Source organism: Eutrigla gurnardus (assembly GCF_963514095.1).
Source record: "Eutrigla gurnardus genome assembly, chromosome: 15".
NCBI lineage: Eukaryota > Metazoa > Chordata > Actinopteri > Perciformes > Triglidae > Eutrigla > Eutrigla gurnardus.
Genome location: NC_139938.1, coordinates 14,087,947 through 14,195,190, shown reverse-complemented (window position 1 = coordinate 14,195,190; position 107,244 = coordinate 14,087,947). Strand labels below are relative to the sequence as shown.

General features: G+C 43.0%; 9 protein-coding genes across 24 annotated transcripts; 4 read left to right on the top strand and 5 right to left on the bottom strand.

Moving 5' to 3' along the window:
- Positions 1-13,505: 13,505 nt before the first annotated feature.
- On the bottom strand, positions 13,506-16,545 carry sod1 (superoxide dismutase 1, soluble). Its single transcript, XM_084028836.1, has 5 exons — positions 16,390-16,545; positions 14,920-15,016; positions 14,762-14,831; positions 13,970-14,087; positions 13,506-13,868 (listed from the first exon to the last, which is right to left on the bottom strand). The coding sequence occupies exons 1-5, from the start codon at positions 16,459-16,461 to the stop codon at positions 13,761-13,763; spliced, it is 465 nt and encodes a 154-aa protein (XP_083884962.1). The 5' UTR covers positions 16,462-16,545; the 3' UTR covers positions 13,506-13,760.
- A 2,916-nt stretch (positions 16,546-19,461) lies between these two features.
- On the bottom strand, positions 19,462-27,344 carry scaf4a (SR-related CTD-associated factor 4a). The gene is made up of 19 exons (XM_084028941.1): positions 27,137-27,344; positions 25,743-25,826; positions 25,576-25,620; positions 25,326-25,487; positions 25,026-25,158; positions 24,734-24,870; positions 24,409-24,594; positions 24,214-24,299; positions 24,002-24,077; positions 23,521-23,697; positions 23,331-23,389; positions 22,994-23,184; positions 22,703-22,803; positions 22,452-22,565; positions 22,195-22,351; positions 21,933-22,060; positions 21,111-21,264; positions 20,773-20,928; positions 19,462-20,620 (listed from the first exon to the last, which is right to left on the bottom strand). Exons 1-19 carry the CDS (start codon positions 27,164-27,166, stop codon positions 19,512-19,514), a joined length of 3,285 nt encoding a protein of 1,094 aa, XP_083885067.1. The 5' UTR covers positions 27,167-27,344; the 3' UTR covers positions 19,462-19,511.
- Positions 27,345-29,141: 1,797 nt separating this feature from the next.
- hunk (hormonally up-regulated Neu-associated kinase) lies at positions 29,142-38,606 on the top strand. The gene is made up of 9 exons (XM_084029876.1): positions 29,142-29,689; positions 32,384-32,676; positions 33,396-33,451; positions 33,843-33,978; positions 34,090-34,217; positions 35,539-35,665; positions 35,793-35,961; positions 36,184-36,346; positions 37,123-38,606. The coding sequence occupies exons 1-9, from the start codon at positions 29,450-29,452 to the stop codon at positions 37,875-37,877; spliced, it is 2,067 nt and encodes a 688-aa protein (XP_083886002.1). The 5' UTR covers positions 29,142-29,449; the 3' UTR covers positions 37,878-38,606.
- Positions 38,607-43,764: 5,158 nt separating this feature from the next.
- mis18a (MIS18 kinetochore protein A) lies at positions 43,765-48,024 on the bottom strand. Its single transcript, XM_084028816.1, has 5 exons — positions 47,736-48,024; positions 47,505-47,571; positions 47,074-47,196; positions 46,684-46,786; positions 43,765-44,553 (listed from the first exon to the last, which is right to left on the bottom strand). The coding sequence occupies exons 1-5, from the start codon at positions 47,968-47,970 to the stop codon at positions 44,488-44,490; spliced, it is 594 nt and encodes a 197-aa protein (XP_083884942.1). The 5' UTR covers positions 47,971-48,024; the 3' UTR covers positions 43,765-44,487.
- A 650-nt stretch (positions 48,025-48,674) lies between these two features.
- On the top strand, positions 48,675-50,560 carry haus1 (HAUS augmin-like complex, subunit 1). Its single transcript, XM_084028417.1, has 9 exons — positions 48,675-48,796; positions 48,889-49,063; positions 49,145-49,280; positions 49,356-49,490; positions 49,667-49,790; positions 49,954-50,019; positions 50,108-50,179; positions 50,291-50,338; positions 50,430-50,560. Exons 1-9 carry the CDS (start codon positions 48,776-48,778, stop codon positions 50,472-50,474), a joined length of 822 nt encoding a protein of 273 aa, XP_083884543.1. The 5' UTR covers positions 48,675-48,775; the 3' UTR covers positions 50,475-50,560.
- A 1,246-nt stretch (positions 50,561-51,806) lies between these two features.
- eva1c (eva-1 homolog C (C. elegans)) lies at positions 51,807-56,622 on the top strand. 4 transcript variants are annotated; one of them, XM_084029699.1, is made up of 8 exons: positions 51,807-52,211; positions 52,841-53,046; positions 53,201-53,324; positions 53,432-53,584; positions 54,147-54,290; positions 54,793-54,873; positions 54,952-55,056; positions 55,139-56,622. In XM_084029699.1, exons 1-8 carry the CDS (start codon positions 52,097-52,099, stop codon positions 55,513-55,515), a joined length of 1,305 nt encoding a protein of 434 aa, XP_083885825.1. In that variant the 5' UTR covers positions 51,807-52,096; the 3' UTR covers positions 55,516-56,622. The 4 variants fall into 4 exon arrangements, with proteins under 4 accessions (XP_083885825.1, XP_083885824.1, XP_083885823.1 ...); XM_084029698.1 differs by having other exon boundaries at positions 54,790-54,873; XM_084029697.1 differs by having other exon boundaries at positions 51,808-52,211; positions 54,949-55,056.
- Positions 56,570-59,047, bottom strand: cfap298 (cilia and flagella associated protein 298). The gene is made up of 8 exons (XM_084029701.1): positions 59,005-59,047; positions 58,533-58,702; positions 58,154-58,321; positions 57,804-57,871; positions 57,554-57,712; positions 57,273-57,404; positions 57,060-57,155; positions 56,570-56,975 (listed from the first exon to the last, which is right to left on the bottom strand). The coding sequence occupies exons 2-8, from the start codon at positions 58,669-58,671 to the stop codon at positions 56,865-56,867; spliced, it is 873 nt and encodes a 290-aa protein (XP_083885827.1). The 5' UTR covers positions 58,672-58,702; positions 59,005-59,047; the 3' UTR covers positions 56,570-56,864.
- A 212-nt stretch (positions 59,048-59,259) lies between these two features.
- synj1 (synaptojanin 1) lies at positions 59,260-80,839 on the bottom strand. 13 transcript variants are annotated; one of them, XM_084029685.1, is made up of 33 exons: positions 80,744-80,839; positions 79,677-79,834; positions 79,379-79,465; positions 78,638-78,905; positions 78,186-78,411; positions 77,105-77,188; positions 76,689-76,766; positions 74,564-74,625; positions 74,020-74,116; positions 73,561-73,736; positions 73,380-73,461; positions 73,139-73,291; positions 72,020-72,185; positions 71,641-71,664; positions 71,014-71,205; positions 70,588-70,672; positions 70,266-70,406; positions 69,982-70,174; positions 69,736-69,894; positions 69,455-69,611; positions 68,811-68,937; positions 68,439-68,651; positions 68,278-68,356; positions 67,894-68,059; positions 67,578-67,760; positions 66,934-67,056; positions 66,706-66,744; positions 65,279-65,320; positions 64,540-64,592; positions 64,252-64,441; positions 63,851-64,137; positions 63,573-63,596; positions 62,760-62,898 (listed from the first exon to the last, which is right to left on the bottom strand). In XM_084029685.1, the coding sequence occupies exons 2-32, from the start codon at positions 79,798-79,800 to the stop codon at positions 63,582-63,584; spliced, it is 4,071 nt and encodes a 1,356-aa protein (XP_083885811.1). In that variant the 5' UTR covers positions 79,801-79,834; positions 80,744-80,839; the 3' UTR covers positions 62,760-62,898; positions 63,573-63,581. The 13 variants fall into 13 exon arrangements, with proteins under 13 accessions (XP_083885808.1, XP_083885813.1, XP_083885816.1 ...); XM_084029682.1 differs by lacking the exon at positions 63,573-63,596 and having other exon boundaries at positions 59,260-62,898; XM_084029687.1 differs by lacking the exon at positions 63,573-63,596 and having other exon boundaries at positions 59,260-62,898; positions 72,020-72,176.
- Positions 80,840-81,131: 292 nt separating this feature from the next.
- On the top strand, positions 81,132-85,687 carry LOC311026087 (lysosomal proton-coupled steroid conjugate and bile acid symporter SLC46A3). Its single transcript, XM_084029416.1, has 6 exons — positions 81,132-81,244; positions 81,794-82,006; positions 82,767-83,649; positions 83,780-83,863; positions 84,090-84,246; positions 85,189-85,687. The coding sequence occupies exons 2-6, from the start codon at positions 81,815-81,817 to the stop codon at positions 85,304-85,306; spliced, it is 1,434 nt and encodes a 477-aa protein (XP_083885542.1). The 5' UTR covers positions 81,132-81,244; positions 81,794-81,814; the 3' UTR covers positions 85,307-85,687.
- The last annotated feature ends 21,557 nt before the right edge of the window (positions 85,688-107,244 follow it).

The following is a 107,244-nucleotide window of genomic DNA, read 5'->3' as shown; positions in this document are numbered from 1 at the left end:
AATTCACAGATATACTATATTGGAAAAGGGGACAAAAAAATATATATATATATGCACACATACACGGTCAGGATGCCTGCCCCCCCCCCCCCCCACCCAACCACCCACCTTGCCAGATTTGATAAAATCATTATCACCAGCCATGCAAGAAGAGCTGATGAATAATGTATGTAATGCTCGGCCGCAATAGTACATCCCTTCTAGCCTGCTACCTTTCTCTTAGAGTCACAGAAGTTACTGGCTGCTTAGGGCCGTGTCAGCTAATCCCCGTCCAGCACTATTGCATTTCACATTTGCATGGGACAAAGCGATTTATATGCGTGCACAGTGCCTGGTATGCACACACACACAATGGCAGGCGGGGAAAATAACCTGAACCTGTGTATATAAAGACACAGGTATATGACAGATGTGAGTGACAGACCCTCGACGTGGAGAATGAGCTGGCATCAGGTGTTAGACTGCATCCCATCATGATCAACACAAAGACGAGATGGCATGTATCAGGTGCAACGCTGTGACGGACAAGCTTGGGTTGGACGTCAATTATTCCAATCGGCAAAAAAGTGTAACGACAGTCACACAGAAAAAACACACAATCATACATGCACAGTGTTTTTTTTCAGTCGTGGATCAAAACATAGGGGGAGGCCGGTCATTTACTCTGTTCTCCTGACAGTCTAATGCCTCCTAATAGCTCCTTCAACAAGACGCACAAACAAGCAAGTCGACGGGCTAATTAATGTTATCATTTCCTAATGAGCCAGTATATTCTTGTCCTTAGATCGCAAGGTCATGCGGCACACATCTGTGCAACATCAGCTCAAAAGATGGTTCTGATTCATATTCATGAGGTTAGCTCATTAGCTGCGGTTATCACACAGGAATATTCTACATTGTTTTACTTAGTTCACACTCTCACTTTGCTGCAAATAAACCACCGCTACCGCTAACAGTGCTGAGGAACGACCTTTGTCCTTGACATGGTAAATGTGACTGATCTGTCACAGAGAAGTGAAATCAGATGGGTGGAAAGATCTCGGAGGATGCGAGTCTCGCCAGGGGAAGTGACAGGTCTTGTATTGACAAGACACAGACGATGCACATGTCATTTTACCAGACAGTCTTACAAGCTGAGTCTTACAGTGTTACAAAAAGGAATGAGCTTTTTGTCAATAGTTTTTTTCCCCATAGAAAACCATGTGAAACGCGTTGATGCATTTTATCAGCATCACCAGTGATAGACACCACAGCTGAGCTGCTGAGAAAAGAGTTTAAATACTTTTGAACACCAGGCCAGTGGGTGTTTATTATAACACCATGGAGATGGTTTAACTATTTTTTTTTTCTTACATGCTATGCACACCCACACACGTGAGTTATTTTGGCTGATTAGCTCTGTGCTCAGGTTGAAGGTAGACAGAGCTATGCTGAGAATGACAAGAGGTTACTGATAAGAATGATAAAAGGTAATTTGCCCCGCCCTACAACAACGCCGAGGGGAGACGCAACATGATTAAAATCACCTGCGTGGGTTAACTGCCAGTGTGCTTTAAATTAAAAAAAAAAGAAAACTCAACCTTGATAAACAAGTACAGACCACCGACCACATGGAAATCTAATATCTATGCACAAACAAGTTGAAGAAAGTGTTTTAAAAGTTCCAGTTATATTCAATTTCTTGCCAAGAGTTAGATGAGAAGATCTGTATACTTACTATGAAACTATACAGGAGCCTGCTACCAGCATTCCTAAAGCTCATAATAAACATATTGTATTGATAAATACAAACAAAAAGAGCTGTAAAGATGACAAATCGCCATTTTACAGTGGATTATATACCAGATATATTGCTTCTAAGCTGTTGCCAGGCGACCAGGCGTAGTCTCCAGGAAGGTACTGGTCCTGACAAATAAATATTCTGGCACCTAACCTACAATGACAATAAATAATAATAAATAATATATTTTTTTTTTATTATTTATGTATTTATTGTTACTATATTTTACATTCTGGAAGTTTCATATTGAATCCAAGACAAACATATAGGCAAGGAGATGGTATCCATCCCGTCTTGGTTTGAATGTTCTAATCAGTATGTAAATCCCCCGTTCCCTTATTGAATGAATGAGCTGTATTACAGTCAGCTTCACTTCTCTTTACACCTGCTGGACTGATCACACAGCTACTTCACTCCATACTAACATGGCGCTCAGTGGAACACATTAGCAGGCAAACACATTAGCAAACAACGCTGAGTCAATAATCAGAAAAACACAGCGAAGTTGCAGTTTTTCCCACGCACACAACACAAACACAAGAAGTGATTCCCTCGGAGACGCCGCACCGAACTGAACGCAAATTATATACAGTATCTTTTTTTAGCTTCTGCTGAGATATACAGAACAAAAATGTAAATAAGCCAAGAAGCTACTTTATCTGAGGATCAGCTGGGTTTAACATAGAGCCCATGTGGGTTGAGATTAAGACCAAAAATAAGCAATAAACAAAGCAGATGCATTTCAAGGGAAGACAATAACACGGAAAGCGCAGCGCAAGAGTCAGCAGAGATCTATCTGACGGGGCTTTGTGCTAAACCCTTCAACAACCAACTAGACCACCGTTTTGGTGAATCACAGCAGAGTTAGTTGTATCCACATCGCTTAAAACGTTTGTAGTTCTAGGAAGAAAATAACAAGGCTGGATAAACTTTTGTCAACACCCAACAATGACAAAGACTTAGACACGTCAGCGTCACAGTAACATACACACAGTTCTGCAGAGAGAATGGAGGATATGGGCGGACGAAGACTCGTCGATTGGCACCCGGCGCATTTGGCGAGCATAACGAGCATCACAGAAGCAAGACGAAGTATCTTGATGATACGTTGGCAACCGATCAGTGGAGTGAGAGTAGTGTATCCTAATCACAAACCCTAATCCCCATCAATGTAAACAGGGAACAGCATTAATTAGGGTGCTGCATTCAAAGATGACTATTTGGGACATGGGAACAGTGCATGTGTGTTTGTTGTATCTCTTTTGTTTTCATGCTGGCTTACCTCAACTCTTTCACTCTCTGACTAAAGATATTAACAAGGATAGCAAAGGGATAAAATGTGTGTGTGTGTGTGTGTGTGTGTGTGTGTGTGTGTGTGAGGCAGACGCCGTAGGATGTGAGGGAGACGTCTGAGAGACAGATAAGGCTGTAGCTCAGACGGCAGGACACGCCACACCAACATCCTGACCTTGACGCAAACTCATGAGCGCAAACTGCACAGCCCATTTCATCTCTCACACGGCCCAGTAACCCAGCCTCTGTGGACACACACACACATACACACACACACACATCCTGTTCTTTCGTTATTAAAGCACGCTCTGACCCTCACAAGGCTGAACCCACACACATCAAAAGATTTTACTGCTCATCAGAGACTATGGACGGGGATAAAAATGGATTCTGACATCGCATCCTAGAAATAAATCGCTGGCCGCGAACTCTGATATCATGCATAAGAAGACAAGATACCAAGTGTTTGCTCTGCAGCAATATTGGTTGTGGGAGACACAAAAGAAGAGTACTAGCCACACAGGCAATTCCACAATACTTCAATTAAAATTCACTGAAGTATAAGTGCACTTTTGCAAGTTCTTTCATTTTTTCCCTAAAACTTACTGAATGGCTAATTAGGAATCACTGCACATTGAAAAGAAGCACAAATTATTGACTCAAAATCACAAATGTAAACCTCCTGGTGAAGGATCAGGGGGTCTTCAAAGTCTATGAAGCCGCTGGCTTGGCTATAGGCTCTGTGGATTCAAAATATCATTTTAACCTCCTCCACTTCATACACACAAATATTCTCTTCACTCGCCGCTCATTTAAGAAATCTGTATCTATGGGCTGTTTCTAGGACAAGCAGTAGAGACGGAATTAGACCTTTTCTTTTATGCCAGTTGTACTTGTCTCATTACATCATTCACTGTCGACAACACATCCCATCTAACATGTATGTCATCCAATCCCATTCAGTATCTCTCGCGTTTCACCACACAGAATTAGGCACGCTTTTCAAGACATGTGGGACAGTGTTGTAATGATTTTTATTTCACGCTGTGATGAACAAAAAAGGGGGAAAAAAAGTACTTTTTTCCTTGAACCCTTTCTTAGTTTACATTTTTTTAAACAACTAAATGGGGGAGGTTTCTCACAATACATAACAGCAGCATACTGAACTCATCAGACAGCACTGTAAGCTTTAAACACGACCGCTGCTGAATCGGAGTTTCAGCCACTTCAGCTAAACGTCGACAGTGCCAGCAACAACAACAAAAAAAAAGGAAGGGAGGGAGGAGAAGACGGGAGACGAGGTTAAGAGGTTGAGTGTGGGAAAAGGAGGGGAGAAGAGGGAGAAAAAAAAAAGGATTAAAGCCTCAGAAGGTATAGTGTTCCTTGGAAAGGCTGACGGCTGATGGCTGCTCCCACAGGACTGACTGGAGGGAGTAATCCCACCAAATGGAAGAGTTTAACAGTTACCACCCACTGAGACAAACACACACAGTCACACATACACATCCATTAACAAACATCCAGATGTATTAAATATTAAAATATCATTACAGACACATCACATATTGTAAAAATGAAATAAGAACTGTACACAAACACAGAATGATACAATCCTTCAGACAGCAGAAGTGGAAGATATTGTGCAGTGGGGTGTCAGGTATCCTCACCTGACACCCCACTGCACTCTCCGTCTCTCAAGCTTTCTGTGTGCTTCAACAAAACCATGGGAGAACGGTGCCCTGCTATCAAATCAATCACATTAAATAAATAAGGACAGAGTGTTTTCCTGTTCTCCCATGTCTGTGGAAGACTTGCACTGGTGTGACCCTGCTAAGACATCGGTGCTTTGATGGGTTTATGCTGTGTAGCTGGCAAGCTCAAATAATTAGAAGCACAAATAGCCAGAAAAGAGGCAGACAACAGGAGGCAGTGAAGAGGAGGGGGGATTATGGCTGTTGGATGCTGCCAAGATGAAGGGTTTTAGTTCAGTGAACCCCACAAAAGCCTCAGGACGACACACACTTCATCTGGCCATTTGGAAGAAACAGATACAAAACGATTGCCCGTTTTCATCCTGAAGACATCAAATATATATATTACATTATTTATTGATAATCACCCAGACCCTAAATATGTTAAAAAATAAAAAAAATAAAAAAAATGGGGATGCAGTCTTTCAATAATAATAACGCTTAACATACAACAAAATGAATGAATATGAATTAATTAATTGTTTCATTATGTGCTGCCATCATTATTATTGACCTACTTTGTAGGTTTTCGTGAGATAAATGATCAGGATTGTTTGCCATTTGTCAAATTAGCTTGTTCTGTAATTACATTGACATTTGAACAGTCTGCTATCGGATTAGTGAGCTGGTATACATGGTACACACACACACACACACACACACACACACACACACACACACGGACACACACACACACACATACACACACACACACACACACACACACACACACAGATCATTGGGTGATATGAGAAGAATAGACGTGACCTTTAGGTGGGTGAGGTGAAGCAGATGAAAGGTGTTCCCCATCACATTAAACACAAACTGTTTGTTCCTCTTTAGGCTTTAATAGTGCTGGTTTCCTGAATGAGTGAAATCATGCCCTCCTGACGACCTCGTCCCTTATTCTCCTTTTCCACTGATTCCATGAGCAGAGATTTGAACCACGACTGAAACTGACTTCATGGTCAGTTAATAAGCAGCGATTGATCCCGGCAAAGGGCATCACTATAAGATGGAACATTCAAAACAAAATAATAATAAAAGAGTAAAATAACAGTGACCTCTCTATGCACAGACTTACGTTAAGGATATTCCATAAACAATAGTTGGACCAACGGTGTTACAGAATGAACTACAACGGTAACAAGGGAACAGAACCCACAAAAGTATAGCCTAGCTGTCAAATAGCCGACATTGTGCTTCATTCAGTTAAAAATACCTTTGGGTTTTGAACTGCTGCTCGGACGAAACAAAAGCGAGACTATGTCAACTTGCGTTCTGTGACGTTGTGATCATGACTTCAAACCATTTTCTGGGATTTTATGGACCAAACGATCAATTAAGAAAAAAAGGCGACAAATGCAGCTCTCATCTTCTCCCAACAGTTCGGATTACTTTCCAAAATCTTTCCACAAGTAGATGAATAATTAATCCAAATGTTGGGTGAAGTGTATAATTTTAGACTGGTTAATTCAAAAGAATGCAAAATATGCGCATATTTGCACAGTAATTTCCTCCTTCATCTCGGAGCGTGTGGGGGTCAGAGCCCAGACTCTCTCCGTTATCTGATACGGACAGAAAGTAGAATGAAAGAAGAAGAGACGAGAGGGTAAAACATATCAGAAAAGTGAAGAGTGATAGAGAGGACAGAGGGTTTCTGCTACTGTGGCCATGGACAATGTAGACTTATTATTCTCTGTCTCCCTCATTCATTCCCTCCTTCTCCCTGTTCGGTTTCTCCCCCTTCCCCCAAGTCTTCCCTCCCTAACAAGAGCAGGGTGTGTGGCGGTCTTCATTCTGCTGAGAACCGCAGAACACTTCACACCTGAGCAACATATCTCACACGTGTATACGAGTCTTAAATTGAAAACTCTCAACCGCACACAGACATAAGAAGGAAAATAATCACGAAAGCATGAAAACGGAAAGGTGTGCCTATGCAGAGAGGTCACATGGCAGATGAAAATGTTTCCATACATACTTGCTGTAGGTCAGTAAAAAAAAAGATCTATGCTATTGGTTAAACATTTACAGTATCTAGAATGGGACACACCCTTTCCTACTCACTGTCCTCCTTTAGCAGGCAACATTTGGAAAACAGGTTTTTTTTTTTTATCGTGTTCACGACTTCCTCTTTCTGTACCTCCCTAAATATTTGCTTTGATAAGATTTGGACGGGGGATGAATTTACATAACGGAATTTCGAGTGTGTCTGTAGGGGGAAATCTGCATGAACGCACTCTGGGGAACAAAGAGGTGGGGGAGAGGAGAGCGGGGTGGATTCAAAACCCAGATAAATGCTGATCTGATCATTTCTGTAAACAACAGAACACTTATATATGTTGTAAAATGGGCAATGAAACTGTAAAAGAACATCAATATGTTATTACACTAAAGCAGATTGTGACCGTGGCAAACATAACACGTGCTTAACAGCATGTAAGCACTGCCTCTGTGACTATCTTAGCATGCTGACGTTAGCATTTAGCTTAAGAACAGCCTCACAGAGCTGTGGTTGTAGACTCTTCAGTCTTATTTCACTTAAACGATTTCCCAAAAGCCCAAAGAGACAAAATTGCTTGTCTGATCAACAAGCCCCAGAAATATTAAAGAAAAAAAGAAAAAGAAAAAAAAGAAAATGACCAAATTTAGGGAGATGTACACAGGAAATATTTGGCAATTAATCTAAATAAATGATTCCAATGATTATTCAGTAATAAAAACGTCGTGTAATTTTTTGTGCACTACTTTTATGACATAGACCTACTGTGTGTAATATCCAAAACATACAATACAAGGTAGCATTTACACAGCTTATAACAAGCATACTATTGTGAAAAAGCTGTGGTAAATGGCCCACGAGTAAACAAAAAACAATGCAAAGTGCATAAATACATTTTGAAACTGGAATACTATGCAGTCAGTATGCTGTGATTTGCATATGTAATATTCCTGCCAATGACACACAAGGTCGGCGTCTGACAAGCTACTCAGATGCCAAATACCCAATCATGTCTGCCTGCCTCTGTAAGCTGCAAACTACTGAACAGTGGAAGAAATCCTCCAGCCATTCCAGAAGGAATACTAGGTACACTCTCGAGTAAAAGTGAGTTATGGAAGTACATGGTTTGCAGGTCACTGAGTTCAAAGGTCAGACCCCTAGACTGCTGTTTGACCATGGATGAGAGGGGGGTTGTAATGTGATGAATAGGCCTTTGAATCACTCTGGACTCATCTTTTACAGCCTGCACATTGTATCCCCATGCAGGATACAGGAGCATGTTCACAATAGAGACTCCAAACACATGAACATTTGTTCTTTCTATTGTCTTACACAAACTACACCTATTAAGAGATGGAGAGGGAGAATACAATGATGTTAGCTGTATGTAACAGGATCAAATTAACAGTAGAAAATACATTTGTCAAACTGAAGAGCAATGGGGTGTTCGGGGTTCCACTCTCATGATCACATGACACACCGCTCAGGGGTCAGAGGTTAGGTCATGGGGGCCTTGTAATTAGTCCGTCTACCAGCCAACCATGTCTCATAGGATAGGCACCATTTATGGCATCTCACCCCTGACCTATGACTCCTAGTCTCTAAAATATCCCCACGATGTCAGCAGCAGACGGTGTACCGGAAGGTGAACTCTCACCCAGGAGAACAGAGGAGAGTCACAGGGGTGCGAGCACCAATACCTCAGTAGGATCGTTCAGGCTAGAGCTCCAAATAGGTTCTTGTGTTTCAAAATATCAAGGTATCAGAGAATGAACTACTGGTCTATCTATCAAAGCTAACCAAAATGGATAAAGTTGCCATCTCGAAGATCGAGGGATCATATTCACGTTCAATGAGCAGTTTATGGACAAGAGTATGTTCAATAGGCAGTTCTGAGCTCTGTTGATGAAGCAGCGAACCCAACCCCCGAGTAACATCACATGGTAGCACACACGCAAGTCGGATGACTTTGCATAACGCTAAACGTAGCGTTAAATTGGTTAGCATGTTTTGTTCTGTTGCTAAAGTCGTGTAATTTCTAATTAAAGACGTATAACTGCTAAGCACGTAGAAGATTTCATAGATATGTTATAGCTGCATGACTGCATGTGTTTTAAATCAGACTTCTAAAGAGAGCAACATATGACCCGATATCGGTCTTTAACCCCAGCTAGATCATCACAGGAAATGTCCTGGAAGAGGCCTGGAAAATCTTGAAAAGGGACTCCTGATTAATTGTGTCAAAGGATAGACTATAGTATTGTACTTTCATGAAGTTGGGGGACTTTTAGATTTTTTAAAAAGAGGTTATCGGTTCAGTGGAGGCCAATATATCCCAACTTTTAGCTGCTAGTATGGGTCAAAATCGGAAAACACAGTCCTGTCTAGGTGATCCCCCTAGATTTGCAAAAACCCTTACAAAACTGGCTGCACGACAACCTATCCTAACATTCACCAATCACGGTCACCCTGGATCCTACATTTCTTGACAGTATCTTTCATTTAAAACACTCCCCAACAGGTAAAACTCAAACTCTGCATCCTCAGTTGGTAACCCAAGCTATGACATCATGAGTTATTTTTTCCTAACTTTGTGGTGTGCCCTCCAGAGCCACAGAAGACATTATGCAACAGGCTGTGAGGTATTTCTCATGATGATCCTTTAAGCTATTGTAAAATCTTCGATGAAAGTAAATTACATCGAGCATTATGAGGGTTATTTTTCACTATTTTTTGACGCTTTGCAGTGCAAATAATTAACTGATGGATTGAGAAAATAATCTGAAGATGAATCAATACCAAAAATCCAGCCATTTTGCCTCAATCACATCTGAAGCTAAACGCCCCAAAGTGAACTTTCCATTTTCCAATTGATTGACACGCAGTGGAGGAATGTTCCACCTCTGATAGATCAACAGTACAGATTGAAGATGGGGAACATAGTATGTATAGCATGTAGCTGTTAAACAAGTAAAAGCCTGTCAAGTTCAGCCGGAGTGCTCTGCCATACGTCTACTGCTGCAGCCCTGGGGGGGGCTACCTCCAGAAATGTGATCACACTGGTTCTTGTCAGCAGTGCTTCGGAGCATGAAGCTGGATGAGGGGGAAACAAGAAGACAATCCTGAATATGCCCTAAGATGAAGAACAACTATACTAACAGAGGCAAATAGACACAGAAACACACACCAGTAAAGTGCAACGCAACTTAGTTAAAAAGAACCTTGACCTTCAGCCTTACCACCTCCACGTGTGATTCATGTTCAGCCTCTCTTTTTAATGTAATACACACGTGCACTGCGACCAGGCAAGCAACAAAAAGGACTGGACCCTGCAAGACTGGTTCACCGTTGCTTTTGGGAGGAACACGCACAACAACCCTGCCGTGTAAAAAACCCTGAAGCAACGGCTATTAAAAAGGAAGTGTACGCGTAGGCATTACCTTTCACCTGAAATGTTGTTGTTGAGATGCAGTGACAGTTACGCTCCAAGCCTTACATAAGTATGTCTGCTTTGTGTTGGCTCATTCTTGGGGTTAACTGAATTTGAAGGCATGCTGTGAAGCGCCGAGGCTTTTGTTGGTATGCTTTCGTCAACATTTTAAAAAAAGCACCTCTATGAAACCCAATGAAAAACCTCACCCGACAAATTCCATTGCAAACGTCATATCTGAGAAAAATCATATAACTTGATCATGATCTTCTGTCAAGAGATGGCTAGATAACACTTATCTCTCACTGTCTTTCTCATTCTACTTTTCCTCTGCTTTTATACTCTTCTTTGGACCCTCCTGCTGTCACAGCCTCTCTCCCTCACCGTCAGCAGCATTGGTAAGTCTCTATTATTCATCACCTCCGCTCCCAGGCTATTTATACCAGCTTTTACAGTCAGTCTGTCTTTCTGCTCTGCTGGCTGCATCTGTCTACACTAATACAGCTATTTCACCTTTTATATGTAGTTTTGGGGTTGCCTGTGAGTTCCTGGCCTGAAACCGCATCACTAGATGTGCCCAAGCAGAGTTTGACATACACCGACGTCCATGCTTAAAGGCTAATACATCCAGCTACATCAAAAAATGAAAGGCTGCACTTTTCTCTGTAAAGAAATTGAGTAAAAAGGTTGCAAATATCACTACGGACCCTGATGGAAACAACTGGTAATTTTACTGGAATAAAACATCACTAATAAAACAATTGCTTAAGATTCCTTGATTCTTTAGCTATACCACCAAATCTACTAGCTGTCTGCTTTCAAAGCTGGAATTCAAGAGCAGTAAATTATCTACTATTGAGTAGAAAGCAGAGGAAGAGACCCATATGGCAATAGATTTCCATGCGTTTTGCTCCATATATGATTACTCCACTGCACATTTTCAGAGCTAAACATTTCATGAATGAATTTAAAGCTACACACACTCAGATTGCTCCTCGAGGTATTAACTCAACTGAAGGCCGTCCAGCATCTCATTTCCCCCGGGGAGAAGAGCAGAGAGTGCCAAGTCACTTCACATGGGAGCATCCGCCATTCCCACCAAAAGTGAAAAGGCTTCAAGAGCATGCAATTTCTACATGCCATGTTCCGGCTACACGTGGGAAAGGATGTGTATAATGTATAAGAGTGCATCCATGTGTGCTACTTTGTGTTTGAGTGTCGGCCAGTGCAGGGCACAGCTGTTCACTTTAATGTCATGGATGAAGACCAAGATCCCAATTTCAAGCCAAGATTACAGACAAACTGTTATTTGTATTTCAGTTGGGTTGCTCACATGGCATGTGTGACATGTTATGATTTTATGTATGTGGAACAGTAATTAATAATATTAGGAAATAACCGTTTACTGTGCAGAATAGTAAGGCCCGTTTGTCCTGTGATTATGAAACACAATTATGGTGGCCAAAGACATTCACAAAACTATATATCAGGACATCTATAGAAAATAATAATAATGCCAACAGTAAAAGTAATCTTTGATGTTGTTTGTGTTTTTGTCTCCTTTTGGCAAATAAATTACACTCAAAATATGAGTGTAAAGAGGTTGAGAGTGAGTCTGTAACAATAACTGTACAAAAGCATTCAAAATGAACAATTATTCTAATGGATAGTGAAATGGCGTCTACCATTAACACCAAGTCATTGTCAACTGAAACCAAGCAGGGGACAGAGATTTACATGGTGACCCAATCCATCTGTGATGGAGTATCAGACTTGTTGTACCTGTTACAAAATGGGTTATAAAGAGTAGCAACGCCCTCTAGAGGATGATGCATCTTAAAGTCTGCATCTTAAAGCTGGTCAAAGTTGTTTTCGTTGTCAGGACCTCAGAAATCCCTTACCTGAGAAACTAGGGCTTCAGTAACATCTTTAAAAATATGTATAAACTCTTAAACTTACAAGTTTTAAATGCTTCATGGTAGTCTTTTTTATGTTTTAATATATTTCATCATCAGGGAAAATGTCCGATTTTCTTTGTGTTTTCAATAGAAAAAAAACGTTTCAACATAATTTTCTTACCTGCAGCCAGTCAGTCAAGTCGACTGCAGGGGACAATGATAAACCACTGGTGACCACATGGACCCAGAGATCCGACATATTTGCAGCAACCACCAAACTGAAGTTACAAAGGAAGTCACCTCCTATCCTAACAAAATGTGCTACACAGGTAGATAATAGAAATAGAAACCAACAAAGCTAGTTTAACGAGCAGCCAGCCCACTTGCTGGCCATCAACAACGGTAGCGTTAGCTAGACCAACTCTCGCGATATTAAACGTGTTTAAACTATAGCATTGATGAGCTACTAGCCAGCTGGAAGGTGTGTTAAGAAGGTAAGACATCCAAGCCAGGCCACTCACCGGAAAGGCTGTCGGATGCTAGCCCCGTCTTTGGCTAATGGTTCGGGACAAGATTTGCAACGAAATCTATGACGCATCGAATTCTGTTCCATCAATTACAGAGGCTGGTCAAGTGCACATAGCTCAGCCAAGATGGCGTCCTCATCACATTTTTCCAAGACAAAAAAAAAAAAAGTATCATAGGCTTCTTAAATAGCCTACCTGGTGATAGAATAGCAGTAATAGTAGCTTTTATTCATTTATGTGTTGTTTAAAATATAACACGTGGCTCAATAGTATCCAAACTTATTAAAGTATTAAAAGGTTTTGACCAGACAGCAGGCCTTCACAAGAAGGGTCCTAAGTTTGAGTAATGCAGGATCTATTCAATATTTTACTTTTATGAAGAACATTGTCAAACAAATTAAAGGAATCAAATAGCCAACACAAATGGGCAGTAAGTTGGGGCCACTGGGGGAAGTTGATAGTTTAGGTGGGTCCGACACTTACTGTTGATCCATGTAAAAAATATTCACTACTTTTATAAAAATGTTCAACATCTGCACAGTAAAAATTAAACTTACTTATTAGGTTAAAGAATATAATTGGTGTCGTCACTTAGGGCACAAAATTACAAAAGTGAGGTTTAATAAGCAACATTAACAATGACTGCCAAATTTAGGTGGGTCTGTACAATATGTGAGGAGGCAACCATAAATGTTATTGTGACACCTGTGTTTAACAAGTCAAAAATGTCCACTGTACTCAAATACTAGACTTTTGTTTCGGTCTAGACACACACGTAACAAACTGGCAGAAATGTCACACATGATTGATTAACAGACAACTTTGTAAATTGTAGACATCCGTTTATTTCTTGTGCGTTAATAGTTCTTTGGGACCAAAACTAAATCAGCATACATATAAACCCATACCAACATGAGGAACGGACATGGTAAAGCATGGTTCATGTACTCTCTTGACTAGTCAATAAAAAGCCACAAAGTATTGAAAGGGACAAACGGTCACATTAAGTAGCTATGTTGGTCTTATTAAGTGCTGTGGGGAAAAGTTGCTTCTAGTGCTGCATGTTCCGACAGCGTTTACTGGGCAATTCCAATGACACCGCAGGCCAGACGTCCACCAGCATTGCCCGTCTTTAAACTCTCGTCATTGCTTCCTTTTCCCAGGTCATCAGCCTTCTCATGGATCTAAACACGTGACAGAAAGCACAGTTAAAAAGGTTTTCCCATCACCAACACTTTATAGTCTAGATGCTCAATCCCAGGTACAAAAAGGCTCTTTTCCTTACCACCATGGTTCTGCCAATGATTGAGTGCTGGCCACTGAGGGTGATTATCTTGTCCGTGATGTCTATTTTTGCAACGTTATCATCTCCTGCAGTCACATTCCCCAAGTCTCCAACATGCCTATTTACATAAAAATAAATTACTTGCATTAAAATTACCAAAGCTTTTGCAAGAGTTTTTTTTTGGTTGTCCTGTGAGAAAACCCCCCACCAACAAAAACATCCTGTTTGAGACCTTATAATTTTTCAATGCCATCATTGAAATTCAATTTGAAGTTAGTGTTCCATCTGTTTTGCTACCAAAAGCTCTTGAATGGTGCTGTTCTACATGCCAGAGAAAGATTTTAAAAGCTGATAATTTAAATTATACACCGTTAAAACCGTTCCCTGTGTTCAATGGTACAGCTGCATGGTATGCAGCCATAAATGAACATCATGAGTTCCAAGTTCAATATTCAAACAAGAGTTTTATATATCTGTGGGGACCTTTGATTCATAAAAGGGTGATATGAAGCTACTTTTGCTCCTGAACCAGAGTGAATATAATTAAGCTATACAACAAACAAACCATTGCAACTTCCAGTCAAAGTTATACAGTCTGATTTATTCAAACTCATTTTGCACTCGAGTTCTTTGAATCTATTGATGAATCTATGAATTCTGAGAAAATATCCAAAATGTATTTAAAATGAAAAAGTAAATATGAGCATCAACTGTAATAATGGACATTATGAGGCACAATGATGTGCTAAACATTGTAATGGCTCATAACTTCTTTTGTCAGACTAGGCTCACCTCTTCTCATCAGTAGGACCGGCATGATTCATGTTGTGGGGATTGAAGTGAGGGCCTGCACTGATGCACCCTGGGAGGGAAAAATTGAATCATTAAGTCAATAAAATTAATTTGCAAGTGCTGCAATTTTAGAAAGATAGCTATTGTCAGATGCTCACCATTTGTATTGTCTCCAAAAGAATGGACATGGAAACCATGCAACCCAGGAGTAAGGCCTTTGATTTCTCCTGTCAGCTTCACAGGGGCTGAGTCGCTCTAACAGATCAGGAGAACACAAAAGACCTGTCAAAGCCAGGTGGCTAGAGGACTATATTAAAGTTTAGTCAAAACAAGGATTGATTCCATGCTATTTCCATTCATCTGGCAACCAGTAAGTCATTCTAAACACAACCTTAAACAAAAGAAAATGTAAAGCACAAATACAATCCCTTCTGTCATAATGTCAAATAGAGAAAAAGGGAATTATTTAATGATTTCTCAGTAGGTCATCTGTTGAAATGTTGAATTAATATCCTATTGACTTAGCGCAAATCATTCAATGACAGAAGAGATAATTGAACATGATTGCATCAGCAACATCCACCCAGCTTAAAACTGCCCATGAATTTTCAACACGCAGAATTGCCAAACAGAGACATGCGTTCCTTGTTAGTTAGATAAGGAGCAAGAGAACATAATGTGGATTATTGTTCAGCCAGTGGCTCTGGTTTTGCACATCAGGGTGCTGTCAGGTGACTGCCAGTGTGACAGTACACTGACGTTAATGCTGTGTGCAAGAGGTGAAGTGGGGTCATCATAAAACCAAAAAAACAAACAACTGAAGGTGTGGGACCTTCAGTTGTCAGTGCCTCAACTCCATAAACTCAACCATCAACCTCGGCACGTTTGCTCAGCCCCGCTTATCAACGAGGCCAGATACTCGAGGCAATGAAAACAGAAAAAAAAGGGAGGGCAGGCTATGACTCAGCAAATATTAAATTAACGTTATATGGGCTCTTGTTTTAAAGGCCATCGTTGATGGTGCAGCTTTTGACTGCGACTCGGTTTTCAATGAAAACAGCTACAAATTGAATGGATTAAAACACACATCAGACAGGCAACGTTCGTTATGAACCAGCAAGGCAGACGCTGGACTTATGCAACAGGCGATTTCAATACACGCGCTGGTGATCATTAACAAAAACAAGGGCCTTAAACGGTCAAAGGTTACGATGTTAATGGAAAGACGCTGTTAATATCAACTAGCTGGACAAGGTACCACGATAACACGAGCAGCCTAGTTTGAATAAAAATATATGTAATTGATTGCATGCGGACTTAAAGCAGATTGGTGCTTTAACGTACACGGTGCATGCTAACGTGATTTTTGAATTAAATAATCTTACACGGCTGGGTTACCGACGTCAGCGGCGGTTTGTTGAACCAAGTTCGACGCATTGTCGCTCAAAAGTAACAAGAAACCCTACTAGCTAGCAAGCTGGGTCTCTCTGAAAACCGATCTAACCGGCTTGTGGGTAGCTAGCTTAGCATTCTCGAACTCACGCTCCCGGGAGGCTGCACGTCAAATCTCCGGGTAGTTTCATTAAAACCGATATTTCTCCCCCTAAAAACAACGTAGCGTGCCTTACCTCCTGCTCAAAATAAACGGCCCCGGTGGTCTCTCCGGCTCCTTTCAGCACGCAAACAGCTTTCACGACCATCTTCGCAGTAACTGTTATCTTGCCCGGGACGTCCAAGTTTCTGTGAATGTCGCGCTTGACAGTTTAGAGACAACCAATATTTGTACGTGCCTGATGGGCGGGCGCAAGCTGCAGACAGCCAATCAGAGTCAAATATGAGCCAAAGACATATTTTGAGTCGTCACTGGCCGTTAAGCATGGACAAATCCTCAATAAACGTTGCCCACATTATATTATGTTTAACCAACGATGTTAAAATACTTCTATTTTTCTGTAATTCATATCAGTACTATTAATAAATGGCCTGACATTTACATCTTCCTTAATAATACAGTTGGACTACTCTGCAAGGCTGTAATTAGGCCTATTAAAGGGAGAGCTAAAAGTCTCATTGTCTATCTGCGAGAACATGATTTAACTACATGCTGGTCCCTGATCTTTCATATGAAGATGGACATTTGATGGAAATACTTGTGTCACAAAACCCTTTTGATGTTGAGACCTAGACATAAATAATGATACATCTTACCTGTTTAACTGTTCATCATGGATAGTGATGGTCAATCTGTGAGCATTAGATGAATCACTCCAAAACTACAGTAAATATCAGGCCTTTGGCATTGAAACAAACATGTGTACCAACACTTACGTACGGAATATCATTTGAACAAGCAAAAATAATTTGGTACAAAAATAGTTTATTAAAAACAATTTCCTCTGGCTGAAATATTGAAGATTTTATGTCCATGTTTTTTTGTGTGTTTTTAACAAATTATAGAAACATCTGTCAACTTTCAAACCATTAGGAGTTAAAAAAACGTTAAAGCAAGAGGCGTTTGTTGTTCCTTCCAAGTTGATTTGCTTCTCTAAGATAAACGAATCACGGATAATAAACAACAAATACCATTACACCTTTGAATCGTCAGTGACACAAGCGTATTTACAGCAGTGTTTCCCCGGCAACACTCTTCATTTCATCACTTTAGTTTGCACTCTTGTTATAATTATTAAGAGTCAGGCTTGCAGAATATGGGCTTCAAATGTTAACTACTTAATATTAGATACAGGATGTCTTCAGTGAAAGAGACATTAAGTTTGAAAGGTTTGCTCATCAGACGAAACAAAAATTCAGCTACACGGATACATTTTGTATTTTCAAGTGGCCAATAATAATTTTTTATCCAAGTTTGACTGACGTACAATGAGACAAATGGAAAAGCTACTTTGTCTGATCCAAGAGATTGCCCTCTGCCTTCCATACAGATGGGAAACCGAAAAGACCACATCATCATAGAGCTAAAGTCTGCCTGCTAACTGCACAAAAATCCAAGATGTCACCTGAATTGTTGCATGAGTGTAATTAAAATAAACTTGTGTTGGATCTACAAAATGTTCTACTTTATTCTTTAACTGAAAATAAAAATATACACATTTAGACAGTAGAAAAAAAAAAAACTAAATCCACACATCCTAGGATTTCAATGGAATTTTACTAACACTTGTATTAGATGTTAGTTTTGAAAAATTGACTGTCAAAACATTCAATAAAAACCAGGATAAAAATCCATTTAATCCGTTCTTCGTTAATCCGTGTTTGTTTTCAGCAGTTTTGTACAATTTAACTGGGTGCAGGTCAATTTCTTTGCAAATGGATGTACTCTTCCTTATTGTTGCAAATATCCGTCTAGATCAGTCAAACTTCTGAAACAAAGCCCACTTACAAAATATCAAATGTCTTTAGATCCGTCATGTTGCAGAGGAGACATACCAAGATACACCCAGACATACTTATTTCTTTTATAATGTTTTTGCATGGTATGTTCAAATGTCTTGTCTGAAAGGCCATCAGTCAAAATGTCTGTTAAGCAAAAGAAATTGGATTATGTCACCGTTTGAGTCCTTGGTTCTAAGCCCCCACAATGTTTTGTGATTATATGCACACTTAGAGAATTAAAAGACTGAACGTGACATCTGGATAAGTACAGTATATTCAAAGAATGTGAACCATTCTTGATTCCCAAATATTAGAATGGTATGAGCATTTAGGTGTAATTTCTGTTATGATTACCACGTTTTAGAGTCACAATACTAGTGGAATACATAAACACAAAACGCATTGAGGGCATTTGGTATTTGCAAGTAAATGTGCACCACGTGACTGTTAGAATAAAGGCATTACTTTATTCTGCCTGAAATAAAGTGTGGTTCAAACGATGAATGGGAGTGGGGACATAATGAAAAGGAGAGCTCAATCATTTGTGTGTGCAAAGTACCAAGCCTAATTATCAGTCTCTTCCCCAAATGTGTACTTTTTCTTCTGCATTCAAACACCTACAAGTAACTTGATTGGATTTTAAGGCCACCATAGTCCTTTCAGAGTTGTGCCTTACTGGCCCTGATCGTGCAATAAGGAGTTGACATGAAACACAAGATGAGATTTAAGCAATAAAGAAAAACAAATGGTGCCTGTATTATCATAATAGTTGTCTGAGACGATGCTATTCAGTGTTTGACATGACTTTTGGCAGATTAAAAAAAAAAAGAGAGAAAAAAGAAGTTTTAAAATGAACATATTCACCTTGTCCAGGAGTGCCTGCTATCACACTGATAAGGCAATGAAGTAAAAAATAAATTTGTCACAGAATGCATTTGTTTCCTCCGTCTGCAAAACCAATCTCGAGTAAAAACATAAAAGCTAAACTCAAATTAACCTAAAATGGATAGCCATGTTAACATGCAAGCAGGAAATAACAGCTGACAGCCAATACTGAACTACAGCAATTTTTACGGATCGGTCATGTGTTTTCGAGCAACGGATGCAAATCCAAACCGCACCATCAGCCATAAAGTTTGAAAACAACCACTTTACATATGTTTGACAACACGTGTGGGAGATGTTTGTTTTAAAGACGTGATATTGCCCAGAAACTGTCAATTACCAAATGACAAAACTGTGACAAACTAGATTCCCATGCCAGGAGTTGAGGCTGACTATCGTCTTGAAAAACAACTTCACGTTGAATCTTTCAGTGGTTCATAGCAGTCTCTTGCTGAAAGAGCCATGCAGAAGTCTACGATGCTGCTTCCTGTTTTGTTACTGTGGGCTCACTTTGAGCTGGAGGTGAGGACACAGAGGGCATCGGCTCTTCTGCATCAGCAGTTGCCTCTGGGGGCGGAGCTAAAAGTTCAGAATCTGCCTTCTTTTCAGAAGCTTCCACACTTGGTTCTTTACTGGTTTCCATGGCAATCACGGGAGTCACAGGAGGTTGCTCTGTGCTGTTAGAGGTCCGAAATCTGTCCATGTTTTCCAGTTCGGCCAATCGATCATCCCTGTCCCACCGCGTGGCCCTCTCTCGCCGCTCCGACCGCCTTGGCTTGTCCCCTTCTTTTCCTTCAGCTCCCCTCCCTCGTTCTCGACTCCCTCCTTCCACCCTCCCTCTTTCTCCTCCCTCTCCCCTCCCTCGCTCCTTCTCCCCATCCTCACCCCTCCCTCGCTCCCTGTCACCATCCAGGCTATTCCTCTTCTCCCTCCAATCCCGTCTGTCTCTGTCTCGATCTCTGTCTCTCTCCCGATCTCTGTCTCTCTCAAATCCTCCTCCCCGATGACCTCCTCCGTCTTCTTGCCAGCCTCCGAGTCGGTCCCTTCCATCCATTCTATCACCGCCACCTCCTCCCCTCCCTCCATCACCAAATGGACGCCTTCCACCTCCAAAACCTCTCTCCCTCTCTCTATCCCTATCCCGGTCCCAGTCCCTCTCCCTCTCTGGCTCTCTTTCCCTGAATCCAGGCCGCTCTCCTCTAAACTGCCTGCCTTCCAATTCTTCTGGCCCCTCCATGACACGAGGAGCCCCTGGTCTGATAAAAGGAGGAGGACCTTGAGGAGGAGGCACATGCCCATGTGGAGGGAAAGGAGCCCTCATATTGTGGGGAGGGAGCATCCCAAAACCTCCTTTAGGTGGAGGGGGATCATGGTGCATCATCTGAGGGTGTGGCCCCCTTGGCATCATCTGTGGGGGCATGGGTGGCATGGCGGGGTGAGGGGGTCGTGGCCCATGGGGTGGAGGGAAACGCTGCATGTGTGGTGGTGGAGGAACCGGAGGATGCTGGAGTGGGATTATACCAGGGCGTGCACCAAGGAGACCACCTGGAAGAGCACTTGGAGGTCCACCTAACTGGTTACCTGATGGGGAAACAAATACAAAAAATTAGCTTTCATTTTAAACTTTCATAAATGTCCAATAGCACCCAGTTTTAATGGCCAAAGTCAAGTATAATTGACTTTAAAATGGTGAGGGCAGAATGAGACACCAAACCACAGGAAGAAAGACTGACCCATAGGGCCCATTTGATTGTTGAAGATGCTGGGACCCTCTGTGACCTCATCATTGTTCCTGTTTCCCAGACCAACTGGGTCCAGAGGTGGGTCTTCAACTCCACCTTTGGAGGGAGGTGGGGGACCGAGAGCCATGGCACCTGGGGGAGGGAAACCTGTGAGAAGAGGGGTGAAAGGAGTTAGGGTTCACTTGGTTTGGAAATAGGTGGGGACTTAAAAACTGGGCTTTTATTCAGTACTGATGAACATAATTCAAGAATAGCACTGTGTGAAAAGATAGATAAACTGAATGACAGCCAGTGAGAAACTGTGTGATGGCAACTGAAGGAGGGGCTACCTGGAGGCATCTGCATGGGGTTGAAACCAGGTCTGATGAAAGGAGGAGGGGGGACGCCTAGGGGGAAAGAAGGTGGAGGCATGCCTATGGGACCAGGAAAAACAGGAGGCTGGAGAGACCCCACACCAACCATCGGCTGCTGCATTGGATGGACCTGAGAACATTAACAGGAAATTACTGTTGATGTCAAAAGAGAAAGTTATTTGATATACATCACAGGGACACTATATACACCCGGTATGGATTTTTAATTAGATGCAAAGATTTGTGACAGATGGTGCTCAGATTACAGAAAACAGATGGTTATGATGCTGGATGTTACAGGGACTCTAATAATGCAAATACCACTGTTCTGATAACATAATAAAAAAATGATGAAGTTAATATTTGATGTATATGGTGGTCTGTTCCTGACAGATTTCCTAAAATATGACTTAAAAAAAAAAATATGGCTATAGTAATTATCAGAAGAAGAGACTGTTGTTATGTCTCCCTCTTTAATATGTACCTGTTTTATTTGAGGTTCATAACAGTACATTGCAGTTGTTGTTCTCATTAGTTTGCCATGTTAAAGAAATGTTTAAATATTGAAATGTTAACAGGAAATGTTTTGATATCTATATTGAGTGAAAAGTTACATTGATCAAGTAATGTGAAATAATCAAAATCAAAATAAATCGTAGAAAAGACATCGTTAGATTGTCGATTAATCGAAAAAATAATCGCTTTAAAAAATAGTCATTTGGGACAGCTCTACTACTGGACTATCGTCTCTCTAATCCAAAGAGTTTATACTGATCACATCTTGCATTTGTTGTTTACCTGTGCAGGAGGAGCAGTTGCGGCAGCCACAGGTAACACTTGTGCTTCCTCAGGCTGCTGTGACTCTGATTGGCCGTTGTGGGTGAGTTCCTCCAGGAGGCCAAGACTTTTCCTCACTCCAGTCCACTCTGGAAAAGACGATTCAGACATGTTTAAAAGCAGACTGATGAATACTCTGATATACACAATAGTGCAACTTGTTTCTGATGCATATTTCTATACAAGCATTTTATTCGCATACGTTCCTGATGTCAGTTTTTACCTGGTGATAAGGTGTCTACATCTAGTACGCCTCCTTCTTTTAGCTCCTCCAACTGAGCCTCTCTGATTTTAGACCAAGGTATGTAGGTGACACCCAGCTCCACGTCCCAGTACTGTTTGAACTCAGCCTTTATGCCTTTGTTCAAAGCCCAAGCAATCTGACAAGAAATAAAAACAATAAGGACATTAAATCAGACAATCCTGAGTTTTCTCCTGAATTTCTCTACTAAGCAGTAGCCTGTTGTGTTGCTCACTCACCTTGATAGCTTTCTGGTTCACTTTGTGAGATCCTCTACTCAGCTTCTGCAGAGCCTTGAAGGCATCTTGCCTGTGTATCATGACAATATAGGCACAGCCACGTGGAGGGATCATCTAAAGAAGGGAGAAAGACAAGCAGACAAGTGAAGAGAAAAATCCAGTTTTCATCTTTGAGAGAATGCGAATGTCATTGTACCAAACAATTTGGTCAAAGTTGGATAAATGGAACTGATTCATAGAAGTCCACTTACATTGATGGAATCTATCTGGCCAAACTCCTCCAGTAAACATGCAACGTCTTGCTGCTGTGTTCTCTTATCCAACTGGCCGACCCAGAGAGTTGTACTGCAAACTGGAAATGCAAAAGGTCAAAGGGAGGAAACATTATTAAAATGTTTATTATTTAAATTATATCATAACCAACTCAATAACCGCAACCATTTTATGAAATTATTAAAAACATACTGTGCACACCTATCAGGTAATTCCAGGTCCATGTCGTTATACTTAATAATTATGACCATAAGTGGAGAATGACTCACTGCTTAGTGTCTCGCTCTTGGGTGGTGGAAGGCCTTTCTGCCGTCGCTCTCTCTCCTTCTCCCTCTCCCGGCGCTCCAGCGAGCGAGGGCGTGGGGAATGGTGGCGCCGGTCTCTAGAGCGCGAGCGCGATCGCCGGTGCCTGGATCGTCGTGTCCGGGAATTAGAGCGTGACCTCCTCCGCTTTGGAGACCTGGAGGAAATGACATTTCTTCTCATGGTATGCTCGCAATCAATAAGCACAGGAAAGCAGCTTATCGGCATAAAACACGACAAATGGATAAGACAAGTTTACAGTGCTGAGAGAGAAGTTTGACACATTAAATCACAGACGCCTACCTGGAGCCAGAGTGTGATCCTCGACCTTGTCTGCCATCCCTCACATCCATTGACAAATCCTGATATGTTATGGAGAACGCATGGTTATGATCAAATGCATCATAATTTTACTGTAAATATACAAGTTTATACCTCCAATATAAAGGTATCGTGAGATTTTACATATCCTTCATCCTATTTATAAGTCTACCTGTTGTTGCTGGGCAGCATTTTGGGGAGGGTATAGCCCTGGGAAGCCTGGAGGCCCGGTAGAACCAGGTAGGGGCTGCCCTGGCAAAGCATGCCCCATAGGAGGTATCATAACTGGGAAGCTTTGCCCTGGCGGTAAACCATAGCCCTGGAGCTGGCCATTAGGAGGGAGAGGAACCTAAGAAAGACAACAGAAATCAATATTGTACACGTACAACAGGTTTTTCCAGATCTAAAATTCAATTTGAAAGAAAATACATTTTAAAAAAATCACTTATTATGAAAATGATGCCTTCTATATAAAAAAGTGTATATACTGTACATAATAAATGTATTATGTTAACTTATTGTTGTAAGAAAAGCTAAAATTGTTGTATTGACAGGAAACTGCAAAGCAATCAAAGTATTAGATGGCCAGTAAAGATTTTTTTTTTTTTTTACAATTAACATTCTCATTAACAATCAAAGTGTGTCCTTATTACCTGTTGTGAGGGGTCTTGCAACATGTTAATCATTGGCGGTTTAAAGTGCTGTGGGAACCCTGGAGGCTGCTGCATACTGTGATAACAAGAATATCCCATTAGCTTCACAGATTTTACTTCATTTTAAAGAATACATTCTCTAATTTATCCCACTCCCCGACTTCTTGGCATCGCACAGCTGCTGGATTACGCACAATACATCGAGGACTTACAAGGAGGCATGTGATGACATTTCATCCTTCTTTGAGTCTTCTCCAACTTCTGGTTCATCATCATAGTCAAAGCGGTCCAGCAACTTCTAAAAGAGAGGTAACGAATGTTGATGTTTTTAATCCGAAACCTTAAATGACCTATACTCCACGCACTGTCTTACAAAGTATAAACAACCGTATTTAGTGCACACCCACCGCGTCAAAGGCTGTCTTCTGCTGAACGGCTTCGGAGGCTTGCGTGGGCAGAGGCGGTTGCGGGGCGACCATGACGTGGCCAGCTGTGACATTTTGGGCCTGCGTCTGACTGCTATGGACAGGAGGCGGAGGGTTGGTGTCAGGCTTCACTGGCTGCTGCTGAAAGTTCTGGAGCATCTGTTGAAGCTAAAATGCCAGTGGCACAAAGTGTAAAAAGAGGTATAAGCGAGGGTCTGCAAGAGAGATGTGCAAGTGAAGATAATACAAGCAAAATGACTGTGGTCAAAGCTAATACCAGGCTTCTCTGGTACGCACACACACGCACCTGCTGACCCTGTGTGGACTGGAAGAGCTGTGCCACAGCAGCAAAAGCATCAGAGTTTTGCAGCTGTGCAGAAGATGTAGTGGTGGAGTTTGCCATTACCGCAGTAACTGGCTCTTTGGCTGGAGGTGGGGAGGAACCTGAGGGAAGAGACACAGCATGACCATGTGTGTGAGTAGCATACTGATGCCTTCAGTGTATCAACATTACACTGCATGCAGTTAAGAACTGAAAGCAATAGCATGGACTTCCAGTAATCAATACTGCCTTCCTTGTGTGTACAAAGACAAGTTACCTGGGTCATCTGAGCCCATGTAGGGTGCAGCAGCACTGCTAGAGCCAGCTGCCATGTCCAAGAGGGGCTGAATAATCTCGATTTTGAACACCCCATTCTTCTGCCACAGGTTCAACACCCGCACAATCTTACTCTACAAAAGAAAATAAGAAAGCAAGGAAATGAGTGAAGTAGAGTGACAGTAAGCTGATTAAGGTGAAGATTTGTCATTGGAGGGGACAAAATCCTTCAACCCCAATTTGGTAGAATTGTAACTCCACACTACAGTCCACAATATTCATCAACTGGCTGTTTTCTTACCCTGTCCTCTATTGGGCAAAGGCAGAGGTTCTCAAACGTTCCTGTGATGTTTTTGGTGAACCTTGGGCCAAACACGTCCTTATCTGATCCAAACTGGTGTCTGGACTGCCTAACAATGGAATCCACCACATACAAGCCTGCTATCTTATACTCGGGCTTGCACTGGAGAGAGCAGAAGGAGAAAACAGATTTACATTTTTATTCATGTTTGGTGAGGTGAAAATGAGGAATAAATGAATTAAGATCTCACCTTTTTGATGAACTTTTCCACAATCTGGACCACGTGTTTGTAGAGCTGAGAAAGAGAGCATGTTATCATCTAGATATAGGCTCAAAATAAGAGATATATTACAGAGAATACAGTTCACATATATGTAAAAGTAACTCAAAACAAAGGAATGCAAAATTCATTCTCACTTTCATAGCTTTGATGGCCGATTTGGTGATGGAGATCATCTTTGCCCGAGAGATTGGAGGCTTGGAGTCCATCAGTGAGAATAACTACAAAGTAGATGATAGATGAGTGAGATGGGGAAGGTCATTGGACAGCAGGGGGGAAAAACAAATAACACAATAAGTGTGATGCAAATCATTCCCAAACTCTCATCTTCCCACACCAAAGAGAAACATTTACATGACAACATTTGTCCATCTTCTACAAAGCCTCGGCACATGCAGACACTCCAAACTCTATCATGTGGTTTTGTTAAATACAATTTAACTCCTCCTCCTCAGGACTATCTAAAAATGGTACATATTCCCTATTTTGAAGTGAGGATCTAAGACGTCAACACACAGCAGCATAACTCATGTTACATAGAACCACAAGATCACTCCGAAATAAGAAATAAACCCAATACAGTTGACCAGATATCTGCTTTTAAGGATGCTAAAGTATCTTGGTAGCTGTGTGCTGCAATAATCTATCACGTTGCCTATCTCAAGCTAACCTAAGTGATCCAGCATCTGAGAGAAACTCATTTAGACATCCATGACGTGCATGTTTGCTCTTTTCACGTGTATGTGAAGTTAACACATTAAATCAGAAGGTGGTTTACATTCATAAACAACTACCGGTTGTGCAAGACAGAAAATGCTACTCAGAGCACAAGACATTTTTCATGAACCATCAGAAACAGCTGAGACCAATATGAGTTGCAGCAACAAACAAATACCAGGATCAGCTGATACTGTTAAGTGTGTTGTTTGTATTTTCTACCATTCAGTGCCACAGTTACAGCCAAGGGGGGGACATTACAATGAGCAGAAAGGAGGACCATAAACACAGATGATGACCTGACTAGGCCAGCATCAGCCATCAGTCTCCAGGCCTTACAGCAACTTAGCCTGGCATCTTCCAAACACACACAAACAGCCGCTACATATCACTGAAACGGCTACGGACATGTTTGTGTGTAAGCTTGCAACAACAACAATAGGACACTGTTTGCTAGTAGCACCAATGTTAGTAACCATGCTCCCACTAGCTAAAATAAACGTTGGTTTTACCAACTTAGTGCAAGGTTACTGCCACCAGCAACTGACTGCTGTTGCGTTAGCTTGCTAGCAGGCGGAAATCATAACGTCTGTTTCGGTGCCGACGTTACTTCTGCTGCAGGTGTATCCACAGCACGGACGCTAACCCAGTTAGCCCTAAAAGCCAGGTACGGTGGACGAGTCCGGCTAGCTCGCAGAGCAGGCCCACCGGTCAGTCCTGCTCGGATAGCACCAGAGCAACACAACACCATAACCAGCAACCAGCCAGACTCGGTGACTTCGGGCTCTCAGCGAGCCTCGAAGGCCGTTTTTACCTCGTGGTTGAAGGCGTTGACGGCGTCCATGATTGCCCAACGCTGCGAGCCTTTCGCCTAACTCCCGATTCCCCCGCTTGCAGCGATCTTTATTCGAGGAAGGGTCGGTACAACATGTCCGCTCCCGGTTGCTAACGACAGTTAGCCTAGCATCGGTAGCTCTCGGGTCGGCGGGCACGGCAAAGCATGATGGGATTCGGTGTTGTTGTTACAGCTTCGGCCACCTGGTGGCAGTGTTGTAGGGGATTGGAAATATGTGCAAAGGGCATAGGGCACACAACGGACCCACAAATACATCATTTGACAATATTTTCTGGGATGATAACAGTCTGGAAGACGATCCAATTAGGTAGTAAAAAAATATCAATACCCCCCCCCCCCCCCAGGACAAAAGTTAGTTTCTGACCCCATTGATTCCAGCTCCACCTAACGACCCAAGTCGTCTTCACAACACCTTTAAATAGGCAAGGCAACTTTATTTGTATAGCACATTTCATACACAAGGCATACTCAAAGTGCTTCGCATCATAACATGTCATAAAATAAAGTGAAAAAAAGAATTAAAATAAAATAAAATAGGATGTATTGTAGTTTCTAGTTCAGTTTACTACTAGAACATTACCATTATCTCAGAACCATTGACTAACACTGCCACAGGACCGCTGTACCCCCCAAACAGATCACCTTTATGGATGATTCCAATTATTTTTTATTTTACAGGATACTGTTGAACCCCAAGGACACAGAAAACGTGCTTTAAATCATTATTTAACCAACGAATGGATGCAAATTCAAAAGTTCAGCAAGTGCAGGCTGACTCATGTCTAAAATAGGACTGACTGCGTGTTCTTGTAGTACCGAGGGACTCCAATAGATGGTGGTATACTTACACTTTTGGCTCCACGTGTGAGCGTCTGCTCTGGTGTCTAGAAAGCATGGTCCAGCAGGCAAGTACACACTGTATGTGCAGATGCACTCTTCTCACTCCTTCCAGGAACCCATCCAAGGAGTGAATACAACAGAGCACACCTGCACAAAAACATTTGATGCAGTAATGCCACAAACTGCCACCTGATAAGGTGAATCAACACCACAGTGACACAGACTCAAAAACAGACACTTCACATGTTCATTCCTGTTGCAGGGCTGTTCTATTGGAATTCGTCACTATCAGGTGTTTATTATTTTGTAAGAAAACGTCAGATGAGCCGGAGCTGAAGCCAAATACAGGAAGAGAATAACTGTCACCCCTTCTTGCAGGTGTCCTAATAAACACGGTGTTAACTAGGCCAGTGGAGCCGATGAGTGAGGTGGGAAAAAAACGCTTCTTTGTCTGCCGTACTGGAGCACAACTTTCTATAGTTGGCACGACTCCAAGTTCAAGCAACAACCATAATGAAAAATTGCAATATAGTGAGATGATGGCGCGTGTATATGAAATTGGCGATTCATCACAGGCAACGTGTATTGCCAGGATACACCTCTATGCCAGCTCAATTAGAGGATTGTAGGGGTCGCGCGGTGCACAATGGACCCACATGGTCTAAACACATTTGGCTCATTTACGCACAGTTCCTCGCGAAATAAACATGACAATGCAATAGCGACCTAAGGAATGGCAATGCATCTCTACACAGTTGCAGTGGCAGTGTTGTTGCATCTTCTCTTCCGCCTGCAAATGCATTCTTTGTTCACAGCCGTGTGCGATATGAGCGCACCGTGCGTAACAGCGGGGCGCAGCGCTGTGCCGGGCGGAGTTGTCCCCCTTGTTCTCTCACAAGTGCTCCGCCCGCCCTGCGCTGATTGGATTGGAACTAGCCCCGGCTATCACCACTGTACGAGGGGGCTGTGTTGTTTTTGTTTTTTTCACCCACACAGTAAGAAACGCCCCTCCATCCATATGACCGGTAAAGTCAGTTCAAACTGAAGACACGCTGCCTGCACGCAGACCGTTCAGGAGACGTTCACGCGCGGAGGGACGCAGAGTAAGAGCCGACAGATGTTTATTTTTTCTAAAAAAAGAAAAGCCTCACATGTGCGAAGACAGGTTGCATCACTTTCGATGATTGAGTCTGACGTTTTCCCAGATTGGTTCCCATCTAAGCCGACACACTCATCAAGTGTCGGAATCTGCTGAGTGCGCTCCACTGGATGCCGTGGGCGAACAGGTGGCGCAAGCTCCGCTTCCTTTAATTTGTTATTAGGGGCAAAGACGCAGGCACGTTAAGCATTTAATACCCGCCCTTTTAAGGTGGACGAGCTGCGGAGAAATCTCTCCCTTGTTGCAAGGGGACATTTGTCAAGGGAGCTGTGATGCCAGTTGCAGACAGCGACATGGTTGTAGACAACGGCCACGGGTTATACGAGGGGAGAACCCCGAGCAGCGCCGGGAATGACAGCATCCTCCCGGCCTCGCTGTGCAGTCCCGCGGCGGACATCCTCAAGAACTTCTACCACACCAAGCGGGTCGGGAACTATCTGATCGGCAGGAAGCTGGGGGAAGGATCGTTCGCCAAAGTTAGAGAAGGTCTCCACGCGTTGACTGGGGAGAAGGTAAGACTGCTGGTTGATTAAATAACGTGTCATAGGCCTATATTGTACTGTTTTTTATTAAAACGCATCTTGTGATCCTATCACGTTTGAATTAAAGTATTACATGCAGTTAAAAGTAACTTTTGAGGGGGAAAAACACTTTTTTCCTCTCTTTCTTTTCGAAAACTCTTGAGTTTGACAATATTCGCCTGTCGTGTAACATTTAAGATCACTGGCATGCAGCATGGGTAATGGTGATATGGATTCAAATGTCATTTTTAGTGGACAGTGTCAGCTGTTCCTGCATGTCAATTAAGAACAGCCTCACCTGTTTACACTGACAGGTGAGGAGTTTTTTTGCATATTTAGACACATTGTTGGATTTTTTTCAATGTGTCTTACTCTTACTTTCTCAGAGAAAGTTATCAGCCCAATTTGCAATGGGAGGCTTTGTGTGTGAGCTCATGCGGCACCCACCAGCTGTTGAACTCAACCATATGCACAGCAGGGCTTGTTTTCTGGCCAAGCTCTAGTGACAATATTTACTTTTTGTGTGTGTGTGTGGAGTGAGAGAGGCAGGCAGGGAGAGAGAGATGCTCATCCTTTCCCCAACATGTGTTGGATAACTAGCTGTGCCTTTTTCTTATTCTCTTCTTTGTCTGCTGCTGCTGCTGCTGGTGGTGGTGATCTCACCGCTATGGGCGCGCAGGCCTGTGATAGGGACAGAGAGGGAAATTGGCCGGCCTATGAGAGAGCAGAGTCGCTACTTGCATATGAAATTGTGTCGTTGATAAATGGGCTTCAGCCTCATTAAGATTCTGCCAGCACAAGGCTTTGATATGGACCACCATTGGCCACTGGTTGCCTTTGTCTCTCCAGGCTGTTTTTGAGGGGCAGCCAGGCCATTTGCATGTTGGAAAACAAGTACCCCCCCCCCCCCCCCCCCCCCCCTTTTTTCTTCTTCTTTAGTGTCCCTTCATGTCTGTTATGCACAAGAGAAATATGTGCCAAAGAAATTAATATTTAGCATATTAAAGCATATTAAATATTAGCTCATCCTGTGCCCCCCCCCCCTATTCTGTTTCTGCGAGCAGAAAAGAAAGCGCTCCTGTCTTCGTCCCTTCCCTCGTACTCTTTGTTGAGGATGATGCAAACGCTGGCAATCACACAGTCAAGCAGAGCACATGCTCTCTCAGCCTTTACGCGCTCTCTCTCTCCCTCTCTCATTTAGGGTCTAACAGGCGCTGGGGGGGGGGAGCGGAGGGCAGTGGGTTTATTCAAGCAGAAGAGTAGTCCGGGGTGGGGGGGAAAGGAAACACAGTTCAGGACTCCCAGAGATCCTTTTTTAGCATCACGTCAGTGAGGATGCAGGGATGAGAGGCTGTGTGTTTACAGGGGGGGGTTTGAAAGTGAGGATAGTCAAGAGATGCTGCTGTCATGGTCAGGGGGCTAGGGAGGTCATATGCATGTGTTTTTGATGTCTGTAACCCACTTTCCCCTCCATACCCCCCCCCCCCCCCCCCCCATTCTGTCTGAGGGAGGCCTGATAAACAACTGAATCCCCCGAAAGCCCCCTGGCTGGGTACACCCCTCCCCCCCTCTATATCCCCAAACCCCCCTCTCTACATATAGACCAGCCTACTGTAAATACAGTGCCCCACCCCCACCCCCACACACACCCTACACCACTTCAGCCCTTCGTATCCACGCTGCCTGGCGTAAACACGGCCCATCTATTACTGTATTGTGACGGCTCGACACACACACACACACATATACACTCACACACACACACACACACACACACAGAGCCAGGTTTAATTAGCAGCCGTAAAAAGGTTTTCAGGGGTGAATCAATTATCAGAGATGAAAGGACAAAAGTATAAAATATAGACAAGCTGAAGGACAGAAGAAAGAGAAGACACACACACACTCACACACACTTTTACCATTTCATTAATGGATATGGTGATTAGTTTCGCTGGTCATGTCTTTCCATGTCTGTGGGCTCTCCTTGAGATGATTTGCTGTGTGTGATAGCCATGCTCTTGAACTCGGTCTAGACGGGACACAAGGAGAAACGGGCGTAGGATGAAATAGAGTAGATGGGTGTGTTATTGAATGTAATTAGCTACGGAGGGTGGAGTGTTTGTCATTATGGACATGTTCTGTGACTTTTATGAGGAGACTGCCTGTTTCTTCCCCAATGACAAAACAAGGGTAGAGAGAAACATGCTGCTGTGAGTAATCAAAGAAAAAAGAACATAAAAACTCAACTGAAAATCTTTTTTGGCGCCACTCCTCGTGTGTGCTTAGCTGCAGCTAAACTGTGGCAAATGGGGGAATATCAGCTCTCCATTTGGTGTTAGCACCTCCTCAACAGATAGGGTAACATTTGCTTTTCCCCTAGTTTATGATGGTTCACTAACCCCTCCACCACACACACACACACACACACACACACACACACACCTCCCCCTCCTGCAGCCTCGGGGCCCTATAGCGCCTGGGTTGCCCCACATTGGCAGCAGCTGTGAGGGAGCGGTCAGTGTAGAGTTATGTATCCTGCAATGGAGCAGCTCGTCACCTGTTACACTACAACTCTGAAAACCCCTCCCCAAGACGTGCTCTATTCTCCATGGGAATAAATCACAATATATGCTGCTAAAATTAGATCCTCACCTCTTATCTCTCGCCTGTCTCAATTTTTTTCAGGTGGCGGTGAAGGTGATTGACAAGCGAAAGGCCAAGAAGGACTCCTATGTGACCAAGAACCTGCGGAGGGAGGGCCACATCCAGCAGATGATCCGCCACCCCAACATCACGCAGCTGCTAGACATCCTGGAGACGGACAACAGCTACTACCTGGTGATGGAGCTGTGTCCCGGCGGGAACCTCATGAACCGCATCTACGACAAGAAGCGCCTGGATGAGCGGGAGACTCAGAAATACATCCGGCAGTTGGTGCTGGCCGTTGAGCACCTTCACAGGGCGGGTGTGGTGCACAGGTAAAAAAAACAAACAAACATAAAAACACTTACAATTCTGCAGACAAATGCAGAGAAAACACACACATGCTTTCCAATGCCAGAGCAGAATTTGTATATACGCCTAAATATTGACAGTTTTCCATGAATCCGAAAGCTTTGTGCCGTTTGTGGGTTAAAGCTGACTTTAAGATTTCTGATCCTCTTTTTCAAAGTGTGGGTTAAGTCTGTGTACTGTGCACATTACTGGTAATCCACAAATAAATATATGACATGCTTTAAGAGCTTTCCAAGAGAGCTGCGAACAATTTCTTAAAAGATATATATAATACCATTTCTGGATTTCTGTGCGCTCTTTACGGATATTAATAATTCCATTGTATTTCTATAGTAAATAATGTTTCATCCTATGATGAAATGTTTGATTTGATTTAGGGGAAGAAAAAAAAAAACAGACACTGCGTCTAAATCAAATTCAAGTTCTTCCTGGGAATATGAAGTTCTTTGTTGCTCAGAGCCTGGGAACTAAACTTCTATCATGGTGAGATGGCCTATGCAGATAACTGTATAACAGGATTTCTAGGAGGGATCTGGAGGCACACAATAGACCCTGAAAATCAGCCAGCGTGACCCACATGGGAGGGGTGTGTTTGTGTGTGGGGGGGGGTTGACCTCTCCTACTTCTGCATTGTATGATTAGAAGTAATCTAATGTAGATTGTGACACTCTTTGTTTTGCAGGGATCTGAAGATAGAAAACCTACTGTTGGATGAGCAGGACAACATCAAGCTCATAGGTAACACATATTTACTGTATCTAACTCACTGTATCTTTCTTTCACTGTTTTTTCTGTATGTAAAATGTGCACAAATTCCATACATTTATTCATAAATAAGAAATGTCTCACTGCAAAGAAAAGTAATAATCATCATCAAGCGACTAATAGTAAAAAGGGGGCCTTTGATGCCGGTTACTTTACAGTAATTAAAAGATTTCCTCCGTCGGAGGGGAACATGCAGAGAGTCACACATGTGGTGAAAGGCTAAGATCCTGTTAAAACCTTTACAAGCTCTCACCTCGGTGCTAATCTACCTCTGTTTGTTTGTGTAACACTGTGGTGGGGGCGACTCCTTTAATGAGCTGAGAACCCAGAAACAACGCTCACCCCTCCTCTTCTGTCCCGTCAGATTTTGGCCTCAGTAACTGCGCAGGCATTCTGGGATACTCGGACCCATTCAGCACCCAGTGTGGAAGTCCGGCCTACGCCGCCCCAGAGCTGCTCTCCAGGAAGAAGTACGGGCCGAAGGTGGATGTCTGGTCCATGTGAGTGCATATGATTTTTTTGTTTTTGTTTGCCAGATAACTTTATTATTATTTTTTAATCCATGAGTGCACCCTGAGTTGAATTATCTGTTGTTTTTTGTAATCTTCCAGTGGTGTGAACATGTACGCGATGTTGACTGGGACTCTGCCCTTCACCGTGGAGCCCTTCAGTCTCCGAGCCCTGCACCAGAAGATGGTGGACAAGGAAATGAACCCTCTACCTCCCTCGCTCTCCACAGGTAAACAATGACGGCACACCTGTGTGATCAATCAGAGGTGACAGGACGACGCGCTGGCTCTGTCAACTCATCTATTTAAAAGATAAACCGGCTGCTCAAATTCCACTGTAATCAGCCCTCGGTGTAAAGCGGACGTGTTTGGAGTTGAAAATATACATGGTGTGTAATTAAGTTTGTTTTTGTTTGTGAGTGACAATGAGATATGTCGATGTTACTCCTGTTTGCCAAGTGACTCAAAATCTGTGTCTATCGGTGTTCTTTGTTTAGCCTTTTTGATTTGCTGCTTTCAGAAGCTTTTTTTTTTTAAATGTCACTGGACTAAAATAAGTAAACTAGTAAAAAACTACAGTACGGGAGAACTACTATCCAAACAAGAAGTAAATTATTCTTTAATAACTGTTCTTTTAAATCTATTAAGAGAAACACTCAATCATATCACATCATATCTGTGGGTTTACTGAGAAATCAGGCAACAGACCGGTGCAGCCATGAGCAGGCCCACACACATTATCCTCGAGGACGTATTTCTCAAGAATTAACTTGAGAAATAATAGGCAGGAAAACCATCCTGTCAGTCACCCGATAATTACCGTTGACATATTTGGTGTATGACCAAATCTGCCTAAATCTCCACGTATGCCAAAATTAAAAAAAAAGAAGCTGTTAAGAGACAGAAAACACTCCTCATGTAAGAAGTCAACAAGTGCACTGACAAAACTGCAAACTGTCAAAACTGTGGAACAGGTTTCAAATGACCTTCCATTCTTCCAAGTTGCTGGCTTTGCCCGCACAAGATTTCCAGATAAAACCGATCACATCTGTCAGACTTCCAGAGAAGTCACTGCAGTTCCAAGAGAAGTGATCGCATTTTTACAGCTAATTAAATTAATGTAGTACGCTCTTCGCTGGAAGCTGCAACACCTATCATTAGGTCTTTTATTTACTGTAAGGTGACCTTGAGTGACAGAAAGGCGCCTATGAAATAAAATGTATTATTATTATTATTATTATTAGACCGTCCCTCTCAAGTACCAGGTAGGGATTGCATAACGCAGTTATGTAAGTAGCCATTAGTCAAGCCACTGACCTCGATGTATCATCTCATCTGTCTTACGTTGGAACGGAAGCAGATGAGGAGGATGAAGGCTAAGTTTGCTGTCGGTGTGACGGCACTGTGACGGGACAAGGGGGATTGTGAAACTTGTACCTCATCACAAATGAGGCGATAGTCACATAACAGTTGCATAGCTGTATTGGAAAATGTTCCTCTTTATTTGACGAATCCTTTAGCTTATGAATATCTCTGCTCTCTCCATCTTAGCCGCCATCTGTCTTCTGAAGAAGCTTCTTGAACCAGATCCCAACAAGCGTCCCAATATCCATCAGGTGATGGCTGACTCCTGGCTACAGTTGGCCAACAAGAACACAGGGGCCCCGTACCTCAACAGGTAGGCTCCTTTTTTTAAGTAATATGCTATTTATCTGTGTCTATTTGTTTTTACGAATCTCTTTTATCACAAATGTAGAAATCAACTTTTTAAGCATCTCGTTCTCCGTTCCCCTCTCTGCGTCCAGGATCCACATCGAGGAGATAAACCACACGGTGTTGCTCCACATGACGGAGAAGATGAGCTACAAGCACAGCGAGGTGCTGAGCGCCGTCCTCACCAACCGCGCCTGCCACACTCTGGCAGTCTACTTCCTCCTCAACAAGAAAATGAAGAGACTCTCCAAAGAGTACAGGGTAAGCGCTGCCTTGGCAACACCTACCCCACGCTTTCTCAGGAAACAATCTTAGCTTGTATGCAAAACACGCGGTGTGTTTTGCATACAAGCTAAGAAGTTTGTGAGTGACATCTGACATGTTGTGCCCCACAAAGGGTTACAACTGAATAATTATAATAATATGAGGTGTCAAAATGTGGTTGCAGAACCGGTTTCGCCAACCTACTCTTTGTCTGTTTAGGAGATGCAGTTCCAAGAAAAGAAGAAGGGAGAAAAGCAGAAAAGCGAATACTTTCAGACCCAGTGGAGGAAGCACGTCGACAAGCTCACCATCCCCCCCAAGCAGACGCCCGTCTACCTGGCTGTCGCCAAGGGGCCCAGCAAGGAGAAGAAGCACAGAACAGGTGAGGGGGTCATGTGGTGCAGCGCAAAAAAACACTTATGTAAGGTGCAGCATATTGGTTTTGAAAAGTAGTTTAATTACTCTATCTTTAATTCCATCTATTTTACAGGGTAGGTTGACTGAGCATGCATGTTCTTCACACACACGTAGTAACCCAACGTCCATCCACTCCTCCATCCATCCATCCATCCATCCATCCATCCATCCACCTGTTGTTTGTCTGTCCATCCGTCCAACCACCCACCCATCCATCCATCCATCTGAGAGGAAACATCCTGGACAAGTTGCTAGTTAATCATAGGGAGAGCACCCAAACAATGTTGTGATTTTAATTTACCAGATGAAATGACTGTGAAAATACAGAAGTAAGTATACCATTTGGAATTCAACTGAATTTAATACAAATTTTTAATGCAAATAACGAGAAGGACCCTGGGGGCAAACGTGGGGCCTAAGCTTCTCTCCCTCGCCTCATTTGCCTCTAAGTGGTAGAAAGCATATAGGTTGTTCTACATCCAGCATGTCAGGGCGGGCTGGTCTTCACAAGTTTGAAACCTGTACAGAATGTTCCTGTACCTTTACACCTACTTGTTACATGACCTCGGATGATTATGTCTTCGCCGACATGACATATATATTCTAGACACACGAGGCACTCAGTGCTGCAGTTTCTCACTACAGTTGTCTGCGTCTTACGTAAAAGATGAATATTTCAAATGTTTGCTTGAAAATATTTCATCATTTTAACGACGCTTGTCATCTCCTTTCCGCCCTCAGGTCTTTTGCGTGCCATAACTGGTGGTCACCGTAATTCACCGTTGGCGCCGCCCGGCACCGTCGCCTCTTCCTCCATGGAATATCTGGAGATCCAGCCTCTCTTTTCCAACACTCCTCAGCAGAGGCGGCGCCTGGCCACCCTCCCGCAGGTCAACACGAGCCCGGAACACAACGTACCTGCCCCGCCGGCGCCGTCACCCATCGGCATGCATTCCTTCGGCTCCCTCTCCAAAGCCGAGCAGATCGAAGACACCCCCGCCTCGCCCTGGTACAAGCTGACAAACGGGACGCTGTCCCCGCCACGACACGTCTCCGCCTTCCAGCCCGACTCCTCTTACTTGAAGAAGGCCACCATCCCCAGTCCTCCCGTTCTCATCGTCAACCCGCAGCCCAAGAAGAGCATCTCGTCAGATTGGGGAGGTTCTTCCGACACTAGCGGTAGCCCTCCGAGCACCATAGGAAGCCCCCCAGGCAGCTCCGCTTTCAGCCCCCCGAAGTCCGCCTTCAGCGCCCTCAACCCAACCTCGGCCTTCAGTCCCCCGTCCAACAGTGGCAGCAGCGATCCCGACAGCCCGACGCACCGCAGCAAGTTCCCCTCTATGGGGATCGGACAGATCCTGAAGAAGAAGGTTACAGCCCAGCTACAGCCGTTCTCCTTCCGGCCGGAGCAGGTCGTTGAGGAAGTGGTGTCCCCGCCGCCCTACCCCATGCAGACTCTCCTCTGTGCTTCAGGTGCACTCAAGACCCTCTGCTGAGGGGCGAACGAGAAGAGAAAATGAAAAAGAAAGAGACTGAACTCAAGGCCCCTCGCAACATTTAGTTTAAGTTGGAGAGGTCTTCCAGAGCGGCCTTTTGAACTGTCCCTTTATTGCGACTGAGCCACTTTTTTCGACGCAGACCTGATGGTTTAAAAAGGTTTCGAGGGAGCGTATACAATATTGTACATTTTTTGGTACTCGTTATGTAATAAGAGGTGGTGACGTCGAGAAGATGAGATTTGAAACAGATCCCTGAGCAATGAATAAACCTCGCTGTGGCCTAGATTCAGACTGGACACATGCACATCCATACACGTCACACACTGTATTATAGACTGAGTCTCTTATGTAATATCGCTGTAACTGGTTACTAATTGAGCCGCAGACTGATTCACACCAGCTAACAGGCCCCAACTCTTCCCCTGCCCCTGATTACATGTAATAAATGTCTTGTCTCGTTGTCACGTTAAAAATTATACCCACTGACTTCCAGCCAGCTGGCACTGTATCAATGCTGACTGGGCCAAGGAGCTCACTGCACTATCCTTAAAAACCAAAACCTGTACTAACAGTGTTTACCATCTCCTTACCTCACTGCATTACTCCTACATTACTGTATAGCAGCAGTTGATTGTGACATGCTTGAGCGTTAGTGCCATTAGATTCAGAACACCGGACTAGATGTAGGTGCCAAGAGAAACGTCGTACTCTCACTTTTCTAACGTTCTCACCAACTATACCTGATAATATTTCACAGCTATAACTTCTATACGTGTTACATCACCTCTACGCCCCACAGGGAAACTGTCAGAGTCTTAGCTATAAATTACTCACAGCCTGTTCGTAGAAAAAATAAAAATAAAAAAAAAAAGTTTAGAAAAAAATCATCAAAAGCCTTATGTAACTTGAGAACGAAAAGCGGTACGAGGGTGGGAGGATCACGAAAACCACCCGTGGAAATTCTTTTGTCTTAATACTGTAGTTTGTGCAATAGTCTTAAGTGTTAACTGCAATGACGAGTATTTGCCAAGAGCTCTCCGAGAGTTATGTGAAAATTGTGCTTGTAAATAACAGTCCGACTCCTTCTTTCTTATGACGTTCTCTATGAAGGGATTGTAAAAATGTTTGTCGAGCTGGCATTTTTTATGTCTTAGGCGCTTCATAAAACTATTTGGAGAAAAAAAAAAAAGGCTTCCACAGGCACATGAGGCTTCTCACTGTTAAGATACTGTTGAATCTCTTCCTGTCCGGATGGAAAAAGTTGCATGCAATGTTCACGAGTCCAACTGTACTGTCAGCATTTGAAATTTACGTCTTTGTACCTTTTTTTCGGGTTGATACTGAGATTGATACGGATTCCAGATGGGGGGGCGGGTCTTTTGTAAGATTTTTTTAATGGACGGTTTTTTTTGAGTGTCAAGAGATTTCTATGCTGTATAAAGTATTTTAAATATTTATACTGAATCCATTATGTGTCTGTCTGGTCTTTAAAATGCACCTAACTGTCTGGCTATGTGCAGACATGGCAATATACCAAATCAAAATTAAGAATTAATACACTTAAATGACTATAATAAAGTTAGTTATCTCACCATAATCCACAGAATCCAACATTCTTGTTCATTTCTGTATAATTTAAACAGAACCTGAGGTGTAAAACTCTCGGCTCTGGGAACACTTGGCTGCGGGAGGCTCCACGTTTCTTTACGACCTCAATGTGCCACTTGTCTCACATACCGTGTATCCATTTCCCATGGGACACCTGTGGCGGGTAAAAAAAGAAAAAAAAAACACACACTTAGAACAGCTGAAGGATCCCGAGGACCGACACACACACATGACCCTTCCCTCTTCCCTCACTGTAAGATACTAATCCACTCAGCTGTGGCCCCCCCGATCATAAACCTCTTTGGGTGACACTGGCCTGACGAGACAAAAGAAGGGGGGGGATCATCAAAGCTCCGAGACAAACACACGGGCCCGGGACAACACAAACAGGGCCGTCCGATTAAAGCAGCGTGGCTAAGCCGATAAAAGCCAAGGGGCAAGAGTGGCTCAAAAATGCATTAGAGCCGGAGCCTTTTGTTTATCAAAAACAGGCGGACGGTTAAAAACTCCCCGGGTGGTCCGGAGAGACAAACCATGAATACATGGCTTAACCACAGCATTGAGGGAAAGGATAGTGTACTCCACCGGGTGTGACCAGGTCATACCTGTTGTGTTCGGTGCTGCTCTGGGGACACCTGTAGTCGGTGTGCACACACATTATAGGGAATACTGCAAAACAATACAACACAAAATCATAATTTCTCCAATATGACCATTGGCTTTTCTCTGTTTGGTATTAATGTGAATCTTTGGTTTGGAAAAACCAAAAATGTAACAGCTGAATAAATAATGAAAAAGAGATGAGGAAAAAGTTAGTTGCACCATTAGACTGCCTGTTGGAGGGTTCTGATTGCTGTTTTTCCAATATTTAATCTCAGGAAAACTTACATTTAGAAATCCATACTGATGAGATGAAGATAAAAATGTATTCATCTTGACGCGCAGATTATTTTGACATTAATCTTTGTGTAAACAGGTCAACTTCCCATGACGAGTTTGTGATAAACAAACGCCCCTCTCTCCCACGTCACAGCAGTGGGCAATAAGTGGATATTTTTTAATCCTAAAAATATTAGGGGATTTTGAAGATTGGGAATCACAACTAATGTGTTGTTTGAAACAATAGAACACAGTTTATAGTTCAGATTTTTCCAGGAATGTGTTCTGAAATATTTGGGATGAAAATGCACGATTGATGAAAAATATATTTTGATGCATCAAAATATGATATTACCATCAAGTCATACAGCATTAAAAACTGAGAATCAAGGCTTTCCTTCCAAATTTGAAAAAATGAAAAAGCCTCTTTGTTTTATTAAAAAATCTGAGTGTTAGCATTCATAAATTATCTGTTAATTACTCATCTTTGACCAAAAATCATGTTTAAAAAAATCACATCACCTTTAATGAGGCCAAACTGACCACTTACTGTACAGCAGGACTTTATTTCTACCAATCTGTTCAGGCTTAGATCCTGATGACACTAATCCTGTTTTCAGCCTCCCTTCTCGTCACACACCCGCACACACACACTCACACCAGGGTGTCACCGGCCACGGGATGAGCCTTTGTGTCTGAGAAAAACAGACGATTAACATGCTACACGGTGACGAGTGTCGGGGACGCGCATGAGCGTCCTGGTTCAACCTGCTGGACCAAACCTCCGCCTTCCTCGGCAGCGTGTGGAGGGACCGGGGGAGGAGAGAGGAGAGACACACACAAAGGTGTGTGGGGAAATAAACAAGCAGCTGTTTCTAATGAAGCAGGAGGCTTTGAGCACTCAGGAGGGGATTTGGTTTATTCCGATAAGACGAGTCTCTGACCGGCCAGCTCTCCCGTTAACGAACACAGACACAGATGAAGGTGATTAATGAAACAAGAAGACTGTGGCTTATGTGAAGCTTTTCGCTCCTCGAGGTGCTGTGAACAAAGCAGAAACTGGGTTAAGTTTCCCCAAATACTATTGACACCGTGATCATCTTACACCCGCTGGTTTCTGAGATTAATTTGGGAAATGGAACCTCCCAGATGAAGGGGGTTTACACATTGACCTGCCGTCTAGTCTGTGCGACACAAAGACTGTCTTAATGACTTTAGATTTTAAAAAAAAGAAGATTTTAGTCAAACATATGTCAAGCAACCACGTGAGAAAAAGAAGTGGCGATCAAACAAGCATGATGTTCCCTACATAAATATTCATAGAAAAAATGAGGGTTAAACAAACATACTCGATATAATCAATTAAATATAATATATTTGGTAATATTCACATAAATGTGCTATGTAAATACATGTGTATGAAGAAAATAACTCATATTTGACTTAACTGTTGCAGAGTACAGATCAAATATAACTATAGAGACTGTGGTGGAGCACAATGGACCTGGGGCTTGGGAAATCAAGAGTTAAACCTGCTCATAAACCAGCATGAAGAACTGGCAAGGTGTGGTTCTTTTGTCAGGGGTAAACCAAATAATATGATAGGAAGGGAACACATTTCATTTAAATGAAAGAACTGATTAAAATGTTCATTATTGAAATGATTGTTTTCCCATCTTTTAATTCACAGAACGGCAGGACGTACCGTTGCCAGAGCTAAGCAAATTACTTTCCTAATTGCTCACATTCAGCACCAAAGATGGAACTGATTTAACTCTCTAAACCCCTAAAAAAGGAAAATATCCCTCTCACAAAGCAATCCTTTTCATTTCATGGAGAAAAAAAAAACAAAAATATGTTTTAAGTTGGCACACAGGTGGCACTCCTTGAGATTTTTTTTTTTTTCGTCTAAAAAAAAAAAAAAACACAAGATCAGAAATTCAATCAAAGAGCACAGCTCAGCCAATAGGATCTCCACGTCTGTGGCAACAGCAGCATCAGTTCGAGCAGCCATTGGTCTCGTGTTTCACACAGGGACGGCTGTAATTGGCTGATCGCGTGCCGAGGCTTCATTGCCTCCATGGCAACATTGCTTCCTTATTGCTTGGGGAAGGTGAAAAGGAGGGAAAGAGGGGAGGCGACTTTCACTCAGACGCTACCTCTGCATTATTCATCCTTTGTCCCTGAGTGCTTGTAGAGAGAGAGTGTGTGTGTGTGTGTGTGTGTGTGTGTGTGTGTGTGTGTGTGTGTGTGGGTGTACTGACTGGTGCATGTGTGTGTGTGTTTGTGCGTTTCCACGTTGGTTTTGGTTTGGGTGGTAACGATTGGTTGAGACTTAAGGGGTGAATGGGGTGAAATCGGTGCAATAATTGCACTCGGCGGCGCAATGCATCCAGCAACACCGTGTCTATATATATCAGGTTTACGAGTTCAGAGGCCATTCACGGTGACGCCGACCTCACAGCTACGAGAAGCTTCATTACTCTAAATGGAACAACAAACAAACAAACAAACAAGGAGATATCCTCCAAAAAAGGGACACATCTGGACAGTCAACTGGCCGGCCGGCAACACCCAGTCTCCGTGCAGGAGGCAAGCAAGGATCATCCGTAAGGGAGGAGTGGATAAAAACACCACCAGAAACAACAAAAACCACGCCGACGTGTTTGTTGTTGTTTTGACTTGTTGTTTCCCCCCCTAGCAGTTGAGGGAGGGGAGAATTAGAGGGAGGGGGAGGGAGAAAGATGGGCCAGGGTGGGGTTATAAGAGAAAAACATCACACAGAGATTAGGGCGTTGGGGGGAGGTTCGCTCAGGACTCCTCCCCCCTGTATGTGTCGGAGTACGAGCGGGGGGATAACGTCTGTTGACAGGCGTGCGAGCCGGCGAGCTGGCTGGCTCTTCCTCTGGCAGTGAACATGATGACGAGATGGCAACAGGCACTCAGCATAGCACGTGCTCACAGTTGCCATCGCAACCTGCCCTTGGATACAGCGTGCTGGTTGGCCGTTTCTAGCTGTTGTTGTTCTGCGAGGCTGATGAAACCTCGTGGGTGAGGGAGGGCAAGCAGTACAGCATGGAGCCGCTTTCCCGCCTTGGTAGAAAGTGTTGCTAGGCACATTACAGGTCAGTAAGTAAACATAATCACCACCACCACCCCCCCCCCCCCCCCAACCCCAACCCCAAAGACCTTAAACTTGCTGTTTAACTCGTAAATCCAAGAAATACTTTTAATTAGAGACAAAGCAGGATGAGCCACTGATCTCCACAAAGTCAAGGAAAAGGAAACATTTAAATGGATTAGCTTGATACTTTAAAGTTGCCTTATTTGGTTTCATTATTTACATTAAACTGGCAATATTGACTGATTTTAAATAATTTCTTCATTTTTTGGAAACTGTTGGATACTTTATTACACAGAAATATTTAAGACACCTTGTACAACTATAAACAAAAAATAAACCAATAATGAGTGAATGTAACAACAAATGAAGAGATGCAAATTGCTGTCCGTTTTCCTGGAGTTCTTCCAATAACAATGATCAAATGTTGTTAATTTCTGGCAACAACAAGGCGATGAAAATCATGTATGTCGCAAACCTTGAGGGCTACATGCTTGAAGAAGGGGAACAAAGAGAAAGTGTGTGTTTGTGTGAGTGGCCTGGAGTGGCCAGATCAATATGGCATTGTGCTGAGTGTGCAGCCTGCCTGATGAAATCCTGCACAAATAAACATTCTGCTCACACTAGCGTACATTCACTCTGCACCCAGACTCGCCGAGGAGACGCTGCCGTGAGCCACGGGAGGCGAGCTGACAACGTGATTGATTACATGTGCAGGCAGTCTTTGTTTCACCATCGGTAATCAGGACAAAGCAGAGTGGAAGCATAGTGTGTGTGTGTGTGTGTGTGTGTGTGTGTGTGTGTGTGTGTGTGTGTGTGTGTGTGTGTGTGTGTGTGTGTGTGTGTGTGTGTGTGCACACGCACAAGGTGAGGCTAGGACAAAACATATCACTGAGGGAATGTGGTTGAAGTTTAGAGGAGGAGGCATTAATGTAAAAGCAGGGACAAGGAGTCACAGTTCAACACCTGGGCAGAGCACCCACCCGGACATTCATGACATCACTCCTGTAGACTGGCGTCGATCTCTTCCAGCCTCTGTGCCATGGACATGACCATCATTTTCATCTGGGAAGGACGGGGTTCAGACAGGAGAGACGCAGGGTTCGCGAGGGCAGAATGGCAGAAAAAATGAGGAAAGAGTGAGGATGGAATAGGGGGATATGAAGGAGTATGGAGAGGGAAGAAATGAAGGAGAAATGGACAGGTGGGAAATTAAGGGAGCAGCAGGGAGCGGTGAGGAAGAAAGAGGGGTGGAGTAAAGATAAATGGAAAAGGGGGACAGTGAGGGAGAATGACGAAACCCAGAGGGGAAGTGGTCAGGGGTGGATGGGTAAGAAAGGGGGGGCAGAGAGAGTGGGGTGGGGTGGGGGAGACAGGTCAGTGAGTGTACAAGACGTAACACCCAAACAAGTGTCTACGAAGTCAGACAGACAGACAGAATACATTAACGGCCGTAATGGCTACGGACAACTAGTGGGGCTGGGCATGGTCTCAAATGTTCATAACAGCTTTATTATTTGCTACCATAATACTTGAGAAATAGAAATGTTTTCTTACTACATCCAAAAATTATCATCTTCATCTAATTTCATAACCTCATCAGTTCATTTTTATTATTAAATGATTAGTTAAAAAAAAAAGTACCAGCAAGAAAAATTGCTTGTTTTAGCGAATCAACAACCCGTAACTAAAACATGGAATTCAAGTCACAATCATTTAAACAGGAAAAAAAACACAACTTCACAGTAGAAGGGCTGCGAAGAGCCAGGGGCTGATTCTAAAGATTATTGAATACACATAACACGACAAAATTGACTGCTGTCAAAACAGCTTTGGGAACCAAAGAATGAAGACTTGTGATGTAAGTAAAACTTGTCAGTAAAACCTTGACAACACTCTCTTGACCTCACCAAAGGCCTTTATAATCTCGTTACAATGGGCCGATGGCTAACTGTGAACGGTGGCGATAAAACCACCTAACATTAATTCAATCAGCGTGTAACTATAGTCAGATTAATCTTCAGCTGACTCACAAAACACAGTTGGATTTAACCTATATATTAACCATAGAATATGAGGTAAGCCTCTTCATTTCATTAAATGCCGCACCTCTTTGTTTGAGTGACAACAAACATCAGTGACACGCGTCACGGTGAGAGATGAACTAAAGAGTTGATTCATTTTTAAACATAATTGTTTTTGGATGAAATGGTACTTGGTGTGCTAATACACAGACTTGATGACTAACAAAAACACATCTAATTGTTGCTTATGTGAATTGTTTTTCTTCTTCGTGTCTATAACCAGTGTCCACTGCCAATTCCAACAGAAGACCATGCATATATTCCCGCTATGGTGACAAATTCATGATCAAAACATGTTTTTCCTCCGACAAAGATTCCTCAACATGCTCCCCATCACATCTATTGTCTTTGGTCCAAGAGTGTGGGAGGGTGGGCAGGTACTCCTGCACACTATCGCCACCTACTGGACAATCTGGGCTTTTTGGGCTATTTTTTAAACAAAGGATGATTTTGAAAATCACTACACTGTTGCAGTGAAAGATGTTAGTAACCTAAATTTTTTATAATAATTATAATAATAATAATAACAATAATACTAATGTGACAAACAGAAAATGAATTTGAATAATATTTAAAAAATATATACATATAAAAATAAATGAATATGGATGTTTAGACTGAAACTTCCTGAAAATATGCTTCTTTACTCTAATCTAATAAAATATGTAATATAAAATTTAAAAAAAATGACTTTGCAGGGGACGGCATGGCAAGATGAGGTAATGTCTGATACCAACGTCTGCCCGTCACAGGAGCGAGGGCTTCCCAGAACTAAGCTGATGTCATCATTAGTGCAACCTGTGCATTGGTAATCAATGAGGGAGCGCTGCTCTAAATAAATATGAGAGCGTTTCGGTCAGCAGGACAAAGCAACACAGAGGACGGTGACTCATAACTGGCAATGTGTCGGTCACATTTGGAGTTTTTCATCATTTTTTTTACACAACAATACAAATTTAAATGGATTTGACCTGTGTTGGGAGAATTAGCAGTGGTGACACATTGCAATGAGCTTTAGTCATTCTGCTAAGTGTGAAAAAAAACATTTGATCTGACAGTGATACAATATCAGGAAAAAAACAAACAAAGAAAAGCAGCAGAGGTGATTTACCTCTGTCAGCTGTTGTTCAACAATGCCTCTGTACTCCAGCGTGACTGCCTGCTCTTTGGGGCCCTCTGCTGCCAACATCTGGCTCGCAGAGCCAAGTACGTAGCTGAAAAAGATTCACAGTGTAAACAACATATCTCCTATTTTCAACTTGTAAACACAAAGTATGGCTTTTAATTAATTTGCTGTCATTTATGCGTATTATGGCATCCAATTCACTTACTGTATAGCTTCTAAAAAGGTGTCAAAATATAATATTTTCCACATTTTAGATTCAAGATGTGTTTTTATCAATACACTTTCTTCAAAATAAATCAAGATCACGTCATACAAATGTCAACTGACGGATGTGTCTTTGAACATTCCTACGAATAATCCAAGCCCTGAACATACCTGTCGATGTCTGCGACATTAAAACAGAACGCAAATCTCTTGTGGTCCAGATTCTTAGGCGTGGATGCGTAAACCATGCCAAGCACAGAGTGGCAGCCTTGGCAGAACAGATCCACGATCAGACTGCAAAAACAAGTGGGACAGATTTAACCTAACAAGTAAATTACAATACACAGTTGTTTGTCAATATATTTAAAAACTCCTATTTATCTACTAAAACCAAAACTGTCTGGTTAGGATGAGGAAGTACTGTGGTTGCTTTGACACAAGGTCTACCTATTGAAATTTTAATTTCCTTGAGCAGATGCTATTGTTTTTTTTCTTTTTTCTTTTTTTTCCCCTAGGTAATTTCTAGGGAAAAATGTAGTTATGTTTTGGCTAAGTATATACAAATACACATACTGTAAGGTTACTGGGCAGGCCCTTCTTACCAGAGAGATCGTTTGCTGGCTTCATACATACGGGTGTCTTCTCCAACTACCACGTTGTCAGTGACCCCTGAAGACCAAAACATCACAGGCCTGTCAGCGGCGGAATGCACCATTGTACTACTTCACTTTCAAGCTAGCAGTTTACATTTGTTTGGGTGGGGCAGTTTGTTGACATGTAGACTATGACGTTACACACCAAACCATTCAAGGGAAAGCAACCAAGCCACTCACGCTTCAATCTTATTTGGTTTTGGCCGTCTTCACTTCCATCCCAGGACATCGAGTCTCCAACAGGCAGCTTGCATTTCCCGCAGATGAAGACCACGGGTCCGTCGTCCCCGTCCTCGTCCTCGTCCGCCGCTTGGCCGAACAACTTTTCTTCGACGGCCGTGGAGTCTATACTGGAGTCGAACTCCGTATCTACGATTTTCTGACGGTGTTTTAACGAATTTTCTCTCGCCGCCATTTCTACCACTTGTCAAAGTTTACTCCCAAACAAACGTCTTTGAACTTACGCGGTGGTTGACGGGTCCCCGAAGTATCCAGGCGACGCGAAATGGTGATGGCTATGTACTTCCGCTTTCGTCTGTTAGACAAAACGCCTAGAACGAGACAACCCCGATGCTAATAATAATAATAATAATAATAATAATGTTCCTGACAGAAAACAAACTTAAATTTCATTAATCAAGCATACACAGCCATATACTTATGTGTAAGTTCTTGCATTTTGGCACATACAAGTACACTAAATACCCTTCAAATTGTACTTTTCAACCATTTAAATTAAACTAAAATACACATTTATTTATTTTATATTTACTCATGATAAATGTTATGTAAGTGCTGAACATGCCTTACATTAACACACAGATGTTTCCTTTGTTTCTCTGCTGTGCCAAATACAATTAAAATAAGAATCACGAAAAACTGACTCACTCATTCATTTCATCATTATAGCATACTTGTTTCTCATAAAGCGTAATAATTCATACTCTACGCTATAGTAGGAAAGGGTTATCTCAGGTAATCATAGACCGTATCTAAGAAGACGGCAACCAATGTGAACTATCTTGATGTGATCTTTATCTTCGGGTGGTAGGAGGGGACGTGAACCGGAAAGACTACATGCTCTCTCTTCTCATTGGCTAGTAATCCGGAAATGATTTACGGGGGCGCGTAAACAGAAAAAAACTTGGGTTGTTTTGGGATTGTTGGATCGACGTTTTAAGAAACTAGCCGTTGTGGTTGCCGTTGGCTTTTCATTCGCAATGTGCGAAAAGATCAAGAAGGTAGCGTTCAGTATCTCGACAGCATAACATTATAAGTTAAGCTGCTGTTGACGTGTGTTTCTCCTGCTGTCCTGTCTCACGTCGCTCCTCAGGTGAACAGCTGGCTCAGCACAGTGTTCGGGGATCAGCCGGTGCCACACTTTGAGGTGAACACGCGGACGGTGGACGTCCTGTACCAGCTGGCACTGTCCAGCGAAGCCCGATGCAGCGACACGGCTCTCCTCACAGAAGACCTCAAACAGAAAGCATCCGAGTATCAGGCTGAGGGTAAGACACGCAGTTAAACGCAACTGCTAGCAGACTTTAAGCAGACCATCTTTCACAGAACTGTGTTTTTTTTCCACCTAGGTGCTCATCTCCGGGATGTTCTCCTACAAGGTGTAGGTTTGTCCTGTGCCAGTCTGTCAAAGCCCGCTGCTGACCATGTGTCAGCTCTAGTGGACACTGCCATGGTACTTGGAGTCAGGGACACGTCACTGAGCAGGTACGCTGTCGTGGTTTTCTTCACTGTAGTCTCCTTGATGGGGAAAAAAGGTTTCACAGGCGACTTCTTGTCCAGCTTCATGCCAGCAGTGAACCACCTCACCGACGAGCTGCTCGGAGCAGAGAAGTCCAACAGGAGGATTGAGAGGGAACTCCGGACCCTCAGGAAGAGACTCGGTGCAACTCTGGTGCTGCGGAGCAACTTGCAAGAGTAAGAGCGTGGCTGCAGAGGGATGATGATGACTTTGGCATGTTGACATCACTACAGCTTTGTACAGTGTTATTGAAATACAAACACACAGTCCTGCGCTATGACACATCCAGTACAACACATGCATTATTCGTTGCTATGCGCTGTGTGTAACCAGTGTTCTTCATTGTCTTCAGGGATATCGACAAAACTGTCAAATCTCAGTCCGTGGAGAGCGCTAAAGCAGAAGAGAGGATGCTCAAGATGGATTTTGTTATGGCAAAGGCTAAAGAGCTCAGCAGCAGACGGGAGAGGGCAGAGGTATGTGGAGATGTCGTATGAATGAATGTGTTGGAGGTTTGCTGGTTGTCTGGGTGAGTAAAGAGAACTTGTACTAACAATGACTTGCTATGCAGCCTATATTCTATTTCACAGTCATGTAGCAGCTTGGTTGGCTGTTTTTTTTTTTTATTATTCCCTGCAGGCTCAACTTGTATCCAGGAACATGGACACGTCTGTCACCCACCATGGTATCGTGCAGCTCTCTGAGGTAATTTCCATGGAGCGCCAAGCGAGTGAAAACATAACATTTTCTGCTTTGCGGGGGTTGAAATGCGTCCTGGTATTTGTCTCTGCAGGAAGTCACCACGCTGAAACAAGAAATAATCCCCCTGAAAAAGAAATTGGAGCCTTACATGGACTTAAGCCCGGTACGTTCATTTCACGTTTGTCAAACAACCAAAAGCTCTTTCACATGATTCTAAATGTTTTTATGACGGGCATCTATTTGACTTTATGTCATTTTTTTAAAAACACAACAGAGCCCATCCCTTGCTCAAGTGAAAATAGAAGAAGCAAAGAGAGAATTGGTGAGTATCTTGAATGGTTCATCCAATGATGGACAAGATGCGGCCGCTTACTGTTTTTAATTACCGTTTTAATGCGTTTGCTCAATTACAGGCTGCAATCGACTCCAAACTGGAGATGAAAATGGTTTTCCAGTGAAGAAGTTTGTAATGTTTATATTTTTCTGTTTTGAGCTGTAAATTCTCTGTTTGAACAATAATAAAGTTGTTTTTTTGTAATGCAAATAGTGAACTTCCTGTCCTTTTTTAGTTTATCTCCCCTCCCGCTTCCTGTCTTCATCAAAACACCATCAACACTAATCAGATGTTTTGTCTTTATTTTCCTAGTCTCTGTTATGTTATGTAGTCGAGGGCTTGTGTTTTAACAACGTGCCATGTGAGAATTCCTTTTTGATCCAAGTTTCTCTGCCAGATGTTTGTTAATGCTCCGTCCGTGTGGCCAAACAGACAGGTGGTGTTGTTGGAAATATCTTTTTACAGGAATTTAACACCTTATGTTTTAGATTGCCTTTAGGGCAACTTTGGGTGAATCTTTTAAATCTTGTCTCAAAAGCAAAGTGCGGGAAACTTTTTGGCGTTTGACTCCACAGGCTTTGGAGGGATAACAGCTCATGAAAGGGGCTTCGGGGGCCTGAAGCTAAAGTACAGAGAACGGAACCAACTAGGGGGGCCAGTTTGTATGCAAAATATCACCTCTCGGTTCCTCCCCCTGCTGCAGTGGAGACCCCCAACTTCTGTCACTTTGACTGTTGCAGCTCTGCGCTGCAGTCTGACGTGCAGGTCGACCGGTTACCATGGATGTGGGTCATGGATGTGGGCCGGGGGGGGGCAACTTACCCTGTAGGCCCCCTGCTTCATTCAGAGGCACCAGGGGTTGGTTTATGAAAAGAAACTGAATCAAAATATCATCCCACTGAAGTCAACACACACACACACACACACACACACACACACACACACACACACACACACACACACACACACACACACACACAAAGCATCACTCATGCTTGTTTGCTGATTGTTTTTTTGGTCACCGGCTCACAGTTTAAGTATCTTTCCACTTCTCTTGTTTTTTTTTACTCTAAATTATTAATTTTCTGCCAAATATATAGTCTAATCTATAACCTTATTAAAATGCAGCAACCTTAAAAAATAGTTTTGAGGTGATTTTTGTTTAAAATCAAACAAATTACAGAAAGACGGAAATCCACTATGCCAGGTTCATATTAGTGGGAACGAAGGAGGATGAATAAAAGCCCAGAGGAAACCTCACAGAATGAAAGCTTGTGCCATAATCCAAAAAGTAAACATGTGCCTCATAGGGGGGGTAAAAAAAAAATACAAGATCCTGCCAGTGCGTCATTCTATTCAGTGCGTCGGGCCTCTTCCCTTTAAAATACTCGGATCTGCCACGCCCACCCCCATAAATCGCACTCAGCTGTTCCTGTAAGCGCGTTCCGTCTCCACGCGCGTCTATTCACACATCTGCGTCGTTGGACAAGCGGGAGAGTCGGACCGGGAATCTCACCACGATCCGGATTGATTCACCTCGTCTGTCACTTTTTTCAGCAACTTGTTGCGCAGCTGCTATTTCTGGCCGCCCCCGCGCTCCATCGCTGCGGTGGGATTCACCAGCACGCAGGCGCTGTTTCACCGGGGACTACTTTCTCATTTCGTTTTAGTGCTTTGGTGGTTTTTTTTTATTTTTTTTTTATTATGAAACCCTGTATCATTTCCCAGTTTCTTTAATATGAGGGGATGCGAGTCATGAGCTGGACGCGTCCTTGGCAAGGACCAGACTGGAGCCACAGCCTCTTCTACCTGACTTTACTCCTGTGGAGCAGGCGCATGGCTGGCCTGGCTGACTTCTCAGGTAAGATGGTGATGGTGATGGTGCAGTGGGAGGAGGATGTGACCACAGGAAGGGTTCTTTACAGATGGTGTAATAAATAAGGTGGTTCTAGTCTTTTTTTCCACCTTTTAAAAAAAAAATACCAGCCATTTCAATCCCCACTTGTGATTTGATATGGAACCACATGCTTGTCTAACATGGGGTTTTTGATCTAAACTGCAACTTATGTAATTCAATCACTTGTGCGAGAATCCTTTTTCCACGAGACAAATGATGTAAACATCTCCAGATAAGGGACTTTGAATCAGAGGTAACTCAATCGCGTCCACACACCGCACAACAAAAGGTGGGTCACATCAGGTTGAATGCCAGTTGGCGGAGTCCGCCACCCAGGGACCAGATCTGGCAGTCAGCACTTTGATGGGTAAGTTTTCAAAGCAACGTGATACAAATAACAGAGCTCAAAAGAAGCCAAACAATCTGAAACCACAGCTGCGAAACTTTGAGAAAAAAAAAAGAACTGACTTTACCAGTTTTTCAAAGTTGCCTCAAAGTTAAAATCCTTTTCAATTAAGTTCGTAGTCGTGTCTATTTCTACCCCAAGTAATAATAGTTTCACCCAGTCTCACCACTACCTTTTTGTGTGCCAGAATACCTGTCCAGGATCATCACCAGTCACTCCGCTCAGGCGTGTGACGGACAGCCTCTGCGACTCCACTGTCCACGCCACTCCACCATCTCCATCCAGACCGCCTTCTACGGGAGAGGCCCGGCGCGGCTGTGCAGAGAAGGCCCGGACCCGGACCCTCCGCTCAGAGCCCACAACCACAGCTGCTCAGCTTTTACTGCTCTACAGGTGCATTTTATAGTGTGAGACATCACCCTTTAAATGAGTTGACTGGTGAACGCTGCCGACAGTTTAACAGTAGATCTATAAGGTTCTCTTCTGGCTGTGGATCGTGAGGTAAAACCCTGCTGAATGCTGAGCGTTTCTGGTGCTTGCTGTGCAGAAGCTGCTGTCAGAGTGTCAGAGCCACAGAGATTGCCAGCTGCCTGTCAACCACCTGCTGTTTGGGAAGGACCCCTGTCCTGGGACTACAAAATACCTCCATGTGGACTACAAGTGTAAACCAAGTGAGTCCTACCCTTTTTTTTTTCTTTTTTTAATTCTCATATCCCCTCCTAGTCAACGTATGCTTCCTGTTTCTCCTCATCCTCATTGTTTTTTTTCCCGCGCTCAGCTGAACACAAGAGACACGTGGTGTGTGAGGGCGAGACGATGACTCTGCGCTGTAAGCCCCCCAAGGTCCTGAACGTCTATGCAGCTGTCTATGGGAGAAGCCTGGGCCAGACTGACACCTGCCCCTCACGCCTGACAAGACCACCCCCGTTTGGTGAGTCTCTTTATATTTATATTCTAAGCTCACGGATGATTCCTCTCACAAGGTGATCAATTAAGCCAGGAATGAAATGTCTTGAGAAGGGGAAAGAGGAAAGCTGTACGTTTCTATATTTCATGTCTGACATTTTATTTGAGTTCTGAGTGTGCAGGCATTTAACTCGTCGTTGTAGGAAAGTCTTATGTGTTACTAATAACATCAGCACTTATGACTTATGACACTTTTGTGACTATTTGTGACGGTTCTTCTCCGACTGAAGTGGCAGAAGGTGACATTAATAAAAAGTAACTTCTAATCTGTTCACTAAAAGTTGCTTTACATCAAAAAGGGGATTTATTTCTATATTTAACCTTGATTTAAGAGAAACACCAGCAAAAACTTGACTTTTTTCATTGCAGATACACACACACACACACACACACACACACACACACACACACACACACACACACACACACACACACACACACACACACACACACACACACACACACACACACACACACACACACAGTGTTTCCTATTCATTTGCTGTTCTCCTCGCTGTTCCCTACAGAGTGTCTGAATCACGATGCCGTGCACTCGGTGTCCAAGTCCTGCTACAGCAAACAGAAGTGTGCCGTTGCCGTCGGCAACCAGACCTTTAGGGACCCCTGCTTTCCAGGAACCAGGAAGTACCTCAGCGTGGTCTATTCTTGTGGTAGGACTCTTTCTGCCTCCTCATTCACATACAATACAATACCAGCCTGTTGATGAATTAGAGGCTTCAAAAATAGGTACGGGCTTTCGTGTCTTATTGTTTTTGCTTTATTCATTATGTGACGGTTGATGTGATCTCAGCCATCAGCTGTTCTTATCACATCACACCCAGCAGCACAGTAGCGGGGAAACAATAGGCTGCGAGTTCAGATCTGCAGATTGAGGCTGGCATCCTGGTAAACTTCCTGCAATTGGCACACATGCCAGTGAGGTCAGCAGCAACATTGTTCATGTGGAGATTTAGCATCAGCCTGGTTGACAGAATTCTTGGCTCCATCTAGCATTAAAAAAAAAACTGTGTGTTCATCTTCCTGATCGGTTATCAACACAATTGGATAGATAAATTCCTAATTTCAGACCCATTTTCACCCCAGTTTTGCAGAGGTCTGGGTGTGGGTCACAGAGCAGTATAAAGACGATATCTTGTATCTTCCTTCCAGTAGTACCGCAGACTTTACTAAGGGAGGCGGACCCTTACACCTTCAGCTCCACTAAACCTAACCCCACTGTGGACACAGAAACAGGTAACCGCTTCATGCCACCTGTTGCAATTCCAGGTTTCCTGTTTCGTTTTTACCTGACATCATTCTGATTGACAGCAGCGCCTCCTGCAGTTCTGGAGGAGCCGTTCCCCAAAGGGTCACGAAGGCCAGACAGCTCAGGAGCCATGATGAGTGACTCTCTCCTGACCTACGCCTACATTAAAGGTAGACGTTTCTCGCATGCCTGCTTGCACTGATGAATGCATCTGATCCATGTTTAACCTTTCTTCCTTCATTTCCCACAAAGAGCATCCAGAAATGGCGGCACTGCTGTTCACCTCCAGCGTGTGCGTTGGTCTCCTGCTCACGTTGCTGGCCGTATCAGTCCGTGTGACCTGCAGGGAGCACCGGCTCGGAGATCACAGGCTTGCACCGAATACTCGTAGCCAAGCTGTCAACGACCGGGTGGAGGACACTGATGGGGATGAAGAAGAAGATGACGATGACGACGAAGAGGGAACAGAAAGCTCTTTAATCTCAGCCGCAGGAAGGAAGGCGATACACGGCTGGGAGGAAGTGACTTACGTGAGCGAGGCAGCCGAGCGGGCGGAGAGGATCGAGCGCAGGGAGATGATCATACAGGAAATATGGATGAACGCCTATCTGAACGGCAGCTCGGGTTAACTGGGACCCATGGATCATGTTCAGGATTCTCTGCTGCAGCTCCCAGCCTTTTGATTGTTGACAAAACAAGACACATTTTTTACATTGTAAAGCAATTTGTATTGTGTTTTGCTTGCTCAGTTAATGAAGAATGTATTTTTTTTTTTTTTTTATGAAACTGCAGTGATCAACAGGGTTTAATGGTGTAAAATGGGTGGTTACATACATTCTGTATTTTTTTTTTTCACATTCACTGCTAAATGAAGCTGGGGTTTCAGGTTGAAATACAGCTTACCGATACAAAAAGGATAAAACTACCAGTCTTGACAGAAGACACACAGCTGCCACGTCTATTCAAGTCAAGCCAGTTTTATTTATATAGCACGATGATCATAAATCACTAATGCGGTTTTCAACAGGGCCTGTCGCCGCAGTGAGAGGAGCCAGGACCAGTTAGAACGTTATCTGATGCACGGATGTGACAGGAGACGATCTATAAGAGTCAGGTGGTCTGTGGATCTTATAACTTTAAAATAAAACAACATAAATAGGCACATTGCAGTGTTTTCCCCTTCAGCATGATGAAGCTGCCAGCTGTTAACACCATCGACCCATGGTATGTGTTCAGATCTCAGCTGCCAGAAGTGACCACTGTCTCTTTAAAGAGCCATCTTCAGTCAATGCACAAAAGGAATTATCCTTTAAATCTGCACATTACATACAGGATTTTGCTTTTCTGCAGAGTTCCTTGAAACCAAACAGTCGGCCAAAAACCCTCTGAGTCACCGCATCGACTCTCCATGCAGTGGAATTGAACTCTACAACTTCCTCGTCCCTGCTGGGACAGGAGCTGGAACAACCATCTACTACGTGGCAACTTCCTGCCTCAGAGCAGCGGCGACTTTTAGACCTCTGAACGTCAGGAAAGACAGGAGACAAAGAGAGGAAAGGTGTGTTCCAGTTGAATCACTACCTCTTAAAAAAAACGTATGAATATGGTTTTGTACATAGGCTACAATGGAAAAAAATTGTATTAGATTTTTTTTATTTTATTTTACAACAGGTTGAAAACAATCAGTAAAGGAATACAGGGGTCGGATTTAAGGTAAAATAAATCAGGTTTATAATGACATCAGCCTCCATGTGACATTATTACCTGTTCTGTCATAGAATGTATGCAGATGTCCCAGAAACGTAGAAAAACATCTACTTCAAGGTATATAAATACATCTGCTTTGTATAATATTCTCTGGAAGACCTGGAACAACATTGATATTAAACTAATTTCAGGATTGTGAAATTAAGGCAGTTTAGTCATTTGCATATAGATCAGCTCAGGAGCTCCACGGCGGTTTGAGTGGTTGTGGACTTTATCTCGGTCCCCATTTGATGTTGGCGAGGCCTTGAAATTGTTTTCTGAGGGCCTGTCTGTCTGTCCACTCTGAGTCCAGGTAGCTGTCATCACCAGCCTCCTCCAGTTTCTGGAAATGTAACCAGGAGAAGGTTAGAAAGGGACAGATTCATCCTATTTAAAAGTCCTTAATGCGTCTTTAGCCTCTCCTCACCTTTAGCTCTTCCTGCCTCCTGTATTGGTGCATCATCATTTGTTTCTGCTGTTCATCCGTGATCAGAGGCTCTCTCGCCGGCGGCCCCTGTCCTTTCTGAAGGGAATGGCAATAAATATCTTAGTTATTCTGAAAACTGACAAAAACAACAAATACACTGCCTGCCATATACCAAAAACATACTCCCCTCAGATTGGCTGAGATAGCGCTCACCTTTTGGATTTTGACCACAAGCTTGGTCTTTTCATTTTTGCCGATGTAGTCCCGTAGTTTTTTCCCCCTTTGCATCTCTTTGCCAGCCCACCATAGCTGACACTCATCTTCTGTGAGCACCTGCAGAGATGCCTTCAGAACAGACAGAAGACTGAAGACTCACCAACAAATGCACCAAATAATAGCACTGTCATTATAGTAACTCATGCCCTTGTTGACTGAAAACTTATTTTGTGTGGCCATCGACAAATAGCTGCTAGGACACAGGTTCAGCTGTTTACCTGTGTTCCTGAAAGGTCTTCCTGGTCCTCAAACTCCATCCTGATAGGGTCATGAGGAGGCAGCCCCATGGGGTACACAATCATTACTGCACCCCTTAGCGGATCCAAGGCGTCCTTCACCATCTCCATGGTGACACAAACGTTTGCTTGAACTTGTTTCTGAAAGACGATGAGAGAGTCAGATTGAATCAAAAGTATTGACACTTGAATAAGACGTTGAACGAGATTTAGTGTTTATACTTCTACTCACTTTGGAGATCAGCGCCTTCGCCTCCTCCACGGTTCTCATCAGCACCTCTTTCATCTTATCATTCGGAGCTGGTAGAAGGCAAAGAGTTGGATTAACAATATTTTCTTGCACTGAAATTATGTAAATTACCTTTGAACAATATATTTTCATGCACTCTTTACAAAACCATTTACAGGAGTGTATCTGTGTGTTATTCCCAGTAAGGATGGATCAGCTGATTACATACGAGTCATTCTTTAATTGCATTATTTCCAAGTCACAGGAGAGATTTAATATCAGAGTTATATGAGGAGTAAATATAACCAAAATACAAAGGATCTGTCCTGCTGCAACCTTAAGGATAGTCTTACCGTGTCCGTTCCTCCTCCCTATCTCATCCTTCCTAAACACTGGCCCTCCGCTGGGCACACACTTATCCTCCCATTCGTCCTCAAGTTTCAGCTCCACAACCTGCTCCTCTGTGAGCCCCTGCATGTTGGGGGGCAGCGTGACGCCATGGTCTGCTAGCTCCGGGATTTCTGAGGGGACATGAATTAACAAGCTCACTGTCAGTGTATCCTCCCTGAGAGCACTTAGTAAGGAAATGGAGATGGAACCCGGATGTTTGTCTCCCATGTGTATCGATGTAACTAGATGGTGTTTCGCCAGCAAGCAGTTACCCAGTTCACATAGTAAAGAAAGGTGTGCCTCCTGGAGCGTTACAGAAAACCCTGGGTACGTCATTTTCACCTGAACATATCCGGTCCACTTTGAGTCTCCCGTTGTAGACAGCGGTAACTTGCTGGATCAGCGTCTCCAGAGGCACGTCCCCAGAAGTGTTGAAGAGAAACTGGCTCTCATCTCCGCGCTTCACGTGCAGCTGAACCATCTCGCTGGGCAGCTCGCCACCTGTTTACCGGCTTAAAAAAAGAGACGTTTGAGGTTCACTTTGTTGCCGAATAAACCCGCAACGACGCGAAGAATGTGTCCGTGTAAACGCAGCGCGGAGGACAACGGTGTAACCATAGCAACAGTCGTGTGCGGGCGCTTCCTGGATACACAAAGCTAGCTTTTCTCTTTACTAGCTAGCTACTATAGCTGTTTACGTTCAATGCCTCAACTGTTGATTGATAATTTCTCTACAGACACTTAAAAAGGCAACAGAAGCACAAAACGCAACGTACGATGTCCACACTTTGTTTACAACCGGTGACATTACTACCTAAAAATTGCACGAAGATTCAAGATTCATCGGTCCAGCTGCTTCTTCGTGTAAACTAATTATGGCAAGTTAGAACTATCCAAGCAGACATACCGCCCTCTAATGCTGAATAACGGTAATACAGCAGGAAGTAATTCACCCTCTAATCAACTCTTGCCTCACACAACTGAATTCTGGCTAGAGGTACATACCGTTTAATTATTTATCATGTGCAATATAGTTACAGTCTACACTCAGAAAAGACAAACCTCAACATTCAGATTTAACTTACATTTATTTTTGCATACATACAACACACATAAATGTGCAATCGGCTGTGCACTTAAAATATGGAACGTTGGATATAAACATGAATCGCAGCATCATGTTTTCTCTTTAATACATACAGAATATGTTCAACAACACAGACTCATTTATTTACTATGGATTATAGCCATAAAAGGGACAGCAACCTACCAAAAGGACCAAATTTGTTTCCTTAAAATCTCATCTTGAACATGACTTGACACAAAGCGCTGGCTAGTCACCTACGGTTAATGCAGATACAGTATCTACTGCACACATCTGGATAACACAAATGCATTTCAGAGATGACATCGACATGTAAGCGAAGGCAACCTGATACACCTGCTTACATAGATAGCTACTGCTTTCGGTGCAGTGGACAAAGAGTATTTTACATTGTGTTTAAACATAGCGCAGAAGCGTTAGTTAGCGCATACTTTCTTGGGTCTGGTGTTTTATCCTCCTTGAGCCATCAAAATGCTTTTAAGACATTTCAGCCGGTTACATAGATCTCTGCAGATTTGATTGATGACGACAGCTGGCATGTGTCATGTTTACGGAGGATTGCACTCAAACTGATCCTTTTGCAAAACTATTGCTCGTCATCAGTGTCAACATTGACGCTGACCTATACAACTCAACGGCAGTGAAAGAGTGAAGTCAGGTAGTACAGGGGAAAATACTGACGCATCTCTGACACACCTCATGAATAGTTACAAAAGTCAGCGAGGCTTAGTAACATTTACCCTCGACTAGCGGAAAGGGGCTATGGGTTCGATATCACAGGTGGACCTGCGAACGCAGACACCCAACACTCAACATTGCACTATAGTCTGGAATGTGTGCCACACTGCGCCTAGGAAAGAGACAACAAACAGTCCACTGGAAATGATAATCTGGTGATGAATCTGAGCACACAGTGCAGTGGAGTCTGGAAAGTCAGGGTGGTGAATCGTTTTCTCTTAGTGTTGCTATGGGGAAATTCCTCACCCAGGTGTTGGGTGCTTTGTGGGGGGAAAAACTCCTTTGTCTTGTTAACATTTTTGCATACAGTGAGACCACTCCACAGCCTTGGCAAGCTGAAGAGCAAAAATACAATTACAGCCATGGGCGAGTGAATACAGGGGGTGCTTTTACAGAACCTGTAAGCAAATACACCGTGCGCACTTAAGAGAAAAAGACTTCCTCTGGGAAAAGCTCTGATATTCCACTCTTAGGTCTGTACAAACACACACACACACGCACACACACACACACACTCATATCCAAACACAAACACTGTCAAACACGACAACAGACGATATGCATCTCAAACACAACACATTACTTCTCACCACAGTATCAACAATAGATTATTTAGAGTAAATGCTTGTACAAATTAAAAGCATGACTTTTGCAATAAACAAAATTTGAAGTTTAAAAAAAAAAAAAGTGCCCTCTTATTATTATGCATGGCTCCTTGCTGCCATGGACCCAAACCACACCATATTTGTACTTAAGAGTAAAAGAAGTATACACCAGCACACACCACGTTCTCTGGATTTTACAATAGTGTGGTTAAATGCTTTGGATAAAATCAAGAAGCTTCAGAAACAACTAGAGAGGTGAAAAGGTCATCTGTTCAATCCGCAGGCTCTCATTTCTGTCACTCTGCCTTCAGCAAGAACACAACCAAGAACGGCCTCTCAGTGCATCAGTTACAAACCACTGATACGGTCATCACAAACACGTATTTAGTGAGTCGTTTCCATGTTGAAAACATACATTTATACATAATCACCATGTATAGGTTTTGATATAGAACTACAAAATATATTTAGTTAAGCGCCCATAGACAAAGAGTGATGGTGACATTAGAGAGTATCAGTCCTGCGGCAGTGAACAGTTTGACCGACAGTGACACTGACTGCTGTGTGGTCCACACTACGGTGTCAGCAAGGACGCCATGACAAATCCCAGTGCAACATAAGGTACATTCATGATAAAAAGCAAGCCCACAAAATTACTTTTAAATCTGCACCCCTCAGACACAAAAGAACACAACAAATGTACATCATACTCTATTTCAGGGGGCAAATGTAAAACCTGCACGGCAGAGCCTACTACGACGTGTAAACTGAGAAGGTAGAAGATTACCGGCTACTCGTTCGGTCAGAGTGATGGATACGTGTCACCGGATGTAGCAAATGCCAAGGAAACACTGAACCCTGCAGGCGAAGGCAGTGTGCTGCACAGCCACACACACGTTTCTTGATATTGCACAGGTAAAATGATTTGTGTGTAAGTGTGTACCTTATATAACTGTATACTCGAGACACGTTTGCTGCCATGAATAAAAATAAACACCAGAATGATTCATATTAAAATAAAGGTCCATATCAGGGAACAAGCAATACATCTCTGTGGTAAAGTTAGAACACACATTTAGGCTCATACACTTCTCATGTACTGCTCAAGATGTAAATCCTTTCCTTTGATTCAGAAGGGGGATTGGTCTAAACGTCTTAAATACTGTCTCTTTTGTACATACACACAAACATATACACACTTATCATAGATCTATACATATCTGGATGTGCCCTTTACATATTAAGAGTGAGCCTATCTTTCTGTTGACTGTTGGAAGAAGCAGTCGTCGCTGGGTCTCTCTGGGAGCTTTGGGTTGTTGGTCACAGTTCTGGTTGGAATGGGAGGAGGGAGAGTTGGAAATACCGAAGGGGCTGAGGACAACCAGTCGGGCTCCGAGTCAAACACAGAGCGGGAGGGCTGAGATTGGGGCCCTATAGAACTAGAAGGGAAGATGGGGGCCTGTGGTGTTTTGGTTGGAGGTTTAAAATTCAAATCATCATCAAAAGTGACCCAATGCTGGGCTGGTTTCCCTCCTGGAGGAGGTGGCTGGCAAGGAGGGGCGAGGACAGGCGGGATGGAGGAGGGTGCTGCCAGGGGCAAGGAGGGGGCAGGAGATGGGGCGAGGGGGAGCAGAGGAGCAGGTGTGGGATGCAAAGTGGACGCTGGACCAAACAGGGACATGGTCCTTTGGAGCTGGGCGGTAGGTGCAGCAGTAGGGGCTGCTGTTGGAGCAGGGGTGGGGACGAGTGGTTGAGTAAGAGTGGACATGGTCCTCTGAAGGTTTGGCATCGGGGCGGGACGCTGGACGCTGAGGTCGGGGGTGAGGGCGCGGCGCTGCTGATGCGGCAGTGGGCCTGTGAAGGGATTGGTGCTGCTTGGTCGGGCTGGAAGTGGATCGGTCAGGAGGGGGCAAGGGGAGGCACGCAGCGTCTCCTGCGAGCGGCTACGAGAGGGGACCGGAGGAGGCGGGAGCAGGGAGGAGGCGAACGGTGACGGGGTGGAAAGTGAGGAAGAGGAGGACGAATCAAGTGCCTGCAGGTCCGACAGAGCGTTTGACTGGAGTGAGCAGGATGAAGGGAGAGTGCTGGAGGACAACGTGGTCACAGGAACGGAGGGGGGAGTACGGAGAGAGGAACCTCTGGTCAGGGACTGGGTGGTGTGCCAGGAGGACGAGGAAGAGGAGAGGAGACCAGAAGCAAGTGTGTCGAAGGGGTCGGGCTTCCATTGTGCTTCTCTTTGGATTCCATTCAGTCCATTCGTCTAGCGAGGAACAAAAAACAAACAAAAAATGTGAAAATATGAACCATGGTCTAATATGCGTGTTTGTAAATTAAAGGTTCATAAGTTAATTTATTCTAATCTTCTTTATATAACACAGATTTAAACATAGCCATTGGAGATTTTCTTATAAACATACAGTGATATTTTTACATCCAGTGTTTCTTACTCGATACAAAATATCACCAGTGGTGAAAAACTCTACAGGTTACCTTTAATCTGGCCAAATCTGTTGACAACTGATGTACGTATCACAGTTCACATACATCACCAACTCTACTACGAACAAATTAAATAATACCAATTAAACAAAATGTCAAATCAAATCATGAGGTCATTGCATATGCGCTCACTCTCGACACCTGAACCACAGTGAGCAGATATGAAAGGACTAGTGAGGGAGGAATGGTCAACAACAAAACATCACATTGTTTTTTTTCTTCCAAATGTCATTTATGGTTTGATATGTTGACCGACAACAAGAAGACAAATAAAGCTTTGCTCAAAATAACTTTGGAGGAGGCATAAAAACAAGGAACATATATTACGAAATGAGAGAGGAGGAAGTTATTGGGTGTAATGTATGAGAGGAAATCAGAGCAGAGGACTGTTGTGCTATGGAGGATGAGACAAAGAGGTGGTTTAATATAAAGTACCTGTCACCCTCAGGGCTTCTCCAGCTTGTGAGAGAGAGACAAATGTATCAGAGAGACAAAGGCAGGAAGAATGACAAAGAGAACTAAGCTCATCTGATGCGAGACAAAGGGGATATTGTTGCAGTCTCCACCTCCAACACTCGTCAAAATTTAGCATCTAATGAGAAGAATTGGAAATGCTATAGTACATCATTTAACCACATGCAAGCAGGAACATCTCAGTGTACAAAATATACAACTAATATAATCTAATAATGGAGGAGGAAGTTGGCACCAACCTGTGGAGCTGCGGCTGTCTCAGGCTTGGCAGCATCAGGTGGTAGAGTGTGAGAGGAGCGGGAACGTGGTGGGGGCTTAGGAGAGGCTAGACTCTGTGGAGGCCCGGCAGCGGCAGCAGGCCCTGCTTTAGGAGCCTGCTGTGGCTGGAGAGGAGCTGGAAGTGTGGGCTGCATCGGTGGTGGGAGTTGGGACTGAACTGAAGGGGCAGCTGATTGGGGCTGCATGGGTGGCTGCATGGGTGATGGAACCTGGGGTCTCGCTTGAGGGGGCGTTGTAGGAGGAGGACCTGAGTGAGGACAGGAGACGAGTTCAGGCTTAAAATCACTGTTCAAAATAATAACAGTCTTGTGTTATTAATCTAGTATCACGCCTTCTAAAAAAGAAAAACATGTTTCCATACCTAGAGGCAGGTCAGTGGGTTTGACCAGGCCACTGGGCACGGGTCGTGGTGCTCCAGGGTGGGTGTCTGGAATGGGCCGAGGGGCCCCAGGATGCACCTCTGGGATGGGTCTGGGTGCTCCAGGGTGAGAGGGAGGTGGAGGGCGAGACTGTGGGGGCATACTGATGACCCCAGCTCGAGGAGGGATGTTCTAGATGACGAAGAGGGAAAGGAGAACACGAAGACACAAATCCGTAAAAAGACACATCGAACTCCCTTTGTTATGAATATTCTGAGTTGTAAACTTACCGGTCTGGGAGCACCTCCAGGTCCAGGAGCTCCCACTGCAACCTGGCCTCGAGCTGAAAGAGTGAAAATGGAAAAAACGGCTACATTAACAACAACAAAAAACATAGTATTCATGTAGTATTCTGTATTCGTGAGATGTGCCCACTAGAGGAAATGTAAGGAATGGCCGGAGCGTTTGGGGAGATGAGAGGTTGAACAACGTACAAAGTACTGTACTAAATCACACACACACGAGGGCACCCATCCCAACCTATGTCAGAGCAAATTCCCCATGGCTGGCTTTGTTATTAATGATGACTCAGTCATTCCTGAGCTGCAGCAGGTCTGGAGGAGACTCAGGCCTTGTTCTGTGAGCCAACTTCTTGTCACAGACCTTGCAGGCACACACACCTATTCTTTCACCATTCTCTAGCTGAACCCCTCACTGTGCCTGCAAACATGTTCCTACGCGACTTAGATGTCTGCTTCTGTGTAATACTTCACCGTACAGTCACCAAACTTCAGCCAACCGTGCTAATCATCCACACAGGATTCAGCTAAACACACACACAAGGTATAAACACATAACACAGGATAGAGAGAGACTATCTGCCTGTCTATGACCTCAGCACTATATCTCCCACAAAGATGGTCATTCATGGGACATACAAATCTACATAACTGAGTAACAATCCTTTTGTCTTCACTGGCACACGGCTACGATGCTGAGTGAGGCTACGTTATGCTGCTTGGCACTCACCTGCAGCAGCATCTGGCCGAGGGAGAGCGGGGCTTTTTGGTCCTTTGCAGCACAAAGGAAACCAAACCACACAGGTGTTACACACAAAAGTAGAATGCTGGCCACAGGAAGCAGTTGTTCCCAATGACGGCACTTTACAAGAAGCACTAGGAATAGCGTGTGGTGGTAACAATGCAGCAGAGCAGTGAAGCCTGGGATGCTGTGAGACTGAACATCTACCTGCCTGAGCAGGATTTCCCTGCTAATCATAGTGGATTACTGTAGTTTAGCCGACTCAAAGACCGTTTCACGTCCAGACAAAAGGGACTTTTCTTTAACCAACGTCATCTCCCGAGTTATGAAAAGACTACGGTCACCAAATCAATACTTGTTTAGTCCATAATGAGGTATCCAGTTCCCTACTGTGTGCAACCATTTCATAGTATTGTTTTGATGCATACCCTTCCCCTTGCACAAGTTGTGTTATTCACTTTTAGACCTCAATACAAACATTTTACTTACCTCCAGTGGTTATTGTGACAGCATATTTCCTGCTAACCCTTCAATCTCTATTTTATCCTTTTTGGTTTTTACAACAGGCTACCAAACACGTCACTCTCTCTCTCTAAAACACAGGACTAAGATGGTCCACAATGATAAAGAATTCACCAATCATGTCCAAACAAAGCATTGATGACTGGGTGTTAGACTACTGGGATCAGATAACATTTAAAGAGACACACCGCCTGGCCAGTTACCTTCACTGCCTCTCCTAGCAAACAGTGGGCTGGGACAAAGGCCAAGGTCTTCGAGTCAAGGAGGGGAAACAAGGTTTTAATATGAACAAATACATCATGACTTACCAGCTACTTCCACATTTTCAAATAACAATATCTAGAAGAATATCAAAGCTAGTAAACACCAACATGTTTACAGTACTCACAAATATACCACTGAGGAGGATGTAACTGTAAAGCTAGCTACATTTTCTCTATAACAATTTCACATCCACCAAAATCACATAATATGGGAAGTGATTGTGATGATGCACAAGAAGCACTGCTTTTTGCATTTGACCTCAGCTCTCAAAAAAACATAATCGAGGAGCTGTTCACCTAAATTCAAGCATGACTCAGCAGCCACATGGCTCGTTGCCACTTCAAATTGTATCCTGAGATTGAATTGAGATTGAAATGTTGTAACAAGCTGATACTAAAACAAAAGGACAGCCCAGAGGTGTGTCCAGTCAGGTGTAGGAGAGGGTGTCGTGGTTCAGAGAATAAAGACACCTTTTTGTTAAAGCATCAAACAATCTTTAGCAAACTGTGCTAAACTGAAATGAGCATTGGAACGGTGACAGCTTACTGAATCAACACTAATGCAATGTGCTTCTGGAAGATAGCAGCCATTACTTTAAATGCTTCAAACACAAACACTTATCACTTTACCTCCAGATTCCTTTCTAACTGGCAGAGGGCTCATGCCTCCTTCAGGAATGAGGCGAAGCAGTGGGATGAAGGTGAACATGTTAACACCTGACTAGTATCTAAAATTCTAAAATGAAAATTAAGTATCTACACTTCCAATGTAGGATTTTATTCAGTTGCTTGGACAAAGGCTTTACTTCTGGTTAAAATGTCACATGATTAGGCTTTAATTAACTGTAGATGCTTTACCTGAAGGCGGTGGTGGGCGTTGAGGGGGTGCTGGTCTGGCAGGGGGGGCGTGGGGACGAGGGGGAGGCGGGCGTTTGGGCTCTAGAGATGTGGGGGCACCAGGCTGGAAGTCGACAGGAGGCCCTAGAAAGAAAAAAAAAGAACAACATTTAGCCATTTGCAATTTTTGTGACTGCCTAGTTTACACAATGTGAGAGCTAGCACATTCACACAATACAGAAACTGACTTACCATCCCCCCTAAATGTAACTATAGTCATATAACAAGCTATTCTATTTGACAAATCACACTGGTTAAACATATCAAGCCATCCTTCAACTTGTTCCAGCTGTGTTTCAGTGTTGAAAAAAAGATGAAACAGACACTGCACACATTTCAATACTTCACCTTGAAGCATTTTTCAAAAATGAAACACGTAGTTTACTAAAAAGACACACTACAAGCTCTCTGACTCTAAACATTGACGAAATCATCACACATTACATTTTACCTGGAATTTCTCTCCTCAGTGGTGACGGGCTTAAATCTTCTCCATGGCATTACAAACAGAACAGAATTACAGTTTATACTCCAGCAGAGACCGGAGCCGGAGCCGATTATTAGACTGTATCTTAGCAACCAGATTCCAGGTGTGTAATTTTTACCTTGTGATGGTCGAGAGGGTTGTCCTCCACGATTAGACCTGCTGGAGGCGGTGGGTTCTCCGTGGGTGGGGGAGGGACAGGGACTACCACGGGGGGAGGGGAGAGGGGAGGATCCAGGGCCACAGCCTGCTCCGGGCTGAAGGTGCTGGGGAAGGATCTCCTCCACCTCGTCATCCACATCACCTGATAAAAGGGCATGAATTCATGTACTTGCATCTGGTCATCCGTACAGCCTTTTTCGTGAATCAGTGGTCGCAAAAACACAAAGAAAATAAACGGGGATAAAGATTGGGATTGCTTGAACGTCATCTTTCACCTTCCATATCATAATCATCATCGCCCATATCCGTGTCCTCAGCAAGCAGGGTGGAGCTGGCCGAGGTGGGGATGCTTCCACAGATCCGATCCACACTCATCTCCTCCTCCAGACTCTTGATCCAACCTGGGCTTTTCAGACGGATGTCAATCATATGGCCAAGGACCTACAATGTAACCGAGAGACATGGTCACGGGAGAAGTAGACCATGATTACCAGGTATAGAGTCGATGAAAAAATGTTACAGAAAAACAGTTACTGTCTTTTCGAGACACATTAAAGTAGCACAATTATTATATTAATGTTATATTAATGTTACGATCTAGGACAGCATTTGTGAGCTTGAAATTTCTATGATATAATATGTAATTTGTGATGACTTACAGTGGAAGCGCTGAGAGAAAGAGCAGCAAGAGCAGAGTAACCTTCCAGGAAAGTCACCCACATCTTCTCCTCAACAAACCTGCATAAATAAGGACGTCGTTAATGCCGTCTTGCAGTTTGAAGGTGATGCATGTCTGTCTGTGTCGGGATGTCAGGCTCACCTGATGAGGATGACCTCTCCAAAATTAGAAAATTTGTCCAGCAGCTCATCGATGAGTGCATCGCCAAAGTAGTCATCGGGCCCGGAGGAGCAGAGTGACACCAGGATAGTGCCGTCCGGAGGCCCCTGCAGGGCGATGACATCTTTGTAGACCTGGTGCCGTGCCTCCGGATCAACCTCTAGGATGTCGACATCTATTATCGACACCACGGGCCTAAAGAAAGACAGGAGACCTCGTGTTCAGTGTTTTTTGGTGAAAGAGAAACACAACATAGATGCGACATAGAAGGGAAACGCAGCAAACTATACTGCTATGGTGAAACTTAAACATCAATAATTGACCTCCCTTTTACAGACATATCTTGTTAACTACCTGTGGTCTGAGGTCTTAAGCTCAGCCCTGCCATAGTACTTCAGAGTCCCAGGGCTCCAGGGATTGTCTGGATCGTCCTCAGTCTCCCCAGATGTAGAAGCTGCCCCCACAACGTTCATCTCCTCAGCTGTAAAACATGCACAAATGCATAAAAAATACAATTTTCCCACCAAATTAAGAGCTTAAGTGCAGCACATGCATGTTGGAAAACAGGATTACTAAACAGTAGAAAGCCACGTGGCAGTGAAACGTGTAATGGTGGTTCGTTGTTTTTCCTGTTACTTATTTGGAACAGGCGCTACTTGGACAGAGACTGACATAACGTGTGGCAGAGATGACAAAGAAAGTGCTGGAAAAGGGGTGGAAATGACTGTGTCCCATGGGTGCCATGTTTCCATCACTGCTGATCGGAGTTGAAGCAGATAAATACATAATCGAGGAATATTTCCCGAGAATGAATGCCGATTGTAATTTCCAACTAAAGACAAAAGCCAGATCTTAGTGGGCGTTGGTGGGGTTTTTGTCCAGTTGGGAAGGAGCTCAAGACTAAAACGTAATGTACTTCTCAGTCACAAAGTCTTAGATAGAAGGGAAGGAGCTGATTTAGGTTGGTTCGATCTATATGTTGTGGCTCTGCACCTTACCTGTTTTGTTAAAGTTCCACTTCCTCCTCTTCCAGAGGATGCGGTCAGTCCAGGCTGGTGTACGGCACTTCTCACTGGTGTCATAATCTTCTGAGAAGAGGTCATACTTGTAGGTGGGGGCAAAATCTAACTTCCCCTCGATAAAACCTCGGAAAACCTGTTGAGGATGTTTATGCATTGGTACGCGCTATAAAAGGGCCGATGTTATGGTACACTGTAATTGCTGAGAGGAAGTGAAAGTGACTATTATTCTGTAAACATGCACGTTCTTTCGGTCATACCAAACCAGCGTTCTTTTGGTCCAACAACTGGTCCCCAGCTGTCAAAGCCTCCCAGTTTTGCTGTTTGATCAGCTCTTTCACTTCCTCATTGGGCTGGCTGATGCGATAGTTGAAGTCTCCACACCAGAAAACGTAGTCGTGCGAGTACAGCAGGCGACCCTGGCAAGGACGGGATGAATGTGGTTATGCATACGTTATGCAAAAATGTGTTTCGTAAAAATCCGTTGTGAATGTCGTGATCGTTACCATGGGGAAGCTGAGTCTACGTGTGATCTCACTGTAGTCGTCGTTCCTCTCCTTAACCTGTGACTGGCCGGCAGCAAAGTGGGAGCAGACGAAGCAGATGCTGGTGGTATGGAAGAGCAGGCGGATGGCGACACCTCCTTTGTTGCCTGTAGCCCCGCCCATCCCGGTTTTTACAGTATCTACGGCAACATCCCTGGAAAACATATTGAATGACAAGGTTACAATAATAGATGTTTGACAATATAACTAGATACGTCTCTCATGAGGAAGTGCACAGTTCATACCTGATGAAGGGCGCGTGCTGTGGGCGGATGAAAACAAACAGACACACTCCCACCAGCTGCTCTGAAGCAAGCAGCACATACTTGTGGTCCCGTGATATGTTTTTTTGGAGCTCAGCTGCCCATAGTTTCTGGTTTGTAGTGCTGAGACAAAAACAGAATTATGTGTCATGGTGCAGAAAAGGGAAAATAGTTCCATACCGTTAATTAATGCATTTAAATAACATGAAACTAATAATGTGAAAACAGCATTTGTGGGCTAAAGAGTAGCTGTATGGACCATAAGTAAAAAAAACAACCCAACCAAACCAAATCGCACACATACCTTGCACTGACAATATTGCCAGCATTCAGTTCAACCATTTCCTCAAAACCGATGGCAAAGATATCAACGGGGTTGGCTTTGGTGTCTGTAAAGAGAAAGAATACATGATGGCCGCACCGACCAGTTAATAGTCTGCCCTTTTGAACCACAGATTTAACAATTGTGTGAGTTTTATTGAGCTGGGTAAGCCATTTCCACTTTTTATGATAAGATAAATTAACCGGCTGCTGTCTTAAGCTTTATAATTACTGTAAATAAATGAGTGGCGTTGCTCTTATAATCTAATTCAGGACAAGGAAGCAAAAAACCATATTTCCTTGAATGTCAAACTACTCTGTTTACCTAATAAATAAGAAAAGCCCCATGAAACATATCCAGACATGACATTTCACACCAGTGAGTGGAGATAAAGTAACACTGACATACCCTGGAACTCCGGATGCCCTGCCTTCTTCGGAGCATCCAAAAGCCAGTCGTTGAGCGTCTGGTTGCGGAAAGCAATGCTGCGAAACTGTTTACCTCCGTTGACATTCCAGGTGCCAACACACACCCGGATCTGCTTGGGCCTTGTGTATTTGTGGTAGTTCTGACACATTCCCAGCAATACTCTTGGGGAGGCTGTATAGGGGAGGAGAGTATGATTAGAGTGGGGAATGTTTGATAATGTGTGTCTGCGGGAAGGGTGGCATACAGGGAAAACAAAAAAACAAAACAAATGAAAACCAATGGGAGAACATCCAAATACAACAGAGGAAGACTGAAACAATGTTCTAAAACATGGGTGGGGGAGGGAGGCTACAAACCAGATGTCTTGTTGCAGATAACATTCAAATAATCAACCTTGGTAATGGTTCCTTTCTGTCTATACATTTCTGCTCGAAGTGATGAAAACTCAACATTTTCCTTCTTTTAATCACTATTGTAAAAGCCTGATGATGTGACACAGACAGAGGGTTAAACCACTATCAAAATTGGATTATAAATGAATGAATAATGAGTAGCAAACACAAATGATAGGACAACTATGTGAAAAGATCCACCCACTTACTATACCTGATTGTAAGACGGGCTCAGTGACTAAGATTGTAAGCAAGGGGAGAGAAGGGAGAGAAGGGCGGGTTAACCAGTGCTGTAACAGATAACTCTAGCAGAGCGGTCAGCATTAATCTAACTGGGACAGAGAGATGACACATGGAGATTACACTTGACGCTGCGCAGAGAAACCCTGTTGTGCAGAGTAGCTTCTGTGTTATAACGGATGCAAAATATCCAAACAATTCCTCCTCCTCCAGAAAGGAAGGTCTTCTTAAAATAACAAAATATAGAAGCTTCGACATGTAATAGAGCAAAACACCTGCATTTTGTACATTTTAGGGAAGATGCGATGTGTTGATTTAATAAAAATAAGACATCATATGTTGCAAAGGATTACCGTAGAGACTGGAAGTGGTAAGCAATGCCCGAGCTTTGTCTGCCAAGTCACTGTTGAGTGTGGAGCCCAGCCTCAGGATGTCTATAGCCTCCTGCTTAGAACTGTCAAAGAAGTTGTTCTGGATGGTCCTCGTCACAGAACGAGCGCCATCTTTTAGCTTCCCCGCCTACAAACAGACACACACAAAAAAAATCCTCCTAAGTTAAAACCTATACTCTCTGGTCTCTGGTGACATAGCTTGTACTTCCCACCCGAACACAGAAGAGAAAAAAAAAGGAGGAAGACATCAGACAGATCCAGGTAATTTTTAACTGACCGGGAAGGACCAAAATTTCACTGATTGATGTGCAGCATTCTGATCATTTTGATTGATTCCTCCAAGTTCATTGGAAATGATACTGTAGTAAGAAGATGACCACTCAACAAGTGAGGGCATCGGCTACTTTACTTTGTTTTTCTCATTAACTTATTACTGTAGATCTGTAGATATCTCTTTGGAGCTTTGAAGATATGCATCACATAGATACCTCAAGGGAAATACAATCAAAGAGGTCCAAACCCGTCCTCCGACATCATCATCATCATCATCATCATCATCATCATCATCATCAAACCCACAGACACTGAAATCAATAATGCACCAGAAATAGACCCACAGCTCAAAAACAACACGGACTGCTTTGTTAACTTACCACAGAGGTAGAGAGGTCCAGAGGACAGCAGAAAGAGATAGCACACAAGAGTTAAGAAACTGAAGCACACAGTTCTACACACAGAGAGGATCAACTCTGTCACTGCACGCACAATGACATTATTTTAAAGTTATTTTTTAAGATCAAAGCTGGTAGGTAAGAATTTTGTTCTGTCGTGTTTCCCATTCCATGACTTGGCTGCTAGACTGAAACCGAGACCAACTGCTCAAGATGCGTTAGTCCTAGTATTTGTCTATTCCAGAGTAAATAGTTAAATGTCCACCCTTTATAATAAGATCAAAATAATTCAATATTGAAGTAACTTATATTTCCTGAGAAGAAAAAACACCTACATGTCAAATGGAGCTCTGATAACCGGTGAATTTGTTTGTGTGTGTATGTATTTCAAAGTATTTGTATTGTGTACCTTGGCCTTGCCATCCAGGGCGCCAGTGCCCGCATAGATTTTACTGACGGAATCTCCATTGGCGGACCACATGGTCCTAAAGACCTCCTGGAACCTGGCCACCAGCTGAGGCTTCTCTGTCAGGCTCATTTCCTCCAGCTGCTTTGGGAGCATCTGATGGAACAAGGGGATCAAGAATAAAAACATCAATACTAAACACAATGGAGATCGTAAGGAGAAATAAACAAAATAAGACTCCTACCTCAAGAGCAAAGAAGGCCTGGACACTGTTGGTTCTGTCCAAACAGTCCAGGCAGTTGGTCCTAATGGTCCCACCTTGACTCCTAAAAAGACATATGTTTATAATATTTGTATTTATTAAAAACATAATGTGAATAATCAATAGAAAATATGTTTTCTATGTTTTTCTATGGATGTCTCACCTTGAGATCCCCGTCTCTCCAGAGTAGTAGAAGAACCCACACTCTTCTATGAATTTACTGAGGTACGGTTTCAGGACACTGTGGAGTTTGTCTGCTTTTCCGCCCTTCACATTTTGATGGTAGTCAAAGTTCACCATTTTCACTGCTGTTGTATGCTCCGACGCCTTCAGGTGACTCTGAGATTGACAGAGACAGGAAGAGGGCTTATTCCAGGAAATCCAAACAGACTGAAAATGTTGTGCAAGTGTGTAACATGTACCTATGAAGCAACATAATAGCTCCAAGACATCCAGACAACATTTCCGGCTATGGCTATCCAGGAAATGCCTTAAATATTACTCAAAGAAATGTAGTTTTATACTATTTGCTGCCTGTATGTTTTGGAGTAAGTCTGTTTTGTTAGAAGTACCAGCTACATTTCTGTGCAGTGTTAAAGGACAGAGAAGTGGTTCCTCTCACCTGAAAAGCTTTGCTGAGCATGTGTTCCCCTTCCTTACTCCCAAGCAGGTTGATGATCACCTGTTTTCCATACAACCTCCGCAGTGTAGTGAAGTGTCTGGACAACACATACACAATCACATAATAAGCATCGTCTAAAATGACATCACAGACTAATACAAATTTTAAAAAAATGAATCATTTGTTACACAACTGGAATAAAATGAGTTTCTGGATCTGAATTGCATTCATAAGAGATGTGGAAAAGTCAAGGAAGGACTTTAGCAAATTAATTGTCTGCAATAAATATAAAATAGGAGGTTATTACAGTCGACAGCTGCTCAATGTGTCCTTGCTGTTCCCTGCAATAAACCTGCCTCTGAGGACATACTTCAATTAACATCTTCTCCTTCATAGGTCCGGAGAGCTTTTCTCTATTGTGCTTTGGGCTGTGACTGCAGGAGACATCGTTTTATGGGGTGTCCTCTGCTCCTCAGAGGAATGGTAATCTGTTGGAGGCTAGACAAAGCTGCTGAAAACTGCTACGCACGCGTACACGAATTACCTTTCGAATGCTGGCGCGTTTGCCTCAAATCCCCTTGAGAGTTTGACACGATGAGAGCCGACCTGCAGGTCAGAGACAGAAGGAAAGGAGAGAAAACACAAGTCACAGTGTCCTCCTTAACGTAAAATCAAGTTGCGAATACACATGTTACAGATGACCAGAAAACCTGGTGGTGAATTTGGGATAGAAATTTTGGATAACATTTGAACAGTTGGAAACAAGACCTTTATGGTGGGGAAAAAAGAAGCCATTGGACAACAGAAACACATGATCAGCATAGGGAGATGTATACAGAGAAAAAGACACTGAACAGCGGAGAAATGTTGTTGCCCGTCACCTTTATAAACATCTTCTCTGCATGCGTTTTAACTCACTAATTCTGCTGTATATTCTCTCATTTTGAGAGTATACCGGTGCTGCATGAATCATGAGAAACAACAAAGGGAAGTAAAAGCAGGCATGATGACCACACCTTGAGCAGGACCCTCACACAGCAGCTGTGACATGGGAATCAACTTACTCTGCACTACAAGTCCTTGCTTGTTCCCTTGTTGCTCTCTAACCATCTCTGCATAACAGTCTCAACTTTCATTTACCTTTTCTTGCTTTACTTAAAAAGAAGAACATGCCTCATGTCATCATCTCTCTTGCACCACTCAGTTTCTGCCTCCTCTTTTTGCTACTGGTCACTCAATTCAGGTCCCAAGCAACACGCACACATTCTGGGTCTATAACCAGTCAATGATTATTACTGCTGCGTTGTCTCTGGGGAAATTATCGGTCATATTTCTGCATGTGCCTATTTTGGCTAGGCCTGTGTTTGGCATGCAGGGCTAGACATTTTGCTCCATGCTGCTACCATTTTGTCACTCCCTTCTCTCTGCTGTTGAGCACGTCCATGCTATGCATATTTAATGACTTCCTGAGATAGCATCTCAGGAAGGACTCAGGTTTCACCTTTACACCAAAACTTTTGCTCCAAAATTATGAAATTGAGTTTCTAAACTCACTTTGACTGTTCTACACTAACACTGAAAAACATTCAATGCCCACAATACATTTCACGGTTACATACGTTATGCCGCTAACTAGTTTTGTACTCGCCTTATTAGACTTAGCTGAACCGATTCATTAGATATTGGATTCTGTCAATGATTGATTACGTTTGAATGTTGTCAGTCCGTCAGAAGGATTTCATGAAATCTTTTATTTAAGTACGAATTGTTTTCTACATAGTATCGTGATGTCACATATGATCATAATCCACGAATGGCTGCCAAAACAACCATCAAAATGATGAACTAAGATTTTTGTCATCAACCAGGACTCAAACGAGTCGACTAAGAGGGGGCAGCCCTACTACTTTAATGATTAACATCTTTCCCAGCAGGGTTGAATGACACTACAATTCACTATAAGTACTATTCAAAGACTAACTCGCCACTATCTCTAATGTAAAGATCAATAATTATTCTTCATAAAAGTGAAACTACCCATCATGTTCATGGAATGATTCAGAGAGTAAAGGGATCAGAAAGTAAGCCTACAAAGCCACATCCGGTTGAGGGGACTAGGAGCTAAAAAAGGTGCTTTAAAAGCAGGAAGACTACAGTTCTGTCTGAAAACAAGCCCGAGCCCAGTACCCTGTGTTTGACCAAACCATTGAACTTGTGGACTGAATAGGTGACTAATATGGTCTTGGTTTGCCTTCTAAGAGATTAAGCAGTTCATACTTCCATATTATAAATGAACATCTATCCAGTTTCCTGGGGAATATCAGCAGTTTAAGTGAAAGGGAAGTGGTTAGGGGATGTTTTCAGACCAGGCTCTCACCTGACCAAAGAAGTCTGGGAGCTGAGAAAAACAGAAAAATGCCCTTTACCAACCACTATATCTATCATTAACCTCCCCCATGTCCGATCTAATCCACCAGTCTGTGCAATGTCAGACCAAGGGCAGGAGAATCCAAGTGATGTTGTTTATGGTGAGTATATGTAATGGTTGATCCTAGATCCACAATAGGATTGCCTTGGTTTTCACCCCTAGCCTTTGGCACTGCACAGAGAAAGCCTTATCAGCAGTATGAAAGCGTCAGCACCAGCAAGAGCCAAATAAAAGGTTATACCAGGTGGGGGTTCTCATCCATGCCATTAGGGTGCCGATTCTCATTCAGGTGCAAGAAAACACCCTTAATGGACTTTTTCTGAACACAGCATGGACAAAATGCATTAAAACTAGGATAAAGATATGCAGTGTAATTACAAGTAAATGTTTAATTCCCGACATACGCCAAATACAAAGTATTCTAATGAACATGTTCCTTGTTTTGAAAGGAATCCACGTAAGCTTCATTAGAGTTCAGGGTTTACACTTACTGTGCAATCAACCGGTACTCAGTGAGCATTACTAGTTAATGTAGCACTTTCAAATTGGCCAGGGCTTCAACACAAACATGAAGTCAGCTTAATGTGGCCTAAAATATGAAAACCTCACAATCATGATTGTGGGCTGGCTTTATAGGACAGGTTTGGTTTCCATTACCTGGATTCCTGGCTGTTCCCAGAAAAGAGGAATGGATCCACGGATCTGTATGAAGGAGGAGACTTTGTCATCCAGGAAAATAACCTGTTTGAAACAAGAGGAAAGTTTGGTTAAGTTCATTTTCAATGTGACAATTGATGGATCGTAAAAAAAAAAAACACAATTTAAAAACATATTGATGAAACCTACAGTATAGGAGGATGACAGGAACAAAAATTAGCCTTTATAAACTGCTTAAACAGCATAATGTCAATTCTTCTGAGACTGTATAATGCAGAGAGGAATTTTCAAAATTTAAACCATTTATCACCATGGAAAAAAGTCAATAATACAGACCTGACAATACAAAATACTCTGTAACTCCCACCATGCATATGATGCGTCAATGTTCAATTTTGATTCAGACTTTTAGATAGAGACATTAAATGACCTCTGTGATCATTTTAGGCACCAAATGTGTGTGTGGTTGCACTATAATACATTGTAGTAGTTCTGGTTATTCTGTCCAACCTATAGCTGCAGGCTTGATTCCCAAAAAAGGAACTATAAAATGGGAGATGCAAATCCAGTTATTTTCCACAATGAAGAGCTGAGAAGTAAGCTCGCATATACAAATATACACGTGTCTTCTCCGACACTGTACTGACATTTTGGTTTCGACGATACTGACTGGACAGATATTGACTCGATAAGGAAGTTACATGCCCGAAAAGTAAAAGGTTTCAACGTGAGCTTGACAAATAAATCAATGTGTTGACGTATTGTCGTCATCCTGCTGGTATTCCTGTTATCTTCTAATGTATAATATTTATTTATACTATTTTTCAACAATTTCCCTATACAGTGACAGCACATAATGCTGGAGCAATAGTGTCTCACAACGTGACTGTACCAGGTTTGCTCCTCAACAGTCAATAAATAACCAGTGTTTAAACAGGCGGTATTAACCAAGGTCATTTGACTATGCATTCAGAAACTTAAATAATTATGGTAGAAAACTGACTTTTAATCAGTAGCAATTATCATGACATTACTCAAACAATAAGAGCGATTCAATAAAACTGCCAGGCATCTGACTCACCTGTTCAGTCTCCACAAAGTTGGCCACTTGTCCATCGTCATTTGCTCCACGGACGTTGAAACGTGTGCCGGCTCGCTCTGAACTGAGGCGGGAGAAGATGCAGGCCTTGGCCTGTTTGTGCCCTGCATAGATGGTCCTGACCTCCACACCACCGCACATCAATCTAAACAGCCAGTCATCACAGTTTACTCCATAGTGCTTCAGGTGAAGGTGCAGAGATTGGTTCCTATTGATTAAATGAGACAGACACAGGAAAGACACAAACAAATTCAGTGGAAACAGTGAAGTTTTGCACCTAAATTGCAAGTCACACAGCCCCCATATCACACATTCAGAAGAAAGTATTTCACCAGAAAGACAGGACTGAGCATATTTACTATTTCAGACATTGTTAGAGATACCTGTCTGCTACTCTGTATAACATCACAACAGTAATCATCTCATGTGCTTACCAAAAGAAGCGGTTATCTGTAGTGTCCTCTAAGATCCTGCGATGTGCATTGAGACTCAGGTCCATGCTGACTCCAGTGGCAGACCAGGCAAAGTAGAAATGTCCCGAGTTCAGGACCTTTCGCACTTCAGCAATCCGTTCCTCATCTGCCGGATCATTCTTCAGTGATATAAAGTCCGTCTGTGTGACTCTGAAAATCTCGGATTCCTGCACCTTCCCCACAGAGCTGCATCCTGTCACAACCACCAGACTGTGGAGCATGGAGTCGCCTGCAGAAGTATGGTGGGGTATGCCAAAAAATGGAAAGAGACATGGGTATACAAACATTATATATAGTTTATTGTAAAGAAAAAGGAAGGAAGCAAGCAGGATGTTGACATATATGAAAGTGTATTATTAAGAATTAAGATATTAAGATACAATGGAACAGTATGCGTAACTGACTGGATAAGAAATGGTTAATTAACTTTGATGCCACTCCATTAAGGGAAATCATCTGCCAGTCAAATCTCAGCCATCTGTAAGACTGACATTTAATCTCAACGTCTTTTCCCTTGTTGTGATAACAAGAACCTTCAAGGTCATGTGGAGGGCAGGAGAAAGCAGCTTATAAGTAAGCAACAGACCAACAAACCAAGGGCCTTCACAGTCACACAAGAAACTGAGGTTACAATCTGTACTGAATTCATTCGATTTCTGCAACAAGGGAGCAACGAATAGAGAAGATGCGTCTGTAGCTTACCCAGGTTTAAGCGGAGGACGCCCAGGATGCCATAGGCATCAAGAAGCTTGGTGTAGGAGTTTTTAATGGCCTCCTTCTCTGCCGCCGCTAGAACACAAACAACAACGTATGAAAATGTTGGTTCTCTCCTTTAAACCTAAAGGTAAATGCAGGTTGTGACTTAATCATGGCGCAATATCACATCCACCATTTGATAGTCAATGTTATGTCTATTATAGCTGTACTTGCAGCATCCATATTTGAGGCAACAACTCAGAGTATTTAAAGCATCTCTCAGTAATCAAAAAAGATGTCTTACACAGAACGGCAACAGCCCCCGATTCAAACATGAGGCATTCTTCCCGGGTCCTTGTTTCCACTATGACACTGTAGGGTGGCGGGTCCAGCTTGTGGTAAATGCGATATCCCTTGCTGAAGGCCATTGCTGATCCAATATGAAAACACCAACGTTTTTACCTGGAAACCAAACAGAGTGAGTAACAGGATACTAAAGAAAAAGACCGTCACAAAAAGATACAACCCCTGTAATTTAATGTATGATACTCTATTGAGAATTGCTGGCGAGGTGACATGACCATACATCCCCTGCTTTGTAAGACGTTTGGACAACAATATTGATCCCATGTTGTGTAGCTAATGTTGTCACTGAACCACGTATTAATAGTACACCACCCTGTACGCACATTTTGGGGGATTAAATAATAGTTTATAAAGTGCTCTACACATTCTGGAAGTCCACTGTGTATGTTTAAGCAACATTACATATTGCGCGATTCAGAAAACTTTCATTGCGAAATCAGAAGCCTCACATACGACGAATTACGGCCATAGCTAAAGGCCTAAAAGGTTTTCCAAACTAATCTTTTCAAACTGAATATCACTGGTAGCTGGAGATTACGAGCTGCACGATAACTGTGCACGTCAACGTTAGGCCGGGGAGCTGAAACATCATCCATCCTGACACGGACAGTCACGACTTTAATGCAACTGCAGCAGAGGAAAGCTAACGCTAGCGTTTGACCGGCCAGCTAGCTTTTATGCAAGGCTGTGCAACTCGAGAAAACGAGAGAGAGACATTGATAGAAAAGTATTTTACACCATAATGAATTCCAATGCTAGCTGGTAACGTTAGCTAACTTCGCTAATTCAATCACAGGGGTAGTTATGATACGCTAACTGACGATATTTTTGATGGTGGTACTACCTGCACGTCCGGGAGGATAATCTTGACATTTACTCAGACACGAATTTGAGCGACTCGGTCACGTAAACCGTATAGTTGTTATGCGGGTGGATAGATGGGCAATCTAACAATTTCGAGTTTTATCTAAATACACAGAGGAAGAACAGTGAATTCCGCCTTACCGTGTGCCCCCGCCGGGTTGCTACTTCGCTGTCACAACAAAATCTTTCCCCGGTGTGTTGGCATAATGGTACATTCCGACGCAAAGCACGCCTACCCCTCACGTTACCGTAATACCCCAAAATGGCACCGTGCGCTTTTGTACCATGACAATGGAAGCATTAAGATATCGCAAATAAAACATGTTTTTTTAAGTTAAATCCAATGAATGCTCTTCGAAGGTGTTTCCAATTCACTTTAATATGCACAGAAGAGCCTGTTATACAGCAAGTCACAAAATGTCCCTGCTCGTTTTTGCTCATGATTGACAGTTCCACCAATCGAATAAACACAGCCTCGGAAGGCTGCTGTCCAATCGTGTGTGGTTAGGGGCGGGATCTCGTCGTTTCATAATAAACGCAGTCCACTTCTCTATAAAACAGCCGATACTCGGTTGTAAACAACAGAATGTCTCGCAGGGGGTTAATTTTGTGATTAGAACATGATCCAGGCAACTAATTAAGGTAAGCGTTATATGGCATGGTACGGTATGGCTATTAACGACAGCTTTTGAGAACATAAGGTAAAGGCTGAGCTGCTGTTGTCTGCCGTTGTGTGTTATCTAAACATTGACCTAGCACAGCTCGTCCTGCAGTATTGACACAAATGAACAAAGTGTACAGTTCAATGCGGGGTTATTATCTAATATTCCACTTAATCTGTCGAATTTTCACATCCTGATCGATAACGCAGAACTTCATTATCGATTTAACTCTCACATCGATGATCTTCACACAAACAAATAGTCTCTGAACTTCCACGTAAACTCGTGTCTCATGACTGGATGCAGTCTGAATTATTGGGGGGAAATACTGTGGTTGTCATTAACACTCTACCTGAATGTTTGAATAATCTTTATTGAGCTGTTCAATATTCTAAGTTAGTTACAAATTTAAAAGGGTGTAAAATGAGCATGTGTTTTAAATACCCACCTCATATCTGCTCCAGTTTTTTTTTAATATATATTTATTTATTTTTATCTATTAATGTGTTCCTTTCATCTCCTTTTTCAGGGAATATTGCAGCCCCTGAAAATGAAGCGTCTCTACCTTGTGGAGCCTGTCGTTGCACTGTACGCCTTCTCCAGTTTCCTCATCTACCCTCTTGTGCAGCAGTATGTGTACCGGAGGCTCTGGCAGGAGGTGACGGGCACCCCCTATCCCGTCTCTGACAATGCCACCAGATGTGCAGAGAGCGGCGGCGACAATCATTCCAGCTACCATAAGGTAGGTCACTAATCACTGGATGTGAGAGAGCATGCATTTACGTGTCACGAGCTAAACAGACACTGACTCAGTCATTGTCATGTGAGGCTTCCTCCATGTTGATGAAAAGTAAGGAAGAACAAATTAATGGCTTCTGGAAGTACCTTGGAGCTTATAAACCGTTTTGCTCCATGCATATGTACATTATACTCATCACCAATGGCACATAACAGGGCATACATTGTCCTATGAACCTGTTTCCCTCTTGCAATGCATCTCAGGTAAAAGGAAGTGATTAAGTTACTATAAAGGGATATCTTAGGGCCACCAGACACTGACTGATGCTGTGGTACTTGTGGCAACACTGTTTTAAGTGATCATCTCATTACATTACTTATGAATCCACAGTACATAATCACTTATTAACTCACATGGCATCATAAGTAAACATTTAGAAGAAATGCGGATCTACCAAAAGTATAAAAAAGACAGCAGAGAAGTGAGAACAAACACAATGATCTGGAAAAACCTGTTTTTTTTTAACTGAAAACTAGCCGCTCCTGCACCTGTTAGAACTGTAGAAGGCTTTGTTCCCTTTGGCCCCGAATTAGAATGAAATCACTTCCATTTGCTGATCATGTGAGGTTTTCTGTGTTGGTTTTATGACCGTGAATTGTCTCTATATCTCTGTGTAACTTGTGCTATTTGTAGGGTATTTGTCTGCTGTCGGCTCATACGTGATTTTGAGAATGAACCATGCTCTCTCTTTGTGTGTTTACAGGAGGTACAGAGACAGGCATCTCTCTTCTCCCTTTACTCGGAGCTCTTCTCCACAATCCCCTCTTTGGTTGTCACCCTTATGCTCGTGGCCTACAGTGACCGGGGAGGACGCAAGATCACAATCATCATGCCTTTGATCGGCACGTTGATCTACACCTTGGCCTTCCTGGCCGTGTCCTACTTTGAGCTCGACATTCACCTGCTCATCGCCTCCTCGTTTGTCAGCGCTCTGTTTGGCGGCTTGGGCACATTTCTGGGCGGCTGTTTCGCCTACGTGGCGGACTTGTGCGACGATGGTCGTCAGAAGACGTTGCGCATGGCCGGAGTGGACATGATGATTGGACTGTTGTCTGGGGTCGCTTCCATATCCACGGGCTACTTTCTGAGAGCCGCTGGCTTTAACTGGCCTTTCCTAACCTCCGCGATGTGTCAGTGTCTGATCCTACTCTATGCCATTTTCATTCTAGAAGAGACTGTGAAGAAGGCTCCCACTGATTCTATTATTATAGACGGGTCGCCTCAGCGCTCAGCCATTAAACAGATGCTCTACGGGGTCTACCACATGTTTGCAGGGGCCAGCCGCAGGAGTAAAACTGTCTTGGCCCTCCTGATACTCATCTTCACCAGCTTCTCCTTCGCCTATGTGGGTGGGATCTCCTTGATCACCCTATATGAGCTGGATGAGCCACTGTGCTGGACCGAGATTCTGATTGGCTACGGCTCAGCACTGTCCACCACAGTGTTCCTGACCAGTTTTCTGGGAGTGTCGGTGTTAACGTACTGTGGGGTGCCACAGCTGCTCATTGTCCTGATGGGGATCCTGTCAGTCGTGTCGGGCATGGTCCTGTTGGCGTTTGCCAAAACCACTTTACTGATGTTTGTAGGTGAGAAAAACATCCATAAATAATGGTGCTTCTTGGAACCAATATTGTACAATATCTCAAAGCTTTGTCTGTAAGTTGTTAGATTACATTAAGATGTGTAACAGGAAGTTTATCTGTCTGTTTCCCACAGTGAGGGTTCCAATGCTTCTGTCTATCATGCCTTTCCCCGTTCTGCGCTCCATGACATCGAAGATCATCCCAAAGTCGGAGCAGGGTGAGTGGGTTTAGGGCTTTTGCAGGAGCAACAGAGTCGTGGTCCACTATAGAGTGACCTGTTCAGCAACTTCAGGATGAAAACATAGCACTTCAAGTTGCTGTTCCTTAGAGCAAGAGGGAATCTTGGAACTAACTTTGGTTTTAAGCATATCCTGTTTTTAGTCAACGTATCATTACTTAAAACTTGTTTTTCTTCCCTCCTGGGTGTTTTTTTTTTTTTGCAGGAGCCCTGTTTGCCTGTCTTTCCTTCCTGGAGAGTTTAACAAACAATGTATCGGGCGCAGTTTTCAACAGCGTCTATGCTGCTACGGTGGCGTGGTTCCCTGGCTTCATCTTCCTGCTGTCTGCAGGGATCTGTGTCGTCCCTTTGTTTTTCCTAGGGTAAGTTTATCATGTCGATAAGACACCATTAAACGACTAAAAGGATTAGGTAATTACAGCAAACAATCATGCATTTCCAAACTTGACAAAAAGTGTTCAGGGTCTATTCTGCCCAAAGTTGTTTGTTCACTCTACATTCAAAATAGAGCCACAGCTGCTGTGTTGATATGCTTCATGTGTAGAGCTGTACTCTGTGGATTGAGTTGCATTGCAAACACTTCTGCTGCTGACTTCTGCTGAGTCACTGTTAGCCGGTTTTGCACGACTAGAAAAAGAGCAACGCCTGCTTTAATTAGGGCCCTCAGGAAACAAGAAGACTCAGTTCCTTATTCCTGCATTCATGGCATTCAACTACCCACACCAAACTGTTGCCCTCTTCATATAGCATAATGTATTATCTCTTTTCTTTTGTATATCGACTGATACGCCATCAACATCAATGCTGTCTTCTTATATAAACCCGGAGGCCATAAAAAGATACTTGCATGTGGAACATTATGTTCTTTACGTTTGTCTTTTTACACTGAGTTGGCAAAGCAGATCTGCTGAGTCAGTCGGAGAAGTGTAGCGTGAAAAATAAAACTCCTTGAGTGAATCAGGTTACAGGGTGAGTAGTTACAGAATAACAAAGCCACTGGTGCAGCAATCTCAGTAAAACAGCCAAGACCAGCAGGGGCCCAACATCAAAATCCTTGTAGTGGTTTGTGTGCAGCAGTGTTAAGCCTTGATACTAGTGCACTAATTGTTTTTTATAGAAACACTGCCTTTGAAAGTCATAGGAAAATGTGTGTTTCTCGGGGCGAGCAGAAGCAGGTGTGCAGAGAGAAGCTTTGTTGAGAAGAGAGTTGCCGTGTTTAGTGTAATTAGTAGAGACACTAATGTATCCCATGTTCTCCTGCTTCTCTAAATCCCTGTGTTTGCCTGTTTTTTTCCACATTTCAGGGTGGTGGGTGTGGTAGGAGTGGATGTTGCCAAAGAGGTCCAAAAGCCAGACGCTGTATTGTCAGGAGAGGAGGTTCTTGTTGAAGACGAGAACGACAACAGTCCTCTTATTAACTGAGCCGCCTGGGCTGCCGAAACCTCTCCAGCACTTTGTTCATTTTCTTTCAGTCATTTATCCTCAAGCCACTTTTTCCTAAATGTACCTCAGTGGCTCAGTTGCAAGTTAATATTGCGGGTCATAGGTTTATTGCTTGCTAAGATACAACAGGGTAGGTACATAGGTTCCGGAACCTTTTTTTTTGCAAGAACATTGTTGGATGAGATGGCAAGACAGTAGCATAAAGCAGGGATGGTATGTAATGTTAAGCGCACAATTTATACTATACTAACACATTCAAAATGATTTAATGTGTTGTCATTGCACTTTTACAAGTTTCAGTCATGTGAACTGATTCAGATCTGCCCTACCTTTTGTCTCTCTTTTAGTGCTATATGTTAGTCAATGCCTTCACAAACAGTTCACCTGTCACAAGACGTTTTCATTGCAACACAGCAAATATGCAATGTAAAACATGCAAATGTTGTTTACTTAACATAAAACAGCTTATCTTTCCAGTTAGATGCGTTTAGCTCACTAGAAGTGGATTTACTTAACAAATATTACAGTGTACATGTGAATGTATAAATAATATCAAGTAACCCTTAGAGGCACAAAGGGATTTTAAAAGGGATAAGGAATCAGTGCTTTAAAAACTGAGTGAACTATAATACATATAATACATAAAAATGGTTGTTCATCAAATAAGATAAGGAAATTTGTCTTGGACTCCAATGCTGTCATATAAAAAGCTGCTTTACAGTATAGTTACAGTACAGATACATACATATAAGCCACAGGCCACATATAACACATACACAGTATACACGAGACAGTGCGATGCACACATACACACACACCCGCCCAAACCCTCCCTCGCCCACTGTATTATACCATGTGTCATAATCAATAGTACAGTTTGTTTGGCCCTGTGGGCATTTGGCATCTTAATTGAGGTGGGCACAAATTAATTACTAAAACAATTCAGCCTGCAAGTGGGGTCTCTGAAGCCTGAAGTCTACCAGCTTCTACCTGATGGTATTCTGTGTGCAGAATATGTGTCAGATTTTCTCTGAAAGCACAGACTGCTCATAGATGGACGTGAAATGAGCCATGAACATGAATTTGCCACATTGATGAGTTTGCTATGATCCATTTCTGTTCATGTCTTTGAGAATACAATAAAAAAAAAGAAAGAAATTAAATGTCTTTGTTTTTATAATTGAGGATCCAATGAATTCATCCAACACTGGCCCAGAGAAGACCATCAATCAGCGAAACTAGTGCTTAACATGCTTCCCTTTTTGGGTCACTGTTGCTGCTTCATGTATGTGCCGCACTGTATCTTCAACTGACTGGCAGAGATGTTATTTTACAAAGTGGGTGGTACATTGTGACTCCTCCATCAATGATAACACGTACATTTGCATATTTATGCACATATTCATGGTCTCTGAATGGCAAGGAATTAGAATTAGAACTACTAGAATGTTTCTTCAATACATTTCTCATATTTTCTGATATTTTCTTCTAGATTAATTGAATTTTGATTCATCAACCACATAATAAGACACCATTTGATGGAAAGATTCTCTTTAATTCCAAAAAATAAAACGGAATCTGGAAAGTGAAAACTTTCAAAAATGTCCTAGAGAGGAGGGGGGATTTTTTTTTATTGACAAAGGAGGGGGGCCCTGCAGAAAAAGTTTGGGAACCACTGCTATAAACTATCAATGATGAAGGATTGAAATTCTCATGCAGGATAGAACTGTCAGTGATGCTGTCTTTTGCATATTGGCCACTAGGCGTCACCCTTGGTCCAGACCTACAGGCTCACTGACATGCTGCACCCACAATATCACCAGCCAACACTGTGCACATATAAATCCCTCCATAAGCTCTTGTAGACATGGGAACACAGAAAAGATTTATCTTCTTTTTTATCCTTCATGTTGTCTCACAATAAAATGTAATGTGTTAATCCCTCATAAATGTAGCTTTAAATCTTGTAAATGCTAACACTTGCTAAAGAACTCTCCTTCTAAATTCCATGTTTTTTGTTCTTCTAAAGACTACAAAGGGACGTTTGATGACTAGATTTGACCCTAACAAACTTGATTATGTTGTCAGCGCAGCCACAATGTAATGTAATGATCTGATAACTAGTTAGGAGCTGTCTCCACAGGCCATGGAAAGGTTTCAAATTTGAGCAGATCAAAATTCACCCAATGCAGTTAATAAACCAGAAATTAACATAGTGACCAATTCCTGCCAATTCAAATGAATCTGAAAAAAAGGAGTAAGCCCTTTTCCCCACCAATGCATTCTCCAAAAATTTAAACTCCGTACTGTTCCTTATTCGTCTCACACCTCAAAGTTATTGTATTTCATTTTCCTGTACTGAATTTTCCAAAGTTCCCACCTCCTGTCTTTGTCCTCTATTGTGCACACATGCATGTGTGCAAAACCTATTTTTCTTAGACTCGCCCCGTCTCTGGGAGAGACGTGAAATCCATGGTAAGCATGGAAGCGTGCAAACCCTTTGCGTCTTATGGATGATGAATGGACATCTGAAAACCCTGGCAGGCATCCCATCAGATTGCATGTTTAGTTACTGGACCATTGAGTTAGTGTGCATGCACGTAAATAATGTCTGCAACCACAAAAGATGAATGAGATGGCGGCGATGCAACACAATACCCTCACATGAATCTGCGTGGAATATGCCATATATGATCAGATTAGACGTACACATGATACATTCCGGATATGGTTATCAGCTCAGCTTTAAATTGGCTCTTTTGGTTGTTGGGATGTTTCGTCTCCACATTGATTCTATCTGAGTTGAGGCATGTGATTTTCACAGCGGGATGGGAATAACCCCATCAGAATACAATACACAGACACAAAAGCAAGGCAGACACCACTTGTTGACAAACTCATCCAAGCTGGTTCCGAGCGAAAACATGGAGCAGACCTCCCCGGCACTTTAGAAAAAAAAAAAAAAAAAAATGTGTTGCTTTTGAACACCGCTGAAGGAGAAACATGCCAGTGAATGTGTTTCCTTTTTTCTTTTTTATTATTATTTTAAATTGGCACATCAGTTTGAATTGGCTTCACTCACGGAAACCCAAATGACGTCTGATCCTAATGTGCAGTTATTTGATTTCCATCCTCGAGCCTTGAGAACCGTGACTGCAGCTTGATTGGAAGGTAATGTTGACACTGAGTTTGAATTAAGCTCTCGGCACTGGAGGTTACATGAGGGATCATCTGAGGCAGGGCATGCTTGGCACCACTCGTGAGGTTTTTTTGGGGGGGTAAAATAAGAGATGGAGGTGTGGTGAAGAGTGGGGGGGAGGAGCCTGGTTGGTGGGAGGGGGGGATACAGTTGTGGTGGTGGCTGGTGTGCGTCTGGCTTACATGGGGTCATTGAGGATTAAAGGGAAGCGTGGCGGCAGGGGATGGAGGGTCTCTGGTTTCTGGTTTCTTTTGCTGAATCAGCAGGATCATCTGCACCACACCACATCACATCACCAATAGCTCAATCTCTGATGGTGATCCAGTTAGTTGCTAACAGACTCTCCTTTTCATCTCAACCTTCTGCTCCTTGGGAGGAGATAATTCACTGCGATGCAAAAACCCATTTGAGGTGGTTTGCATGACTGAAGCTATGGGCGCAACAGTGGGGCTTCCCACGCTTGAGTGGTGGGCTCATTTGAGGATGATTTGATCACACCAGGATCCACTGCATATCTGTTTTCACTCTCGGTTTTCATACAGTAAACAGGCGTAGCAGCACAGGGAATTGACGATTTTGGCCGACCACAAAGGCTGTTTTCTGACCTGTTTTCTATGCATGAATTACTTTTTCACATAGAAACTGTCACACAAACCTTCATAGAAATACATTGTTTTAGAGTTTTCAAGTGAGAAGCTTCAACACCTGCAGCTTCCCTCAAAGGTATCCTGACAGTTGAGGTAGTACAGTATTATCAACACACTTCCACACTAAGGTGGATGTTGAGGTCCAGGAGCTGTCCCTGACCCATAGCCATAATGCCATTTATAAAGGATTATAATCACTTGTCATCTTCATCTTCACTTTACTTTTTCAATGTTCTCCTCAATTCTTATTCATGGTTCTTCTTTCTTATTTTCTCTCCACTACTTCACTAAATAGATAAGTAAAGGGATCTGAAAGGAGGTTTGATAAGTGGATCCAAAGATACAATAAAACCCTACACCCAACCACTCCCCAGCTCCCTTTCATGACCATAACCACTCATTTCTATGAGTTATGCTGATTATCATTCCAGCCCTACTTAAGAGGACCAAGCTGAAGGTTGCTGTACCCCCCTCTGAGACCACGATGACTACAATTTAGTGTGTGAAAGCTTTGAACGTCATTTGTGCAGAGCAGCGCCTTTACCCATGTCGGCTGGTGGTGAGCCGGAGTCTTAGAGAATGGCAGCCACCCCCACATCTGAAGAGCACTGCTAAAGGAAAGGTCACTGTGACAATCAATACACTGCTTCACTCTCTTCTTGCCTGGTTCTTCTTCAGTGCGTCAGACTAATCAGCCTGCTGCCCGGAATGGAGGAGAAGTCAGGAGCAGGTAATCTGGGAGGAATAGAAAGAAGATGGATTTGGTGATAGAGAGTCACAGCTGCCGTGTCTGTCGGCTACTTTTAAGGTATTACAGTGAGCACAATTGATCCTAGTGGACCAGAGGTATTGCCATCATTACATCCTTGACAAAGCCAGATTATTCTTTCCTTTTGGTCGACAGTCCAGTCTCCTTTCTCTGGTCTCAATTTTCCTCAGGAAGGTTTTTATTGTCTCTTGGGGTATATTAACAGCAACGTGTGTCTTAAGTGGGTTCACACTAATTGCATTTGGTCGGGGCGTGCTCCTAAACACACACAGACACAGACTGACAGGGAGAGGTATCTCTGGTCAAATCAGAAGCTCTCGGGTTTCACTCTAACATTACAGCAACCACAGAGCTAGTAAACCTTCTGTGTAGCCACACTGGCAAATGGCAAGCCAGCATGCTGGTGAGTGATGTGTGAGCACACAGTCACATCTGTATTTATCAGCTTTTCTCTGACCCAACCCATGCCTCTGTTCTTTGCAATGAGCTCATTTTTTTTTTTTTTTACGGCCTGCAGTTGGCTGTCTGGTTTACGCCGGTCTATTATTAATAAGCATTTTCATTTCAGTTCGTATTAGCACGGTTTCCGCAGCACAAGCATCAGGCTTGTAATTATGGCCATGGAGAGGAAATTGTCTGTAAAAAAAAAAAAGTTCAAAATCACTTAAAGCAGTAGATATGTTGAGCAAATTTGATTGTCCAGCACATTCAGTCTGTGATACACTTATTGTAAATTAAAACAATCATAAATGGCTGGTCATATAAGGCCAAGAGTAATCTTTTTTTTAAATATTTTTGTTAATGTCAAGAAAAAAAAAAAGAAAATGCATGGTAGAGAGCATGGATCCACCATGGAAGTTCAGTTTTGTGGTCTCTGGCTAGAAACTATCCCGTCACTAGCCCTTTAAATATTATGGCTTTGCCTGAATTAGCAAATGTTCAACAATGGAGTCAAATGATACATCTGGACCATGTTTTAATGAAGGCAATTATTTGAGATGAAACAATAAATGTTAGCCAGTAGCAGGAACCCCAATCACAAGAGAGGAAGTCTAAATCGGTACAGTAGATGATAGTCGATGGGTGGGGATACAGGGATATTATGGCGGATTTATTGTCCAAGGGTTCCCTCCCTCTCCCTTCTCTTCCTTTCCAACAACAAGAGATTTCTTGGAGGGGAAACTTGCAGCAAGAGTGAGACTCCAACAATGTCTTTGAGCCTTGCTTTGTTGTGTTCTACCGGAGGGAAGAACAAGCATCCTCCTGAGGATTTTGCAGAAGCAGATACTCTTCCTAACAGCAGGGAAAGTCTAAGGACACCAATAATATCCTGGGGGCTGTTTTCCCCTTATCTCCCTTCCAGAAGTCTCTTCTTCCAGCTGTTTAGACTTATTTGAGTTTCCTGGAACACCGCTAACATCTGTCCCATGTCTGCCAGTGATTGATGTCAGCCATGTGAGTGATATCAGCAATATTACAAACACATACGACCATATGCATCTTCGGTACAGAGAACACATGCATCCGTATTTATGATGGCCAGATATGTGCACATGATAGCTTTATTGGCTGTCACCTATGAGTCTCAAGCTCTTATTTTGGCAAATTTGCAATCTTGGCAGCCAGAAATCCTAGAAATCAGTGTCTAGTATCTGAATTTGTAGTGAGATGAGTAAAATGTATGTTTCTGTGTATTCCTGTGTGTATCACAGGGATAACACAAAGGAATTAAAAGAAGACGAATGTTTTTCTTCTTCTCATACGTTATAAGCCTGCTGACATGGGAATGTGTTTGACCATATCTTCCCTCATTTAACCCCAAAACAAAAGCCAAGACTCTCAAATTTCTAATTAATTTCAAATTATTTTCATTGTTTTACTCGTCCAAACAAATGTGTAACCTTAACCCTAACCTTAAATAAAGTTGTTCACGTTGCCTAATCAAAACCTGCCTCAAAGTTATTTTACTTGCTGTAATGTAATCACAAGCTTTACAGCCCTTCACACACTACTGTCGTAACTATTCTCAGTCTTCAGTCCCACATGGGGTGTACTCATTTCATGCAGTCCGATGAGATCATGCTCAAAGATTTTATGTTGATCATCTAATACTGGGAGTATGATAGCAGGCACACATACACATGATTTATCATTATGTAGATATAAGTATGCAAACGAACAAACTATGTCACATGGAAGCAAGTACCATCACTGTGATGGCCACACCCATTGAGCCTTGTAGAAAAACATCTTTAAAGTCAGTGAAAACCATCCGTATCCTTGGCTTGTGAGTCCTTTTGGAGGGATAAAAGGTGTCAGGTAAAAGGTCTCTCCTTCACTATTTAATGTTGAGTTTGAAGACATTATCTAAATTTTAATTTTACTAACCTTTCCCTACAAGAGAAGAACAATGGAGTTCAGGGTGCGTTTCACTTCACTGCACCTGGAGCAGTACAAACCTGCCAAGATGTTTCCTGGATTTCAGCTGTTACTAACTGCCACACTAGGGGAGGTGAAACCAGATGCTTTCAGCAGAACAATTTAATCCTTTTGTTCCACTATACTCACTGATAAAATGGAAATAACCTTTCTGGAAGAAGCCAAGAGACCTTAATCATAAGAAAGTCCCAGTATATATGCATGGCATCTTACTGTTTTTTGGACTAAATCTTTGGGTGTTTCCTTCATTACGGTGAAATATTTTGCCCCCCAAAAAGCTGGCTTCTCCATATTTTACACGTGTTGACATTTTAAAAAGTTAAACTTATGTGACCCAAGTTATCTGGCAGAGGACTCTGTAATCTTCCCCGAACCAGATGCAGTTTTTGTGATACAGTTTGCTGACTGTGATGTATAGCCATGACGCAGAGACGGGTGGTTAACCCTCATTTGACCTCATTGATTGTCACTTTTTCATCTTGGCCAACTGCCGTTAAGTGTTGCTTTGTTGTAAAACAGGGAAAAAGAGGTGAGCAGTGAAATGCTCATCTCAGTTCAGTCAAACGTACAGCACATTTAAAAAGCAAGAGACTTCTCTTCCATCACATTCCACACTTTTAATCTTAAACTCTCTTTATCTTCAAAAACTATAAGGGAAGGGAAGGTCAGTTCATCTGGAAAAGAAAAACATTTTAGGCCATTGGTTTTTCCATTCCCTCTGCTTCATAATGGTAACAGTTTCCTAAAATCAACACTTTCAGTCTTGACAAAAAAAAAAAAAAAAAAATCCAAATGAAACCATTGGAGCAAATTACCTTCATGGTCTCCCAGCCAGATCTACAGAGGGACCACAATGCTATTGTTCTCTGAGATTTATAGCCACTATGTCATCGACAGGCTCGCTGAAGTATTTTCTTCTGTAGACACGGTGACGGTGCCTTGGTGACCTTTCTCATGGGCTCAGCAGACCTCCCCTGGTGCTGAACCTCTTTAGGTAACATAGTTTTTTTTAAATGCAGTCATTTCATTCGTTAATGGAGAACATACAACACTCATTTGTCCTTGAAATAAAAGACAGAGGACGGTTAGCTTACCAGCACCTCAAAAGCTCAATGTCTTGTATGTTTTCAGGGTAGCTTTTACACCTTTTATTTTATGCTATGCTAAGCTAAGCTAACTGGCTCTAGCTCTAGCATATGGAATGCAAGGAGCCGTCTTAGCTTAAACAAACCTTTACCAATAACAGTTTTCAGTCTTCAGCTTCATTTGTCCCCATGCATTGGGTTATACAGTGTGTGTGTGTGTGTGTGTGTGTGTGTGTGTGTGTGTGTGTGTGTGTGTGTGTGTGTGTGTGTGTGCAACCCTGTGTGTGTTTATGGAGGGGTTTCATCCATGGGCACGGCTGTTGAAATACTCCAGGGAGTAAGTTTAGCAGGCAACAAGTTTGAAACAGTAGTCGAGCTTTGATGAGGTCTGCTGCTGCCCTCTGTATTTTAATAAAGGAAAGCCCGTGCCAAGCACCCAACCAGCACATGCACTGCACCGGCTCCAAAAACATGTCCTAAACGCAGATTTATGAAATTACAGCCTACGCTTAGAGCTCTTTAAAAAGCTCACACTTTCTCTGATGCACTTTAATGGAAAGCAGACCACATGCCAGCACGACGCACATACAGTAGCCTGTATGTATTGTGCAGCGCACTGAGGTCTGCTGAGGTCAGCGGTGTTGGTATAGGATATCCTGTTGATGTCGCTCCAAGGATGAGGATGGCGTTAAAGGAGGGTGGACACAGCTGGAGCACTAAGAGGGCCACTTTGATCCTGGTGTGTTTGTTGGGAACCCCTGGCAACAGCAAAAGTCACACACGTCTCAACTCAAATATGACAGTTTAATGCAAACTTTCATTTAATTTGCATCAATGACAAGATAAGTCAAGATAATATGTGGCTATTATCTCTTCAAGAGCAAAACAGTGAAAATCAAAAGCATAACGACAGTTATGAAGATGCTCCCTGACAAAGAACCATTGACTGTCTGGCTTCACAATCACCCTGCTTGCTCTAATAATCATCTTGCTCACTTTAGTATTATTTATTGGAATTTTTGATACTGCAAAGCATCAAGGTGAGTCTTTCAAGGTGCAAAACAAACTACTAAATGTTATAACGCTAGCCAACGTTGGAACAATGCTTTTCTTGAGTTGATTTGTAGAGACAAGCTCTTCATTTCATCTTGTCCCAAGAACAGGCTAAGGCTTAGCAGGCTAAACTTATCAATGGCTGACGATGAGAAGAGTCTGGAGGATTTGTGGGGTGTGTTCTGACAGTTTTGGGGCTTGGCGGCAGAACTGTGATGCTTCTTTTTTTAATTTATTTTTTTTATCTCAATATGTCAGACCAAGTCTGCCTAACAGGTCAAGGCAAATCAAGTCACAGGTGACACATGCATAACTTTCAAACAGCAGTACGTCTTTGTCAATGTAATTATTTGTCTTCATTTTTGTGTAATTATTGTGAACAAATATGGAGGCTATAGTCAAGATGATTTGCAGCTTCTATCCCGCCACAGTGGCCATTCACTGCACGTGTTGCTCAAAACGATGACCACATTTTCCATAAACTGCCTCCCTTCGCAAAGAGCCTCTTTATATCTTCTGGTTGAGAGTTTTCATCTTTGCTTTACTGAAGAAGATAAACACAATGGATAAACAGAGATTTTTTAGAATCCTCCCTTCTGCCATCGCAAGAAACTATTGCTCAGTTTGAGCTGGGAAAGTGGAGCCATTTGATTCGTTTTGAATCTTGAACCGATTCCATGAGTGTTTAGTGAAATCAGAACCGAAAGCACAAAAATGTTAAATGATTTCGGGTGACTGTTATCAGTTGCATATGTCTCACCAGTAGGTCTGTCTTTCAGTAATTATAAAAGCATGTCAAAAATAACCTCATAATGATTTCTTGATGTAACAATGCATTCATTGGGTGACAAAGCTATTGAGTGCTTATTACTTGAAATGACCCATGACTGTCTGCTAGTGACCTTTTAGCGCACTAAGGGGGAGGCCGAGGAAAAGTTAAGAAGTGGGGGAAAAAAAGTCGAGGGCAAGTAGGGACACAAGAGTTAGGTAACGTAGAAAAATATAGTGGGGGCTGTGCTGAGGAGCACAAGAATCTGAGGATGATACTGTCACTGAAATGAAAACCACCTGTAAATTAAAATCATTGAAGAAACCCAAATCTTCCCCATAGCCTGGGACTGATCACAGTGTCCTCAGGGAGGTTATATCTGCTCTGCAGGATCAGATCCAAATGAGACTCAGAAATGAGGAGCTTCAGCCAAATAAAACTGCAATTTATTAACAATGCAGCTGCACAGAAAACACAGTACACTGTGTGTTTTTTTTGTACATTTCTAGTAAATATCCCCCAAGGTTTTCTCAACTCTCCTGAGTCACTTGCCACCTATCATGTACTGAAATCTTCCTGCGCGTTCCTTCCCTCCAATCTCCCATTGCAACACGGTTCAAATCTCCCCCAGAGAAACCGCCACATCAGAGGGCGGCAGACCTTTACCATTAGCCAGAACAGAACAATGCTGGCACGTTCAGCAGTGTGACAGATGGACAGAATGAAGGAAAGAACAAGAGGAGCCACAAGCCATACGAAGGATCTCGTTAAAATCACAGCGCCCTGCCATCTTTATTGGGCCACAATCATCACGGTAACGGAATAAAAAAAAAAAAAGATTCCTGGCAAAATCTTCACAAGGAATCCGTTCGCTTTTCAGGGAAGTGTTTCATATTATTCAGACAAGCCTCAGATGTACACAGTGAAATATTATTCTCTTATTCGATTAGTATAAACAAGAACTCCTGTGTTTTGGTGTCAAGAGTTTTTTTTTTTTTCATGGTCGCACTGAAAACATGTAGCACACTGCACAGGTGCCCCAACCATCATCAAAGTGTGCCCTATTGCAGTGGATCTAATGGTGTACAAATGAGACGGCCTGGTCGGCTTCCTCTCACACCTTCAGCCCCACATGGCACCCATATTTCCCTTCACACACACTCACGCACACGCAGACAGAGTGCTTAGCGTAGCACAATAAGCTCATAACTATCAAAGCCGTCCATTTCTCAAACTCTTTCCTGTCTTTGTTGTCCAACCCAACCCGACTCCTTCTCTGATGTTCAGGAAATTAACCAGTTGGAGTGCAGGTGAGTGTGTGTGTGTGTGTGTAGACTCAGAGACCGAGCTGTTTGCTGGGAAATGTGATAAAGCTAATAGCGCCACTCAGCAATCACCTAAGGCAATAGCATGTGGTGAAAATCATGAACACATACGTTTGAATCTGACAACCGATGTGGGAGTGTTGTGAGAAGGAGGAAAGGGTGATTGCGGGTTTATTTTTCAGTGAATTGTGCTTTCAAGTGTCAGAGTCGGACGGCAACCGCCTGGTTGGAAAAGTGACGCCAATATGGAAGCGCCTTAAACTTGCATTCTTTCTTCTAGCCAGTACGGGGAAACTCCTCTGATTGAAGAAATACGTCTGAATGCACGTCCACGAGAAAATGACTAGACTTGATTTATTCCCTCAGTAAACATTGTAAATATGAGTGTATGAATAGAGCAATGTATGCTCCAGGGCTTGACTACCTTGTGTTTGACAGGTCACTATCAGAGCGTTGTCCAGTCTGGGTGTTTTAGCATTTGGTTGTACTTTGCGATAGACAAAATTCCGAACTCGGCGACATATTATGTTACCTCGATGACACCTAAAACATCTTATCAGATGAGAGGTAATTGTCAAATAATTTTTACCAGTTATTGCCAAAACAGTAATAAGCAAAATTTAAAGGGAAGGTTGATGACTGAACCAGGTGTGTAATATAGTCTATGCTTTCCTCTGATTTCATGTGTTTTTCCCATCCTGAATCCTTCATTTTAATGCTGCAAAAATATGATATACCAGGCTGAATACTCATGCGCCGTTGTCTTTGTTTGCCTTTTTTTAGTGCCTCCAGGGTCTCCCCATGTTAACCCTTTGTTTAGTATCACAACGCTTTGAATTGTGGGTAATTCCCTCATACAAACTAGAGAGCTAGAGATCTCTCAAGCGCTTGATGATTTGAAAGTGGGATGGACTCTGAGTTTGGACACGCCGTGGGCCGAGATTTCAAAAAACGACAGTCCATAAACCAATAGGTGATGTCACGCCGACTACCTCCACTTCTGTTCTACAGTCTACGGTCACAGTTGCTTCCAAAAATGACTAAAAGAGAACCCGAATCGTGTATTCAATAAAAAACATTTCGTTTTGTGAATCCTAGAATGAGACCTTTCTTTCCTGGAAGCTGATCAGTTACAAAAACAAACGCTGCGGATGACCTCATGAGAACAACTTGATGCATCGACTCTCTCCACACTGACCCATTTACTGCAGCCATGATTCATTGCATGGTGATGTTATTTCTTCAATAATTTACGCTACTATCACTGATAGAGGAGATTCTTGCTCTTTGGCATGATTTACATACCATCTGCATACAGGCTTTCTGCTTTTACCAGCGCTCTGGTTCTTTTGTCTTATTAATGAGCTCTGACATGCCTTCGTATAAGTTCATGGCAAAATAGCACCTCAGACATCCATCACGGAGTAGATTTTATTTATTTATTTATTTAAAAGGGACAATGCACATTAATTAACAAGTGCAACAAAGTCACACACGTAAATGTGCCAATTTATTCACAAAACATTCCATGCAAAGGTTAAAAAAGACTTCAATTATTGTTGGTGTGTGTGTGTGTGTGTGTGTGTGTGTGTGTGTGTGTGTGTGTGTGTGTAAGCATGTTTTCATGCTTGTTCGTTGTCCGGATTCTCTGAAAGATGCTCTACCTGCTACCTATGTATTCCTGTCATGTGTGCATGCATTTGATACTGCCTGTGTGTGTACTCCCTCCTCAGCAGTCCGTCTGTTGATGGGAGACACATTTAATACAGACACGATGGAGCATGCAAGACTGGAGGGCTTCTGACCCTTTTCCTATTTTTGTTCATTAAAGCAGCTAATCGTTGGGTTGAACTGACCTTCATGACAGTTTTAACCGCAAACTCCGTAAATAATTCGACTCTGGATAAGACTTGTTGGTCTACGACGCATATGTGTGAACTTGACAGAGTAAAAACTTTTATGGCTATGTCAGCTTGTCATTACAGCTATCTGATTGCTAGTGGATGGGGAAGAAGTCATCAGTTAGACATGCACAAATGGAGTTGATTAAGTGTGGGGATGACTTTTTTTCCCCTCTTAGCGCAGCTTAATAGCGTTCTGTCCCATATAAAACCTCCTTATGCTTTTAAATAAACGGCCATAAACGGCTCAGAAATCACACACACACACACGCACAAACACACACACACTCCTCCAGCTGCCACCGCTCTCAGAACCGTCACGTCTAATCTCAATCTAACTCTGTTTATTATTCCTTACAAGCAACTTCCACCCTCTCCATGGAAACGCTCACGATCCCTGGCAATTTGCTGTCTAATCCACAGTCAGATTGCACCAAAATAGTCCCGTGTACGGTGATTACAGAGTTCAGAAATCAGTGGTCACTGTGATGTGGACAGCCGGTGGGTATCCTAAGCGGTGCAGCAGATTTTCGGGGGTTGCGGTCGCACACACACACACACACACACACACACACACACACACACACACACACACACACACACACACACACACACACACACACACACACACACACACACACACCACCTTGCTTTTCCATTTAGGGCTATCTGTGTGTGCAGAGAATGATGGGAAACACAGTGACCACTCTGTCCCCATGTAAGCCCTGCGCAACTCGTCTCTATGGCATGGGCATGATGGTGTATGATGTGTTTGAGTGTGTGTGTGTGTGTGTGTGTGTGTGTGTGTGTGTGTGTGTGTGTGTGAAGGCTGCAGCAGTTAAATAATAACTGCCTAATGCATGGAAAATTTGGGAATAAAAGAGTGGCTGCCTGGAAGAGAGACGAGCAATCCCCCACCCCCACCCCCCTTGCACCCCTTGCACCCTTTCCACCCCCGCCACAACCTCAATATCCCCTCCTCCCTCCTCCCGACACACTTCACCAACATGAAACAGACGGCCTCTGCAAGGCACGGTGATATTTCAGAAGAAAGCATTAGGTCCTGCCTCTGAGGCAAACTCAGAAAGAAAAGCAACAATTAGGTTAAGAAAGGAGGGGAACGTCGGCGAGGGGAAAAGATACTTAGAACAAAACAAAAAAAAAAAAAAAAAGGGAGAAGAGTGCCAGCTGGGGCCACGGGAGTTGAATAACAAATGTCAGCTCCCTCGAGCATCCAGGTTCACAGAACTCTCTGACTTTGAGTGACTTTGAAAAGCACGCAGGGAGCAGGCAAAATGAAGTCATGGTGATGTCAACCTCAGACTCAGAGGTGACTCGCAGATACACATGCTGTATACACACACACACACACACACACACACACAGGACCAATTTGACAGAATCTGGTAGGAATGCATTTAGCCAAACGAACACTTCTCCAAGGACTTAGTGTTGCGTGCCGACAGCAGAAATCCAGCTGTGATCAGGAGTCCCCTCGCGGTGTTGTGCTGAAGCGTCCACTAATCATACGCAGTATAACTAAGTATTAGAATGCAGTGTTGTGATATAAACAGATACCGGACACACAGAAGTGGAACTAAAAACCACTCTTCTTGTGATGCAACACATATTTTATCAAAGGGCGGCCCTGCCAAGATGTCACAGTGATCTTTCAAAGCAACTTTTCACATTTGCTGAACCGTGTAACCGCGCGTATTATATTCCCATGCTCATATGGAAGTAGGCATGCTGGGAAAAAATGAAAAATTAGCTGCCAGTGTTGGCTTCTTTGGACATTCATAGTGATTTCAGTCATGTGTTGCTATTATTAACAAGAAATATTGTAGAAATAATACCTGTTGGAAATGTTTAAATGATCGTAATGCAGTTTTTTTTTCAGTCTGTGAGCAAATATTTTGTAGCATTTCAAATATCTGTACTGCAAATGGGAGAAAAAGCATCCTCCTTTGTGTTGTGGCTCTTTGGGAACTCGTGGAATTATGCATGGTAAAAAAAACCAAATGTTCAATAAAAGAGAAATACGTCTGTAAATGAGAGAATACCTCCCTTGTGGTGGGTAATCACTAGCTCATACTGTGCTCTTTGTGAAGCCAAAGGCCTCATTCCAAAAAACACCTCACCATACTGTCGACTCCGAGCGGCCTACCTGGCCCTTGAATCGTGCAAAAGTAGTGTTTATGATTTCCTCACCAGTCAAAATGGTTTACAGAGAGCATTTAACAAATGTCATACACGCATCCAAAGTTTTTTCTCTTTGCCTGTTTTGTATCAGAGCCAAGGGGACTGTAAAGTTGTTGGTGGAAAAAAGGCTCACAACTTGGCCCGGGACCTCGCCGTGCTCCTTTTTTTTTGTCTCGACAAAACGAAGCATAATTGAATAAATATGTCACGTAGGAAGGGTGTTTAGATGGCAGACGAGGCACGGTAAATATTTGGGTCTCGCTGACTGCCGAGCTGCCAGCGGATGAGAGAGTGAAACCCTTCCGAGGACGCACTCGCCGGTCAAAACACTGGAGCTGGGTGCAGTTTAGTCATGATGTCACCAACAAGCTCGCTGATTTCATAAATCAGTATTTCATTGGCAGTATAACGTCATGAAACGAGGATTGATTTGAAGCTGAATTGATAATTATTAGAGTGTGCGTTACTCTATATGCTTTCTTTCATATCCTAAAATAGGAAGATCACTATTCTCCAAATTGAGTTTAGAGAGGTAGTTTTGGGAAGAAGCACAACATGGCATTAGAAACACACACACACACACACACACACACACACACACACACACACACACACACACACACACACACACACACACACACACACACACACACACACACACACACACACACACACACACACACACACACACACACACACACACACACACACACACACACACACACACCAGTGGCTCCTGTCCGTCTCCAGCTCTTATCAGTGTGGAGTCTGGACTTAACCTCGTTAACCGTGTTTACTATGCACCAGGACGGTCTGGATGTGTTTGTCTCCGTCTCCACGAACCGTTTACTCCAAAGGAGACCTTGGATGATGCAGACGACACGGTCCGGGTCACATGCTAAAGGGTTCGGACACGCACAGGTCACATCTCTGCGTCTGTGGGGATGTACGCGGATGAAGGAGAGATGAATAACCCCCCCTGTGTACTGGCCGACGCGCCTCAAATGCTAGATCTAATAGAGTCACTCTGCACCGCTGATGGGACCAAAAGGAAATCAATCTCAGCTTGTTTTTTAAGACTGTTGGAACAGCCTTTTGTGGGTTTTTAGTTTGTCATATTCCCCTCACGCAAGCTTTTCAGAGAGCAGACTGCTTTGTGCCGTCCAAAACAGATACAATGTGCTTTGAACTGGTATCAGCTCTCATACTGTACAGAACCTGAGCTGCTGTTTGTCCTGTTTTTTTTTTTTTTCTATTTAAACTGTTGCCTCAACTTAACTTCACTTGCTCTCCATCTTTCGCCAAGTCTTTGTATACTTTTGTCACTTTGCCAGAGTAACTCAAACATCCCTACGGACAAATATGAGCTTAGTTGGAGCCTTTCCATCTTCTGGACCTTAATCCCTCTAGAAGCTCACACAGCCTTCCATAATGTGACCACACTGTGACCTGTACTGTGTGTGTGTGTGTGTGTGTGTGTGTGTGTGTGTGTGTGGCACGAGTTAGGAAACTATCTTTATCTTGATTATTGTCCTGCGGTGTGCAATTTATTGGTAGAGAAATTCCAAACCTTTCCAAAAAATAAACACCCAAACAAAGTTGTATCAGTGGGAGAAGACCGGTCTGGATGTAAATCCCACTGTAGGAGCGACGCAGAAACTTCTCCAGCTCCAGCGGCAGACAGCTGTGAGTTACAGAGGCCATTCTGGAGTTTTTCTTGAACGTTTTCCAAACTCCAACCGGCCTTAAGATCCTGCTCTCTGATTCCAAAAAGATAGGCAACCTTTTTTCCGAACACTGTGTCATAAAACACTGAATATAATCTATCAACTCCTTCTGTCTTAATGTAAACTCATACCCTCAACTGTACTGAAAAATAACCTCTTTTTGTGCTCCGTATGTTAAAGCCAGATTCCGTTTCATTCGGTGTATGAGAAGTATTTAAAGGCCTCCGCGGAAAAGACGAGGCAAACTGCACACATTCAGATATGTTGTGCTAATTTATTGCCAAATATTTGGGCATTTAACATGATTTAAACCACTATTCAGTGGTAAAAAAAAAGGCTGCTGGATTTATTGATAGCTGCTTCTGAGAAAGAAAAAGATGGTTGTTTTTTAACCTCACACAAAGTTCACCATGTTTTTCTACATCCAGGTAATTATTATCCCGCTGGCCTTCAGTGTTGGGCCGTAGTAATCACTTTAGAACGAGATAAAAACCTCTTCCACATAACAGCCATTCAATCATACGCTGCACTATCACCCACTATGACGTGCAAACCGTACAAATGTGAAGAGGTGGCCGGTCATGTGACGAGGTATGACGACGCGCCGAACAATATGCCATCCGTCGCAGGATATGCTTCTGTTCCGCCGGAGGTCAAAGGTCAAAGCCTCGTTATCTTCATGGGACAACACTTTGGTGCAACAATAAACAGGAAGCAGCTGATCCAGAAGGACGACTTATCTCTCCCGGCGATGCACTTGACCCTCTCATCTTCCTCTTCCTCTGAAGTCTCGGACACACACTTTACAGGCTGAGCCGAGGCTCAGACGTCCCATCACACACGCACCACACGTGCAATATGGAAACAAAAGAGTGACTGCTGTTCTGGGATTATGAATCACATCCTTCGGCATGCAAAGGAAGATCAGATTTGCAATTTAACAAACAAGCACACACACACACACACACGCATAGACTGGTTGTCTCAAAATATGGAATCACGGTGGTACATTAACGGCATAATTTGGTAACAATTCGACGCAGCAACACATCTGGCTCCCGACACCTCCTAAATCTGTCCCCCTCTCTGCTGCTTTATGTGTGTGGTGAGTGAGCGAGGGTGGTGTGTCGAGGTGCGACTCACTCTTTCCCACGATGCCGTGCATCGGCAGGCCAGCAAAGGAAGCAAAGGGGGTGGAATGCACACACACACACACACACACACACACACACACACACAGGAACACATCCAGGAACCTCCTGTGCCCATAGTGCAGAAGCTGGCCTGTAGATGGGCTTATACAGGAAGTTCTCAGCTTTGGCTACTTCCTGTTTGCTCGGCTTGTATTAGAAGGACATTGTGAGGTAGAGAAGCCTTTCAGCAGCTATTCACTATGTGTAATGAACCTAGTATTCTAGCTGCTGTAGCTGATTTTCCATTTCTTTCCCCTAATTTGATTTCTATATAATATTCCTTGACAAACACTCATACACACAGTAGATTCCATTAGTGTAGCTAGTGTAGTTTTGCAATTACAAATATTTTTTGGATGAGAGTCATTTCGCTTCCAAACCCATGTTTCATGGTTGCCACGGTTTTATAGCAGCCAGCAGCTAAATGGTTTCCGCACAGCCTAAACAATCTCAGTTCTGAAATCGAGGGCCGTCCTGATGAAGTGGATCTGCCTGCTTAAGGTATTTGCTTTGTAACGATAAAACATTCTGATGGAGGGAGGAAGAGAGGTGTCATGGAGAGGTAAATTAGCTAGGAGGGGAAGAATGCAGAAGTAGGAGGGTGCTGCGTTAGGTTATTGTGTCGTTGTGATGTCCAAATCATGGGTAGAAAGAGATCGGGGTGATGAAAAGAGAGGAAAGGGAGGGAAGAGGATAGTTATAAAAGGTGTCATCACAAAAAGAGTCCCATGTGAAGAGATGTACAGCACCTTTTGGATTTTAGCTCATAGATGTTGATATTTAAACCAGCTTCTGAAATGATTTCCTTGGAGCCAAAATTAAAAGGCTCATTTTCACCAAGAATCCCCCCCCAAAAATGTTTAAACCAGAAAACAGCTGCTGTGTTATATTTCATGAGCGAGATAGAAGAGTACAACAAAGGGAAAAACCTCCATAAATTCCCTCCATCATACAAATCCTGGAAGCTGGTAGGAGGAACTGTTTAATCTCCCTTTCTGATAGCAGCCTGCATGTAAGGATACAGCGAGAGAGAGACAGGGAGGGGAGCATTACAACGGTGGTGTTAAACCTGGATTGCGGCTTTCCTGTTTTCACTCTTTACCTCGGGATCACAGCTCGATAAGGAAAAAGTTACGACCTTCATGCTTGAACATATAAGATAAGATTCTCGGCAAGTGTTTAGCTAATGCTTGGAGGCCTTCGTTTCGGGTGGAGCTTGCCAAGTGGAAGCAGGCCATCCTCTAAAGTAGAGCTCCAAAGTTAGTACAGTTCGGTCAGGAGAAAGACAGCTTTTAACATTTACTTTCAACTCTAAGCACATTATGGAAATGACGTAAGTCAAGATAAGGCTGACAGAGCTTAGAATTAGCAGAAATCTTCGCTGAGTGAAAAGAGGATTTCGTGATGGATTTCGGAAAGTACTGCACTGTGTATGGCAGTTACTTTTAGGATGAGGGGCTGCCACGATGATATCACAACTTTTACATATTTTATTTCAGGCATAATTAGCATTTGGTGGTGGAAGACTTCTGTGATATCATTCTGTGAAGCTCTGGGGAAGTACTAGGTCTGGGCTTCTGATAACAATGCCCCTTTTTCCTGCTCTGTCATCCCTTGGTCTATTTATCCTCGCAGTCTCTCCCTAAAATAGCCGAAAAGCTGCACACGCACATACAGACAACTTGCGTAAACAATGCACATGTAAAAATCACTGAAACGGCTAAAACCATCCTGAGGAAACCACACATAACCAACAGGAAACGTGGTGCCAACACCCCGACTGGAAACAGGTTTTTGCCATTCTGTTGGCGGAACAAATCTCCCATAGACTCAAATTCAATAATTCTTATTCCTAAATACTTACTCCGTGTCCCCTTTTAGTGACATCTGCAGAAATGCACAATGTAGTAGCTTTGAAAGAGCAGCCAAAGTCATTAGGCCGGTGTGTGGTTGCTTGGGAGGCAGGCTGGCCTCGGAGTAAAGTAAGCTATAATAATCTCCCTAAGAATACCCTGCAGGCACACATGAAGACAAAGTACAACTGTATGTGTTGCCAGTGGCAAAGGAAGGCACTTGAGAAGAAACAGTGACAGAAAGTGCCCTCATGGCATGTTGACTAGAGGTGAAGAACAAGAACAATATTTCAAGATTTTTGTTTGGATTCCTTAAAATATGAGTTACTTTGTGACGTTCTTACCCTATAAAGTACTCTTTGTAATAGGATTTGTTGACATTAAGTGCATGTATATAATACTGCCAGAGTTAAACTTTAAAACACTGAACTGCTGAAAATAAGTTTTCTTTCCTTTCCTTTTTTCCATCGTTTGAATGAAACATCTCACGAATGCCAGGCAGCGATATTTTGGCCATGGGAAAGGAAGGTCTGATTAAGTCACCCCTCTTTCCCCTCTTGGCGCAGAGTCACCGAGCGCAGCTGTGACCTCATCCCATCCTGCCGCACAGGAAAGGTGGATCAGATAGCCTGGGCAGACACCTGCATGGACACAGGTCCGTACGTACGACGGGAAGGGGGAGAGACAGCGTCAAGTGACAAAAATAAGAAAGTGAATGTATGTAAAGTTCAAGATATGTGTGTCAGGGGAAAAAAAGGACTGAATCCAGAGAGATTAAATGATAACAGTTGAATGAAATAAAACATGGTGGAAAGAGACACATTAAGCCATTTTATGGATGGAGCTGCCAGGATATACAGCGCTAGGATATTGAGTTGCTTGCCAGTCAAGGGATTACTTCTGACACTTTTTTCCAGGGAGGAAGAATACTTGTTATGTTACATCTTTCAGCAGATTTTTTTTTTTTTTCAGGTCATGAAATCTAAAAATTAGTTTCAGTCCATTGCACACGCAAACATGCCAATTTGGCTAATTTGCTGCTTTGATTTACATCACGGTCCTGCGGTCAACTGTGTGTGTGTTTGCATAGGAGCAAAGAGGGGCCCAGCCAACAAGTCCAATACAGCCAATACAGACATGCCCCTCCATTAGCTCCTAACCATGCATTTCCAATTGACCTGCACAGTCCTAGCTGCTAGCTAACGACCATGCAATGCTTATTTTATGTATTCATGTTGACCTTACTGTGCATCTAAGATAATTAAAATCTGTGCAGAATATCAGATGAAGCTCAAAAGGCCAGATTACGTCGTTTCTATGTGACTGCTGGTTTAATCAGTTCTGATATTAATGCATGGGGGTGGAAATGAATACAAGCCTTATCTAAGACTAAACATCTGGGAGGTGTGCTGAAGGTTTGAGAGAGAGAGAGAGAGAGAGAGAGAGAGAGAGAGAGAGAGAGAGAGTGCATGTGTTTGTATTTGTCAGAGAGGCAGAGAGAGTTTTTACATTTATGTGTGCGGCGACAGTATAAATCTTGAGCTGGTCTCCTCCATCGTGGGGTGCCCCACCAAAAGTGTCGCTCCTCATCCATCTGCTATTGGTTAAAGCTGTGTAATTGCAACTTTGTGGCAAGTGTTCACACAACAAGTCTGATGCTGAATAAATTCATTCTCTCTCACAAACACACACAGAGGCAGACGCCGCAAAAACACACATTCTGGTATACGAGAGACCAAGAAACAAACATAGTTG

Bases quoted from the DNA above. Each gene is read 5' to 3' on its own strand.
- sod1 (XM_084028836.1), bottom strand. From the start codon at position 16,461: ATGGTCGTGAAAGCTGTTTGCGTGCTGAAAGGAGCCGGAGAGACCACC. The intron at 15,017-16,389 runs GTAAGGCACGCT...CTGATCTGTTAG, and splicing joins CCGTTTATTTTGAGCAGGAG to AGCGACTCAGCCCCTGTGAA. The intron at 14,832-14,919 runs GTGAGCATCTGA...TTTCCCTCCCAG, and splicing joins TTTTGGAGACAATACAAATG to GGTGCATCAGTGCAGGCCCT.
- scaf4a (XM_084028941.1), bottom strand. From the start codon at position 27,166: ATGGACGCCGTCAACGCCTTCAACCACGAG. The intron at 24,078-24,213 runs GTAAGTCCTCGA...TTGTTATCACAG, and splicing joins ATGTCATCACATGCCTCCTT to TATGCAGCAGCCTCCAGGGT. The intron at 22,061-22,194 runs GTAAAAACTGAC...CGTCTTTTCCAG, and splicing joins TGTAGACACCTTATCACCAG to AGTGGACTGGAGTGAGGAAA.
- hunk (XM_084029876.1), top strand. From the start codon at position 29,450: ATGCCAGTTGCAGACAGCGACATGGTTGTAGACAACGGCCACGGGTTA. The intron at 32,677-33,395 runs GTAAAAAAAACA...TTTGTTTTGCAG, and splicing joins AGGGCGGGTGTGGTGCACAG to GGATCTGAAGATAGAAAACC. The intron at 36,347-37,122 runs GTGAGGGGGTCA...TTCCGCCCTCAG, and splicing joins GGAGAAGAAGCACAGAACAG to GTCTTTTGCGTGCCATAACT.
- mis18a (XM_084028816.1), bottom strand. From the start codon at position 47,970: ATGGCGGCGAGAGAAAATTCGTTAAAACACCGTCAGAAAATCGTAGAT. The intron at 47,572-47,735 runs GTGAGTGGCTTG...TTTGGTCTTCAG, and splicing joins AAACCAAATAAGATTGAAGC to GGGTCACTGACAACGTGGTA. The intron at 47,197-47,504 runs GTAAGAAGGGCC...TTGTTTTTGCAG, and splicing joins GCCAGCAAACGATCTCTCTG to TCTGATCGTGGATCTGTTCT.
- haus1 (XM_084028417.1), top strand. From the start codon at position 48,776: ATGTGCGAAAAGATCAAGAAG. The intron at 48,797-48,888 runs GTAGCGTTCAGT...GTCGCTCCTCAG, and splicing joins TGTGCGAAAAGATCAAGAAG to GTGAACAGCTGGCTCAGCAC. The intron at 49,491-49,666 runs GTAAGAGCGTGG...CATTGTCTTCAG, and splicing joins CTGCGGAGCAACTTGCAAGA to GGATATCGACAAAACTGTCA.
- eva1c (XM_084029696.1), top strand. From the start codon at position 52,097: ATGCGAGTCATGAGCTGGACGCGTCCTTGGCAAGGACCAGACTGGAGC. The intron at 53,325-53,431 runs GTGAGTCCTACC...TCCCGCGCTCAG, and splicing joins GGACTACAAGTGTAAACCAA to CTGAACACAAGAGACACGTG. The intron at 54,874-54,948 runs GTAACCGCTTCA...TCTGATTGACAG, and splicing joins CACTGTGGACACAGAAACAG to CAGCGCCTCCTGCAGTTCTG.
- cfap298 (XM_084029701.1), bottom strand. From the start codon at position 58,671: ATGGTTCAGCTGCACGTGAAGCGCGGAGATGAGAGCCAGTTTCTCTTC. The intron at 57,405-57,553 runs GTAAACAGCTGA...TCTGTTCTGAAG, and splicing joins AAGACCTTTCAGGAACACAG to GCATCTCTGCAGGTGCTCAC. The intron at 57,156-57,272 runs GTGAGCGCTATC...CATTCCCTTCAG, and splicing joins TTGTGGTCAAAATCCAAAAG to AAAGGACAGGGGCCGCCGGC.
- synj1 (XM_084029682.1), bottom strand. From the start codon at position 79,800: ATGGCCTTCAGCAAGGGATATCGCATTTACCACAAGCTGGACCCGCCA. The intron at 73,292-73,379 runs GTAGGAGTCTTA...TTGTTCCATCAG, and splicing joins AGGCCTTCTTTGCTCTTGAG to ATGCTCCCAAAGCAGCTGGA. The intron at 68,652-68,810 runs GTAGTTAACAAG...GTCTTTCTTTAG, and splicing joins CTTAAGACCTCAGACCACAG to GCCCGTGGTGTCGATAATAG.
- LOC311026087 (XM_084029416.1), top strand. From the start codon at position 81,815: ATGAAGCGTCTCTACCTTGTGGAGCCTGTCGTTGCACTGTACGCCTTC. The intron at 82,007-82,766 runs GTAGGTCACTAA...GTGTGTTTACAG, and splicing joins ATCATTCCAGCTACCATAAG to GAGGTACAGAGACAGGCATC. The intron at 83,864-84,089 runs GTGAGTGGGTTT...TTTTTTTTGCAG, and splicing joins CATCCCAAAGTCGGAGCAGG to GAGCCCTGTTTGCCTGTCTT.